At 63.4% G+C, this 121,773-nt stretch overlaps 1 protein-coding gene and 1 long non-coding RNA gene across 7 annotated transcripts; one reads left to right on the top strand and one right to left on the bottom strand.

The window, feature by feature from the left end:
* Positions 1-5,514: 5,514 nt before the first annotated feature.
* Positions 5,515-119,553, bottom strand: Kdm4b (lysine demethylase 4B). Of its 6 annotated transcripts, XM_046444011.2 has the most exons (24): positions 119,445-119,553; positions 94,784-94,893; positions 85,024-85,175; positions 80,073-80,248; positions 79,370-79,484; positions 74,415-74,608; positions 54,150-54,199; positions 50,285-50,388; positions 46,131-46,268; positions 32,616-32,812; positions 27,160-27,261; positions 26,694-26,896; positions 20,579-20,988; positions 20,264-20,384; positions 18,125-18,303; positions 16,815-17,037; positions 15,435-15,511; positions 15,208-15,263; positions 14,890-14,998; positions 11,400-11,585; positions 11,156-11,320; positions 10,713-10,832; positions 7,713-7,805; positions 5,515-7,165 (listed from the first exon to the last, which is right to left on the bottom strand). In XM_046444011.2, the coding sequence occupies exons 3-24, from the start codon at positions 85,162-85,164 to the stop codon at positions 6,986-6,988; spliced, it is 3,339 nt and encodes a 1,112-aa protein (XP_046299967.1). In that variant the 5' UTR covers positions 85,165-85,175; positions 94,784-94,893; positions 119,445-119,553; the 3' UTR covers positions 5,515-6,985. The 6 variants fall into 6 exon arrangements, 5 of the variants coding, with proteins under 5 accessions (XP_046299967.1, XP_046299969.1, XP_046299970.1 ...); XM_046444013.2 differs by lacking the exon at positions 27,160-27,261; XR_006851602.2 differs by lacking the exons at positions 5,515-7,165; positions 7,713-7,805; positions 10,713-10,832; ... (10 more) ...; positions 27,160-27,261; positions 32,616-32,812 and adding exons at positions 42,195-45,031; positions 45,566-45,657.
* Positions 31,229-32,651, top strand: LOC124092437 (uncharacterized). The gene is made up of 3 exons (XR_006851604.2): positions 31,229-31,797; positions 31,951-32,125; positions 32,404-32,651. It is a non-coding gene; the product is annotated as an uncharacterized LOC124092437 (long non-coding RNA).
* Positions 119,554-121,773: the final 2,220 nt, after the last annotated feature.

Genomic DNA, 121,773 nt, shown 5'->3' on the forward strand with positions numbered 1-121,773 from the left:
GGGGCAGGCCGTGTGGATGCGCTGGACCCAGAGCGGGTCTCAGCCCAGGCAGGCCGAGCGGTCAGCCGACGTCCCCAACCTCTGGGGACAGCAGGCTGGGGCAGAGGGAGGCCTGGCCGGCGGCTCCACTCACACAGCAGGACGGTGGTGGGCGGCCTCGGGCCCTGGGCAGCGGCCACCGGGCCTCCCGGGCTGTGCGGTTGGGGCGCCAGGTGCGCGGGAGCCCCCAGCTCTGCCTGCGCCCAAGCCCCAAGCCCCAAGCCCCAAGCGTCCCTGTCCAGTTCTCAGGGGATGAGAAACCCTGGTCCTGAAGGTCACATCACACAGATCAGAAGGCGCCTCCAGACCCCGCCCGCTGACCACTCTGAGGGCTTCTATGTGTGTGGGCCCGATTCTCTGTCCAGGGACGTCATGCTGAGGCCCCAAACTGCACACCAAGAACAACGCCCTGCAGTTCTCTTGGCCTCTCTCGTGATTGTATAATGGCTGCTGTGCCTCCAGCCACAGCATCCACATTCCAGAGGGAGAAAGGAGGAAGAGGGGTGGGAGAAGCGGTGGTGTTTGCTGATTGTTTCTTTCATAAGGAAATAAAAACCTTCCCTGAGTCACCGGCCACCTGTCTCAGTGCTCAGAGCCACGTCCCGGGACCCGGCGGAGCTGCCCGGGAGCTGGGGGAGTGTCCTGATGTCCTAGTTCCCAAACAGAAGGGGACGAGGGAGGGCTGGGCTCCGGCCAGCGCCCTCTCCTGCCCAGGGCCCTGTGGGAAGAGGCCCGATCCCGCAGGCTCTGCGGGAGCCGTGGGCACTGGGGCACCAGCCTGGAGGGCAGCCAGAGGGCTCCTGGGCCGCTGACCCCCGCTGTTGGCCAGGAGCGGCCCAGCGCGGACTCCACGGTCAAGGGGATGGAGTGGACTCTGGCCAGGGCCCATGGCCACCAGCTGGACAGGCACAGGGCCAGGCCCTGCCCTCCCGCTGCTGGCGGACACTGCACTCCCGTGATCGGGGCCACCGTGTCCCCACAGCACGAGCTCGAGGTGACCTGTCCTGGTGGCACCGTCACACTTGCGGCTACTCCAGGGCACGCGGCTGTCCTCTGGGGCCGATGCTCATCCTCACCGGGGCAAACTGGGCCTCGCGCCAAGAGCGGTGGCCGGGCCCTGACCAGCCACTGACCGTGACTTCTGTCCCTGTCGTGGGCGGGACTCTGGGTGAGGTGCACTGGGGACAGTCCTGGTGTCCAGCACCGCACCTGGGATCCTCGTGGAATGAATGAGCCGGATCCAGTGTGGCCCGTGGCCCCTGACCAGGAGAGGCTGCCCGGCGGCCCTCGCCCGCTCCCGGGGGCACCTGTGGGCTCCGACGGCTGCGCGGCTCCCGGTGCCCGACCACAGGCCAGGCGCCCCCGCGGGCCCAGGTGGAGGCTTCTGTGAGTCTAGTGGACACGAGGATTTCCCACCTGCGGGAGGCGCCGAGGCAGGACCCGGCCAGGCCCCTCGCTGCGGGGGGCCCCACCCAGCACCGGTCGCCTGCCACCTGCCAGGTGGACCAAGCCTGCAGCGCTGGGCGTGGGCCAGGTGGCGGAGGCCCCTGCAGGGGCGCGAGGTCAGTGGGGCGGCCGCCGGCGTGGACAGCGGGCCCCGGGGCTGCTCCGCACCCTCCCTCTGAGGCTTGGGAACGTGTTCTGTGGGCGCAGGGACCCTCCGCAGCTCTGTCCACGTGGGAGTCACGGGGAGTGACCTCACGTCCCAGGGCACAAAGCAACTGTGTGGAGACAGCCCCGGCCAGCTCACGGCCACTCGGCCCAAGGGCCCCGGTGGGTCAGCAGGACCTGCAGGCCACTAAGTCCAAAGAAGGCCACTCTCGGGCCCCTAATCCCCCTAACCCCAGAGAAAGTGTCAAAGGCGTGGCAGGCCACGCCCTGGACTTTCTTCCCCTTCTCTGCCTCCAGCTGCACCAGCCCTGTCCCTCCCCTGGTCCTGAGACCCCCTTGTCCCCAGCCTGCCCCCTGCAGCCACCAGAGGCGCCTGTGCCCACCCAACTCAGGTCCCTCCCCTGCCCATGGCCTCCACGGCCCCCGCCCCGCTGGGGGACAGAGCCCAGGTCCCCTGCAAGGCCCCCAGGGCTCCGCACAACCTGCCCCACCCCTCCCCCACTTCCTGCTCCCTGCTCCGGCCCCAGGGCCTTTGCCCCCGCCCAGGCCTCAGCTCAGAGGGCCCCCTCTGGGACTCCCTGGGCGTCCTGGGGTCACAGCCTCGTGGCCTGGCTACGGGCAGCTGCTCCTTCCCGCTGCCTCCGCTGAGAGGACGCAGCCCGGAGGCTGAGTGTGGCCTCCCCATCCCCGGCCTCCCCAGGGCTGCCCAAGCTCCCGCGCTGCCAGAGCAGTCACGGCTGGGGTCAGCGCTTCCCAGGCCTGGACCCAAGTCCTCTCTCCTCGCTGTGGTCTGACTGTCCAGAGCCTGTGCCGGGGACTCGGCCCACGAGGGTGAGGGGCACGGCGGGGGGCAGGAGGCGCCCTGCCAGCCCTAACCTGCCCCCGGGAGCCCCCGGCTGTGGACTCTCCAGAAGCACAGATGGACCCTGCTGTGCCCAGGCTGTGTCCACCACTGTGACAGGCACCTGAGACGCGGCTGGGCTGGCTGACCGGGGGGCCCACCCACAGCTGTCCAGCGGGAGCAAGAGGGGCGTCCGGAAGGAGGGAGGCACAGGGTGGGCTGGGGTCCCCCAGGCCTCTCCAGGGACAGCTCCCAGTGACCGCAGGTGTCCTACTTCCCACACACCCTCCTGAGGACGCACCCTGCACCTCCAGCCTTGGGGACAGTCGCGACTGCCTGTGACGGCTTGGCAGCCCAGGTGACCCACAGGGCCCAGCGGGACCCAGAGTCCAGACACCTGTCTCCCTCTGAACCGCGGGGACTTTGGGCTTCTTCCTCTGGCAGAGACCCTGCCTGGCCACGCCCAGCCTCACCTGTTGGACTCCGAGTCCACCTGGAGCGCGCAGACGGCCAACCCTTGAGGCCTCCGAGCCGCAGAGGCTCTGACCCAAGTCCTCTGGCCTCGCTGTGGTCTGACCTGTCCAGAGCCCTGAGTCTGGCCTCCCACCCCCCCAGGTATGGACAGCGCTTGGCCTGACCACGGCCGCCTGGGGGGTCTGCGCTGTGGGTAGTTCGCGGGGTCCGTTTCCCGCTTGCGTCCCAGGGTGATGCGAGCACCTCTGGGTTGATTTCAGAGTTATCTTTGGGGACACGTGAAATGGGACCATGATCCAGCCGGGTGCGGTGGCCACGCCTGTCATCCCAGTGGCTTGGGAGGCTGAGGCAGGAGGATTGCAAGGTTGAGGCCAGCCTGGGCAACCCAGGAGGCCCTCACAAGGCGGGAGGCCCAGTCTGTAAACAGACGTCAGAGAGACAGACACGCCCAGCCCCCCCCCCCCCCCCCCCCCCGCAGGCCGTTCCCGTCCTCTTAGCCGTCAGTCCCTCGTGTCCCCTCCCTACCTCTCCTTCCTCCTCCCCCTATCGGGAGCAGGTGACAGGGTCACGTGACAGGTTCCCTGGAGGTGACCCCACGGTGCCCGGCCCGGCAGCCTCCCCGCTCTGCTCTTGCAGGGCTCTGCGCCACGTGGGCAGCTGTGTCAGCCGGTGGCCAGCGCTGTCTCGCCCCTCCCCGGCGGGGAGCACTGGCCTCCGACCCGCGGCCCTCTGTCCGTCCACCGGGTGACAGGCGCCAGCTGGGGCCCAGCTTTGAGTCGTGGTGGACGACGGTGCTCTGCCCATGAAGCATGAGCGCGGGAGTCCTGCAACTCTGATGGCGCTCTGTCGCCGCACGGCTCCTCCCAGTGTCCGGAGCGCCTGGTGGCATGGATGTGGTGTCTGTCCTGTCCCCTAGGCGAGGGCTCTGTGGGTACCTAGGGCCGCACTCCGCCAGACACCACTCAGGGACACCGCTCAGGGCCACCGCTCGGCCACCGCTGGCGGGATTGTGGCTGGGACGTGTGAGGCACCCATGCCAACCCCAGCCTGAGCCACCCACGGGTGACCTGCAGGTCCTCCCGATGGCCTCCCCCCACCGCGTCCCACCTCAGAGAGGCTGGCCCAGCTGCACATGGGTCCCACCTTTACCCTGCTGGGACTCATGACTCAGTAGAGGGGACAGCTGGGGACCAGGCAGGGCACAGGGCCACCGGGTCTACCAGTGACTTCACTGGTGGTCCCCCAAAGCCCCGTCCACGTCTGCAGGGTAATGTCACTGGACAGAGGTCTCTGAGATGAGGCCAAGCTGGGTTACCTGGGTGGACCTGACCCAGTGACCACTGTCCGTACGTGGGACGCTCAGAAGGTGGCAAGGCGGTGGCCGCTGGATGGCGTGGCCACGGCCAAGGAGAGGCAGGAGGGCCCCCTGGAGCCTTGGTCTCAGAACTGTGGCCTCCGGAGTCGGGGGGGGGTGGTGGCCAGCTGTGGGACTGGGTTCCCAGGTGGGGCTGGGCCCTGGGAGGGGCAGGGCCAGCGCCCAGGTCCACCCTGAGGTGTGTCCCACAGTGGCAACTGTGCCCCAGGCGGGTCCCTGCCCACTCTTCCCCGACCCCTCCCTGTCACCCTCAGGCTGCGGTGGCAGAAGGTGACTCTGATCTTCTCCACTAACAGGCTAAGTGCTCAGGGAGCCCTGCCCTCGCCGGCCCCGAGGCGCGTCCCAGGCGAAAGTGGGCGCCTTTGGGACATTCTCTGCCTCCTGGTTTAGGGGCTGTGACTCCAGGTCCCCAGAGCAGCCTGGGGTGGGTGGGAAGGACACCTTCAGGCAGGGACGGCCAGGACGCGGAGGGACAGGGGACATCAAGACTCAGCACCACGCGGGGTGAGGGGCACAAATCGCAGTGGGGGCCAAGTCCACTGTCCTTCCCTGCCCGGGCCAGCAGCGGCCAACAGGGGAGGCCGGGCTTGCAGGGACAGCTGCCAGGGCAGGACACTGACCCTCTCAGGCCTGAGGGTGGGGACTGGCCTCCAGCGGACAGATAGATGGACAGATGGGTGGACAGCACCTGGCCACAGCTGGGGCCCTGGAGACACCAGGAGGGTGTGGTCCCTGAGGGGCGGCCTCCCCGGGGACAGTGTCATGGTGGAGCCTGTCCCTCCTGCTCCCTCGCTCTGGGACGGGCAGTTTTCTGCAGCGGGTGGGACACCACTCCAGGGTGCAGCCGCCACATGCGGAGTGCGTGGGGGGGCAGAGCGCGTGGGGGGGCGGGGCAAGGGCGGCCTTGCTCTGGGAGGACAGGTGCCAGAGGGCACCGACTCAGACAGTGGCGGGGTCCACGCCTGGCCAGGGCTGACAGCCCTGTCCCCGAGACACCCACCCACCACGGTGGCCCCAGGCTGGAAGGGGCCTCCGGGCCCTGCGGGGGGCCGCTGGTCTTTCAGCCACGCAGCCTCCCTGTGGCGGGGCAGGGACAGTCTGCTAGGGACACTGCAGTCCACCCTGCGGGCACCCTCCAGGTGACCCCCAGCCAGAAAGGAAGACACGGACGGCGGGCGTTGGAGTGAGCCTTTAATTCATGTGAACCTAGAGCAGGAAATTAGGCGAAAATACAGCGCGTCCGTCATCCCGGCGGGGCCCTGGGTCCCGCGTGCGCAGGAGCTGTGCGACCACAGTCCCCGCAGTCCCCCAGGGAGGCCGGAGCTGCCCCCAGGCCCTGGCCCCGCCCACTCCATACAATATAAATAGCATCTTGACCCACACGGGGACACAGGGACACGGGGACATGGGCGGCTGCTGCATGCAGAGGGTGCCCCTGGGCCACCCCACGCCCTGCCACCTCGGGTCGCCCGGGGTCACCCAGGCCAGGCAGTCACCTCCCTCCGACTCCCTCTGCCTGCCACACGGGACACTTGGAAAACTCTTCTTTATACAAGCCGACCAGCCCTCAGCCCCTCCCTGGGGACAGGGGACGGCCAGGATGGAGAAGGCCGGGGGTGCAGGGCGGACACAGGTCAAGCCGGGCGGCTCCTCAGCCCACCCGGCGGATCCCCACGGTCTCCCTGCGAGCCGAGGCAGGACGCACCTGCTCTTCCTTGGACACACGGACCCACAGGTCCGTCTCCGAGGACAAGGGACAGTGGGAGAGGAGGGTCCCGGGGGTCCTCTACACACAGGGTAGGCAGGCGGCGGGCTGGCCCCTCAGCACTGGACTCGCCCTGCACCCCACGTCCACTAGGGTCCTCGCTGCCAAACCCGGGGCAGCCACGCTTGCCGAGGAGCGGGCAGCCCAGCCATGATCGCGGGAAGGGACCCTCACGCTGGCCTGGGGATGGCCGGCCTGGGGACAGCCAGCCTGGGGGCGCTCCGGCACTGCTCCTCACTGGGCAGCGACCCTCCTGGAGAGGCCGTGGGTCACAGAGGTGCACGCAGGTGCAGAGGTGGGAGGCCTGGCCACCCGTCAGGGAGCCCCAGCCAGTGGGTCCCAGCTGTCACCGCGTCCTGCCCTTCCGGGTGCCCTCCCTCCTGCGCGGTGGACAGGTGACGTCTCAAAACAACACAAACAGAAACAATGGTGCCAAGGTGGCTTCTGGCTCCCAGCGCGGTCGGTTTTGCGAAAAAGAACGTGCCTGTCTTGTCCGTCCTGTTGGTTGAGCCACAGACCTGAGAGGCCTGGCCGGCGGCCGTCCCTCTCTGGCCCCTGTAACAGGTGTCGCCGGGACCGCGGGCGGCTCTGTACAGTCGCGTCGGCTGCTCAGCAGCAGTGCGTAGCACCTTGGAGAACGGGGCTCACGGCGAACCCCAGGCGTCCCGTGGCGGCCAGCCACGGCCTCCCCAGCCCGCTGGCCCTGCTCCCTGAGTCCAGGCCGCATCGGCGTCCTGCTCGCTCCTGTCGTCCTGGAGGGCACCCATGGCGCGGAGGTGGCCTCGCGGCCTGGGAGGCGAGGACAGGAATCCACAGCAGCAGACGCCCAGGCCCACCGTGTCCGCCTCGCTGGGCTGAGGGTGGTTCGGCGGCCACGGTCCTAGAAGGGGGCCCCGGGCCGGCCCCGCGCCTGCAGCAGGCTCTCCACGAAGGCCAGGTAGTCTGGGCTGCGCCCAGGGTCCTCGGTGGTGGTGAGCGGGGCGCCCACCCGCGGGCGTTTGGCGGCCTTCACCTCCTCGGCCAAGAAGGCAGGTCCCTGCGGCGCCCCGGTGCTGAGTGACTGCGGGAGGCCAGAGCGCACCACGGTGAGCGTGGGCAGGGCCAGGCCTGGGAGCCGCCCTCCTCGGCCAGTGGCCACCTGCAGGAACCCTGGACCTCGAGTGAGCAGCCCCACCCCCCACCCCCAGCCAGTGGCCCTGACAGTCCACCTGCCGGGCAGTTCTGTCCAGCTGTGCGGAGGGAGGGCCACCCCACACCCCACCTCCCCTGGGCCCCTTGGCCTTTGTGCTGGAAAAGAGGAAAGACCCCAGCAAGCCAGTGAGTGCCAGCCGCTGTCCCGGTCACCTGCGGGACAAGTGCCCTGCTCAGGAGGAGCCAGCTCGGGACAGCAGCTCCCAGGCCCCGGGGGACGGCACACGCGGGCTGCGGCCTCACAGCCCGACCCCCTGCCCGGCCCTGGCAGTAAGGACGGCCAGCAACGCCCCCTTCCCCTCAACGGGCTTGTGCCCAGGAGCCCGGACCCAGCTGCCCTCCTGTTGGAGAACAGCCAGGCGGGCCAAGGGTCACCTCTGCCCCAGGATGACACCTGCGCCTGGCCCGCCACTCACCAGCCGCGAGCGCACCCTCTTGGGGAGCTCCTCCTCCAGGGTGAACAGGTCCGCGCGCTTCACGGTCAGCTGGGAGCCGTCCTCAAACTCCACCTGGGGGCACACAGGCCTCAGGGCGCTGACCCCAGCAGCCAGCCACCCTGAGGCCACAGGAGGCCAGCCAAGGCCGAGCCCCGCCCACCGCGCCTGCTGGGAGCCGCAGGGAATGGCCCAGGGCTGTCCTCCGGGTCCTGCTGGAGGGACAGCAGCAGCTGAGGGCAGCAGGGGCTGGCGCAGGCTCCATGGGGGGGACCCAGGCTGCGTCCCCCTCACCTCGGGCTCCACAGAGGGTGACAGATGGCAAAGACTGGCTCCCTGCAGTCTTTGTAGGCAGGGTGACCGCTGGGTGGACACAGACTGGTTTCCGGGGCCAGGAGGCATGCGGGGCTTGGGGGCTCCTTCCTTAGCTCAGGGCGGCGGCGGCCCAACCCCTGCCCAGGGCTCCTTGTTTCGGGGGTGGGTGCCCAATGGTGACCACAGATGCGGGTGCTGGGGCTCGGGGAAGGGAGCCCACTCAGGGCAGCCGAGGAGGGTGCCCCTCAGGGCCAAGCCCAGCAGCCGCCTCCCCGGGGGGCAGAAGGCTCTGGCTGCAGAGCCCTCACATCTCTCAGTGCCTGTCACTCAGGAGCCTGTCACTCGGGAACTGGGGCACAGACGGCTGCCAGGCTGGTGCCAGGGTCTCTCCTGCTGGGAGGCAGAGCTGCCTGAGCCCTGGCCACGGGTGCCTGGGGCGCAGGTCTTGCCCGGGTCCTGGGAGGGCAGCAAGGCCCTCGGGTCTGTGTGGAGTCCCAGAGCCTCTTCCGGCTCAGGTGTAAAGAGGGACCAAGACGCCCCTCCCTGCCTCCCTGCCTGCAGGTGGGACTGGGGAGGGGGCCGCAGAGCCTGCCCCGACCTTGGCGAGCCAATCGCAGCCTACAGGCGGGCTCCGGGCACAAGGGCTGAGCTTTGGGTGGGGAGACGCCGCGGCTTCCAGGTCAGGGGTGGCAGAGCTGCCCCGTGGGGCAGGGGACGACACCCTGCAGAACACCCGCGCCTCTGCCCCCTCCAGGGGCTCCCAGGAGACACCCGATGATCACCTCGTTCTGGAGTGCGGGGGGACGCAGCACTGGCTGGGCTGCAGGAGACCCCCTGGAGGTCTGCAGGACCCCGAACCGAGCCCCACTCTCCAAGGGCTGGGGTTTGGGCGGCAGTGTGGAGGACAGTGGGGGATGGCCGAGACGGGGAGCCATGCCTGCTGTGCGCTCCTCGCCCTCTCCTGCGGCGCCAGCCCGGCTGCCCTGCAGACCAGGCCGGTGCCCCCTGAGCTGCGCCAGCCTGCTCTTCCCCAGGGGAGCCCTGCGGGGCTCGCATCCCACTCACACATGGAGCAGTGCACTCGAGTCAGGTCCTCCCCTGCAGAGCCACCCAGAAAGGCGCGAGTCCAGAGGTCCCCTCCCCGTGTGGGGACCAGCAGCCTGTGGCAGTCTGCAGACACTCCCAACAAGAAGAGACTGGGGCCCAGATCCCAAACTCAGCCCGCGACACCAAGAGCTGGAGCACGCGGCACCCTGGAGGTGTGGTGAGGGTGGCTGTGGGAACCCTGGGCGCCCCCCACTCCTTGCTGGACAGGCTCTGCATGGCACGTCCACCCCAGCACAGTGCCCAGTGCTGCGGGAAGCGTGAGTGGCATGCCCCAGGCCCTGTGCAGGACACTGCCTGCTCCTGGTGAGGAGGCCCAGGGCTGGTCCTGACCCTGTCAGGCCCCACTCCAGGCAGGATGCGAGGCCCAGCCCCAAGCTGGACTCCCCTCTCCAGCACCCACAGGCGTGGCCTGGCTTGACTTCCCGCAGCCAGAAAGAGCCACCAGGTAGGGGGCTGGGGGCACTGTCGAGATTCCTCTGGCTGCGTCGGCACTGGATGGGCTCAGGTTGCCCCAACCCCACTGGCCCTGGGTCTACTCAAGCCAATCGGGATGCCCAGCAGGCAGCTGGCAGACCCGAGGCGGCTTTGCAGATCTGGGCTGGGACTCTCCCGGGCCTCTGGTGGCTGGTGCAGGCCCAGGAGGGGCCACTGTGCCCCTGTGGCTGGAAAGCACCTGCTTTGAGCCCCAGGCACAGGGTGTGGCCATGTCCCTGCGAGAGGCCAGAAAGGAAAACCCAGTGAGGCTGAGTGTGGCGCTGGCGGGGCCAGGCCGAGCCGCAGGTCCCAGGCCCTTGGGCTCACTGGGGCTCTAGTTCCAAATGCAGTGACACCTCGGGGCCATCCGTGGGGACTGCACTTTCTTCCTCCTTTTCTTCTATTTTTTGTACTGGGGACGGACCCAGGGACTGCACCACAAGCTGCACCCCCAGATTTTTAATTTTTACTTTGTGACAGGGTCTCACTAAGTTGCCCTAGTGGCTGTGATGACAGGCTGCCACTTTCTTTTTAACCACCCTCTTAGAGGTCCAAACTCAAGGGCCAGCGGAGAGTCTGGCTGAGAGACAAGCCAGGGTCAGGAAGCCCTGCCTGCGGCTGCGTGACCCACGTGACCCCCAGGGCAGCACTGACGCAGCGCCCTGGCAGGGAAAAGCAGACCCAGGGGCCCCAGCAGCGGACAGCTGTGCTGCAGAACAGGGGCTCGTCCTGAAATCACACTTTTAAAGAGTTTCCTTCAGCCCCGGGGAGGCAGGCCAAGGGCAGAGGGGAGCTGTGGGTGCTGGGGGGGACTCTGCCTTCCGCAGGCCCCGGGGGCCCAGCGCAGAGCAACCACCAGACAGTGGGGCTGGGGGCGTGGCTCCGTGGTGGAGCCTAGCGTGCAAGGCACTGGCTCGCCTCTTAGCCCCGCGTGTAAGTGAACAAAGGTCCATCGACAACTTAAAAGAAAAACAAGACCAACCAGCCCTGCGCTTCCGTCAGGCAGCTGGAGGGGGGCACCAGCAAGCCCGGCACGCTGCTGGGGAAGGGCCTGAAGCTTTGCAGGGCCACAGGAGTCCTGCTCACCTGATAGATGTGACTGGTAATGGAGGAGATGAACTTGGCCTTGTAGAGGTTGCCGTCCGTCCACCGGAGCTCCACCAACTCGCCCTCGGGAGGGGGCCCCAGCCGCAAGCAGTCTCTACTCTGCAGACAGAGCGCAAGTCTGGTGAGGCGGCCCCTCTGTGCACCCGGCTCTGTGTGTGGATTCAGGTTCCTCTGTCCCTTGGCCCAAAAGGGGGCGGGGGGCGGGGTGGGGGTGACTGCAGGGACAGCGGGACCCCAGGTGGGTGCCCAGCTGGAGTGCGGCCCTCCCCCGGGCTCATGTGGGCAAGTGCTTTCCGCAGTTTTGGTGGAAACAGAGCTTTCCCTGCCAAGGCTGAGGGCTGGAGGGGCTCCCTGACCAGGGGTCTCCACCCCCCACCCCACCCCCGTGCTGTGCCTTCACCCTCCCGGCCCCCCGGGCTCACAGTGATGCTCTCGGGGTACAGGTTGTCGCTGTAGGAGCCGTCATCGAAGTTCACTTCGTAGAAGGTCTGCGTGGTGCTGCCGATGACGCGGCAGCGGTAGTAGAGCCCGTTGCGGTTCTTGGTGATGACCACCTGGCCTAAGGACACGGCCCTCAGGAGCTGGACCTGGGAGGGCGGGGGGCGGGCTGTCAGCGGGGAGGGGACGAAGGGCGGCGGGCAGGGACAGGACAGACAGGGCCCTTACAGCGTGTCCCCCAGACTTGTGCTTGAGGCAGGTGATGGACACCACGTAGGGCCAGTCGTCCGGCTCCATGAGGACCCCAGCGGCGTGGGCACAGGTCACGTGGAAGGACGTGGAGCAATGCTCGTAGGAGCACTGGATGCAGGCCCCCGACACCTTCTTCATCCTCTTCCGGCAGTACACACATTTCTGAGGGTCACGGGTAGAAAATGAGGCTCTAGCTAGAATCTTCTGCTTCCCACGGGGGAATGACCCTGAGGCCCAGGTTAGAAGATGGAACCCTCCCCCAGCACAGCCACCCTCACCCAAGTTTGGTGGTGACATCCTGGGGAGGCCCTGCCCTGTTGGGGAGGGCTTCTTCAGCTGCCCAGTCAGAGCCCTCCAGGGCACCCCGCCTCGGCCTGCAGCCCTGTGAGCTGCAGGAGGCACAGGAGTGTGACCGCCCCCCTCCACCAGGCTGTGCAGAAGGCACTGCCCATAGGCAGGAGCCCACCGCAGCGCTCCTCAGCCAAGAGGAGGAGCTGCGTCACGGGTGAGCTCGGGGACCCTGGAGAACATGCAAGAAGCGAGGAAGGCACCACACAGGCCACCCATGGAGAGTCCAGGACAGGCGAGTCCAGGACAGGAGGTGGATTTGAGGTTGCCATGGGCTATGGGAGGGGATGGGGGTGACAGGGCTTCCCTTAGGGACGATGGAATGCTCTGGACCTAGTAGTGATGGACGCGCAATCTAAAGATACTACACTGAACGCCAGTGGATCGTCACTTTAAGTGAACCAGGGCGGGGTCCGGCTCAGGGTAGAGTCCCCAGCACCAAGTCTAGAAAAGAGAACTGAGCCTCAGTCCCTAACAGAAGCCTGCAGGGCAGCCTCCTTTGTAATAAAGGACCCTTGTAGGGTCACTACTGCAGGCATCTGGCCTGTCCTTGCCCTGAAGAAGCATCGGAGGCCAAGCCCTGGGTTTCTGCCTCACCCAGGCCGGGCCACCCCATGCTGTCACCCTGAGCGTTTAATAAGAAGGCCTTTATGGCTCTATAAACCACGTCCAAAGGCCAGATGAGCCCCGAGGCAAAGGGCCCACAGCAGTGCCCATCGACTGCGGGTCATGGCGATGAGCTCTCATTATGAAGCTGCCGCTGCCTGCCGCCCTGCCAGCAGGGCCAGCCCAGCACAGGCCTGGCCCTAACCCTGCACAGGCCTGGCCCTAACCCTGTGGTGCGGGGCCTCCTGGAGGAGCCAAGGCAGAGCCGGAGCAGGGCACAGCCTCCACCCCAGAGGACCCACCCTGATGTCTGCAGAGATCCATGACTACCCAGGCTGCCCCCCAAGGTCCTAGGGCGTCTAGCTGTGACACCCTGCTTTGGCAAATGTGCAGCCGGCCCTTCCCTCCCACCAGAAGCCTGGCCTGACACGGCTGGGCAAAGCTGGCCGTGGAGAGCAGGGGAGCTGGCTCCCCCACTTGCCCCACACCAGCGGCCCCAGAGCCAACTCCTCCTCGAGCCTCTGGCTCCTCCAGGAAGCTTCCGGGTCCATCCCGGCCTGGCGAGGCAGATGAGCTCACGCTTCGATAACCCAGGCCCCGGACGGACGCCCAGAGTGGGCAGCAGGAGCGGGTAGAGGACCACGGTGCGGGCTCTGAGGTGTGCCGCCGGAGGCCTGCAGGGGCCGCTGGGCAGCAGGCGCTCACGGCCTTCCCTGCGAGGCCCCGAAGCAGCACACGCAGCCACCAGCCCCGTGGGAGAGGGTTTTTAATTCATCGTTACAAGTGCTCGCGATGAAGAGGCTGCCTGCTGGAAATGTCAGATGGTCCATAAAGTGCCCACGAGGGAGGGTTTGTCACTGCACTGCGCCCACGCCACCGCTCCACCTGAATAATGAAGCTTCTACCCGCGTCTGTGCCCGACTCAGCGCCGCTGAAGAGGAGCCACCTGCAGCCACAGGCCTCCCCATCGCCCGTCGGTGCCCAGCAGGGCTGGCAGCCACAGACTTCTAAACATGCCCCTGCTGTCACCTATTCAGCCTGCCCAGGTGGCCCTGCACCTGTGGGGCTCTGGGCATGTGGTCCTGGCCCCGGGGCCCGTGGGCTCCTGATGCCAGCTGCTCAGGGAGCCCAGGATCTGTGGTAAGGGTCAGTCCTGTTCCCCCAGGACTCTCCAGCAGGCCCACTGCCCGCCATACCACTCAGCAGCCTGGGGCGTCAACATCTAGAACTGTCCCAGGCACAACCAACAGCCAGGTCGCTGTCCATGTCCCTGGCAGAGGGGTAGCCCCTGGACAGCTGTGCACAGGCTGGGGGAGCTGCGTGTGCCCTCCGTCCCTGTGGCGTGAGGCTGCGGCAGCCCAAGTGCGGGCAGTGCCGAGACTGCTCCTCAGGCGCTGTGGCCGCGCTCCCAGGTCAGGGCACAGGAGCACGCGGTGGGGAAGCAGGGAGGAGCAGGGCGGGGGTGCCAGACGCCCCTCAGGGCGGAGACTGGCGGTGGGTGGTCACCCGCTCCAGGCCCGGGTTCCTTATCTGCAGACAGAGGCAGGGATGTCCCAGCCACTGCTGCCACGGGAGCCAGGCGCAGGACCCTGAGGCTGAACAGGGCTCCAGGGGCTGCAGAGAGGGCGCCCCGGAGCAGCTGGCGGCGGGGGCAGGAGGGGATGGCCCCGCTATGCGCTGCCCCTGCTATGGGAAGGGCGCAGGCCCAGGGAGGCCCAGCAATCTGCCCAGGTCCTGACCCTGCCCACCGCCTGCTCCTCCCTGCTTCCCCCGGGGTGACTGGTGTCAGCATGGGCAGGAGGACACGGCCAGCCCGCAGAGAGCAGAGGCCCCGACAGCCATTTCTCCAACAGACACCTGCAGAGAAAGGGGACCGGGGAGGACAGGACCCCTCCCCACCAGGGAGGCGCCAAGCAGAGCTGAGGCCCAGCCTGCAGAGCAGGCACCAGCACTGAGGGGGACACGCTCCTGGGGACGGGGTCCAGACTGTGTGCACGTCCCGCAGCCACCGAAGGCAACCCTAGAAAGGCGTCTCAGCATCACGCAGCCAACTGCCAGATGGGGACCCTGGGCGCCAGCAACAACGGCACAGACGGAAGCCGGTCCGTCCCCACGCAGGACGCTCGGCCACGAGAGGAAATGACCAGCAGGCTCAGACCCACCTCGGCGACACCCGACCTGAGGGCAGCAGCAGGTCCCAGGACACAGGCCGCCCGGCTCCTCTGTGGCGAGGGCCCTAACCTGGGCGACCCCAGAGCAGGGGAGCACTGGGGGCAGGTGGGGAGGCCCGCGGATGTCACAGCGGTGGTGACAGCGCAGAAAGCACAGGAGCAGCAAGGCCAGGGGGCTGGGGGCTGGGGCTCTCTGCACAGGGGCCTGAGTGGGCCTTGTGGGGGTGGGGGCTGGGCTGGGCCTGTCACCAGGCCCTAGCCTGCTGGCTCTTGCACTGGGCAGTGTCCGTGGACCCAGGTGGCCCTGAGGGCTGGTGGGCAGGCCTGGGCGGGGCACCTACCAGCTTCCACCGCTGCTCGGGAATGCCACCCACGTCAACAGGCTGGCGCTCAGCCACATTCAAGAACCGCACCTCAGGGACGGCGATGGCACAGATGATGTGGATCCACCTGGGAGACAGGGTCAGGGGTCACCGGGCCGCACCTGATGGTCGGGGACTGTCACAGGGGTTGCTGGGCCAGACTGGGCAGGGGCCAACAGTGAGTGGGGGGGGGGCAGGGAGACAGGCTCCACCCTAGAAGTGGCGGTCAGCTTGGTTGGGAATAAGGGACCTTGAAGGGGCACTCGGCGCTGGGGACAGGAGGCTGGGGGCACCCACCTGCTGTCGGTGGTGGTCTGCAGTGCTCCCCCCCGGAGGTTACACAGGCAGCACTCCTGTGGGCAGACAGCGAGGCCAGGGTGAGGCCACCTCCCACCCTGTCCTTATCCACCCAGAGGCCACCAAAGGGACAGGCAGGAGGTTGTCGGGTTCCCCGCTCAGCACAGAGGGAGGAGACAAGCCACAGGCCCCAAGGCCAACCCCTGGAGAGGGCGGGGTGCAGTTACCGCAGTCCAGGCATGCGCTGTGCACCGGGAGCACGTCCAGCCGTCCTTGACCAGCTCAGGGCGGACGCCATAGCAACCTGGAAGACGGCAGAGGCGGCTGAGACCAGGGAGATGACCTGTCACCAGGGCTGCACGTGGGGCCAGGGTCTCAGAGCCAGGGGTGGCACTCAGGCAATCGCTCTGACCCCCCCTCAGCCCCAGCCCAGGCCACTGCACATGAGTGGGCGGCTGCAGAGCTGGTGGGGATGTGACGTGCGGCCCCGCCCTGGCTGCCCTCCTGTCCTGGCCAGCCCCAGAACCTGGAGGCACGAGGAGGGTCCCCTCCATTCTGGGGGAAGCAGCCCCCGCCTACCAGAGTCAAGACCTGCGATGGCACGGCCCGGCCTCAGGCGGGACTTATGCCAGCACAGTGGGAGGCGGACACGACCCACTTTGCAATGTGGCCCTGGGTTTGGAAAAGGGAGAGGATGGCAGGGGGTGGGGGGCGCTGAGTCAGGCCCACAGCAAGGGGAGGCACTGCCTGCCTCGGGGCTCTGTGTAGCGATGGGGAGGGGGCTCTCTGCCGGTGGCGACCACCCATCTGGCTGTGGCAGGCTTGGCCACATCAGGCCTGAAACCCTGCAGCAGGCTCCCCAGAAGCCACCTGCCTAGAAGTGTCTCAGAGCCAGCCCCCCACAGAGCTCGCAGCCCAGCAGGAGACACCATGGACACTGGGATGAGTCACAGCAGACCTACCCAGCAAGAACAGGAACTGAAGGTGCTCAAAGCTCTGCCATCTCAGAGCCACCGCTGCCCCTGCCCCCGAGGACGGGGACGTACCCATCTTACTGCTGTGCCTGGGCACGCCTCTGAGCAGGGCAGGTGGCACAGTGCAGACAGGTCACCCCGGCTGTGTGGGAATCACCTCCCAACAGGGGTCACCGGCGCCTGATGGCACCTCATTGCGGAGGATCACAGGAACTGGCCAGAGGCCTGTGGCCAGATGAAGTGCAAGGACCCTGCCCCCAAGGCCACCCAGCAGGGAGAGACTGGAAGGAACAGGGGCCCCTGGCTCGTCTCTCTCGCAGACGTGAGACCAGGCCAGGGCCAGCAGACACCTGGGCCATACCTCTCCTCCTGGGCACTGTGGGCCATGGGGTCACCCCTCCCTGGCTGGCCTGGCGAGATGGGGCCCTTCTGGTCCCAGGTCTGCTGGTCACTCCCCCTTAGCCAGCAGCTGGCCAGCGTACGGGCGGCCCTGCCCCACACCAGACAGCGGGCCCCCAGCACCCCTGGCCCGAGACGGGAAGGGCAGGTGAGCTGGAAACCGCAGGGCCTGCAGCAGGGGAGACCTGCCCTGCCACAGACCCCCCACCCGCTGCCACCTGGCGGGGCACTCACTGGCATGGACCTGCAGGCAGCACTTGGCACAGGCGATCAGCGGGCTGGTCCCCTCGTCGTCCACACAGGAGCTGGCGGGCAGCGGCTCAGTGTTCCCCCCACTGGAGGTGAAGCACATCTCTGGGATCAGAGGCCGAGTCTTCTGGCCGCTTTTGGAAGGTGGCGAGGCGGAGGGGCCCTCCCCAACAGAGGCTGGCGGGGCCTCCTTCTCCATCTGCAGGGACTACAGGAAGGGGTGGCCTTCAGTGGGGGAGCAGAGACCTTGCTCAGGACACCGGCACCCGAGTCCTGCACCCCAGTTCCCAGGCTGACCTGCCGTCGCAGGCCAGGCGTGGCCACCCCCACCTCCACCCACCCCGCCTCTCACCAGGCCCTGCTGAGGGTCCTGGAGGGTCCCAAACATGGCTGTAGCCTGTCTGGCCTGCTCAGCACCACGCTGGCCAGAGCAGCCCCAGGGTGGTGGCCTGCGGAGGGGGACGTGACTAGATTGCTCCTGCTGCTCAGCTCAGCAAGGGGATTCCTGGCACTTTGACTCCCAGCAGCCTCTGGCCACAGAGAACATGGGGAGAGAACATGTTTGGAGACTTCTAGAAATGACAACTTGTGTGTCTCAACGGCCAGAGTGCAGGTGTCAGCAGCTCAGGGGGCAGGACCTGGTCATAGGCCACCTTGGAGGGACACGTGCCCCTGGCCTGCTGCCCCTCCAGGCCCCATGCCTAAGCACAGCCCTAGGCTCAGACCCTCCCAGGGCAGCGTGGCAAGGCCTGGGAGAGGGGAGCACCATCCCATGTCGGGGGTGGGCAGACCCAGGGGGCAGAGCAAAGGGGATCAGCAGGCGAGGCAGGCACGGTGCACACCTGCCGTCCCAGCTGCTCAGGAGGCCGAGGCAGAAGGCCCCCAAGTCTGAGGCCAGCCTGTGACTCGGCGAGACCCTTGGCAGGGGCTGGGAGGAGTGGGCCTAAGGCATGAGGCAGGTGCACCGGGGAAATGGCACTGGGCCAGGGCTCCTCGAGGTGGTGGCCCCCTGCCAGACAGGCTCCAGCCCTCCTCTGGGCTCTGGCTGCCACACATACCACCCTCAGCCCCTGCCAACGCCTGCCTGCTGGTCCCTGCACACCTCCGAGCCCCTTCCACCCGCTGCCCCTTGGGTGGGGGAAGGGGCTAGTGCCCTCTCTGGGGACACAGGGCGGCCTGCGCCCAGCTAATCCCACTGGCTCTTGGGATGAACTGCCGTGGACTTGGGATCCTCCTAGGCCAGTCATGGCAGCGGTAGGGGAGAGGCTGGCCCTGGGCCCCGGCATGCGGCTCACCTGGCTGTAGGGGTAGAAGAGGGTGCAGATGGCGCAGTAGGGCTCAGTCAGGGCGGCTGCGGCATTGAACTTGCGCTCAGCCTGGAAGCTAGCTGCCTTGTTCTTCCACTGCAGGGACAGCAGGGACCTCAAGGCCTCGGGGTCACTCATGTCCTCCTCCCCGGAGAAAGGCAGGGATTCTAGCACACAGCAGGCGAGTAGGGGGCAGACCTGAGTGCCCGACGCCGACCAGGGACCCACCTGCTCTCACACCACCTCAGGGACACTTCTGCAGGCCCATCACTTGCCACCACTGACCTGGCACTTCCTGGCCTATGTCCCGTAACAAGGTGGGGACACGTTTGACTTGTTCCTCAGAGTTTCCCCAGTGCTCAAGGCCCAGGGTCCTCAAGAATGGTGACTTCCCCCAGCCAAGGACCCACAAAGACTCGGTGCCCTTCCCTGCACCTGCCACCTAGGCCCTCCCAGGCCTGTCTGGTGGGAGACGGTGCCTGGGAGAGGCTGGGCCTCCTGCCATCGCTCCAGCCCCCACCCATTTCTCTGCACTCCGCAGGCTCATGTCCGCAGAGAGGCAGGCTGGGACTGTGACTCAGGTGAAGGCAGGTCACGGGCATCTCAGACTCCAGGGGACATGCCTGCTCAAGAGGCTGCAGTCCCCTTGCCCCGCAGCCTGCTGCCTGTCCTCAGCTGGAGCACGTGGTCCCGTGACCATCTGGTTGCCCACGGTCTTTCCTGATTCTCCCGTGGTCATGGAGTGCTGTCCCCAAGAAGCAGGGTGCTCCTTCGAGTCCCAGCCTGCAGCCCAGTGGGCCTCCTGGAGTTCCGGCTGGGTCGGCTGTGTGCCAGTCGGAGCTTACCCAGGGGGGACGCCATCCCAGGCCCCTGACACATATGCTCAGCACCCCTGGGGCAGGGCCAAGGACCTCAGGCTGAGACTGCTCTCCTGGCCCCAGGCAGTGGTCCCGCCAGCATGGGGCAGGGCAGGCCCCAAGGGGCCTAAGGAGCCAGGGTGAGAGGAAGCGGCAGGCTCCTGTCACCAAACCCTCAGGATCTAGCCCCTCCTGAGCTTCAGATCAGACCAGGTGAGAGAAGTCCACTCGCAATTTTGACTCCACATGCATCTTAGCCAAAGCCTGAGGGGAGGCAGGACACTGGCTCAGTCCCTGGGTGGTGACGGGCTGCGGCAGCCTGTGGCTGGCCCGATGACAGCTGGCCACGAGGTCTCCCTCTGCTGGCTCCCTTCTGTCACTCAAGGACAGACCTCTACCCTGGCTGTTTCTATGGATGGACAGGGTGGAAGCAGGGAGATGAGAAGGGGACGTCCACTGGCCACAGCTGAGAGCTCCCGCTGCCCAGGCGCTCCGCGACCACATCCAGAACCTCATCTGCGAGGAGGGCCAGGGCACTGCCCGCCACCCACACTGCACCATGCGCAGCATCTCAACAGATCCTGAGGCTGCGGGAGGCTGGGGTGGGAGGCTGCGCTGGGGGCCAGGCAGGGCTGAGTGCCCAGGGCGTGGGCGCTGGTGGACGCAGCCCGGGCCTGGGGCAGGAGCTGCTGGAAAAGCAGCATCAGCACAGCTGGAGGGTGCCACCAGGGCCGGAGGCAGCGAGGCCACAGCAGTCACCGCAGCCTGCCACCTGGCCATGTGATTCACAGGCAGCACCCCCTCATCTTCCTGATGGGACCCCTCAGGGACCAGGAGTCCCCTTGCACAAGTGACGACACTGAGCGGCGGGGAGCAGCAGGGTTGGAGCCCAGGTCTGGGCCTGCCCTGCACTAGCCATGGATGCTTCTGCCCTGGGTCCAGCAAGGCCAGGCACCCAGAGTGGGAAGCAGTGACCTGTGCGCGGGCCTGGGACAGTCTAGGAGCCACGGGTGGAGCACTGGGGCTGTGGGCTCCCCTGGGGCCCGCGGGTGGCAGTGTGCCGGGGAGGCCAGGCGCCAGACAGCCTGGTCACAGCGGGTGATGGTGTGGGCAGAGAAGGCCAGGCAGGGGCGCTGCTTCCAAGGTGACCTGCCAGTGAGGGGGTGACCAGGGAGGAGTGCAGCTCCGGGGTGCAGATGGCCTGGGGCCCTGGCTGCACTGGGGGGCTCCAGCCCAGGGTGAGGGCCACCTGGGAGGGGCCCCGGCTCACCCTCGTCACTTGAGGCCTCCTGCTTGACCACAGACAGCGGGGACCGGGTGGGTGGTCTGCCCAGGGGGTGACGCCGGCTCTTCTTGATCTCCATCTTTAATTTGGGAAAGGAAGCTGGTACCTGAAGCAGAACACACCGTCCCCATGAGGCATGGCTCCCTGGCTCCGGAGCAGGCTGCAGCTGGGCGCCAGCAAGGGACGATGGGTGTGACTCTCTTCTAGATCCCTGCCCGCCACCTGCCACGTGCCCGTGGAAGAGCCTCAGGTGCCGAGCAGCATGAGCAGGCCCAGCGAGGACCACGCCCCGACACCTACCTGCACCGCCCCGGCGTGGCCCCTGGTGTCCTCCTCGGGGCCCGTCAGCTCCATGGGGGCAGCCTGCTGGCCAGGCCCGAGGTCCTTGTCAGGCCCGGCCGTGCTGGCCCGGGGCACCACGTAGAGCATGGGGATGATGGGCCGCGGCCGGGCCTCGTGCTCCTCGCTGGGCGCCTCGGGGAGCACCACGTTGAGGGGTGCGGGCGGCGTGCTCTCCTCGGAGGCTGCAGAGTCTGGGAGCAACACCGGGGGCTCCAGCGAGGGCGGCAGCCGCAGGGCGTCCTCGGCGGGGAGCGGGGCTGCGGGGGGTGGCGGCAGCTGGGGCGGCAGCTGGGGCGAGAGGGGGCCGTGGCTCTTCTTCTTCCGGTCGCTCTTGGCCTTGCCTGGCCGAAGCTTGCCCCGCCCGTCCTCTGTGGGGAGAGGAGAGCGCTCGCACCCGGCCGGGGGCCACCAGGCCCAGGGCCCCGCCTGCTCTGCCTGGGGCTCTCCAGGAACACCCTGGCCAGAGCAGGGGCTGCTGGGGTGCAAGGTCCCCTCTGGCCCCAGTGGGCAGAGCCAAGTCAGCAGGGGTCACTGCTGGGATTGGAAAGCGGGTCTTAGCTCCTCATTAGAAACTGGCCTCAAAGCAGCTCGGACCCTGAAGTCCTGGAGGACCAGGCTGGCGACCTCCAAGTGCTTCTGGATGAGGGCCCAGCATGGGCGGGGGTGGGGGGCAAGACGCACCCCTGCGGCCTGGGGACTAATGGCCAGGGGTCTGGGACAGCCCTGCCTGGAAGCCCCCGGGCACTGGGGAGCCTGCTGCAGGGGGTGGGAGGGGTCAGGGGAGGTGGTCTTTAGTGGCATTTTAACTGGTGCCAGGACAAGCAGGCAGTGAGACGGGGGTGTGGGTAGCAGAGTTGAGACCCTCAAAGATGGCCACACCCTGATCCTCAGAACCCCTACGCATGTCACTGTGACAAAAGGGACTCTGAATATGGGACGAAGTGAAGGGCCCTGAGCTGAGGTCACACAGGGTCCTCCTGAGAGGAGGCAGCAGGGCCAGAGTCAGAGGGCCTCAGGACGCGGCGCTATTGGCCCTGGAGCTGAAGGAGGGGGACAAGGATACTCCCTGGGGTCTCAGGAGCTGAAGGAGGCTGTGGACTCTTCCCGGGGCCTCCAGAGGCCAGCCTGCTGCCCTGGGTCTGGCCCTGACCTCCAAAACTGAGAGATGCCATATTTGCACTGCTCTGGGCCCCTGTGCTGGACATTCACCACTGCGACCACAGGGTGCTCTCGCAGGTGACGCCCCAGGGCTCTGGCTTAGGTGTGGTGGTGGGCAGCCCAGACCCTGCCCTCCAGGAGACCAGCCTACAACCCTCCATGCTGCCACCCGGGGCTTGCCGGCCCCACGTGGAGAATGGGGACACAAGGTCCCACCTGCCCCCACACCAGCCTCCGCGGCAGGGCACAGGGACAGCCCTGAAGCCCCGCTGGCCATCCTGCTTTACCGGCCTCTGGGGCAGCACAGGACTTGGCCTGAGGGGTTTGCAGGGCAGGGCATGACCTTAGGACACAGGGGATTCCAGAATGTAGCCCGAGCACCTGGCCCTCAGGGACTCAGCACCCAGAGGAGGAAGTGGGGGAAGGAACAGAGCCCCTCTCAGGCCACCGCACACCCCTGCGGGGCTTTGGCTTAGTGCCTCTGGCCTCCAGGAGGGACCAGGCAGCAGGGACACACGGGACCCTGGCCAGCACCACACCTGCCCAAGGGGCTGAAGGATCCAGAGGGCCCCTCCCCAGGACAGAGAGGCCTCTAAGGGTGGACGGGCAGAGGCCCCGTCGACCTTTCTGGGAGGAGGAAGGGCATGGCCAGGAGGCCCCCTCCATGCGTCTCAGCCTTTTTGGTTTGGGCTTCCAAGAGCGTCCAGGGCTAGGCCCAGGTTCCCAGGCCCAGGCAGGCCCAACACAGTGCTGCAGAGGGCAGAAGCCACGGCCTTTCCCAGGAAATGAGCTCTGTGCCTACCCCGAGCCAGCCTGCGCGCCCGAGGCCAGCAGACCTGCGCAGGCCCTCCCGGCGGCGGCCTCGCCCACCCTGCGCAGTGGCCAGTCTGGCCTGGCACTCCCCAGCGTGGGGCCACCCTCAAACACGCTCCACAGTGGGGAGGCAGGGTGTGGCCGGGGTCTCCTGGGCAGCCTCGCTCTGCCGGCCAGAGGTGAGGTCACCTGAGGTGGGCAGCCGGGGCAGCCAGAGAGCCGAGCAGGTGCAGCCGAGTCGCTGCTGTCCAGCAAGGCAGGGCCCTGGCAGTAGGTGTGGCAGAGGCCTCCCCCGGCCTCCACCGGTCCCCGCAGGCAGCTTCTCTTCCAGGACCTAGGGCAGTGGGAGTGGGCAGGGACACAGGCAGCCAGCCAAGGGCCTGTACCTGCAGGCTCTGCCCCTGCCCACCTCAGGAGTGACAGGCTCCGACATCCTCGCGTCTGGGCTCCAAACCGGGGCTCAGAGCAAACACCCCGAGGAGATCCTGAGCAGTGGGGCTGGGGGTGCTCCACAGGACCCTGCGCTCCCCCCATGGCACGTGGTGCCGCCTGCAGGAGGGCCGCGTCCTGTGGGAGCCCCCACCTCCCCAAGCTTCCCCTCAGGAAGGGGGCTCTGGGGGGCACAGGGCTGAGGTCCAGGCGGGCGCCAGCCCTGGGTAGGGAGTTGGCACAGCTCCTGGCATGAGTGCCAACAGCCCTGCCCCGCGCCCACCGGCCCTGCCCATCCCAAGCTCACTCCTCTCAGTAGCCCCCGCAGCCACAGCACTGCCACCACCTCAGGGAGCCCTCAGGCCTGAAGTCCCACAGTCCCCGACAGGGGCAGAGCAGCCGGGCCAGGTGCCCACAGGCTCTGGCCATGCAGCTGGACTGCGATGCGCGTCCACCCCAGCCAGGGGCTCCCTCCCATCTGGACTGCAGCGTGCTTGGAGTGGGGACACTGGTGAGGAGGCCTGGGTGTCCCTGGGCAAGGGCTGCTGCAATGTGGCCTGAACAGCTGGACTCAGGCAGATTCGTGACCGAGACTCTACTTGTGAAGGGACGCATTCCCCTGGTGACAGCAGGGGGCACCGAGGTACACCGGCCAGCAAAGGCCCTTGTCCAGCCTGAGGCCAGCCAGGCCCCAGTCTGTGGAGAGGGGTGGACCAGCGCCTTCCCGACTCCCAAGTGCCCACCGAGGGCCCAGCTCAGGAAACCCGCCAGCTGCCACCACCTCACGTCACCCCACATCCCACACCCACTGGGTCCCCACAGGCTGGAACATCCTCCCAGATGGGGGGACGGGGCGGGTGGGCCTGGGCCTGCCCCCTGCTCTCCTCCACCGACTGTCCTTCCCTCAGCGGACTCCTCGCCTGAGGCAGGCTCATAAGGGGCTCCACGGCAAGCTGGCCCACGCCCAGCAGGGCCCCTGCAGCCCGTGGCAGCCACGCAGGGAGCAGCACATGCCCGCAGCCATCTCCTCCCTGTCCCTTGCCAGAGCCCCAAGTCCCCGCTCAACCTCACGCTCACCCCGCGGGGCCTGCCTGCAGGAAGCAGTTGGAGTCAAGGTGAGAACGGCCCTGCGGGAGCCCACCCCGCAGCTCACGACGGGCCCCTGACCCCGATGGAGTGTGCGACGCGCAGGGCCCAGGGGTGGCCTCGGAGAGTGGCCGGGCCCTCGCTTCCCCACAGGCACCAGGCCCAGCAGCCTCCGTCCGCCACAACCCTGGGCTGAGAGCATGCGCTGGGGCTGCTGCAGAGGCCGGGGCGGGCCCTGGGCGGTTCCACACGGCAGAGCCTTGGCAAAGGGCAAGCTCGCCGGGCCAGGGAGGGCGCCCGGGAGGACGCGGTGTGGGCGGGGCTGGGCAAGGAAGCCTCTGCCCACGCAGGAAGCTGGACATCCAGCCTGCAGACCCGCGACCTCCTTCCGCCCAGCCCCCGGCCGGGGCACTTCGGCACAGCGCGGGATCAGCCCTCAAGGCGGGGGGTCTGCTGGGGGAAGACTCAGGTCACCCCGGGTGCGGTGGTGGCACCTTCCAAACTTGAGACCAGTGGACCCAGACTCCAGGTCCCCCAGGCCATGAGAGTCGCCACACACGAGGGTCACCACAGGGCATGGACAGCTGTCCCTCCTTTCTCAGCCTTGTCCCTTCCCGGCCAGGGGCCTCCTCTGCTGCTGCGTCCAGGGTCCTCCAGCTGTGACGGTCCTCAGTGCTCCCAACTGGTGGCTGCTCCCCGGTTGGCAGTGGTGGCTGCAGGCCCTGCATCTCCACCAAAGCAAGCTGCCGGCCTCTCCCCTCTGGGCCGTGGGTGTGGCCAGCAGGCCTGTCCGCCTCAGCCTCCCCTCCTGGCCTGGTCCTTGTCACAAGCCTCCTCGGGACTCCTCTCTCAGCTTCAGGTCTTGCTCGTGGAGTGATTGACGCTGTCGATCTTTGTTCCGCTGACGGCCTGACTGTGTCCATCTGCTTAGACGTGGTGCTGAGGACGGAGCCCGGGCCTCGGCGGGCCAGGGAGCTCTGCCGCCCAGCCCCAGCCCAGCCCCAGTGCAGTCGATGTTGATCTTCTTGGTTTGTGCTTTTTAACAAAAAATTAGCCTAAAATCCCGAAGATTCATCTTCCACCTCCGGTCTGTCTTCCCAACACAAGGCTGAGCCAGTGGCAGACGATGGCACTTCATGAGGCCACATCCTGACCTGGAACTGACGGTCACTTCACGTGGTTGAACGGGCCCTCAGACAGGATCAGTGAAGGGCTCTGAACTGGGGTCACCCAGGGTCACTAAGAGTCCTCATGGGAGGAGGCAGGAGGGCCAGAGCCAGAGGGCCTGGAAGACGCTGCGCTGAGGGCTCTGGAGCTGAGGAGGGGGACGCAGACTATCCCTGGGGCCTCAGGAGGGCCAGGCTGTTGCACCTGGGTCTCACCCATGGAGGTCCGTGTCAGACGGGGACCCTGGGACTGTGAGAGGGTCAACAAGCATGGTTCTAGGCCCCAGGCTTGCGATCGTTGGGCACAGTGGCCACAGGGAGCTTGACCTGGCCACAGGATGGGCAGTGGGAGGGACGAGCCTCCTGCTCACCTTCCAGGAGCCCCTGCTCCAGGGACCCCACTCCTGGACCCTCGATTAGTGTGCCCTTCTCAGGTCCTGCAAGGCCAGCCGACGGCCAGGCCCCATTTTCTGGAGGGCTGCGGCCTCTGCTGCTCTGCTCTTGGCCTCACCCACCAGTGTCTACACCACAGGCCCGCAGGCAGGGCGTGGCCGCCGCAGGCAGGGCGTGGCCGCCGCAGAGGCCCAGCTGCCTGGGGAGCGGCTGGCACATCAGGCGTCCTCCTGGGCAGCCGCTCTGCCCGACTGTCCAGCACTCCACTCTGCCAGTCGCCTTCTCCACGAAGGCCTTCACGACTGGTGGACATACTCCAGGCTGCTGCTTTCGGCTGTTACAAGTGGCCTCTATCTAAGCCCTTTGCATGGCTCATGGCCGAGACTTGCCCCCGGGCTGCTGGGCTGGCCAGCAGCTTCTGCTGGACTGGGGTCGCCGCCCGGCGAGGCTGTAGTCCCATGGCTTCCTCGCTCAGGTAGAGACCCCCTGGGGACTTCCTCGCTCAGGTGGAGTCCCCCTGGGGACCGTCTGCTGTGGCCACACTTGTCCTTTCCCTTGCTGGCCTTGCCTTGGGCGGCTGACCCTCCTGTCCCGCTGCCCCAGGGAGCAATGCCGGGACCACTCTGCCCATGCAGCCCTCTGCCCTGGGACCTGCTGACAAGCAGCCCCACCGGGACCTGTGCACAGGAAGGCTCAGGGAGGGAGGGCTGCCCTCCCTTCCTTCCCAGGGGCACGCGCCACGTGCACATGCGCCAACACAGGCGTGAGCTGGGAGCAGGAACCCAGCGACGGGGCAGGAGGGCGACGCCGCACATTAGAAGGGGCCTTTAAAATGCTCATGGATGAAGATTTCACAGCCCACGTGTCTCCTGGGGAGAAGGGCACTTTCATAAAATGTGCCCAGTGAGACGCTGCGGGCCGGGCCCCTGGGATCAGGCGCCTGGCAGAGGAACTGCCAGCTCCTTCCAGGACACAGGGAGCGGGGCTGGGTGGCCTGCCCCAATGCCAGGGTGACGGGCTACACTAACCTTCGGTGCCCTCGGCATCCTGCAGAAGGCCCTGGGGCGGCTGCAGCTCTTCCTCCTCCTCCTCTGGGTCGGCCTCCTGTGCGGCCTCCTCCTTCACACAGCCTCCAGCCTCCTCCAGAAGGGCTGCCGCGGTGGCTCCCTCCTCTGGAGACTTGGGGTCTTCAGCCTTGGGCTTCTTGGGCTGAGTCCGCTTCCGATGCGACCTGGAGAAGGAGGCGCGTCAGGCAGGAGGGGCGGACACAGGCAGAAGGCCGCCCACCCACCTGGGCGGCGGGAGGCAGGGAGGCCTGGCCTGCTGGGCTGAGGAGGGAGGGCGGCCGGCAGCTGGAGGTGGGATGCTGCCCAACACCCGGAGGACGATGGAATGGGTGGAGCGAGCGCGTGGGGCGGGAGACACAGGGTGCAGACTCATGGAGACAGCGGCCGCGTGAGACGCGGGGACGGCCGGGGACAGGGGTGCACTTACGCCAGCCCCGGCTTCCTGGTCTGCTCTTTCCTCCTCTCTAGACTCGGCCTCCTCTCCTCCTCAGTCTTTCTCCAGGGTCTGTTTTCCTTCACACTAATTTGTCTAGAAGGTAAATTTCAGGGCGTTTTTCTCTAGTGCTTCTGCGGGGCTCCCCAGGATGCTCTGCTGGGGGCTTCACCTTGAGCATGCCCCCCACTCTCTGGGTCCCCTCTCTACAGTCCCACGGACATCCAGGGTCTCCCAGCTCGCCCATGCAAGGCTCCTTCCCAGCCAGGGCCCGGCCAGAAGGAAAGCCCAGCCCCATGCCCAGCCCTGGCACAGGGACACGCCACGGACCTGGGGCCCACGGGGAGGCCCTGGCGATGAGCTCAAGCTGAGGCCAGCAGGCTGTCCCAGGGGGAGCGGGGTCAACAGGAGGACAGGTGCAGTGGCAGAGGAGGAGGCCTGCCTGTGAGAGGCTGAGGCCTTTCCAGGCTGGGGACAGAGCTGCCTTAGACTGATGAGGGGCGTGGCTTCCCAAACTGTCCCCTCACCAGGAGCTGGGGCAGAAGCCAAGGCCTGGGGGGTCACTAATGCTCTCCAGCAGGTGGAGACACCTGCGGCCCTGTCCCCCAGGGCTCCGTATGTGGCCATGTGGCTTCCCTGGGCCCCACTGGACTTCCTGGCTGCCCCTCCCCACAGTTGAGTCTCACTGGCTGAAACCCACTTGCAGCTGGACGGAACCACGGCCATCCTAAGTCCTGTCTAAGACAGCTGGCCCCCTTGCCAGCAGTCCCCGTCCCTATGTCACTGACCCCTGCTGACTCTCCTCTTCCTAATTAGAACCACGGCACCCTGCCAGCCCCGGGCCTGTTCTTGCTTGTCCCTGAGCCCAGAGAGACCACTCGACGTTTGCAGCATGAACCCCACGAGATGACCAGCAGCAGAAGCAGGTGAAGCATTCCAGATGGGACACAGGGAGAAGCGTCACAGGGGGCGTCACACACGTGGGGCATACAGGGGTGCCACAGGGAGCACAGGCAGGTGGGGAGGAAGCAGGGAGACCGACAGGGAGGAGCGAGGACCGGGCCTCTCCAGCAGGGCAGCACCACCTCCAGGCAGCCTGGGGCTGGGAACGCAGCTCAGGGATGGAGTCTGGGGCTTGGCACTGAGGCGCCAGCTGCCACCAAAGCGGGCTGGTCCTGGGGTCCGACTGTGTCCCGCTGCAGGGCTGGGCTTCAGGTGCGGTCCCCTGCGACCCAGGCAGCACTCACAGGCGGCCTCCTACCTCCTCACCCGCCCTGGGCTCCTTGCACCAGCCTCCAGGGCAGTCCCTGTCCCCACCCTGGAGGTCCCTCCCCTCCATGGAGGACCCAGGGCCCCTTAGGCCCTCGAGCCACAGGCGGCCTCCCAGAGCTGCGGCCCAGGACAGCCCTGGGCAGCTCCCCTGCTGGCCCCCAGGCCCCACACCCAGAGAACACCAACTGCCCACTGCAGCAGGCGCGGCCTCCACCTGGGAGCGACACCAGGGAACAGCCGGGTGCCCGGCAATGGCCCTGGTATGGGCGGGGCGCTGGCACCTGTGGCCCCTCCGCCACTCTCTCCCGCCTCTCCTCCGGTGGCCGTTCCTCCTCAGGACCCCTCACCTTCCCAGACAGGGCGCAGACATTAGGCCCCGTGGGCCTCCTAAGACCCTACCACGCTGGTCCAGGGGCTGAGGACCCCTTCTCTGAGTGCCAAGTGTCCCCGGCACCTCAGGGGCAACAGGTGGCCCCAGGGCACTGGCTCTCCTGCCACAGGTGCGTGGGTTCACTGACCCCACAGAGCCCCCTGAGGGGAGGGACGGGCCATGCTCCTCCCAGGTCTGACTGGTCTGCGGCCAGTGGCGTCTCTGGGAGGGGTCCTCCTCTGATGTGGAGGCCCTGTCTTTGCGGGCTGCTCCATGACTGCACAGCGTCACCCCCTTGCCCCTGCCAGCAGCCCCCAAGGTGGCGATGTGAAGTGGGGCTGGGCCCTTCTTGCCCTTCCTGAACCCCCAGCAGGGCGGTGCCCAGGCGGGCCTGCGTCCAGCTCCCTCTCCACCTGCTCCAGGCAGAGGAGGGCTCTGCGTCTTGCTGCACCCGCTTCCCCGTCCCCGTCCCCGTCCTGACCCTGGCGGGCCCAGGCTTCCCCAGGCATGCTGGAGGCGGCTGGTGGCCCTCCTGAGCCAGGGCCTGCACCGCGCTCGGGGCTGAGCGGGTTCTGAAGACTGCCGGATGGCGGGAGGGCAGCGCCCTGCCCTCTGCGGGACCCTCCGCGGGACCCTCGCCTCCTGGCCTCCTCCCTCCTGCCCAGAGCTGCCCGTCCTCCATGGGGACCAGGTGGTGCAGGCACGGGAGCCACAGGCTGCAGGGGCCCAGGGGGCGGTCCCATAGCCCCCACACTGGCCAGCCCCTCCTGCCCGCCCATGGCAGGCCGCCCGCCCCCCCCGGCACTGCCACCACCCTCTGTCCTTGAAGTCAGACCCCACAGCAGCTCCCGTCCCTGCTCCCACTGCCCCGGTGGGCATAGCCTCCCAGGCCCAGCTGGCTGCTCCAACCAAGGCCTGGGCTCAGTCCAACTGTGGTCCCGACACCTGCAAGACGGAGGCGCACCCCTTGGACCTCAGCTGGCAGGAGGAAGTGGACACCCGTGAGACGGCCTGTCACCAAGGGGGCTATGGGTCCTCTGGAGACTGGCAGGGGTGTGTCGTCTGTGGGAACGGGCTTGGCAGGGGCCTGACAGTGTGGTGGTGTCCCCAGTGGTTTGGGGACGAGGACAAGCCAGGCAGCAGGTGGCCACCCCCGGGCTCACAGTGGCTCTTCACCTTCCAGACTGAGGCGTCTGGAGGTGTCCAGGCATGGCGGGGTAGGAGCCAGGAGCTGGGACATCATGGCCACGCTTGGCTGGTGGTGGAGACTGCTCCATCTGGGCTCTGGGTGGGGACACATGGTCCCCACCTTGCTTCCTGGTGGCTCACCCAGGGGCCTGCTGGAGCCGAAGGCAGGTGGGCAGCTCAGGAGGAGCTCGGTGCAGCACCAGAGCGCGAGCCTGGCCACAGGAAGCTGCCTGTGCAGTTCCATGTGTCCTATTTGTCACAGAAAAATATACAAGTAGCCCTGACGGGGGGAGGTCAACTCAGCTGACAGGATCTCTTGTGGAAGACAAACCTGTGGTAGGCGACCGGGCAGGGGCCACTGGCCTTCCCAGCACAGACCGGCTGGCTGCGGCCAGGGGTGGCCTCTCATGGGGGGGCGCCCACACAGCGGCTCCAGCCGGGGACCCTGCTGGTGCCCAAGGGGAGGGCAAGGCGGAGGCCAAGGAGGCTGCTCCGCACCCTGCAGAGGCCAGGACGCCCCTGAGAACCACCCACCACCGGCCCAGTGTGCACAGGCCCTGCCTGAGGGACACGTCAGTCCACCGTGACGTCAGCTGAGGATGGCTGCTGGGCTGCCAGCCCAAATACACCTGCAGAAGCTCAGGGGCCGCCAGGACACGAGGCACGGGGGCAGAGGACGGTCACAGGGAGGGTCCCAAGGCTGAGGGCAGGTGGGCCGCGCCTGGGCTCTCAAACTGGACTCGCCAATCAGCCTCCCACAAAAGCCCTGGCTTCCGAAGCGGAGGAGGAACCGGCCTGTTGCACAGACTGAAGGCGCAGAGGAGTCACACCCCGGGGACATGACTTGTCACCAGCCCGTCCGCTCCTTACAGCTCTCCCGGGTGCTGGGACGAGGGAGGAGGGGAGGAAGGCTCAGGAAGGCTGCTCCAGGAAAGAGCAGTTCATGCCTAGGAAGGGGCCGCGGCAGGCAGAAGGGTGCGGGTGCTATTGCGCCTGCCACTTCCTCTGTGGCGGGTTGGAGTTGGGGCGGCGGGCCTGGCCTCCTCTTGGCAGGCTCTTAGACAGCCTCTAATCCCATCCTGCTCCTGGAATGCGGCGCCTGTTTATTGGCAATCCGCTCTGTTGACCAATTAGCCTGAGCCACAATCAATTAACCATTATGCAAATAGCCCGTCCAGGGCGGGAGCTGCTGCCCGCTGCCTGCTGCCTGCTGCCTGCTGCCTGCTGGGCGGGAGCCGACAGAGCCTGACAGCCTCAGTACCAAGTGGCTTTTTCTGGAGAAGGCTGAGGGCAGGAAATCAAAAGGACAGACACCAAAGGAACCCAGAAAGGATGGCCCACCTGCAGGCCAGGAGGCTGTTAGGAGGAGCCGGAGAACATTCCAGAACAGACTCAACACTCGCCACCAGAGGCCGAAACTGCCTTCGACGCAGACTCAGGTGGACAGACACAGACGGGATGTGCTGAGAACGAGGGTGGCCAGCGGGGGGCGCTCTGGCCCGCACCACTGATTCCAGATGCCGCTTCGGAGGCCGGCTCCACGGTGGGGAGGCCGAGCGGCCCCACCCTGCTCGGTGGCTGGGCCCCGGCTGGGTCAAGCCACAAGTGACCAGCAGCTGCTGATGGAGCAGCCAGTGACCCTTGGGCAGGGAGGCGGCCTCCAAGCCAGGTCCAAAGGCCAGAGCACTGCCCGCTTGGGTGCGGCCACCCTCAAGACGGGCTTATAGTTATAAGTGGTTCCAAAAACAGAAAACCACCACGTCCCACAGCAAGTGAGGATCGCGAGGGCCAGCCACAGCGAGGTGGGCACAGGCGCAGGACGAGCCATATGCGGCCTTCACTGAAGGTCTGCCGTCCAAGTGGCCCTGGGCCACTTGGGGAGCTGAGGAGATGGGCCAGAGACTGCCGGGGCCAAGGTCCTGAACGCCTGGCCCGGGGCCCTGTGCCGTCCCCAGGCTCCAGCTCACACTCGGTGGCTGCTGACTCTTCCTTGGGGCCAAAGATGAAGGGACGGACGTGTCTGTAAGCAGCTCAGAGCCCCGGAGGCCTGGATGCTGCCTGGACAGCTCGGATCCACGCGAGCCCTGGGCTGAGTCCTCATCAGACCTGCCTTGTCCCTGGCCAGGAGAGGTGCGGGGCCCACCACGCTGGGCGGGACCATGCTGTTGAGGGGAGCGGGGACCCCAGGGTTGCTGAGAGGTGGAGCTGGAGTCCCCAGGGCCATCCCCGTGGACTGCGCCTCAGCAGTCACCTCCAGGACCTCACGCGGGAGAAGTACCTTCACCCACGGCGCGCGGTCTCAGAGACGGGGGGGGCGGGGGGGGACTCTGACCCCTGGGCACTGGGAATGCTGCCCAGGACTTGCCAGCTCTCGACCCACCAGGGTCCTAAGTGCCCTCACGCCACAGGCTAAGGCAGGAAGAGCGGGGGACACAGCGTGGGCGCTCCAGGGGAGACGAGTGGCCCGAGCAGCGCCCCCCAGGAGCTGGGCAGGTGGCGGAACCTGCTCCACTCCGAGGCAGGAGAAGGTAGGACGGACCGAGCCGTAGCCGGTGGGAAGTGGTCTGGAGCACTCCCTGTCCCCACCAGTGACGGGGTGACGGGCAGCCCCTGGACCCACCTGCGGAGGAGCTTGGCCTTCAGTGAGGCGCGGGAGGCGCTCCAGGAGCTGAGCTCGGGGCTGCTCAGGGCCGTGGGCCGTGTGTGGTCCAGCACCGGCAGGTCCTTGCCCTGCTTCCAGAGCTCGTAGCGCTCGGGCTGCAGGATGCGCACGAACACGTCCATGGAGATCTTCACCATGTCCTTGCGGCAGGTGCACTGTGGGGAGACAGACGCCTGAGGCACGGGCAGCACCCGCCTCGCCCGGCCCGGCAGAGGCCCAGGGCCGTCCTCCACCCGGCCCTGTCAGTGGAAGGTGGCAGCTTCTTCCCCAGGGAGAAGCGTGACCACCCCCTTCTCAGGCTGCAGGAACCGCGGCTGTTGGCAACCGCCAGAGGGGCTGAGCACAGGCCCAGGCTGGCGGAGGCGTCAGAGCTGCGCACCACCGCCAGCGGAGGAGCTGAGGCGACCAGCTGAGGCCAGCTCTGCCTCTCGGTTCCAAACAGAAATCTCCCTCCTTCAGCTGCGCCCCAGGCAGACAGAGACCAGGGAGCATTCTCCAAGCCGGAGGGAGAGGGTGGCAGTCGGCAGCCCCAACGAGCAGGAGTGGTGAGGGCCAAGCACAGGGTGCATTCCCAGGGGGAGGCCACCTCCCCTGGGCCTCACCAAGGGTCACCCTCACCAGGGAGCCGCTGCTCACGGGGCTTGAGGGAGGGGCTGCCAGAGAGGGAGCTGGGGCGCGGGGGCCTTCACTACGGTCGGCGATGCCCCGCCACACGCAGGACAGGCACAGAGGGCTGCCTGCTGGACTCCGGCAAACTCTGCCCAGGACAGGGTAAGCTCAGACCACATGAGGACAGAGACCGAGAGCTGCGCCTCCCCACCCACTGTCCTCAGGGCGTGGCCTCCACAGCAGCAGTGATCAGGCAACACTCAGCCTTGGGGCACTTGGGGCCAGAGAAGCCAGGCCCGAGTGACCGTGGAGGCTACTGCAGCTGCTTCCTGGCTCTCTGCAAAGTCCTGGCCAGGACCACGAGCAGCCAGGGCCCTGGTCTCCCAGTTACTGACCAGGAGACGGTGGGGGGGCCCAACTGTGAGAGGGAGGGAGGCGGAGGGAGGTGACCACGCTCTAGGGCAGGGCCAGTTGCAGGTGGGACACTGCTGGCCTTGACCTTCAGCTCTTGACTTCTGTCTGCCACTGGAGTTCAAAAGCATCAGGACAGTGTGCACAGGCAAAAGACTCGGCAAGGCTGTGTGCTAATAAAACTTTATTTACAAAGACCAGGCAATGGGCCGCAGGGTAGGGCCGTGACCTGCTGACTCCTGGTCCAGCGCAGGCGGCTGGAGCATCCTTGGACGTCTCCCCTGAGGCTGAGGGCTGTGTAGGTGCTCAGGGCTGGGGAGGGTGTGCTGCTGCCAGGCTGCCCCAGCTCTGGGGAGGCAGAGGCCCAGGGATCTGGGTACACAAGCAGCCCTCTGCCCTCTGCCCTGCCCTGAAAGCCCACGTGGAACCTGCAGCCTCCCTGTCAGACGACAGGCCAGTTTCCCAGGGGCAGCCTCGGGGCTCTCCTGCTTTCAAGACCCCGCGCTGTCACTACACCGTACGCGGTGGAAGGACAGGCACAGAGAGGGAGGGTGGAACCGAGCAGGAGCAGCCGTGCCCCTCCAAGGAGCCTCCCAGACCCCCTGCTTTCCCCACAGACGGAGTCCATGGCTCCAGATGGGATGCTTCTGGGGATGCGGCCGTCTGGAACCCCCACAGCTCTGCCCACCCCCCAGGGGCAGCCACAGTGCCTCAGGCTGGACGTGGCACAGGGCTTTGGGATCAGAAAGGGACCCAGCCATGCCGACAGGAGGGAGTATTTTTGGCCAAGTGATTCCCAGAAAACTCAATTCATTTCATGAAGCCCGCGGAGAGCCGGCCGCGACTTGGCTGCAGTGGCGGGAGCGCAGATGGCGCCTGGGTTTCGGATTCCTGGCTGGGCCGCGGCCTTGCTGGCGCCACCATCAGCAGCGGCTTAAGGGATTTGTATGGAGCAGCTCTGCAATTGCTTTTCCTTTAGTAATTAGAAAAAGCACCTGTGCGCCCGAGTGCGCGCCGGCACGCTCCGCCAAGCGCGTCCCGGCCTGCAGCGGCCAGCCCCTCAGCGGCCAAGGCTGGCCCAGTTTCTGGCTTGCCCTCTGCCCACGGCTGCACCCCCTGGAGGAGCTGCTGGTGCGAGCCTATCTGCAGCAGTCCTGGGAGCTGCCTCACAGGGTGGTGGCCGCCGGGAGCACCCACACAAACGTGTCCCCGTGGGTTCTGTACCCGAGAAGGAAACGGCGGGAGGAGGCAGGGCCTGGTGGCCCCAGGGAGGGGTACAGCCTGTGGGGGCAGGCATGTGGCAGTCACCGTCCAGTGCCAAGCAGCTGAGCAACAGGGTGAGGGCCACAGACCTGTGGCCTGGCTTTGGTCTGAAGGTTCTAGAAAGCAAGGCCCTTCGGCAAGCACAAAGATGGCACCCTCCTCAGGAGGCAGGCCAGCCACACGCCAGAGCCTGCTGACGGCTGCCGCACCACCTCCTGGCTGGCCTGGGGACGCAGAGAGCCCCAAGCGAGGGTCAGGCCTTCGGGAGCAGCAGGGGTGGCCTTTAGGGCCTCAGCCTCTCCGGAATCCTCAGGGCGGCCTCGGCAGGTGCCCGGTGAGAGAAGCCCACGGGCCGGTCACACTGTTTTCATCCAGGACCCCCCAACCCGTGTTGCAGCCCCCCAAGCCTCGTCAGGCTCCCGACCCTCTGGGACACGTGCTGCAGTCACTGAGACGGACAGTCCTGTGCAGTCCCCACCAGCATGTGGGACAGCAGTGGAGTCACCCTTGGGGAGTGTGGCCGCGTCATTAGCTTCCGGTGGGGAAATCATACCCAGATGGGGCTGGGCAGTCTGCGCGGCCCCCTGCAGGCCTGCGCACCCAGGGCCCTGCGCTTGTACCTGTGCAGTAGACACTCAGCTACCTAGGCAGGTGGCCACAGCACCCAGGGACAGCCGTGGAGTCTGGGCCAGTCCAGTGTGACCCAGTGCGACCCCAGGTAGTGACAGTTGTCCATCTAGTACAGCTGTAGATGGGACACTGCTGGCCCCACGAGGACCAAGGCACCCACTGGGGACAATAAAGCAGCAAAGTGAGACTTGGGCTGGGAGCCCAATATGCGTGACCTGGATCTCTGTCCCCAAGATGGTCCTGCTTTGGCCTTGCCTCCGCGTGTGGGCCGCTGTCCTCTGCAGGCCCTTGTCCCTGCCCCAGTAGGCTCTCAGAGGGCTCCTCGCGTGGAGAAAGGCCCAACAGCCCGCCAAGCACGCCTCCCAGAGCCCTGAGCAGCGCCACTGGCCAGAGCCGCCTGCAGCCACATGCCGAGTGGGGCCCCGACGCAGGAAGAGCGCGGCCACGAGAGCCTGACAGCAGAGGAACAGCAGCCTGCCCCTGACGCCCCAGGAGGCGTAGGACCAGTGAGGCCACGGCCCCCCACCTGCCCCAAAGAAGCCCAGCCACAGTGCAGCCTCCACGGGCAGCCCCAGCAAGGGGCAGGGTGCAGGACAGCCAGCGCAAGGCCAGGGGGCGGTCCTGGGGCAGAGACGCCTTCCCTGCACCTGCTCTCTGCAGAGGGGCCGAGCGTGCAGCCCCAAGGCAGCAGGGTCAGGGAGGAACAAGCTCTCGAGGGGACACGCCGGTCCCTCAGAAGCCCACCTCAAGCCTCCGACTGTCACACCAGCTGCCTCTGTGACTCGCGCCCTGCCTCTCCTGGAACAGGCCCAGGGCCAGGTCTGACCCACCCTGCAAGCAAAGCACCACAGCACCCGGCTGCCCACCTGCTCTGTCTGCTGGCCAAGCCTGTGCTGCAGCAGCAGGGCTCGCGCTCAAGCGACACCGTGAAGTCACAGGATTCGTGAGCAGGCCATTCAGAAGCAGCTGGCCAGACGCGACTTAAGGCACGGGACGCCATGGCGCAGTGGAGGGATGCAGGCTGGGGGGCCGCCACGCGCCAGCTCCAGGGCACGGCGCTGGCCACAGACATGCCCACAAGAAACTCACAGCTGCACATGGGGCCCACACACCCCTGTGGCTGGAGTAGCCCCAGGTCCTGTCACCAAGGTCACCTGCCTTTCACACTGCCAGCTGCTCATGGTGGGGATGCCACCCCCAGAACCCATGGGGACACCAGGGTGTGTTGGCCACTGCCCGTCACCTGCATGGGCCCAGGCCCTCCACCCCAGATGCCCAGATGGGATGCACCCCACGATCCCTTCCCAGCAGAGGGCCGCTCCCTGCCCAGGCTCTGGGTCCCCTCTGGCCGCAGCTGCCTCAGTGGGATTTAGTTTTACTCTTCTCCTGAAACTGGACCCACATGGACAGACAGAAGGACAAAGCAACCCACGTGCCTGCAAAGACAACCCGGGAAGGCACTGGGCGGGAGCTCACCTGTCACCTGGGCAGAGCCAGGCCAGGGCCTGAGGCGGGTGTGGGGCGCCTGCTTTCCTAGGGGAGGCCCCAGGACCTGCGCGCCTGCCGTCAGGTAAGGGTGTGCCTGATACGAGGCCCAAGCTCCAGGAGACCCCGTGCTGCGTCGCGTCGGGAGAGGCTCCCCAAAGGTTCTGGAACCTTCTCCCAGTGCTGAAAGCACGACTGTAAGGGCCTTTAATCTCCCAAGGTTTTGGATGACCAAAAAAAAAAAGACGCCAGTTTCCGACAAGACTCCCTACTTGTGGCCGTAAGACCCGGAGCGCAGAGGTCTCAAACTCCACGCTCAGCTGCCACCTGTTCTGTGCAAGAAGTCTGGGCAAAGGGTCCCCCATCCACGCAGGCCCTGCCCAAAGCAGCCTGCAGTGCAACGGGGGCCTCTCCCTGCTGCCCGGCCCGCCTCCCCTGGCCAGATGGGCTCTCTGCTTCTCAGGCCACAACGGCAGGCAGGGTCAGACAGGAAGGAAGGACAGGGAGAGCGCCTTCTGCTCCCTCTCCTCCCCTGCCACCCCAGGTGACCAGCCTTGGGAACTCACCAAGGTCCCTAATGACCCGGTGTGAAAGCAGCCACGCCTCGAGACTCTGCATGGCCTCCTCACAACAGGACAGGAAGGGTCCAGGGCACAAGGAGGGGACACTTGCATGGGAGAGCCCCAGCCACCAGGGATCCCCTTGTCACTTGGGCCACACAGGCCCCAACATGGAGTCCCCTGACATCAGTGTACGTGAGCCTCGGTGGATGGACCCTTAGGAAAGACCCAGAGAGGCTCAGCTGCCATTTATAAGTGACAAGCAGGAGATTCACGACCACTGCACTCAGGGGCCCGGATCTAATCTAAGTGCCTCTGCTTCTCATTCCCCCTGTCACTCTGTCACTTGGTACCCAGACACCAAGCCAAAGAGCTAGGGGCGCGTGGCTGTCACCTAGCCTGGGAAGACTGACACGTCAAACAGCCCCATATCCATGTCTCGCAGGACCCACTGCCAAGTTCCCAGGGACACACAGAGCAGGGGCCAAGGCAGAGACAAGCACGCTTCTTCTTTCTGAAGCTGTGGAAACAGGAATCGGGATGGCCACGGGGTCGGGTGGGTGGCCGAGGGCCTGGGCCCTGCTCCGCGAAGGGGCCACGCTGCGCGGAGGGTCTCAGGGCAGCCTCCCTCCCGGACCAGACAGGAGCCGCTGACCACCCTCGCCCTGGCACTTGCCTTGCATGTGAAGGCACTGGGTTCCACCCTCAGCACCACATAAAAATAAAGACCTGTGTCCACCTATGAATAAAAGTAAATACTTAAAAGACAAGAAAAATAAAGGAATCATGTCCATGTACAACTGAAAACATTAAAAAAAGTGTCACATCAGGTCCCCGGGGTCTGGTCCTGCCCCTTCCAGTGGGGGGACACTGTCCCTGGCGCTCGGATGGTGGGTGCACGGCCTGCTGGCCAAGCCCTGGCTCTGTGGACTCAGGGGTGTCTGTTCCTGCGGCTTCGGGGTGAGTGGCGAGCCTGCTGAGGGACAGACAGGCGACAGACCTGAGCCCGCGTCACACAGCAGAGCTCTAATTGTTTCCAAAGACTGAAGAGAGAGTAGAATTTGCTCAAGTAAAAGAGCAAAGTGGGAGAGCGGAGCCGGGCCTTGAGGGAGGGCCCTGATGCAGCTCAGCCACTGCCAGCCCCAGCAGCCGCGGCGCAGGCGGATTCCCGCTGGCAGATGAGGCGGGAACCAGAGCGGAACATGGAGGGCGCTGCCAGAGCGGAGCGGGTGGGCGGGGAGGCCACCAACTGCTGGGACAAAAGTGTGGCTGGTGCGCCCTGCTGTGGACGGGACAGGGCGTCCCTCAGAAGCAGCTGCCCTGAGCATGTGGAAGGCACTGGGTTCGATCATGTGCACCTACAACTAGAAACATTAGAAACAGTGCCACACCAAGTCCCGGGGGTCTGGTCCTGCCCCTTCCAGCCCCCCCTCCAGCTCACTCGCCGTCACCCCCCACCCTGGCTCCCACGGAAACATGCAGTGTCACAGCAGCGCCACCACATCTGCTGGGGAGCTAGGGTCCCAGTCAGCACGGCCTGGTGTCACCACGGACCCTGAGGCTATCCCAGGAGTTGGTGCAGAAAGGCAGTCAACCGGGGGTGCTCCAGGCTCCCAGGGGTGCCTTCCTGGGGAGCCTCATGTTACCAACAGGGGGACCGAGGCGTGGAGCACTCAGCCAGACCCCAGCAGGCAGCGGGCACCACGCCCTGAACTCACAGGGAGTCACGGCGCGTGGGGTGAGGCCAAGGGACCATGGGGGGAGGGGAAGCAGACATAGCCACAAGCCATGTGTCCAGAGGGCACCTGAATGAGGGCAGCAGCCCCGAAGGCGAAGCCCCCCCCCCCCCCAGCTGTCCTGCCGGCTGCTCCCTGGTCTCGACCCTGCTGCAGACCAGCCTTCCGCCTGCGACCTCCAGCTCCACCACTGGCAACAGACAGCTGAGCCATGCCCAGCCCCTCCCCCACGCCACACAGCACTCGCTACCAGCAGAACCCAGCTGTCCACGTGGACAGCACAAGGGCCTGGACAGGGCTCTGCCCCCACGGTCCCTCCAGCCCCACCAGAAAAGACCCTGGCCCTCCACACCAACCCCCAGCCCCACCAGAAAAGACCCTGGCCCTCCACAGCATGCCCACTGCCCTCTGAGAAGCCTCCCTACACAGGGGCCCTCGACTGGGGTCATTGCCCCCTAGGGGACACAGTGGCAGGGTGAGGTGTGGGGAAGCAGGGACGCTGCCCGGCACCCTGCAGGGCCCAGGCCTGGCGGAGGGGAGGCCCCGCTCTGGAGGTCTGGCTCAGAACCCCACCGCTGCTGCGCACCTCTGGCCAGGCGCCCACCCTCGGGGGCCTGGTGGCCAGGGAGTGTGACAGGAAGGTCCGGGCAGGAGAGCACACAGCACACCTGGCGCACGGACCCGCAAGGCCGTAAATCAGGGGATCTGCAGCCCCGCCCAGGCCTGCTCTGCCCGCCCCCACCCCGCCTCTGCTGCCCTCCTGGCTGCGGTTGATCACCCAGGGCAGGCGGCCTCATTACGGAGCAGAGGAACCACAGTCCTCAGAGCGCAAGCAATTTGCTCCCATTTCACAGTAATTGAGCTCAGGGCACCCCAGGCTGCGGAGCCCGCTCCCTGCCCGGCTCCTGCTGGTGCCCCATCCAGGTGCCAGCTGCCTCCAGCCTGGGTGTAGGGTGCCAAGGGGCCGCCTCCCAGGATCTGAGTCCCTTTCCTCATCTCAAACTCAGCTGAGGTCCTCCCTGCTGGCCGTGGAATTCAGAGTCTGCGGGGCTGTGGGCCCAGCAGGCAGTGACCTCGATGCTGCAGAAGAGCAGCCAAGTGCGGGGGTCCCTGGCCGCGCCAGTCAGGCCCTACCCCACTCACTCTCCACCTAGCGGGTGGACAAGACCCCAGCTCCTGACAAGACCCTTGTCTCCTCAGTGCCACCCGCAGTGGCAGCCCTGGCCCAGCAGAGCCAGCCTAAGGCGGCGTGTGGTTTTGCAGGACTGGCTCACGCTCAGGAGGGGTCGGCTGGGCTGGGCATGCCCACTGTCCTTGAATGAGCAGGAACACCCTTTTGATGCCCCATTAGAACCCCACTACAAAGCCTGTCGTTTGGTTTGCCCATTTGCGCATGTGCCAGGGAACACTGCTCTGGGAATCAGGGCGGCACACAGGGGGCTGTGGCCGCCCACTGAGCCAGGTGGGGTGACCAGGGAGCAGCAGGCCCATGGATGTGACCCAGCAGGACTCCTCTCCTCTCCTCTGTCCCTGCAAAGACCTCTCCCAGGCACTAGCTTCACTGAGTCGGAGAGAGGTCATCTTGCCCCTGGGGACAATGTCACCAGGCAAATAGGCAGAGCTCTGGGGCCCCAGCCACAAGAGGACAGACGCACAGGGCAGCATGAGTGGCTTGGTTGGGGCTAAGTCCCCAGTGGGCACGGCCAGCCCAGGAGCCAGCCCAGAGCTCAGTCCGGGCCCCTTGCACAGGGCAGGTGCCAGCAGCGCTGGGCAGGGTGGGCGGGCAGCCCCCCCCCCAAGGGAAGGCAGGCTGGGGTGGATCTGGATGGGTGGGGGTGTTAACTCCACTGTAAAACACTCCCACCAGGCGCAACAGCAGGAGCCTACCAGGGATGGCTGGGGACTTACTGAGGCACTCAGTGACAGAGTGCCAGCCCTGGGGCCACTCTCCCCAGCAGCCCTGCCTTGGCTGTAAGGAGATCACAGCTAAAAGACCTGTGACTCCCACGGGGTTCACATCCCGCCAGCCTCAGGGTGCCCCGCCCAGCTCTCCACACCCAGAATGACAGGAAACCTCTGGGGACGACCCTTCTGTGGCCGCCCCATCCAGGACCGGGCCACACAGGTACATTTTCCACTACTGTAACTAGCAAGGCAGGCGTGTCCCTGTCCCAGAGAAAGAGCCGAGATCAAGGCATGGCTGTGGTCCATGTAGCTGATGGCAGCGGCCTTCTGGGAAGCTTGCCGGAGGGTCTCAGCAGACCCCGCACCAGGACACCAGGGCTCTGGGCCTGGACTTCCTGACCCTTCCCCAGCCCCGTGGGTGAAGACACCACGCTGAGGCGGGGCTGGCCACCTCGTGGCAGTGCCCAGGCGCCTGCTGCTCTCTGCGGGGCAGCACGGCCTCCTGGCCGAGACCGCCCACACCCCGTGAAGCGGCCCCTCTGGACAGCCTGCGCCTGTCTCCTACCAGGTGGACATTCTCGGCCCAGCGAGAGCTAACCAGGACTTAAGATTTCTTAAATCATATTTTAAAAAATACAATGGTCAGGATTTTCCAAGGTTTACTGAGACAATTAATCCACAGACGATGGAAGTGTCCTGCGTTGGGTGTACAAGCCAGTGACCCACGCAGCCCCACACCAGCAGCTGTACCCCACTCCCACCATCCACAGGAGCTCGGCCCCACGAGTCCTGCACCTGCAGGTCCCACCTCTGGGCTTTCCTGTCCGGGATGTCTCCTGTCGCTGAGTCACACGCTGTGGCCGTGTGTCCGGCTCTCGCTGAGCACGAGGTCCTCAGGTCCCTCCACGCTGCAACTGTCACCTGGCTCCTGCTCGGGCCAAGTGGGAGGCAGAGCTGGTGTGACTGTGTCTCCCCCATGTGCCTGTTCAGTCTCCCACTAGCTGGTGGGCAAGGCTGGCAGCAGAGTCCCCACCCTCATCTCAAGGACATGAAAACCTCCTGCCATCCTCCTGTCCCAGCCCCCTTCAGGGGCCACACGTCTCCTGCAGCCTGAGTCCCCTCAGGACTGTGGGGTCCCACTGCGTGCTCTGCCCGGGGCCGAGAGTGTTTCTCCTTTGGACTCGCCATGGGGCCAGGGGTGTGGCACTTTCCTGCTACTGATCTCTGCTGTGGATGGAGGCCAGGCAGTGTCCTGCTACAGGGCTGGGAGCTGGAAGGCACTGTCACCTTAGGGTGGGCTTCCCAGGAGCTGCTGGGCGCTGACAGGAGTGCACCGGCTGGGGCCGCCTCTCTGGAGGCCGGACCGCTGCCCCCTGCTCTGTGGCTCTCACCCGGCAGCCGTGGGCCCTTAGGCGGGTGCTACCCAGCCCCTGGATCCTGGGGAGTGGCCTGCTGAGACTGTGGGGCCGTCCCAGCACAAGGACCCTGGCTCCCTCCCTTGTGAGCAAACCGAGGATAGACCTGGGCTCCCAGGCATAGGCAGGGAGGGCTCAGACCCACAAGGCTGCTAGGACAGGGAGAGCGCCCAGCGAGGGGCCCCTGACCCTGAGTGTGGCTCAGCACCCTGCCCGGTGAGCAGCTGCCTCCAGCGCCGGCCTGGCCCTCCTGGCTGTCCAGCCCTGCTTCAGCCAGAGCAGGAAGGGCTGCAGCTGCCCGTCCAGACGGCCAGCCAGACGAACCAGCCAGGGCTCCTGCAGGGCTGTGAGGCTCACCGCCACCCAGGGGATGCCCTTCTCTGGAGCTTTCTGGCCAGGAGGACCCCTAGGGACCCACTTGCATGGGTCAACCCCCACCACTGTCGGCCAGTCTGGGGTGTGCAGCAGGCAGTGGCAGCACGCACCGCATCCAGGTTGGCCTGCCGGGCACCCATACCGAGTCCCAGGCCCATCTGAGACCTCCACAGGCAGCAGGGTCAGCTGGGGTACCTGCGGAGGGGTCAGGGTCAGCACCTCTAGGCAGAAGGCCTGGGGCTGGGAGCACGAAGAGCCAAGACTGGCAGGCGGGGTCAGGGCCCGGCCCAGGGGCCTCCAGGTCAGGGCTGCAGACTCCCCCTGTGAGGGCCAGAGCACGTGTGCCATGGGCTCGCGGCCGGGCGGTCTCTGTGGGAATCGCTGCCCTGGAGCCGGAGGACCAGCAGGTGTGTCCACGGCATGGACCACAGGACGGGCGGCCAGCTGTCCTGGGACGTTCCCTGGTGACGTAAGGTCTGAGCCCTGTGTAACTGTCACGGCCGTGGTCTTCAGATGGAGCGCGGTCCACTCCACCCTGGAGGAAGCCGGCCGGCTGGGCCTGGCCTGGGCTCTGGCCACAAGCCCTGACCAAATGCCTCCGTGGACAGAAGCCAGTCGGCTCAGGACAGTGGAGAAGGAAGGACAGGCAAGGGTGTGCGGGGCCTGGAGGCTGGAGAGGGGCCGACCAACAAGGAGGACAGCCTCCAGGAGGCAGTGGTGCAGGGTCCCTGGCCACAGGAGATGTAGAAGGTGAGGCCAGGCCTCCTGCCCTGCAGCAGGGCTGCAGCCCGGGGCCCGCCACAGCCCCAGGGGCTCCCTGCCTCTCGCCCCTGCTTCTGCAGCGGCCCCCGCTGCCTCCCACCCAGCAGGCCAAGGCAGCAAGGAGCCTGGTCCCCAGTAGAAGGGCGAGAGCCAGCGTTCCAGGCCATGGACACCTCCCCTCCTCTATGGGCCTGGCCCTACCAGGGGTGGCCGGGCAGGGGTGGGCACCGCTGGGCTGGGAGGGGCGCAGCACCTGGACGCGCCCCCAGCCCCTGGCTTGCTCGGAGCGCTGCACCCCGTGCGCTCCGTAATTTCACGCTACGCCGCCCGACAATGTAAGTGCGGAGGCCCCGTCGCAGGCCGCACTTCCCAAATGTCACTTGTTTATGAACACATGGCTGAATCCAAAATTGCTTTTAATATCGGGGCTCTGGCGGCACCTCCAGACAGCACGAGCCCGGCACACAGCTCAATCTGTCTTAGGCCAGCCACGGCTCAGACGGTCCTGGCCACCAAGGTGCCCCCACAGCCACGCGCACAGCTAAACTCCCCGTCCACAGAACCACAGCCCTGACGTGTTTGCTCCTTTGGAGCAAAAGAGGAATCCTGCCTCCTGGTCTCCCTCACAAAGACTAGCCTGAGCCCGCCCGGGAGCCTGCGGCAGGCCTCCTCACTACAGGCCCCTCTCCTTTAGGACCCCACCCCAGTGGGGCCACTCGTGGTGGAGCACCTACCCAGCATGTGCGAGGCCCTGGGTTTCATCTCCAGCAGTGCCCAAAAACCCCCAAAATAGAAACAGAAAACCCCAAACTACAACAACAAAACACGAGAGAAAGAGAGAGAGAGGCCCCTTCGTGCAGAGCAGCACTGCCCTCAAACATGAGGGCCTCGCTGCAGCGCTGCGGTCTCCACTACCATGCTGAGAGCAAAGAAAGGGCGGCTCCTCCAGGGACACAGGTCAACCTGATATGTCCACACACACCAGGCGGGCGATGTGCAGCGGGAGGAGCGTGTGCAAGGCTTTAGGAGCTGTGTACCGCTTTGGATCTGGGGCTGAACCCAGGGTGCTCAACCACTAGGCTACACCCTCAGCCCTTTTTACTTTTTATTTTGAGGCAGGTCTCACTGAGTTGCTGAGGCTGGCCTTGAACTTGTGGTCCTCCTGCCTCAGCCTCCGAAGTAGCTCTTGATGATAGGCGTGGCTGTCATCCTAGTCCCAGAACCTGCGGCAGGCACACTGGTCAGCGCAGTGCCAGAGCCTCACTGGCAAAGACCTGAGGTCTCGGGAATGGCGTGGCATCTGGGTCTCGCCTCTGACCTCTCCTCACAGCCCACCCATCTAGATCTGGGGGGAATCCAGTTTGCCCCAGTTCTGGCTCCTCTGGGCTCTGCACTTGGAGGCTGCAGGGGGCAGGCCTGCCCTCGGCTCCTGCCTGGGCAGAGTGGCCACACCGACTCTGCAGTGTGGGGCCCAGGAGGAGAGGGGCACCAGCGCCCCGGCCCAACACCCGGGCCAGGCCCGGAAGGAGCGCACGGCTTCCTGGGTGCCGCTGGGATAGGCACCGGCGGCCCGCAGAGGTGTCCTGGGAGGGGCCAAGCCAACATCCCCTGCTCTCCCTCCCATGGCTCCTGTCAGTCTGAGACCTGGTGCTCACAAGCTCCTTGCAGCCCATCTGGACCCCGAGGCCCACCCCTCAGCACAGCCCTGGGGGCGTCCCAGGGTGGCCCGCACGCCCTCTAGCCTGGAAGTGCCATACCAACGGTGCACACGGGGCTGTAGCCAAAGGTCGAGGAGGCTCTGGGGATAAGCACTTGGTTCAGATGTCCCGCCTACTGGCCAATGTCAGTGCTAGACAGGAGGGCAGGTGACCACGGGAAACCACTGAACTTGTTCTTCACCAAGCCAGCAAGAGGGGTGGGGGTTGATCCTGACCACTGCCCAGAGCAGCCCCTGGAGGGCCCACCAGGGACGGGAAGGCAGAGGCCTAAGTGGACACTCCTCAGCCCCTAGCCCTCCAGAGAACCACTCACTGCCGGAAAAAAACTCCCCATTTGGACCCCAGACCAGCAGGACAACAGGGGACAGCCCCACCAGGGCCACCAGACCAGGCAGCCAGAGAGGACATGCTGGAACCTAGCCCCGAGCCACTGCAGGCCCCCTCCACCCCCCCCTCCACCAGGAGAGAGGCATGAGCTTGCTCAGGACCCCAGACGCTGAGCCTGGGTGAGCAGCTGCCCCAGGGGCCCCGGGCCCTGGTGGCAGAGGCAGGTCGGGCCACTTCCTACCCCGCGAGGCCCGTGCACGGCATCTGCAGGACCTACCTGAGTGGCAACTTTGCCGTAATCAATCCACCGCAGGGTGGCAAAGTTGGTGGACTCTGCGCAGTTGAAGCCGTGGTTGAAGCCCGCGTGGTAGCCGTAGGGGAACGTGATCATGAACTCGCCGGCCTCCTGCGTGATCTGCAGGACAAAGTGGACAGGTGAGAGGGGGAGAAGGGGAAGGCCAAGGGGGAGGAACCAAGGCCACCAGGAGCCACCACGCCGAGCACAGCAGGAGACAGGGCTCAGAGGGGCACCCCAGGAGCTAGCGGTGTTCTGCAGAGTTGTGGAGCCCTGACACCCGAGGCGCCTGCCCAGCTCCCTGAGGGCAGGGCCACTGCTCTGCCACCAGCACTGTCGCTCGCGTGGCCGGCCAGCCCTGCTCTGCAGCGCCTTCCAGGACGCCACGGGGCTCTGCGACTGGGCACTCAGGCTGAAGCACGGGCAGGCAGGGCTGGCCTCAGAGGAGGCTGTGGCACAGCCCTGCCAGGTATCCCCACGGGGGTCAGGCTCAAGCGGAGAGAAAGTGCTGGTGGCATTGGCAGGGTGCTGAAAAGGGACAGGGCACCTGCAGGATAGTGTCCTGTTCCTGTACAAGGAGTGGCCAGGTATGCAGACCACATGCCAGGAGATGGCCTGCAGAAGGCCACTGTTGGGCCACAGAATCTCCCGTCATGCCTCACATGGTCCAGCATGAGGCCGCAGAGACCACAGAAACCAGCGTGCGGGGCCTGGACAGAAGGGCCATTGAAGAGAGACCCGGCTAAAGGGCTGGCCTGAGTGGGGCGGGCGGGGGCCACAGTGACCCAGACCCCAGGCTTCCAGAACAGCCTCCTGAGGCCTGGAGGTGGGGGCTGCCAGACAGTGGGGGGTCAGCCCCACACCACACCAGGCCACCTTCCACTCCCAGGACGGGGACGGCAGACAACCACCGACCCATCTGCTGCTGATGAAGTGCTTGGGAAGGCGATGCTCAGAAAGACGGCAATAGGCAACGGTGGAGACGGCTCCCGCTGCCGGGGAGGGCTGCCGGGCGCGCCTCAGACAGGCACCTAGGCTCGGGAGTGGAGGCGACTGAGGGGTCCATTGGCGGACCCCGAGTCTATCTGTATGCAGTACGCCACGTGGCACAAGCAGAGGGTGGTACACACCCACACCCTTCCGGCAGCCAGGGCAGGACGGGTGTCCAGCACCCTGCAGGCAGGCCCACCCACACGTGCTCTTGCCACTCGGGCCCGCTGGCTCTCAAGGCGCACGCGCCAAGCCGAGGTGCCAGGCGGGGTATGAGGGGCCAGGCGGGGTCGAGGTGCCACTCAGGCAGGGTCGTGCCGGCTCCTGGATGCCAGGAGAGCCTTGCCTCCCGAGTGGAGCCAGTCATGAGGATGCGTCGCTGCCGTCCAGCCTTTCCCTGCCGATGGCCGTGTGGGCCATTTCCAGCTTCAGGCTCCTGTGAGGAAGCCACCAGGAAGGTCCCTGTGTGAGGCTCCCTGCAGACGTGGGTCCTCTCTGCAGAAGTGGGCATGGGAGGGCATTGTGGGCCCAGGGCTGCACTTCCTAGAGAGAGCCGCCCAGGGCTCTCCAGCACCCGTGGCCACTGTGGCCACGCAGGTGCATCCGCAGCGCCGAGGCCGACGTGTCTGCTGGCCTGCGGGTCCTCGCGGGTCCCTCCAGCCCTGGCCCTGTTTGCACAGGGGGCTTGTCCTCTCGCCCTCACGAGTGGGCTTATGGGTGTTCTCAGGCCGTTCACCTCACTTGTCCCCCAGAGAGGAGCAGAAAGGGCTGCATGCGTAACCAGCAAGGAGTCCAAGGCCCGGGGCTGGGGTGGTGGAGAGGGGCTCCCCCAACAGGAGCAGCCGCGCATCAAACATCAATCAAGACCCTGCGGCCTGGGAAGCGCCCGTCCTGGAGAACTGTAATATTTTTCTTTTCAAATAATTAATTACACCAATCAAGGGAGTCAGTGTGCATTAAGCCATATTTTAAAATTTCTGTCCAAGTGACAGCCTCACGCAGCAGGGTGGAGTGTCGGCAGGAATCAGGGAGGGGGACATGCCTGCGTCCCCAAGGCCCCACAACACCCACGTAGCCAAGATCTCCAGGACTGCCTCTGTCACCTCACTTGGAGCTCCATGTAACAGAAGCAGGCGAAATAGGGCTTGGAACTTTTTTAAAAAATGAAATTAATGGCCAAGCGGGTGGCCCCATCTCTAATCCCAGCGGCTCGGGAGGCTGAGGTGGGAGGGTCATGAGTTCAAAGCCAGCCTCAGCACTTCAGTGACAGTCTGTCTCTAAATAAAACGTAAAAAAGGGCTGGGGATGGGGCTGAGTGGTTAAAGGCCCTGGGTCCAATCCCTAGTACTGATTTCCCAGCCCGTTGGAGCTGACCCAGAAAGCCCCTGCTGTCTCTCCCTCTGACCCCAGGCGGGACGCTCTCTCTCCAGAGGCTGCCCTGGCGTGGTGGACAACCAGGCCTGCAGGTTCACCACGCAGCACACACAGGGAGCTACAGACTCAGGCCTTCTGGGGCACAACTGGGACCCTGTGACACCAAGTGTAAAGCCTGGACATGAGGGGCCAGGCTCAGGTGGACACTGGGGCCTCATCTGCCCTGACAAGCCCTCGCTTGACTGAGGCCTGGGATAGGACACGCTGGCTGGAACGACGAGAAGGCCATGTTCCTATCAAAACTTCCGCATCCCTGTGGTGCACCCAGCCTGGAAGCCTGTCCTGCACGTCGCTGCTGTCAGCATCTCCTGACAATGGATCAGGGGCGTTCTGGTGACGGGCAGGCCGAGCAGCAGGGGTCAGTGGGGAGGGGCGCCGGCCCGGCTGCTGGTCCTTCTCCGGGGCTCTTGCAGGATGAACGAGGCAGTCGGAGGCAGGTTACAGAAACACACACTTTTAATCATTGAAAGCCTCTACCATCGATCTGCTTTTCCTTCTAGAAGTAAATACCATTACAAAGATTTATAAGGGGGGTGCGGGGAGTGACTCGTTTGAAGAGTGCCAGGAATTCAGATGGGGGACCACGCTGCTCTCAGAAAAGAGTGCTCGTGGCTCATGGGTCACTTGGGAGGGGCTGCTCCTGCCAGCTGGACGGCCACATCCGGGCCACCAAGCCGGGAGCAAGGGAGCGGCTGTGGTGTTGGCAGGTCACAAACTGTCGTCTAGACCGCACCTCTCCCTTCCCTGAGCACAGCGCCCTCGACTGGTTTCCTGGTAGTGACTCAATTGAGGCCACAACAAAAAGGAGAAGCAGGAACAGGAGCCTGTGTCCTCAGGACACTCCCCACCATCCTGCACACCCCGGCCGGGGCACAGTCCCTGGGCCATGCCTACGCGGCACGCGGTCCCAGCTGATGCTGCAGGCAGCGACCAGGCTTCAGGGGCCACCCCACCCCCGTGTGCTGGCGCTGAGCTCCGTGCGAGGCTCTTCACAGAGCCCTTCAGAACCAGGCCCCAGAGGCTCTTCTCCCCGCCAGCCCTCCGGGCTTGGAAGGCTCCAGCTTCCCACCTGGATGACCTGGGGACTTTCCTGCCCACAAAGGCCTGTCCTGAATGCCCGTTGGCTGGACCTTCAGGCCAGGTGCAATGCATGCTCCCCTGGGGACACAGAGCTCCCAGGCCTGACTGAGGTGCCTGTCATCTGGGTGCCTAGAGAGCTGCTCTCTCACCACCCACTACCTCCTGCAGACCACAGTCCCGCCTGACACCTCGGCCCTCAGCCCTCTGCGAGGATGTGTAGCCTTGGAACACAGGCTGCAGGCAGCCAGCCCTTTCGTCTCTAAGCCTGTGTGTATCCTCTCCAAGGCGGGCTGAGGCGGCCACTCTATGGGGCCCAGACAAGGTGCAGGCCGAGAAAAGGCACCTGAGGCTGGGAGGGGTCTGCCCTGGGTCCTCTGTAGCAGGTCCCACCTTTCCCCTTTTGCACCTGACCCCCTGTAGCCCTGCTAAGGGACCAGGGGGCCACACTGGGGCCCTCACTTGGTTCACAACCCCCCCACCTCACCGCCAGCAGGGCTTGGAGGCCAACCTCGAGGACAACTTGCCTCCCCTCAACCTTCTCTGGGTCAAGATCCTGTCTCCTTGGCCATTTGCGGCCACTGGACCTAGGCCCTGGCCCCTCCCCACGCGGGCCCCTGCCAGCCCATACGCACCCGGCTGAAAGGGATCCCGTACTTCTTCAGGATGATGGGCGAGATGAGCGTCATCTTGTGCCGCAGGAAGGCGTCACAGCCCTGAGAGCTCCCGGGGAAGAATCCTGGACGGGAGAGACCAGGGTGAGCAGGGCTGGGTGAGCGTGCTGAGCTGGGTGCCACACGCCCGAGAGGCCACGGTCAGGCCACAGCTGCAGGACCCACACGTGGCACGGGGCTCTGCTGGGGGATGCAGGGGCCCTGCGGGCAGCAGACCAACAGGGATAGCCCAGAGGGAAGGACAGAGCCACTCATGTGACAGGTGTGGCCCGGCACACACTGGGTCCCACACTTGGGCTCTTCCTGGATGGAATCTGCTGTGCCACTGTCACGTGGAGAGGACCTGAGAGTGCAGCCAGAGGGCAAAACGGGTATGGCCCCCCTCCCGGCCAGTACTGCAAAGCCAGGCGAGGCCCGGGGTGCACAGAGCAGCTCTCACAGGCTTCCTCCAGCAACCAGCCTGACCCGGCCCCAGGAGACCCCCGGGCACACGGGGTCCTGAGCGCCCTGGCCCGGCCCACATCTCCCTGCTGAGCAGGCAAGGGAACCAGACAGAGCCACCCTCAGCCCCCAGACCCAGGGAGAGGAGAGCTCACAGCCACCCGCCTCACTCTCCCGCCACAGGAAAGGGGTGGTCTAGTTCCTGCTCGGAGGCTTCCTGCCCCCAGCAGACCCCTAGCTGACCAAGGCCACGTTCAGTCAGGACCCAGCATCGCCCCACGGGCACCAGACGCTCCCAAGCACTTCCCAGAGACTCCCACGCCCCCCTCTGGCCGAGGCTCGTCACCACACCTGCACTGTGGCTCAGGGAAAGGGAGTCCCGGGCCTCCAACAGCAGGTCCTGGCCATGGCCCAGCTGGCCCCACGCCTCAGGGGGAGCACACAGTCCCCGCTGCAGGAGGGACAGCACCAAGGAAGGCCAGCTCTCTCGTGGGCTCGGCATACTTCCTAGAGCCGGCACGCAGCCCCGAGCCAGGGTGGGCAGCACGTGGGGACAGGCCCCTCTGTGCTCAGGCACTTCCTGCTCTGCTCCTGACAAACGGAGGATGAAGAGGCCAAGGAGGTGGGCAGGGCGGGGGGCAGGGAGGGCCAGGCCAAAGCCGGTCCCTCATCCCAGGTGTCTGCACGGTGCTGGTCTGTCCATCCCAGCCACTGTCCCCACGAGGGGAGACCAGGCGCCATTCAGATCAAAGGCAGGAAAGGAGAAGGTCATGGCGGTGGCAGGCACAGCCCACGGGTGTCCACTGCCTCCAGGATGGACCTGCAGCCATCACCGGCCTGGACCTGGGACCCTGGTCTCTCGGCCAGCACGCATCCGGGGGTAGATGGTCAGAGGAGACCCTGGCGCTGGCAGAGGCTCGCCACCACACCTGCACTGACACAATGGCAGTTCTGGAAGGTGTGTCGCTCCCTGGACCAGCCCCTCCCCCTCACGGAGAGCATTTTAATGAGAATTACGACTGCCTGCCACTGCTGCCCGCCACTGCTGTGGCCGCCCGCCGTTCCTCTTTTTAATGCGCGCTTTAAGTGGCGCTCATTAAAGCTCTAATAAAGGCGCACATTTTAAGTGATTAGCACCGATAATGCGCCGACGCATTAATGCTCTCTCCGGCCCCCCAGCGCTCCCCCAGCCCTCCCCGCAGAGCCAGGCCCTCGTTCTCCAGGTTAGTCGCACACCCACCTCAGCCCCTCCACCACGGAGCCCGTGACAGAGCCCAGGACCCTGGCAGGGTCCCAAGCCAGGCAGCCAGGAGACGCTGGCATCTGACAGGCCTGTGCTCCTTGTCTCCGACCCTCCCTGGCCAAGGCCTGCCCCGAGTTCTGGGCAGCTGAGCCTCCACTCTTCAAGGACCCGTATGGGGAGCCCCCACGGAGCGGCCTTGGCTCCCCACAGGCCCTGCCAAGCCCTGTACGTGGACACACAGCTTGCCCCAGGTTGTGGCTCGGCTGTGAAGAGTGGGAAGGGCGTGTGCCCGCCAAGACTGCCCAGGCCACGGGACCCTCTGCTTGTCCCCACTCGTCCCCGCTCGCCCGTCAGCCTGCAGCTCTCTTAACACAAAAGGCAGCCAGAGAGGAGCTGGGGCGCCGCGACTGGTCTAGACGTGATCCAAACGCAGAGGAGAGAAACTGTGGGCAGGGCCAGGGGCGCGGTGACCTGGTCACCACAGTGCCTGAGCTCGCCACTTAGGTCCTTCCCTCTGTGAGCCCACAGGGAGACCCCGGGGTCCTCACGGGAGGAGGCAGGAGGGCCGACACCGCGTGCCGGCTCTGGACTGGAGGAGGGGGCCTTGGACTGTCCCTGGGGCCTCGGGAGGCCCAGCCTGCCTCCCCTGGACTAAAGGCTACAACCTCCAGAGCTGGGAGCTGAGCTCTTTGAGGCCAGCGAGCAGCAGCACAAGGGCAGACCCACGCCACAGGGAACACAGCGGATGCCCTCAATGACTTCTTGCTGAAAATGCAACTGGAACGACCAGTGGCTGGCCCTCTGCTGCGGCTGAGCGTCACTGCAGAAGCCCAACGAGAGGCACATGCTGCTGGGACCAGGTGTGGCCACCCCCAGGGAGGTCCAGGTGTCTACAGGACGCCAGGCAGCCGCTCCGGGGAAGGCACCCGGCCCACCTGCCCCAGCAAGCCCCCGCATCTCAAGTGCATCTCCCAAGATCGACAAACGCCGCGTGCCACCTCCAGGACAGGGCGCCCACTGCTGGGGAAGACCGGCTGCTCCTCCGACGCCCAAAGCCAGTGGGAGCAGGAGACGGCACGTGCAGGGTGTCTTCGTGCCAAAGGAGAGAAGGGGACAGAGGGAAGCCGTGGGGGTCAGGGAGCCGAGGGTTCTTGTTGTCCCTCACTCTCTCCTGTGCCCCAGGTTGCTCCCACGTGGCCCCAAGGCCACCTGCTGGGCCAGCACAGAGTTGGCGGCTGCGCTGAGGCGGGCGCTCAACAGGGCAGGACCCGAGAGGTGGCTGCAGCAGCTGGGCTCGCTGCACCTGGGGCCGGAACTCCCACCCGAGTGGGGAGCACAAAGGGTGGTGATCAGGTCTCATGGAAGGGAGGGAGCCCCTGCCACAGAGGACACACAGCAGGGACCGCCTGCGAGGGGCAGCCCTCACCAGGCGCCAGCTCTGCTGGGGCCCTGACCTTGAAATCCCAGCCTCCGGAACCCGCCACTTGCCGACACATCAGTGGGGTGCCAGCTCCATGGCCAACATGGGGTAAGACTGGACGGTCCAGGCTCTGAGGAGCCATGTGACAGCAGACAGCTTGGGCTGGTGTTGGGCAGGAGAGCAGGCAGGAGCAGGCAGGAGCTCCCGGGGGACCAGGCTCCTGGGCAGCAGGGCCACAGGGCTTGGTGCTGAGCCAGCCAGGCACCCCCAAACCAGGAGCCCCTCAGACAAGTGCTCTGGCTCCGAGTCCCCAGATAGGGTATGAATGCAGGCCAGACAATAAGGACATCTGCAGAGGGAGCCCAGCACAGCTGGCCCCAGGACGACATGGCGCATGGCCTGGCGGCACTGCACAGGCCAGGGGCGGCCAGCCCAACCAGACTCGCAACTAGAGAGGTGGCGAGGCGCAGGCACCTTGAGGCCACGAGAACACACCGCCCTCCCAGCCCACAGGAGCGTGGCCAGGCCGGGACCTCAGGTACAACAGACACGGAGACCACACACGGTGGAATACGATCTGGTCCCCAGGGAGACAGAAAATGGGGAACAGGACACCAGTGTCCTGAAGCACATCGCTGTCCCCAACCAGAACCCACAGCCGCCACTCCCTGGCCCGCCTGCCGGCCCAGTCCACCCTGCACCCCGCGGGCGCAGACACCTACCGATGGCCAGCCGCTCCAGGCGCTTGCCGTGCTCCGGTGGGATGGCATACCTACGAGAGAAGGGAGGCAGGTCAGAGGCCAGCGGAGACGTGGCAGACGTGGGCACGGGGAGGCAGGGGGGGACCCCACGGGGCGGGGCGAGGAGCAGCTGGAGGAGGGAGCAAAGGCAGAATCCCAGGCCCAGGCTGCGACAGCAGAGGCAAGGGCCAGGAGGGGACATCCCCAGATAAGTGACACTACACCCTGCTGAGGACAGAGCCCGACTGGGGCTGCGGCGGGTGTGCCTCAGAGCTCAGCAGGAAGCGCCTCCGCCGTTCTCCACGGTTCCCGGGCCGGGGGCCAACAGGGAAGAAGCTTCCAGAAGGAAGGCCTCACTCTCACCACCTCGCACGCTTTACTTCACACACTCACGTCTGAGAGAGGACTGAGGCGCCACCGTCAGTAAGAAAGATGTAAGAGAAAGTTTGCCAACAGATGCCATGGGCCCCATGCCACCGACGCCATGTGTGCGAGCTGGCGAGGCCGCCAGCCTGGCAGGGGGCGAGCTGCACAGCCGGCCCGGCCCAGCCCACGCCACGGCCTCGCTCAGGACCAGAGCCCACTGCCCACACAGGGGGTGCCTTGGGACATCTGTGTCCTGGCATGGAGGGGGTGGAGGCCAGGACGCTGCAGCACCCGGGGCGCCACCCCAAGGATGGCGCCAGGTTTAGAGACCCCTCTAGAGTAAGGCTGCCAGCATCTCCGAGGAGCCGGGCAGGAGGGGGCACAGCAGGCCTTGGCCTCTGGCCTCAGAGCCCCAGCTGCCGAGGCCATTCCAACCAATTAGAAGTACTTTCCTAATAAGATTAAAAGGGGTGGGGGCAGGAGAGAAGGGAACAGTCTCTCTAATCTAAATGGGATGTGAAAATTAATTCCTGGGCACATTCCCAGGGCCCCTGCCTGAGGCAACCCAGGCACCTTCACTCCATTGTTCAGAAATTATCATTGTCTGGACATCCTCGAGGTCATTCCTTCTTAAAGGGCCCTTTATCAGGTAGGTGGAGATGATAAAAGTTAATCCCAACCCAAAGCACTTTTTTGGGACTGGTGCCCCCACCCCCACCCAGGAAAGGAAGCGTCCTGTGCCTTCTGGGAAGAGCGAGGACGGGAAGGAACTAATTTATGGCTTCGAGGCGGGATGATGAATGCAGTACCCCCAGCCGACAATGCAGCTTTCACTTAATTACCGCCTGTAATTGGGAGTTGTAAAGATAAGATTAATTGAATCTGGTGGATGTTAAAAGTTTAATACATTGGAAGGAGGCTCCTCTGTTATCGGGAAGCCCAGACTGTGGGACGCTGGCCAGTGCTGGGAAGAGCAGCCCCTGGAGACGCACACAGCTCCTGGGCGGGAAGCTCCGCAGCCTCCGAGGCCAGGACTGTGCTGTCAGGCCTGGAGCCGGCTGCACCTCCCACCACCTACCAGGGCCTAGCAGCAGCCGGGGCCAAGGGCTTGGGTCCTCAGGGACACATGCACCGAGCACCGCCTGGCCATTCACCTGGAGGAGGAGGAAGGCAGAGAAGGCTCCACAGACATGGGAGGCCCAGTGTCCCAAGTGCCACTTGCCTTCAGAATCGGGGCAGCTCCAGGTAGCCATGAGGCTGGACCCCCCCACCTACACTGCCTGGTGCCCTGGGAGCCCAGGGTGACAAGGGCCCAGGTGGCCAGGGCAGATCACACAGGAGGGAGGAGAGTGAGGGTGGCAAGGAAGGGCAGCCAGAGCTAGTCTCGTCAGTGTGCAGGGGAAGGCCCCACGGACCCTTTGGGGACTCTAGTGCAGAGCCTTGGCAGGCCCCTCCCCCAAGAGCACAGCACTGCCACTGTCACCACAGCCCATGCCTGGTACCGCGCTGGGGCATCCCCTAGACTCAGATCTGGCTCTGGAGGAGGAGAAACAGGAAAAGTGGGTATTTGGGTTGAAAATGTTTGTTCGCTAAACCTCGAGGCAGAAGCAGCATCTGTCTGGCTATTAGCAAGCGATTTCTCGGGGCTGTAAAACAAAGTTGTTTTTATTGGTCACCGACGCAGGGAGGCAGTTTGCCTCGCTCCCTGGGAGCTCAGTCCCCATCACAAGGTCAAACTCCATGACCTAAACCAACCTCTCTGCCTGCCAGTGACCCCTGGTGGCTCCTCTGCATGCAGCAGCCCAGCTGTGCGCACAGGGCTCCTGCACATTTTCTTGGGCAGGTGGCCTCCAGATCCCTCCACACCTCCTAGGGACCTGTCCAGCTCGGCCCTGGACAGGAGCTGCTCACGCCTGCAGCCTGCTTCCTGTCCTCCTTCCTGTCCGCACAGTTGCTGCGGCCTCTCCCTGTGTCCGCCCGGCAGAGCCCGGCCCCTCTCCCTCCCTCTCCACCAGCAGCACCTCAGCCCCATGCAGCCCGTGTCCCCTGGCTCCTCTGCCCCCTCCAGGGCTGGCCTCCTCTCACCTCCAGAGCCCAGGAGGCCACAACCTTCTGGACCACACGGGCCCACGTGCTCCTCCCTCCAGGCACCTTCTGGGGCCTATCCCTGGGACCCCGGGTGTGATGGAGTCTCTGGCAAGCTGGGCTCGGCAAGGCCGGAGTGGGCTGTCCTGGGCTGTCTGGAGGCCAAGGAGGGCTGGCCACAGTGGCTGTGGGGGACTGTCTCCGTAGTCATCCCCCCTGGCGGCTGTCTGTGTTTTTAGAAGCCTCCAGGCCGTCCCTCCCCCACCGTCTCAGTCCCCATGCGGAGCACTGTTGGAGGGTGCCAGTGAGACCCGCGAGCCATCAGCTCTGCCCCTCCAGCCACGCTGCGCTGCGAGCCGTCTCTGGCAACCACCCCAGGTGACCTGCAGTGGCCTGTGAGACGCAGCAAGCTCCACAGCACTAGGTGGTGTGGCATGGCCCCGGAGGCACCCCCAGGGACGGCATGGCTCATGCCCTCTTCTGAAACCTTCTTGGAGTGGTGTCAGGCGTGAGGCAGGTAGGAAGAGGCAGGCCCAGAAGTGGCTGCTCTCCAACTGGGAACCCTCAGAACAGTGGGGACAAACATGACCTGGCAGGTTAACAGTTCCAAAGGCCACAGGGAAACACACTGGTAGCGGCAAAAGGATTAGCTCTAGAAGGAAGGTTCCAGAAGGAAGCAACATCCTGAGCCTGGGAGATCCAAGATGGATACCTGAGGAAGATGGGTGGGCACTGGCTGGCAGCCTTTCCTGGCCTCTCCCCCACCTCAGTGACTACAGTGGGGGGTCAAGAGTGCCCCCCAGCGACTGCCACCCTAAGGAGGCAACGCAGGGACCCCGGCTCGAGAGCACGAGGTGCGTCCCAGGGAGGACGACGGCGGGGTAGCTCAGTGAGGCCAGGGACCACGGCAGGCTCCAGGACCATGTGAGAGCAGGCCAAGGCCGGGCTGGCCGCAAAGCCACCTCAGACACCACGCACATGGCCTTGGCGGTGCAGAAGCTTCTGCCCACGTGGCCCCTGACGAGCCCCCGGAGCTGATGGGGGGAGCCCAGGGTTCAGAGCATCGGAGGCTGGGGCTCAGCGGTGGCTCTTTGGCCGGTGGCTGAGCAGCTCAGTGACTGAGCCCAGGCCAGGGAAGGAGAGGCCCCCTGTGTCTCCAAGGCTGCACTGCCCCGGCCGAGCTGGGCGGCCACTGCCTCGGAGCCGCCTTGGTGCCGGCCAGCCGGGAAGAGGCTTCCGGCGCGAGGCGGCGGCTATTAATAGTGTAATTTTCTTGGTGTTTTGTTTACCCCCCTGGAATGGCTTGATGGATGTGAATAATTATCAGACTATAAAAGCCAGCAAATGTGCTATTTTCTATCGCTCTAAATCATCAAACAAATAAAGTGTGAAACAGCATTTTTGAATATAATTTTCCCCTCTAATGGCTTAGAATTATTATCAAGAACAATGAAAATAAATAAGCAAATGCCTTGTGAGTTAAAAATTAAATGAGTGTGTCAGGAAGAGGAACACAGACTGTCTCGGGGACAAGGGCCTGCGCCCGGGCCATCCGTCAGCACGCACTGCCAGCACACGGGCTGGGGCCACAGCCCCCGGCACTGCTCTGCCGAGGTGGCTGCTGGGCTCACCTCCTGGGTGGGGGACCTGAGGCCCCAGGGAAGGCTAGGCTGGAGTTCCGGGCAGGGACATGGTGTGGCAAGATGACACTGCCGAACACAGGCACTACAGTACCCCCAAGGGTCTGTCATTGCTCTGGCAGTGACATCTGACCTCGGAAATCAGGGAAACCAAGGCGGGGTGGGGGTGGGGTCTGACGGGAGCCAGGCCGGCCCGGTGCCCTCTACCCCTCCGGCCTCTGCCCCTCCTCTCTCTCCCAGGCCATGGACAGGCAGGGCCGGAGGGGCTGCTGCCTTCCAGGTCAGCCAGGAGCCCACAACCCTGGGAGACGCTTAGGACGAGGCCTTAGGAAGAGGCCCATGAACTGAGGCCTTGGCCCCTTGCAGTAGATGTCTGTCGCCTGTGCCACCCCCTGGTCCCCGTAGCTGAGCTGGCCTGGAACCCAGGGACAGGAGTCACCATATCGGCTGTTCCTCAGACCTGTGTGACATGCCAGTGACAACATCAGCCTGGAAGCTTCCAGCATCAGGAGGCCCTGGCCACCAGGTGACAGTGGTAACAGGCAGGGCCTTGTCCCCCCTCTGCCAAGTACGAGGGTCAGAATGGTACAGGCAGGAGCCGTCTGGAAGGTCAGCTCAGCCGGTGCGCTGGGGGCCAGGAAGCTGGTCTCACAGTGTCGGCACCACTCCGGACAGAGAGCCCTCGCCTCCCCGCGGCCTCATCACATGGGGCTGAGGCACCGGAGCACGTGCCCTGCAGGAGGATGCCACCCCCTGCAGCCCAGGAGGCCACTGTGGCCAAGGGCCAGCAGCCCCCATGATGGGCATAATGAGGTCCCACCATGGCCCTGGGCCCTGCCCCAGTGGACGGTTCCAGCACAGACCAAGCAGGAACACCACCTAGTCCCGCCCGGAAGCCCTGGGCAACCCCCTGCGAGCCCCGCTGCCGAGACCCCCTTCCCAGCCAGGCCGGCAGCCCCTGCTAGGGCCCTTTGCGTGTACAGTGGAACCAGGGCCACACAGTCACGCTGACCACAGAGACAGCATGTCACCTAGATGCCCTGGAACAGGTGACTTTAGCAAGACAGGGACACTGGCCTCAGGAGAGCTGTTCCAACAACTGGCTGGCACCAAGGACACGGCTGCAGGCTGCAGTGCTGCCCTAGCAGCTGGCCAGGCACTGTGGCCACAGGTGGCCTCCTCCACAGGCCCCACCAGGGGAGCCAGAACACCAGGGAGTGCAGGTCACCCGGCTCCCGAGGAAAGGCACACGCCCCAGGGGCCTCTGGCACTCCCTGCTTCCCGCTGAGGCCAGCTGCCTGCCGAGAGGGACACCACGGAGCACGCTGCAGGAACCTGGCACGCTTTGTGGGTGGACGAACCGAGGGAGAAGTAAACAGGAAACTGTCCCCACAGATAGGACACAGCAATGGCAGGCCAGTCGCACAGTCGTCAATCCTAAATGAAATATCCCACAGGGCTGGGGGAAGCTCAGTTAGGGCCCCGGGCTCCGTCCCCAGCCCAGCAAGTACACACCCCCCCAGACCCCAGAGCCGCAGGCAGGCCCCACAAACACCCTCCCACTGCACTCCAGGCCCTCAGCCCGCCAGGACTGGGAGGAAGGCCACTGCCCACCACGGCCAGCCATCAGCTCCACACCAAGGACGCCAGTCACACCCGGAGGAAGAGCCCCTGGGCCTGCGATTCTAAGGGAGCAAACGTCAGCCTGCGGCACTGGGGGTCCCAGCCCCAGCCCCAGCCCCAGCCCAGGGAAGGGCCCCTCCAGCCGGAAAGGCTCCCTCAGACCACAGGCTGCTCAGGCCAGGCCCTCGCCACGGACAAGGCCAGGTGGTGGACAGCAGGGCGCCTGCAGCTGCACTCGCCCCGCTCTGCTCTGGGCACCTGCACAGCCGTGGGGCCACTGCTGCGTGGAGGAAGCAGGTTCACACGCCCCCGGCCTGCAGTCAGGACGATCCAGAGCCTCCCTGTAACAGCGAAAAGGACACAGCGGTCATTGGAAGGCATAACCACAGCGGCCTATCACCATGCCTGGTCCTACAGAGTGCTGCCGACAGTCTTGCCCGGAGGATGGAGACCTCGAGGGGCCACCCAGGTGAGAGTGGAAGACAAAGACCTCAGGGAGACGTGTAGGCAGGCGGCAGCTCCAAGGGCAGGACCAACAGGCAGCCCTGGAACCGCCAGAGCACCCGGGAGCCAGGGCCCAGCTGGGAGGGAGCACGGAGAGCGGCCACTGCGGGAGCAGGAGGGCGAGGACGCGGCCCCGTAGGCGGGCGTGGGTACCTGGGCTTCACAGGGCCAGAGCCCATGTGCACAGCCGGCCCGGGCAGCACAGGGCCCTTAGGGCCGACACCGAACAACACCCCCCTGCTTCTGTCCCAAGGCCCCCCTCCTTGCTGGGAGCTGGTCCCCTTGTCCCTAGCATGAGACCCCCTGAGACAGACATCTGCAGGACCCGGGGGCCTGCTTGCAGGTAAGGGCCTTCCTGAGCCACAGGGGCCTGATCTCGAGAGGATGGCTCCCCAGGACAAGAGACTACGGGATCTGGTGTCACACAGCAGTACCGATGGCTTCAAAGAATGACATTAGTACTGAGACACTCACAAGATCAAGAGCGCTGGAGTGTGGCACCCCGGGTGTCACCTGGACTGTGGGCAGGACTGGGGGTGGTCCAGGCACTAGCCGTCCTCCCCAAGGACCTGAGGCGCCAGCGCTGGCTGCACCCTGCCCTGCCCTCCCTGCTAAGGATCAGGCCACAAGAGACCAGGGTGGGGGTGGCCTCCATTAAACACTGAACTAAAGGAAGCTGGTCCCCAGTTTACCTTAGGCCACAAGTTAAAACCAAAAACCAAGAAGTCCAGCGTGTGCCCACGTTGGTGCGTCCTCCCTGCCACCTGGGTGCGCCCTTCAGGGAGGGTCTAAAAGGCAGGCGTGTGTTGAGTGACAGGCACTGCAGTCAGAGCTGGAGGAGGGCCTCCTGCGGCCAACATGGAGGGGACCAACGTGCTGGGACCAGCACCACCCAACACTCCCTGCCACCGTTCAGGGCAGCCTCGAGTCCCTGGTTGGAGTGGCCCGAATCCCGGCTCACAGAGTGAGCAGGAGGCGGCCTTCTGTGAGCCCACGGCCCGCACGGTGGCGCCCACCCTGCCCTTCCTCCAGGAGCCCAGTGGTGCCTGCGCGGCCACCCAGACTGGCTCCTGTCCAAACACAGAGGAGGACCAAGCAAGGGACCAGGGCAGGTCCACCGAGAGCAGTGCCACAGCTGCAGGGACAGCTGTCCTCTGCCCTTTTGCAGACCCAGAGCAAGGGCCTGGAGGAAAGGAGGCGGTAGCTGGCCAAGCCCAGGGCCGCAGCAGGGTTGGCAGCCGCCAGAGAGGAGGGCGGACGCCGCTCTGGGAGCCGTGCGGGGCAGACAGGGTGTGCGACGGACGGGGCCAGGCAGTCATCCAGGCCTGTGGGGGCCCAGGCGCGCCCAGGCAGGTGCCCTGGAATGGCCTCTGCCTCCCCTTCACACACCCACACTGGGGCCTGATCAGCCCTGACAGCCAAGGCGCTGGTGACAGGGAGTTCTAGCCACAGTGGGACCCACTGCCCCAAGGTGGTCCTAGGGCCCTAACTTGTCTTCTTAATTCCAGCACCAGCTGGAGGCACGCGGTTCACATGCTCCTGCTGACGAGGCTGCGGCTGTGTGCGGCGCCTGAGCGCGCTCGCAGTCAGGTCACAGAGGCAGGCGGCCGGGACTCCGCAGGAAGGCTGCTCACCAGGGCCAGCGGCACCACTGTCACCTGGCCAGTCCTGCGCTGCCTGCTTCGTTAGGCTCCCAGGGGCCCGTGCCCGCTGCTGGGCGATGCCCAGGAGACAGGGCTCTCAGCACCCGACTTGCACCCAGACAGCAAGGGCCCTCCACTCCCAGGCCACCGCCATCACCTTCTGTTTTTCATGAGACCAGACCTGCCGCTGAGCTCAGCTGTTACCCACGGTGACCACTGGCTAGGCAAGCGGCTCCAGCAGGGCGGGTGGTCTTCTAAAGTGGGAGGGTCCCCCGAGGGCCCCAGGGGTGACCTGACACCCTCTCCAAGCTGCCTGGTGAGGTTGGCTGATGACAGCCCCGACACTCCAGACAGAACTGATGGCGTCTTACAGAGGAGCGCAAGGCAGGACTGGCCACCTGCCTCCCCAAGGCACAGACCCCCACCTCCCAGGCACCATGAGCAAGCGGTGTGCACTGGCGTCCCACTGAAGCGCCTGCCAGGAACAAGAGACTCACCAGCACAGGCCATCTGCTCCTGCAGACCATGCCAGGGGCTGGGCAGCGGGCCAGTGCTGCCCTCAGCCACAAATGACAGACAACACAACTGCAGCCGTGTGGTGGGGCACCCAGACAGACAGCACGAGGCTCCTGCAGCACCCAGGGCCCCCAGGCCCTGCAGGCTGAGGGCTGGAACCTCCAGGAACAAGGGCTGGGTCCAGATCTGGCTCCTGGCTCCTGCCTGGGTGATAACCCCGCAGGCTGCCCCGTCCCGCCTCTGCCAGCAGAGCCGCAGTTCCCATCTCCACATTGGGGGGCCCCAGGTCTGGCTGCAAGGCCACCCAAGAACCCCTGTGGGTGGGGGTCTCGCTGAATGACTGGCACGCTCCTTCCCGTGATCAGAGAGGCTCTGTCAGTCATTTTCTTAGTGACCTGGACATTGCCCCAATCCTCAAAGTAACAGAATGTGTTCAGACGTTGGTGTGTTACCCATGGACTGAGCTACGCCCACCTGTTCCTCGGTGACGTTACCCCTTGCCCTGTTTGGGATAGAATGTTCCATGGAAACACTCTGGGTGTCCCCTTCTCTTGCTCTGCCCTTGAGGGTGGCCTTCCTAGATGTCAGTCAACCTGCTGACAGCAGACATCAGGAAGCCAGACTCAGCCCCCTGAATCCTGACCCTGGCCTCATTTGCATGGCTTCTCCTCAATAAAAGGGTCAGCACAGGCTCGCCCGCTCTTTCTTTCTGTGGACCCTTAAGGTCAGAGGAGCCGTCACAGGACCCAAAGAAAAAGCTCTCTCTGTCTCTTGTGTGGTTATTTCATGCAGCCCAGTTCCCCTGGAGGGACCCTGAGTGTTTTTGTCGTGAGGAACGCGACGATCCCCCTCCAGATGACATCTGTGCCTGGCATGGCTTGTGCTATGCCCGAGTGGGCACTCTGACAAGGCTGACCATCTCCCCCTAAACTCGGAGGCCTCTGTGCTCAGCCTGGCAGGCACCTGGCCTGTGTAGCAGCAGAGGTGAGCTGTGGCTCTCTGCCCCTCCTTCTCCTCCTGGACCCGCTCGCAGACCATTCCCAGCCTCCCTTGCTACAGGGCACTGCCCGGTGCCTGGGTGCTGGCCAGCGCAGGTGTGGGCAGAAGCACCCCGAGAGCACCTGCTGCCCGAGCACACACCAACACTGAAGGCAGCCTCAGCAGCCACACCTCAAAGGAGGCAGCATCCCCGAAGCCTAGCCTGTGTGTGGCACCTCCCCTCTGTCCCCACAAGAAGCCACGGCAACAACAGTGGGGCAGGGTGCGGCTCGAGGAGCTTTCAGGGTCCCTCCTCTCTTGCCCCTTACATCCCGGCCACCTCATCACCTGGGTTGTGCCCCGTGGCCCGGCCACCCTCATGACCTCTAGGACCATGAGTCAGGGGTGGACGCGACAGTGGTCGGGAGGGTGCGCTTCCACACCTGTTCACACTCCCCGGCCTCGGCAGGTGCCTGGCCGGCCTGTGCCTCACCTGGCAGTGAGGACCTGGGCCACAGCTACAGCCCAGGGTCACAGCAAGCGAGACACTGTGAGAAACAAGCGTGGCTCTGCCAGAGGCCAACAGCGAGGCTTGTGCGGTCTCCTGCCAGTGCCTCATGGGGACAACCGCGTGCTCACCGACAGACGGACAGGACGGCATGATGGCAGAGTCACAGCCAGGAGAACGAGTAAGCTGGTGCCACGCAGGTCAACGGCGGGGCAGACAGGCAGGAAAATCTGTCCTTGGTGTGGGTGCCCACGCGGCCAACTGCCCGGGACTGCGCCTGCCATCCCAGCGGCTCAGGAGGCCGAGGCGGAGGATGGAAGTCCCGGGTCGCCTGGGGACTGGGCAGGACCTGCCTGGGGAGACCTCAGCCTCCTGTGTGGCCACCTCCCCAGCCCTCGGGTGCTGGGGCCTTCCTGCCCCACTTCGCCGTTCAGGAGGAGAAAGGCCAGAGAAGGGCAGCACAGTGACAGTGGGGACAGGCGGAATCCTCGGTGGGCCGGCCTCGGGCCCAGCTCCCCCGACTCCAGGGCTCAGTCACCTCCTGGCTACCTGGGGGCGGGTGGCAGAACTGTTGAAAACTTAGTGAGCAGACTTGAGAGGGGCGATTCCCCAGGGGGCTGGGCCCATCAGGGACCCTCCTGAGCCCTCCTGACCGGGACACCTGTGCTGGGCGGCAGAGGGGGCAGCCTCAGGATGGGGACAGTGGCCCCCAGCTGGCATCAACAAGGAAACAGGGACCTCAGTTGACCACAGGAACTCAACTCTGCCACCAACCCAAGGAACCTGGAAGGGGAACCTGCCCTGTGCCCCAGCCCTGCGCCCTGGTGTCAGCCCTGGGCTGGGGCCAGCTACCTGGGCTTCAACTCTAGAGCCACCAAAGCAGGAGCTGGTCCTCCAGGGCCACTCGATGGCAGGCACCAAGGCCAACCTCACGTGAGGAGGAAGGGGGGAGAGATGGGAAATACCGGGCAGTACACAGCCCGGCCATGTCCGTCCACCCAGAGACCCGGGCACCAGGCTGCTCTGCACGAGCTTTTTTCTGGTAATTAAAATACTTCATTTAAGAGGAGGGGGGCAGGCACAGTGGCCACACCTGTCATCCCAGCGGCTCAGGAGACTGCAGCAGGAGGATCGTGAGTTCAAAGCCAGCCTCAGCAATGGGGAGGCGCTAAGGACCTCAGTGAGACCTGTCTCCAAATAAGACACACAAAAAGGCTGGGGATAGGGCTCAGTGGTCCAGTGCCCCGAGTTCAATCCCCAGAACCCCCCCCAAAAAAATCTGGGGGTTACATTTTATTTCAACAAGTACAGTACAGAAAAGGACAAACAGAGGTCATCTACACACCAGGGCCAGGGTGCAGGTCAGCCTCAGCAGCAAGGGCCACCGGGGTTCCCTAGCCCAGGGTCTTCACCCTGCCCAAGAGGAGCGACCAGGCAGCCCCATCAGGGCGCTCCCTCTGCAGGAGCTGGCCAGCACCTCCCCAAGGACAGGGCCCCGGCAAGCAGTGGCGGCCCAGAGGTGGGCAGGCGGTCACCATCACAAGGGGTCTGGGCTGAAGGGGATGTGAGGGACACTGAGGAATCTGAGCAGAGCTCAGTCTTCAGTCAACGCACTGCCACAGACTGGCCCTGACTGAACACATGGGCCACCGAGAGGAGACACTGCATGTGGGAACACTGCTTTCTCCCAGAGGTTAGTGACCCTGCGGGGTTCTGTCACACAACGCCTCGGAGCTGGGGGTGCTCAGTGGCAGAGGCTGGCCTGGCACATGTGAGACCCGGGGTTGGCTCCCAGCACCGCATACAAGTCAATAAAGGCATCGTGTCCCCGACAGCTAGGAACACAAAAGGAAAGGAAGGCGGGACGCGCCACCCACAGGAGTGGACACGATGACAGACACAGACGGGACTCGTGGTCGCGCCACCACCCTGCCCACCAGCAAACCACCTCCCCAACCCTGCTGGATACGCGGTCCTGCAGCAGGTGGCAGGACATTCCCAGGACACCAGCGCGTCCCCGGCTCAGTGCCGCTGGCTTCGGGAGAGCGTGTGGGGATGTTTGCGCTCTGGTGCAAAATTGGACCCTAAAATTGTTCTGCGGCCTCTGAACAAAGCCTGTGGGGTGTTCCCAGCAGCTTGTGGAGAGAGTGAGGGGCCGCGGGGGTGCTGGCGAGGGCCCTGGGTGCCGCTGGTCCTGGGGACAGTCCCAGCACAGCCGTGGGGCAGGTGGGCTGGCGAGCAGCTCTGCAGGCTGACGCCACCACACTGTGCCCCAGCCACTCCAACACGCGCCCCGACACGGCAGCGGCTGGTGGCAGCCTGTCCTCACGGCAGTGGTATCTGGTACCACGTGCGGCCCATGTCTCTCCGGTGACAGGAGTCACCACTCTGATGACCCAAGCTGCTTTTGTCTTCAGAACGACTGCCCACTCTCGACCAGCAGAAGGCCTGGGCCAGGGGCATCAGGCGTGACAGAGTGCTTGTGACAAGAATGGAGCCAAGGGCTCGGTAAGGAGGGCTGGGAGAGGGCCTGGGCCAGGGATAACACAGCTGTCCCTCCATACGCCCGGCATGCCCAGCCCTCCTGGCTGCGGCCGTGAGCCCCCGGCCAAGGCTCAGCTGTGCCAAGATCTGGAGCGCGGCGAGGCCCAGCTGGAGGATCAGGGTGGGGGAGGCGGCCTCTGCCAGCTCATGGGATCCCAGCCCCCGGTTCTGCAGCCTGTGGGGTGCGCGGAGCCCATGTGCTGACTCCCAGGCAGCACACTCAGGGCAACCCAGCGCGGCAGGGGGCCGGGCCCGTGGAGTCCAGGACGCCTCGGAGACGCCAAGCCACCGTGCACACTCACACCTCACGAGGTGCCAGCAGGTGACGGTCAGGACGGTGGGCGAGGAGTGGGCCGCCCACCGCTGTGCACCATCCCCAGCACAAGAGCCCAGGCAGGGCCCTTCCTGCCCCAGCCATGCCCAGCACAGGGGCACCAGTGCCATGTATGCTGGCAGCACAGCGACGACGCTGCGCCCAGAACCAGTAGCGGGCGCCGGGCTCCTGCAGCCCTCAGCATGCCCCCAGGAGAGCCGCCTGCCTGCGGGCCAGGGCCCCTGGGCAGGTGTGGCCGGTGGGACAACTGTCCTCTCTGGGAAGGGTTGTCAAGAATGTCCCAGACAGCCCTAACCGGCAAGACAGCAGCCCAGGGACAGTGGCCATGGCAGCCCTGGGCCCCTGCACACAGACCCAGGTGCTTGGGGAGAAAGCGCGGGGTTAGGACCGGGCAGCCAACGGCCCAGGTCCAGACACCCTGCTCTCAGACCCTGCCACCTCAGTCTCCGCTTCCTCAGGAGCAGGGTCCCTGCACCTCCCCCTTGTGGCACTCTGTCGGACTTTCTTCACCAACGCTGTCTTGGACCCCTGGCACCTTGCTTGGTGTCTATGGCTGAGGAAAGAACCGGGTGCCTTCCCGCGGCCCACGGTCCATGGCGACTGGCCTCGAGCATCCTGGGGATTCTGCACTCCCTGGGGACTTCTGCCACCATGGCCACTGAGGCAGGCCAGGTCAGGACAAGCATGTGGGCAGGAGCAGGGGCAGGGGCACATGTCTGTCTGGTGCTCTCACCTGGTGCCAGGGACAGCACAGGGAAGCGAGGTACTCAACCGGTCCGCGAAGCTGCAGGGCTGCGGCCCGTCCTCACTGCGGCCCGCAGGGGGCTGGCCTGCCACCTCTGCAGAGGTTCAGGTCCCTGCTCCAGACCTCATCTGGGGACCTCTGCAGCCAGCTGGGGCGGGGTCAAGGGTGCCCAGGAAGGATCACTCAATTTGCGGGAGGGGGTAGCACTTAGGGTCAGAGAATGTGGCCCCAGGTCCCTGCTGCTGGTGGAGACTCGGGCGCTGAGCTTCACACTCGGGAGCCCCTGAGGCCAGCACAGACCCAGTCAGGCCCCGGGCCTCCACACCTCGTGGCAGGGGGCTACCTGCCTCCACCCTGCACCTCTGGTCCCCCGAGGCCCATCAGTGCTGCCTGAGGCCAGGCTCTAGGAGCCGGCAGAGGACGTGGGAGGGAGGCGTCTATCCCAGAGACTGCCTGACCCCCCAGGGCCTACAGGTGACTCTGGGCGCGGGGAGCATGTCAGGCGGGGTGGCAGGGGCCAGGGAGCAGCGGGCAGGCTCCCTGCCCTAAGAAGGGCCTGGCTCAGCCTCCCAGGGCATCAGACCAGCAGTCGGGGGACACCAACACGCAGCCTGGGCTAGGCCGCCTGGGCCACGCAGCAGGCACCCTCGCTCCCCTCACGGGGAACACAGCCTCGGAGGCCCACATGGGCAACTCACCCCACGAGCACCTGCGCCCACCTCAGGGGCACTGAGCTGCAGGACTGGCTTCCCTGGCAGCAGGAAGAGCTGGCCAATCCCGCACCCGTGAGACCCCCATGAAATGCCAAGGACACTCAGGGCTGCCCATCCAAAGGGGAAATTCTCTGCACCAGGGCCGCCGCCGTCTCGCAGAGGTCAAGGGAGCTCTTCAGTTCTAGCCGCCCCGGCCGGGAGCAGAAGACTGCCTCGGAGCGCCTGCTCCTGTCCACAGGTGACGGGGCTCCCGGCCTCCCAGTCACCGCAGCCTGCACCCCACGCGGGGCCTGGGAGACAGACGGAAGCAGAAGGGCCAGGAGAGGGACCGGAGCCATGGTGGAGGCGAGCATGCGGGTGAGGGTCTCGGAATGCCCAGCGCCCCGGGGTCACGGGCAGGTCACGCCTGCTGACAGTGGGAGCACCACCCTCCGCTTGTCGGGGTCTAGCAGGAAACAGGAGGCCCCACCTGACAGAGGCCGAGGGAATGGGAGACCCTCCCAGCAGGGAAGGCGCCCGCTGGAGCAGGAGCCGGCGGGCCTCAGCCTGGAGAGTGGGAGCAGGGACAGCGGCACCTGGGCGGCTGCTGGCCGCTAGGGAGGCCCAGGCTCTGCGCCTCCTGGGGCCCACAGCCCCCATGCCACCCAGCACCCAGCCAGCCCTCAGGCTGTCACCCAAACCTGCCTGCTGGGTCGGGGGAGATGGGCACCCAAGGCTTTTGCCAGCCCTGGCCCGGCACGTGAGCACACAGGGGCAGCCGGAACCTACTCGATCCCACAGCCCAAGAGGGACCCTGGCCTCCGACACTGAGGAAGGTGCTGGGGCACCCTGCGCAGGGCAGCAGCCGGCAGCACCTTCCCTGGGTGCACAGAAGGCTCACAGGGCTGACCAGGGCCTGCTGCACCCCGGTCCCCAATGGGGCTCCCTCCCCCGCTCCAGGGACATGCAGCGAGGACACGGGCTGCTGTAGTTTGGATCTGGAGTGTCCCCAAAGGCCCAGGTGGGAGAGGCCTAGTTCCAGCCTGAGAGCTGGTGAAGGCAACTGGAGTGGGGCCTGGCGGGGCTGTGTCCCTCCAGAGGCTGTGGGACCCTGGGGCTACCGTCCTCTGCGTCCAGGCCACAGGGAGGGGGTGGCCTTCACCTGTCCCTACAGGATGTGCAGATCCCACTGTGTGGACTGAAACCTCCAAACTGTGAGCCAGTGAAGCTCTGCCCGCCATGAGGGGCCCCAAGGTGTCCTGCCACAGTACTGAGAGCTGGCCGCCCGGAGGCCTCATGCGAGGGCGCGCCACAGTGTGCCTCACCTGCCCTAGCGGCACACTGCCCGTGGCCCTGGGCATTCGACAAGTGCACCCACAGTGGCCCCTGCTGGAGGGCATTGTCGCCAGCTTACCACACCCTGCAGTCATGAGCCCAGGCTGCCCGGGCCAGCACCCCTCACAGAAGAGCCGCGGGGCTCAAGGGAAACTGCCCAGCGTCCCCGGTGCCCATGCCCATTCCCACCTGCCCTCAGGGCCAGGCAGCAGGCCGAGGTGCCACGAGTGTTCTCCATCCCCGCCTCAGGAGGGACTTGGAGGTACTCCACTGCTTGCGACATACTCAGCCTGGCTGCGAGCAGCGGCTCATGACGCTGGCCTTCCCAGCCCCCTCTCTATGCTTTTATTGACACCAGGCTACTCACGTCACTTCGACACACAGATCCCACTCCCAAAGTGGCAGCAGACCCAGAGAGGCTTGATGAAACTTGCCAACCCGCGCACGTCAACACTCCCCAAGATGCCACCAAAATACCCCGAGTAGTCACAATTAAGCTACCACAGACCTAAGAAGAGCAGCGTCATTAGGAGACAGACACACCAGGCTCGGCCGCCCGCAGCCTCACCTGCAGCACTGCCTGCGGCACCTGCCAGGAGCCCCTCTGGCTCAGGGCTAGCGAGGTGAGTGACAGCAAGCGTCACACTGCTGGGGCCTGCGCAGCCTCCTGAAGCCGCAGCCCAGGGACAGCGGCCCAGGCGGTACCTCCCAAGAGGGAAGGTGGCCACAGGACGAGGCACACAGGGATCCTAGAGGCTCAGGAGCGGTCAGGGCCTGCTGGGGGGAGTCGGTGCCGCCAGCCTGGCCTGTGCCTTCCTTGCATGGGGAGCTCAGGGCAGCATCACACAGTGGGGGGCACCCCTCCCCCGCAGGAAGCCCCGAGGCCACATGGGGGCCCCTGTGGGCACTCCCCCTCCAGGATAGGACTGGGGGGATTGAGGCTGGCCCACTGGCTGCTGCCCGAGGCCTCCCGACAAGGGCCACGGGAAGGTGGGCAGTGGGCAGTGCTCCCAGCATGCTGAGCACCAGGTGCCACCCAAGCAAACCAGGGCAGGTGAGGGCAGCGGGCAGGCAGAGGGCCCGACCACCTGGGGCCCGGGGACACGTGCACAGAAGAGCAGGCCACAGAGAGGCCGCAGGCTCCGGCCCCCTTGCCCACCTGCCATGGCTTCTCAGGAGCACCGCCCTCTCGCTGGGCAGTGAGGACTCTGCACACTGGACACAGCCTGCACCCTGACATCGGAGTCCCTGCTGCTGACGTCGCTCTGGCCTCGAGCGCCCCAACCTCAGCCACCGGCGCCCACCAGCAGGGTCCCCAGCCCTCCATGACTGGCCAGGAAGGAGCGCCTCAGGGCCACCCTCACAGGCCCCACCATCCCCATGGTGGCAAGGGGTCTGAAGGCACAGGTCCTCTCCTGGGGACTCCTGCAGCCCACCTGAAGGAGCTCAGGCCCCAGGGCTCCCACACTCCCTGCACCTGCGACATGCTCTGGGGAGAAGGTGGGTGCTCTCCCCGCCAGACCCTGAGACCACAGGGCATCTGGGGGTGAGTGTGCCCCCCCCGCCCCTCCGGCGGTCTCTGCCCTCCCCCAGCGCCACTCCCAGCAGGATGCGCAGGTGGAAGCCAAGGGGAGCGCCATGGTGGCACAGCCCAGAGCAGAAGGGCAGGAGCGCCACCTAGTGGTCCTCAGGGGTAGGGCCGGGCCTCCTGGACCTTCCTCAGCCTCAGATCCCACAGCAGCCAGTGCCAGGGTCAGAGCGTGTCCACACCCGCAGGCTAGGACCCCAGCACACCCACACACACCATGGCCTTCGCTGGAGGTGTGAGGAGCCAGCAGGCAGCCAGCAGGCCACCGTCTGCACAGCCACACGCCACCTGCCTGTCAGGGACACCCAGTCTGCTGGCAGCTGGCAGACTGAGCCGTGGTGGCCAGGCACCTCACCCACGTGGGGGGACTCGGGTCAGAGCCGCAGCTACCCTGCTGCCACTGCCCGGGGCAGGTCCAAGCTTGTCCTCAAGGGAGGAGGGCTGTGGGAGGGGCTGTGGGGACCGCTGGCTGGGCCCTTTTCCACCCAGGACTGCATAGGGCCACCATCCAAGAAACGCCACCTGAGCAGGGCTCGGGACACCCTGGAATGTGGTACTTCATTTCCCCAAACGCAAGCCCTGGGCTGCTGGGGGGACAGCTGTCACCCACCTGTCGACACCCCTTCAAATGATTCTAGAAATGTAAACGCCTGACCTAGAAGTTCCCGGGACCAGAGGTGGACGTGAAGCTGTCCCCATGTCCCCGAGCCCCAGTCTGCCCCATCCTGTGAGCACCATCTGTTACCAGGGTGCCTGTGGGGACTCAGCAGGCCTGGGCCAGGCTTCTCTCTTGAGAAGGCCACCAGGCGGAGGCACAGGGCTGACGACAGGACCCCCTGGGACGCAGGGTGCTCCACAAGCACACAGAGCACCACGCGAGTCCAGAGCACCGTGGGCAGCACGCCGCCCCTCCTCCTCCCAGGGACCCACGGACCGCACTGCCCAGGACAGAGGGGCTCTGAGGTAGGGTCAGTGAAGGGCCCTGAGCTGGGGTCACGCAGGGTCACCAGGGGGTCGTTAGGAGAGAGGCAGGAGGGCCCGAGTCAGGGGCCTGAGGACGCTGCACCACTGGCTCTGGAGCAGGGGGAGGGGCCCCGGACTCTTCCTGGGCTGGGGGGCCAGCCTGGCGCCTCTGGGTCTGGCCCAACAGACTGATTTCGGGGCTTTAAACCTGTGCTGCTCTAACTGCAAGAAGTGTGATCTGTCACAGTGGTGGCAGCAGCCATCTGCCCAGAAGCCAGGGGAGCGAGCGGCCTCCCGTCTCAGCCTCCTCAGCCTCCAACCAGACGCAGACTCAGGACCCTGGAAATTCAGGTTAATCCAGCAAAAGCAGCTCAGCCAGGAGGCATGGGCCAGAGAGGCTCAGCAGACAGGCACCAGGACAGCCCCAGGCTCGTGGGGGTGGGGGAGGACGCACAGACGCCCCTCCTGGCTTGGTCCCCCACTGAGCTGGGCACCCCTCCCCGGGGGCAGCAGCCTGACTCCTCGCCCTGCAGCCCAGGGTCCACACAGCACTGGACGCCTCTGCCAGCGCCTCTGCTTGCCACAGGCCACCCCCAGGCAGGAGCCCGGCCCAGACCTGAGGGAAGGCAGAGGGCGATCCGAGCCCCGGATGCTTTCGTATTTTTTTTTTAACTTTTTTTTTTTTTTTGAGACTTTTTAATACTTATTTTCCAGTTCTCGGCGGACACAACACCTTTGTTTGTATGTGGTGCTGAGGATCGAACCCGGGCCGCACGCATGCCAGGCGAGCGCGCTACCGCTTGAGCCACATCCTCAGCCCGATGCTTTCGTATTTTGAGTCTAGAGAAACCAGATGAGGGAGGGGTGGAAAGAAGACACTTGGTCCTCACGGAGGGTCTCAGGCTCCTCTTTCTAGAACATCTGGGTGCCTGAGTGGTTTGGAGCCTGGAGAACCGTGCATTCCTCCACCCTCAGGGGTCGTGGGGATGGGACTTGGGGTGACCTGGAACAGTTAGGGACACAGGGTCACTCTGCTTGAGCACACGGTGTCACCAAGGAGCAGCATTAGAGCATCATTCGCGACGTGGCTAGGCATGGAGGGACCTCCACGGCTGTGGCCCGGCAGATAGAGGACCCCGACCGGCTCCCTCAGCACCCTGGCCTGGGCAGCCGCGAGTGGGAGGCCGAGACGCTTCCCTGAGCTCGGGAGCCGAGGGGGCGCCCTGGAATGGAGCACCTAATGGCTCCGAGGCTCGTCTGGTGTGTGCAGCCCACATGGGCCCTGGAGCGGGGAGAGGGCACACCCCAGGGGTCCAGGTCCCAGGCCCGTCGCAGCTTGAGGACCCGCGGGGTGGAGCCCAGTGCCTGGAGGGGCCCACAGGCGTGGAGAGCAGGGAGAGAGGCCTCCACTCCGCCTGTGCCCCGTCCCTGGAGTCCCTGGCAGACGCACACCACACCAAGACACCCGGACACTCGGCACCATGACTCCCCAGGCCCCTCAGCTGGGCCAGCTCGTGTGGCCTCTTCCCACCCTCTGAGAACCAGCAGGGTGGGAGGCAGGAAGGCTCGATTCCCCAGTCAGAGGCACTGCTGGGCCGCGACGGGGAACAGCGGCCCATGGCGGTGCCACCAGAGAGGCTGGCGGAAGGGAGCGCTGCAGCAGCATCACTCGCCAGATGCTGGAGAGGACACGGGGTGGCAGTTTGGGACAGCTCTCAGGGCCATCACTTGAGATGCAGGCACCCCGTCTCTATGGTGTGGCCTTCCAGCTGCAAGCTCACCTGCCCAGTCCCCGCACACCGCAGGCCACTGCTGACCACCCTGGGGCTGGAGGCCAAGAGCCAGGCCAGAGCCATTCAGGGTCAAGGCCGATGTCCATAGGACAACGCCCACACGGACCGCCTCTACACGACAAGGACCCCAGGCGGAGGCTGCTGTGTGGCACGGGGACACCATAACCGGTCAGTCCCACCCTGGCCTGCACACCACAGGCTCAGGACCTGGAGACCCCCCTCTCCCCTCCTGACACTGAGGGGCAAACCAGGCTGTCCCTGGCGACTTGGGGCCCCTAGTACCCACCTTCACCGCCTCACCAGCCCAGCCCCTAAGCCCTGAAAGCAGCCCAGGCCCAGCTGACCCCGCCAGACGCCTTGGGAGGCCAGGCTGCAGAAGCCGCCACTCACCAGGACTTGGGCTCCCCAAAGTGCAGGTAGTTGATGCTGTACAGGTCCATGTCCTCCGTGTGCCAGGCGAAGGTGGTCTTCCACATGCCGAAGTACAGGTAGGGCGTGTTCACGCCCTCGATGATGGTGCCGCACTCGCGCTCCACCATGTCCAGGATGGTCCTGAGGCTCCCGATGTTCCACTGCGCCACGTCCTGCAGGGGCAGCAGAGTGGCCAGTCAGCATGGCCACGACCCAAGGTGTCTGTGTGGCCCTGGCTACCCCAGTACTCCGGGAAGAGCAGGAAGGCCACACCTCATCATGTCCAGGTCCAGGATGTGAGCCGACTCTCTCTGCCACTAGTCCATGCCCAGACAGGGCTGAAGGCCCACTGACTGGTGGCACCCTACCTGCCCCTCCACTGAGGCTACCTGCCAGCTCAGCGCCTGGCACACACGGCCTGGACTGCACCACAGAGCGGACTGCATGTGGCGCTGGGAGCCGACTGGGTTGCAAGACGGCAGCTGGTGGCGGACGATCAACGTGCCTCTGGATCAGCGACAGGGGAGGAGGAGACCTCCAAGTGGGCCGGGCCAGGGCCAGGGCCAGGGCCCACGCCCAGCAATGGTCCTCCCAGTCCCTTGCTACAGAGGAGACAGATGGGCTGACGTCCCACCTGGTCCTGCAGCTCCCGACCCCGGGCTCGGGGCGCCATAGCCTGCACATGGATGCGTGGGTGTGAGCCCTCCACGGGGACAGGGCGGCAGGCTGGCTGGAGGTGGAGGTGCTCGTGGGACGAGGCTCCACTTTTCATTTTTTATTTAAAAACAATAATGAAGCATCCGTAAGAAAACGAGGAGACCAGCCACAGGCTGAAAGAGGTGTTTGCAAAGACACCTGACCCAGGGCTGCCCGCCCAAGCACAGGAAGGACCCTACACCTCCACAGGAAGGACACAAACAACCTCAACCAAAGACCCAACCCACACATCGCGAAGGAGGCCCACAGATGGCCAGCAGCAACCAAGACACCCCTTAGATGGCTCCAGAAACGCAGATCCCAACCAGCAGGAGGCGCCCACACTCCCTCCGAGTGGCGAGAATGCAGGCACCCACGGCCCGGGGCTGGGGACTTGCAGCAGCAGGAAGCCATCTCCACTGGGACGCTGAAGGCATGGCCAGCACAGGGACAGGAGGGCAGCTTCCACGGCAGCTAAGCCGTGATGCCGCCTGAGCCAGCCGCTCGGAGCGTCCCCCGCAGGAGCTGCTCATGTTCACATGCCACCCGCAGAGAGACGCCAGGCCTCTGCCCGACCGCCCACCCCTGGAACGATAGCGGTGTCCTTCCACCAGGGATAGTCAAGACTGCAGCCAGCCCGACAGTGGCCCAGTGCTGGGCACCAGGAGGAAGGGAGAAGATGAGGAGCCCTGCCATCGTCCCCCCAGGAGAAGACAGCCTAGAAAGCAGCCACTGTCGCCGACCACAAGTTCTGCGAAAGGCAGGAGGAGGCACGGGACGAGCCAGCCTCCACAGGGCCAGCAGTGGGCGCACACATGGGCACAGGCCTCCGGGGCAGTGCACTCACTGTGTGGCACTGCCACGGCAGAGATGTCACCCACATCTGCCCAAACACACGAGGCACGGAACATCCACAGCCAGCCCTCAAGGGGCTGTGGCACTTTGGTGACAGGGTGCACCAACACAGTGTTGTCCATGGTCGTGAACGCCCCGCTCTGGTGGGTGTGCAGCCTGGGCGAGGCCGGGCAGGTGCGGAGCCAGGCTCTGTGGGAGCTCTTGGTACTTTCTGACTTTTTCTGTGAAACTAAAACTGTTCTAAGTTTTCTAAGTTTATTTTTTAAATAAAAATAAATATGAATGTGGGATCCCACCTGGCACCAATACCATTCAAGGGGAAAGAAGGGTCTTTTCAGCAAATTGTGCAGGGACAATGGGGCCGCCACATGCAGGAAACAGCATCTGGACCCCTGCGTCACACTGTACAAAATGAACTCAAGCACGCCTGTCATCGTCGCACCAACTCAGGAGGCTCAGGTAGGAGGATGGCAAGTCCAGGGCCAGCCTGGCAATTTAGCAAGGTCCCACCTCAAAGTTAAAAATAAAAAGGGCTGGGCTGTGGCTCAGAGGTAGAGCACCCCTGGGGTCAAACCCCGGTACCCCCCACATGCACAAAAGGAAAAGAACTCAAGACACATCACAGACACAGCACCAAACCATGACCCTCTTGGAAGAAACAGGAGCACGCGGTCATGGCTCTGGAATTGGCAATGGTTTCTTAGAACTAAGACACCAAAGCATAAGCAATAAGAGAAAAAAATAAGCCTTCCTCCAAAGAAGACACAGGAATGGCCAGTAACCCACAGAAAGGCGCTCGGCACCCTGAGCCTCCTGGACCACGGGCCGCTCCACACCCAGGGAGGCCAGACGCGAGCAGACGCAGCAGCAGGCGCTGGGCACTTCTCCAAGCCAGAGCCCCGGCCTGCGGTGGGATGCGACAGGCTGCAGCTGCCACAGAACAGACCCAGCCTGGCGGCTCCTTAGCAAGTTAACAGGGAGTCACCACGTGGCCCAGCAGGGCCACCCTCATCCATCGGCCCCTGAGCAATAAAGCACTCCCAGGCAGACACGCACCCAGATGTTCACAGCAGCAGCTGGCGACAGCCGAGAAGCAGGAGCAACCAACGACCCCCTGGGTGGACAGATGGCCACAGAGAGCATGTCCCATGCACACCTGGAGCATCACGCATGCCACAGCTACAGCGTGGAGAAACCTGAGGACCTCATGCACAGGAGAAGCAGACACACAGGGCCACAGGGCACGACCCAGTGACAGGAGCATCCAGGTCAGGAGAGTGCAGGCAGGACATGGACTTCTGGGTGCCAGGGGCTGGGATTCTGTGCGTGAGGACAGGCTTCCTTCTGGGGTGATGGAATCATCCTGAGCTTGGCAGCAGTGAGGGTTTCCCGATCCCATGAATGTTCCACGACCCACTGGACCCCGCGCTGAACGGGTGGTGTGTGCACCCGACAAGGCCAGCGCGTGTTCCCTGCAGTCCTCCAGGGCTGGGGAAGCCCTGGCCTCGGGCCTGCTGGGCAGGGCCCACCACTGAGCCTACCCCAGCCTGCAGCAATGCTGTACGACAGCCGGGAGACCAGGACACACTCAGCGTGCCGCAGGCCCGCCAGTGTCTTGCAGGACAGGGTACGTGGAGGGTCAGCTCTGCCCCTGCTGCCCCACTCCCCAGAGCGCCACCTGCAGGGGGCTGAGGGATGCGCCCCCCTCAGGGCCACTAGGTGTGTGATGGGTCGCGCAGCTATGGGGGCTGCTGGCTGGCGCTGACCTTCGGCCACTAGAGCTGGGCTGGAGCGACAGCTGAGAGGGTCACCAGGCACTGACCCCCAACCTGAGGTGGGCAGGGCATCTGGGCACTGTGAAAACTAGTCACCAAGGGAAGGGCTGGTACTTAGAGAATGGGCACTGCTGGGCTGCCAACACTGGACCAGCCTGGATAGGCCTGGAAACAGCTCCTCTCTTGCCCAAAGCCAGGGAGCTAGAGCCTCCTGTCACAGTTGCCTGGAAGGAATCGGGAGGCAAAGGCAGCCACCCTGACCCAGAAAGACACCACTGTCCTGCCTGAGCAGCTGCCGGAGGAGCCGGGGGAGAGGGGGCCCCGCCCTGACCGGGAGGGCTGCTCAGGGCTGTGGCTATCTGAGGCGGGAGATGGGGGCTTGGGCAGGTGGACACTGTCACTGGGCCCGCAGGGAAGAAGCAGGGCAGCACAAAGGTGCCCCGTTACCCCCCCCACCACCACCGAGTGGCAGGAACCACGGTCCTCAGGAAGCTGCAGGAACACAGTCACTGGCTGGGAGGGCGCTGCTGGCACAGGCCACCCTGACCCTGCTTGGCACCAGGAGTAGGGCAGGGGGCGAGGGACGGGCTGAGCCTGGAGGAGGGGGTGGTGGCACAAGGAGCCCAGTCTCTGGACTTCCCATGCAGTACACTGTCACCGGCTCTGTGGTCCCCCCTCACGTGTGTGCCAAGGTTGCAGCTCGTGCCACAGCTGGGCCTCACAGGGAGCCGTGCGGTCCCGCGGGCGGAGAGCCAGGAGCCTGCTGCGTGGCCTCTGCGAGCTTGCTGCCTGCTCCGGGCTAGGAGCGCACAGGAGCTCAAGGCCCAGGCACGTGTGCTGCGTGATCAGTGGGGAAACCGAGGCCCCGGAAGGCAGTGGTGGGTCAGGCTGCGCGGCTCTCCTGGCCCTCCCTGTGCCCGGAGGAGGGCATCTCCCACAGGTCTCTCTTGGTCTCTAGGTAAGCTCACCTCCAGCCTGTCCCCTCCTCCTGTGGCACAGTGCTCAGGAGCAGATACACCTGGGCTGCAGGTGGCAGCCCCGTAGCCCAAGGGCTGCGGGCTGTGGGCTACTCAGGCAGGAGTGTGGGCTACTCAGCCACGGCACTGGCTAAGGTCGGGGAGGCCCAACTGCTCAAGGCCCTCTGAGAGAAATCTGCACATGCTCGTGCCCAGGGCGTCCAGCGGAGTCGTGAACTTTCTCTGCAAGGCTTTTCTCCCACCCCAGCCCCACCCAGGAGCAGAACTCAGGTGCAGGGTCAGGCTTCAGCCAAGGCTCCCGTGCAGGCCTCCTGGCCAGAAGCAAGGACCAACTTACAGTGAATCCGCAAGCGGCCTCACGGCTGAGAACCCAGGGCACCAGGTGGGTGGGCAGATGGGGCAACCAGTGTGGAGTCCCCAGAGTGCAGGGCAGGCCCTGGAAAAGGCCCGCGGCCGTGGGCCCTCACTGTGCTGCGGGACGAGAGGGGCTGGCTCCATGGGGCCCCAGGGCCTGCTGGGAACAACTGGCAACCAGCAGCCGGGCTCCCCGGCCCCCTTCCAGCAACCCAGCTCTGCTCCTGCCCCAGAGGCCCTCACCCTGACCAGAGGGGTCTCCAGGCCTGGCACTCACGTCATCGTACAAAGAGCCACTGATGTCCGCCCCGTAGATGGGAGAGACGAAGGTGAGGTTCTTCCAGTACTTGCGCTCCAGGTCGTCGAAGTCCTGGTGCCGCGGGGTGCAGTACCTGGGAAACAGCACCCACAGGGGCTGAGAGGGGTGCTGGCCACACCGCCCAGCCCCAGCCACTGGGGGACCCGGGGAGCCCAGATGCTTGGCGGGCACACAATGTGACCATTCAGGGTGGGTCCGGATGCTCATGCCTCCCGTCCCCTCAGGCCCTGGGCTGGGACCTAAGTCAGGACACACCCCAGTGTGGCTGGAGCTGGAGGTCAGAGCCCAGGTGGCTCCTGTCTCTAATGCTGGGGCAGTGGGGACAAGGCTCTGCCCTCACAGGACACCTACGAGACCCAGGACCCAGGAAACAGAGGCGTGGGGACAGGAGGCGGGGCAGAGAGCTGGTGGCCTACCAGCAGGGGCAGGTGAGAGAGCCCAGGATGCCTGGGGAATGCGGCTCATGCCCACGTGGGACAGGGGAGTGGCACATGGGAGGTGTCGGGGACCTTCTCGGAAGGGCCATCAATGGACACTTGAGGACAGGGGATCAGGTGTGCCCCGACTGTGGCGGGCGCCCCGGCAGCCTTGCTGTGGGGTGTGGTGGGCTGTGCGGCTGAGCGTGTGCCTGGACCTAGCCCGGGCCGGCGCCTGCACGCACTTGTCGCTGTTGGCCAGGCGGCGGTACTCCCCCACGGTCATGGCCTTCTTCTGGATGTTGTACTGCGTGAAGAGGCCCGACTGCCCGGTCACCACCTGCTGGATGGGGGCGGGGATCACCACGTCGTCGATGTCATCATAGGTCTGTCTGGGCTTCCACTCCTTCGGGGGGATGATCTGCAAGGCCAAGGGAGTGGTCACTGGCGCCCAGTCTGCCACTGTGCTTCCTCCACCCCAGACCTTGGTGCGGACTGATGGGGGCCCCTGCAGAACCAGGGCCCTGTCGCTCCTGCTGAGCTCGGCACAAGGGAAGCCAGGAGTGCCCCAGACCACCAGGCCCACCCACCAGGGGCTTGCATGGTGACAGCTGAGCAGCGGGTGGGCTGGGGCTGCGGGTGTCCTGGTGCCCCCACATATGGAGGCTGCATTTTGAGACCTTACACTTGCCACTCCAGAGCCAGGCTAAGCACAGGACCTGCAGCGCCACCAAGGGGCTGCTTGGTCTCCCCACCACCACCTGCGAGGAGGCCAGCTTAGTTCTGGGGGCAGGAGACACTGGGAGACAAAGTCCCCAACCCACTGGGACCAGTGGTGATTCCTAGAGGAGGAGACAGGCAGGACAGCAGCTCCCAGCCGGATACAGGGCTGCGTCTGCTGTCCCCTGCGACACCCAGGGGGGAGGTGCAGCACTGCTCCTCACACCCGGGGACAGGCAGAGGGAGGCCCCGCAACCCGACAAGGGTACCCACCAGGGGACAGCGCAAGATGTGGACCAGAATGCCTGGACTCACGGCCAGCATGACAGCCTCAGGAGCGGCCCAGGCCAGCAGGAGGCCAGACACTGGGAGATGACAGCCAGAGAAGGAGGTCCTGAATGGCGCAGGGACAGAGACTCACCCGGCCTCCTGCCTCCCCATCTGTGAGGCGAGGCCCACAAGGCCACGGGGGCCGGCCTGAGGAGCTGCGGGCCTGAGCTGGGGCAATGAGCGCCTTAGCTGGCGCTGCCGCCGCCCGCAGCCCACGGTGCCCTCTCCCAGGCGGACATGAGCAGGCCCCAAGCCAGCTTCCAGGTCCCTCAGCTCTGGGGGCAAGAACTAAGCCACCTGTTCCCGCCCATCAGCTGAGAGCCCTGGGGCCGGCAATTGTCCCCTCCAGGCCTCAATGGGGAGCCATGCACTGCTGTCGGCTAACAGCTCCCAGAACCGCCAAAGCCACTGACCGTCCCCCAGGACGCTGCTGTCACCTGGCAAAAGCCCAGGCCCACTGAGCCATGCCAACACCTGATGGCAGGAGGCACCTAGAGTGGCGAGCAGCAGCAAAGCTCAGCAACCACACGCCGCCACATGCCACCACGGCAGGGAGGGCTGGCACCCAGGGAGCGAGCCCGACCCCGGGGACATCTGTGGCCACCAAGACTAGAGGCGTCTTGGCCTGGAGTGAGTGGAAGTCAGGGACGCTGCCCAGCCCCTGCCACCTCCAGGACGCCCCTGGAGCAGGAGCCAGCCCTAGGGCACAGTGAGGAAGGGACCGGAGCTGGAGAGGGCGAGGGCTTGAGCAGGGGGCTCCCGAGGCCTCCTCTAACTCACCCGCACGGGGCATCCCCTGCTGCTGTGTGACCCTCCAGGGCTTGAAGAGGCAGGAAAAGCAGACAGGGACCAGGATGCGGCCAGCTCAGCACGCTTTGCTATGGCCGCCGCAAACGGCGGGCCTGTGACCCCAAGCTACCTTGGATTCACGCAGGTGACACCCCCTCTATACAGAGCCGGTGTCTTCCACTGCAGGGAGCCACCAGCCAGGGCCAGGCCAGCCCACAGCCACCGGTGAGCTCACACATGCAGGAGGCCACCCACCAGGGACACTGCATTTCCCACTTCTCTGCTCCCTGGGCTGCTGTGTTCACTGTCCCCTCCACTAAGGGCACAGCTGCAGCACACACATGGGAAAACAGGAAGGACACAGCAGGTGACCCCTGGCCCGCGCCCGACACACCCCAAGCAGGTGCTGAGCTGCAGGAGCAAGACTCTTCGCAAAGCCATGGCTGTGGGTGGAAGCCACACCCCGTGCGACACCCTCCGAGTCCTGCCAAGACAGGACCCTGGAGGTCCCAGGTGAAGAAAGGGTTAAGAAAGTGCCCTGGAGAACACGCCTCCTAGGGCCCCCCTCGGCACCTTCCAGGTGGCGCGGCCCTGCACTGGCCCTTCTGTGCGGCTTAGCTGAGGCCAGGAGGACTGGGCAGCCACATGTCCACACGCAGCGAGGTGGACGTGGGTGGTCCAGGCACTGTAGCCCACAGCCACCCTGAGGAGGCAGCAGCAGCAGCCCACCAAGTGGTATATAACCTGCACCAGACACCATTCCCAGGTGCCCGGGCCTTGTGGCCTCAGTTGACACAAAAGGGCTGAGGAGGAGTCTCAGAAAGACCCAGCCGGTGCCCACCTCTCGCCAACCTCGGCCCAGAGTGGAGCCACAAGCCAGGCTCCTGGGGCACTTCCTGCCCAGCGCTTCCCAGGAGGGCTGAGGAGGCCGCCTCTGGGCTCTGGAACGCCTGATCAGGCCCTGCTTGTTATCTGAGGTCAAGAAAGTGCGAGGCTCCATGCCCTGGGGGGCTCCCGCTAGGCGTCCCCTGCCCTGGCTCAGTCTGGACCTAGGAAACGTGCTCCCTGCTCCCAGGCCCTGCAGATCTCGGGGAGTAGGGTGACCCGTGCAGTTCTAGTGAAAGCAGGAACCCCCAGCACTCACACACAAGGGTGGTCAAGGCCAATGAGACCCAGGTGAGGGGGACACACACGTCCCATGGCTCAAACAGAGCCAGCAGCACACTGTGATCCTTCTCCCAAGAGGCTGGCAGTCCTAAGAGCCAAGGGCCCCATCTGGAAGAAGCGGAGGTGCCCGTGGCCAGAGCAGATGCTTCCCTGAGCCCATCTGTCCCCACAGAGTGGCGGGAGGAGGGACGCGTGTGTGTGGTGTGCCACACGTGGGTACCAATGTGACTGCAGCTGCCAAGAGCTGAGCATGCATGCAGCCTCCACCTCCCCGCCCTGCTCCCCAGGCACCATGCACGTGCGCCAGGGCCCGGGGCCTGCCCTCCACATGCAAGAGCGACCCGCGGTCAGAGAAGGCAGTGCTTGAAACCCCTCGTAAGAGGGAGAAGGGCTGCAGAGCCAGGGCACAGGGAGGGCCTGGAAACGGTCCCCACCCAGAGGTGCCATTTGATGGTTGCCCTCAGCTCAAGCCAGCCGTGCACGCCGGCCCACTGCAAGTGCAAGTTTAAGGCAGAGAGGTCAAGGCTCCGGGGACAGGACGTGAAGGGGATGAAGAGGGAAGGAAGAGGGGGAGGTGGACGGGGGTGGGGTGGGGGGGGGGCAGAACCGCGCCCGGGAAGGTGGGTGCCACATGCAGCCTGGGACAGAGCACTGGAAACAGGCTGGAGTGAAATGACAGGAGCAGGAAGTGCCAGGTGACATTTAAAGGAGTCTCAGAGGAGAGAACAGGACAGCCAGAGGCTAAACCGCCACTCTGCTGATAGAAAGGGTGGCCTGGGTCCCAGATCAGGAAGGGCTGCTGTGCCCTAGCAAGACAGGAGTGGGCCGGCCACCTGCCCAGCTGCCACGGGCACGAGGGGAAGGCAGGCCCCAGGACGGGAACCAGACAACCCTCCGTGGGGTCGGCCAGTAGAGCGCCCATGAGCTCGGGAGCCTTCCTGAGATGCCGGTCCCTAGCCACACAGCGGCTGGGGCGGCTCATGGAGGAGGCGGGAGGCCAGAGCCACATAGCGGGCAGGGGCTGGAGCCAGAGGTGGCGGAGGAATTGCCACCCTGCCTCACCAGGGTGTGTGACGAACACAAGCCAAGGGCAGAGGCATGGGGTCACTGCCAGCACGCAGATCCACCGCCCCCAAGGCTGCGAGGGTGGGAGTGTCATGTGGGACCCCCAGGAGGGACGCGAAAGCCAGCAAGAGCACCAGGAAGAGCCAGGCAGGCAGGAGCGGGCTACCCCACTCGCTGCAGGGGACAGACGTAGCCTCAGGGCTAGCGACTGAGGCCTGGTCAGAGCCACCCACGGCCCGCTCCTCCAGCTTTTGAGGTAAGAGTCTTTTCTCCAAGACGGTTGGAAGAGAAAACAAGACGGTGTCTGGCAAATGAGAAGGACCTGAGGTTCACGTTCCGGCGTCCACAGGGACAGTTCTACGGGCACGCACCTTGCCGCAGCTGCACGCCGTCCTGGCTCCTAGGCTGACGCCCTCACTGTCTGGCGCTGTGCAGAGACTGCGCGCCTGGGCTGAGTGGCAGAGAACCGCCTGCCAGGGGAAGCCACGGCCCCGCAGCAGCGAGGAGCACAACCCACGCGTCCGGCTGAGCCAGCCAGCACTCACAGCACCAGGCCGCAGGCCCCCTGCTGCCACCTCCCCCGTTCCTTCCCTTTTCATCCTGTCCCCGAGCCTTGACCTCGTGCGCCCCCCCACAGGGTGCGGGGAAAGACTCAAGAAACCCCACAGTGCCGTCTCCAGGGAGGGGGCTGCGGGCGGGGCTCAGCCACCGGCACCCCAGCTCTCGCCCACGCACCACGGGCCCAGACGGGAAGCTGCTCCAGCTGGGCACAGTGCCGCCCTGCAGTCCAGGCGTCCAGGCCAGGAGGACAGCGGCACTCGCTGGTTCAAGACCAGCCCATGCAGCACAGCGAGACCTTGTCTCAAAAAGCAAATTGTTCAACAAGGAATATGGAGGGAAAAAGTGAGGCCTCCTAGCACCGGGCCCAGAAGGCTCCGGGACCCCAGCAGCGGGTCCACCTCACCGCCTGCCAGAGCCCACGGGCCCTGAGAGCACCACAAGCTGGCTGATGGCCGCTGGGGAGGGCCCAGGAAAAGCCAGGGTGCACAGGGACTCCTTCAGCAGGAAGGATAGCAGGGCAGTGCAGGCTGACGGCGGCTGCGCCAGGATGCGGTCATCACCCACCTTGGCCAGGCCTGCCCGGTGGGCCCCCTGCGATTCTATGTAGGCCACGTATTTGTTGAAGTCCTTAAACTCCTCCATGGTCGGGCGGAACGTCATGATTTTGCAGCTGGGGTTCTGGGCCCCATGGTCCTCAGAGCCCATGGTGGCAGCACCTGTGGGGAAGCAGAGGTGAGCAAGTCAGCGCCGCCCCACCTCCTCTCCCTCCATCACTGAAAACACCAGGGCCACCACGGGCAGGGCAGCGGGGCCCTCGCACAGAGCTGGGGTGCAAGAGGGCTGGGGCCGGCTCACCGTGCGGGCTGAGCACGAGGGCCACCATGACGGCAGCTGGTAGAAACAGTGCGCCCTGTTTAACGGACAGGCGAGGCTGGGGGCCAGCACTCGTTTTAAGCAGAACCCAAGGAAAGAAAGCTGCCCGGATCAGCCCCTCGGCACGTTCTCTGGGTCAGCTTCAAATCAAGACATCCGCTCCTCAGCCAGACGTGTGCGAGGGACAGCAGGGCTGCGGGCTTCCGGAGGTAAGAACGGGTGTGTGAGGGCATCCTCCCACACACTGCCATCAGGGAGCCCGGCAGCTCGGGGCAGCCCACTGCCAGGACCCTGCTGGGCACTCTGGTACTGGCCTGGCTGGCTGCCGTCAGCAGAGCCAGGACCCAAGCAGGAGTCCTGGTCGGGGAGAGCAGAGGCCCAGTCACGCGGGTGTGCTCACCACACCACTGGCCGCTGGTGCTGCAACTATTGGGCACTGGGCTGCCCTCTCACCAAGGAGGCCACAGGCTGGGCAGCTCCCACCTGCCCCGGGAGCTAAGGGGACCAAGGGGGTGACTGGCAGCCCACCACCAGGAACAGGTTTCAGTCGGCCTCGGGCAAGGGTCTTCCTTGGCAGATTAAATTCTCCAAAACAAGGAGAAAGCAGTGTCCGTCTAGAGTTAGAAGAGGCAGGAACCCAAGTGCGCACACCAAGAGCTAAGGAGAAGTTTCAAAAGTTCACCTGCCTATTCCGAGAGCCCCAGAGTGACCCAGGAAGTGACAAAAGGCAAGAGAATTCCCTCCTGGAAAGGGCTCCAGGTCACCAAGATGCAGCCCACCACCTCCCCAAACGCACTCCCTGTAGTGGGCACTAGAGGGCAGCAGGCACCCAGGAACCCTGCGCAGGGCAGGACCCGGAAGCCCAGTCAGCTCCCACCTCCATCGGACGGACGGAAGTAGGGCCAAGAGGCCACTGGCCTCCTCGCCACCTGCCCTGTCCACCATGTGCCCTCCTCAACCACCGCACTGCCATCTGGGGTGCAGGGGACTGGGACCAGTGAACAGCAGCTGAGACCAGCCCTGAGGGACCCCACCCCCACCCCACCCCCCGCTGCACTGGCGAGGGGCCCTGAAGGGGATGTGGCCCCCGTCCCACAGCCCTGCACTCTGCACAGAGTCCTCAGGCTCCTCCTGAGCCAGCCAGGAGGCCACAGCACTGGGAACGTGCCTGGTGGCCACACAGTGGGCAGCACTGCCCAAGTGCTTATGAAGGAAAGGGGCCATCACAACCATCCCCGCCAGAGAACAGATGCCAGTGTCGCAGGCCACAGAGGCTGCCTACCCAGAAGGCCACCCCTGCTGGAGCTCTGACCCAGCCCTGAAGTCCGAGGGGCCCAGGCCACCACACTATGCCAGCCAGGCTGACCTACCCCCAGGGCCCTGTACCTGAATCCTCCCCTGCGGCTCCACTAGCCCCACAGCCTCCTGGACCCCCTGGTCCTTCCTGCCCTTCCACCCAGACGCCCATATGCCACTGGGGACTTCTGGGCTTGTCCTCGGGAAGCCAGCCGCTGAGGGTAGCAGAAACCTTGACCAGCACAGTGATGGCTAAATGGCCAGGGAGCACCCTCGAGAGGGCACAGCAGGCCGACTGCCCGGCAGGCAGTGCGACAGGCAGGGAGGTGAGGGGCAGGCCCAGCGTGAAAACCCCTGGTCTCACCTGTCCCGAGACTCAGGTGCCCTGCGTGGGCAGTGGCTGCGGCTGGCACATCCGCGCCTCCTAGGTCTCAGCCTGCCCTGGGCGTCCCCTGCAGTGCCTGCAGGACTGCACGGCAGCGCCCTCTCCCACAGGTGACCACAGGGGCCACCGAGGTGGACAGGCCATGGAGCTAGGTGCCCAGCCAGGTTCTGCTGCCATCCCGAGTCTCCCACCCTTGTGGGATGTGCCAGGACCCAATGGCACCCACCAGCTCCAGCCCATCCCCCTTTCCTTTGGGCTGCCTCTTCTGCCCCCAGGTGGCCACAGTAGAGGGGTCTCCAGCCCCCTGGGGCTCCTGCAGGAGGGGCTGCCTCCCCCTCCAGGCCTTCGGGCACAGTCACCCAGCGTCCAGGCCTGCCACATGCTTGCCTCCTGCCCCAGGCCAGCATGTCCAGAGCAGTGTGCCCAGGGCCAGAATGGAAGACGCTGGACAGCAGCTGCCAGGGCCTAGAGAGGTGCCAGGTTCATGCTCTGGAAAACGGGGAGCCCCATGCCGCACGGGTCCAGGGGCAAACCCCCAAGGGTGCACACAGCCCACGCCGCTGACACCACACTGTCAGGAGCACCTGCTCTGGTGTGATATGAGGGACCCCAGACACTGCCTTGGTAACCCAGGAGACCAGATCCCAGGACTGAGACCTGTGACCTCTCCAACGGACTCCCCCATACAATGGATTAGTAATCTGAACGCCTCACAGGGTGGCTAGTGGGGAGTGGCTGGAGGAAGCGGGCCACTGAGATCACAATGTCGTTGTTGTTTTTGGTACCAGGGATTGAATTCAAAGGTGCTTAACCACTGAGCCGCACCCCAGCCCTTTTTATTTATTCTGAGTCAGGGTCTTGCTAAGTTGCTTAGGACCTCACTAAGTTGCTGAGGCTGGCTTTGAACATGTGGTCCTCCTGCCTCAGCCTCCTGAGCTGCTGGGATGACAGGCGTGTCCTCCATGACGGGCAGGATCACATGCCTTGTCCCTGGCTCCTGGCTCTCCTCCCTGGCCGCCACAGGCTGAGCTGCTCTCCTCTGCACACCCTCCACCATGACGCTCTGCCTCCCTAGGCTGCAGCTCGGGCTCAGCCTCCTGTGGACTGTCCCTCTGCCACCAGCACCAAAACATGCTCTTCCTCCTCTCAGCTGTTCCGGCCAGGCGTCCTGGCCACTGCGCCCCAAGGCTGGCGAACACATGCTCTCACCTGGAAACACTCACTCCGGGACAGGCTCGCCACAAGAAGGGAGAGCAGGCCAGGGTGCCGGGCAGTCTCCGCACGTGCCTCTCCCTGCCTGTGTGTGCCCTTTCAAGTGGCTTTTTCTGTAGCTAAAGCATAAAGAAGAAAATCTAAATGGTTCACAATCTCCACAATCCACAGCACTCGCCCTGTTTTGTGAAAGAAGAAATCACAAGCCGAGCGTGTGCACACACAATAACCAGTGAGCGAGGCTGGCGCATGTCAGGAGGCTCAAACAGGAGGAGGCCAAGTTCCAGGTCAGCCTGAGCAACTTAGCAAGACTCAAGTCTCAAAATGAAATTTCAAAGGACTGGGGTGCAGCTCGCGGGAGTGCCCATGCCTGCCGCGTGTGGGATGGATGGCTCCCTAGTTTTGAGACAAATACCTTGGCTGGAGTCTATCCCTGGGCCCCGCCCTCCAGTTTACCAACACCAGGCCAGGGCAGGGGGCCTCGGAGAGTCCCTGGGAAGACCACACACCGTCCAGGACAGCAGCGTGCTCCGTGACAGCGCACCACACCAACCCCAGGGTCGAGCACCAGGAAGGCTGATCAAAAGCCAGGCCGGGGTCCTGAGCAGCACTCACTAGCACAGACCCCGAGGGGCCGGCACGTCCAGGTGCTCAGCATCCCTGGAGGCAGGACATGCAAGTCGGGACCACAGGAGGTGCTCTGCACCCTCCAGGTGCCAGGGTCAGGAGGAGACAGGTGCTGGTAAGGAAGAGGGAAGCCAGGCCCTCGCACCACAGGAGGGGCGGAGCTGGGGCAGAACTTAGCTGACGTGTGCCCAAGGGCAGTGAGAACTCGCCACACAAAGGCTCGTGTGTCCACGTGTCCACCACAGTGCAACCCACAGCGGCCAGGGAGCCAGCACCGTGGCCAGCCACACAAAGGTGCCGCTCAGCCTCACAGAGCACGGCGGCTCCGGGCACGGACACAGCGGGGCCTGCGTGACACCGTGCTCCGCAAGAAACAGACACCAAAGCCACACATCTTCTCCCTGGGCAAAGAGGTGAAAATGTCCGGAAGGGACAGTGGCGGTGGAGGCTCGGCCAGCAGAAGCCCTAGGTGAGGCCTGGGTCGTGCACCTTGGCGGGCGAGCTGCTGCGTACCGGGCGGGGGCCGAGCTCCCCTGCACCAGCAAAGGGAAGGGGCTGCGAGGGGACAGACAGGAGGCCTGCGCCTGGAGCGTGAAGGTCCCGCTGCCCGGGGCCCAGGGGCCGCAGAGGGCTGCTGTGGAGGCCTGCTGAAGGCGGAAACCTCCTCAGCACCGGGCTGGTTACGGGGGCGACGCACTTTGCGCAGCTCCGACACGAGGGCCCGCAGGAGACGCCAACCTCTGCCCACCCGCCGACGGGCAGTCTGCCCTACGACCACAGGGGCACCCTTCATCAAGGGCCCTTCCTCTGGCTCCTGCTGGGCCAAAGGAGGTGGTGGGCTCCAGCTCCACCAAGGCCCAGGCACTTGCAGGCCACCAGGCAGCCCCGGGCCAAAGTAGGCCCCACAGCCTGGGGTCCAAGGCCCGCTGCCCCGTGCTGCCCGGTGCAGAGAACTCCAGGAGGAGGCAAGTGCTCCAGAAGGAAGAGGAGAAGGGCGGTCACCTCCTCTTGGCAGGGAGGCGGGCTGCGAGGCAGGCCCACGGGGGAGGGTGGCTTTCCACCAGCGCCTGCGGGTCTCCCTGCGGGGAGCAGCTCCACTGTGAACCACGACGCCCTGTGCGGCTCAGTGCTGCCCAGGCCCGCCCCACCCTGGACCGGGCGCAGGGCTGTCCCAAGGTGACAGTCTCTGGGGCGGACCTCCTCTGTGGGGCACAGCCAGGCAGGCCCAATCCAGAGAGCAACCAGCAAACCCTCGGAGAGGGAGAAGCCCAAGCCAAAGCAGGTCCAGGCCAAGAGAGGCCATCAGGCAGGGACAGGGACCGGGCGTGCGCACCAGGCATGTGGGGCACAAGTCACACAGATCCAGGGAGAAACAGTCCAGACATAGGGGGACATCGGTGATGCAGGGCAAAGCTGAGGTGAGCAAGGCGGAGTGGCCAGGGGAGGCCAGCTGGGCACGCTGGGTGGCCAGGATAGGGAGCCTGTGCCCCGGTGGGTTTGGACGGGAAGCTGAGGGGCTGGGTAGGGAGACGGGGCCCAAGGGATGACAGAAAGCTCCCTCTACGTGGGGGATGGCCACAGGCTGGGCCAACTTTGGGACCTGAGACCTGTGCAGTGGTCATAGGCAGCACAGTACACACGCAAAAATACAAACACATGAGTGTGCACACACACACCCACCCCCCCACACACACCCACCCCACAGACACACACACCCACCCCCCCCACACACCCACCCCCCCCACACACCCACCCCACAGACACACACACCCACCCACAGGGGACGCCAGCTCCTGTTCTGGTGCCAGCTGGCCAGGCAGGATGATAGTCCCCCAAAATGGCCATGTCCTCAGCCCTGGAATCTGTGGGGAAGTCACCTCACAGGGAAAAAGGGACTTTGAAGACAGGATGAACCAAGCACTTAGAGGGCTCCTGGCTCCTGTGTGCCGCAGGAGCACCCGCACCGTCCCGTGGGAGCGCACCCTCCCCTGCCCCCCGGAGGGCTGAGAGCAGCGCTCTGTAGACTGCAGGCTACTGGCCCTCACACGCCAAGACGAGGGTGGTGTGTGCGTGTGCCGGGTCTCTGCTCGGGACCCCACACGCCTCAGGGCCTAGCTCCCGAGGCCCCAGCAGCCTGCTGTCCTGCCACACACGACCACCTCTTACGAGCGCTGTCCCAGGCTGCCCAGCCAGCCCCTCCACAACCTGGGAGAGGAACCAGCAGGGACGGCCAGAGATGTGTGACAAGAAGGGACACATCAGCCAGGCTGAGAGAGCCACCTGTGGCAGGCAAAAACTCTCTTGGTCACAGCCACAGCAGCCGGGGGCACCCTTCCAAGATCCTGCCCCATACAGCTCCTCACCCATGGGCTGACCCCACTAGCCACGGGCAGGGACAGACCACAGAGCGCGTGAGGCCTCCACCCCACCTACAGCAGAACTGTCGTGGCCAGGCAGCGTCCTGTCCACCTCACCCACCACACAGGGGCCCACGACCAGACAGTTCTCCCTCTGGACGCCGGCCCTGGGACAAAGTGCCCAGCAGCAGGATGGGCCACCAGGAGGCAGGCTGAGAAGAGTCAGGGCCACCCTGTGGTGGCCCCACTCTGTGTCCAGTGAGCACCGAGAAGCCCGGGACGCTGCCCCAGCCCTCAGTCGGCGCGCACTGCGGCTGGTGCCAGGGACGGTCTGACCGGGCAGGTGCTCAGACCCAGCAGAGGCAGCAGCCTCGGGCTGGGACCAGAACAGCGCTTGCCCCGCATCCTCCTCGGAAGCACAGAAACCAAGGACGGGTCCTTGGAAAGTGGGAGGGGCTGTCTGAGCATGGAGGGTCAGAGCGCCCTGGGGACCCCAAGGGCCATCTCTCCCCAGGCTCTCCCCTCCACCTGCTCCCACAGGTCCCTGTCCCGGGAGTGAGACCCCCCCCAAATACCCGGTGCACCCCAGCCAGCGCAGGCCCACGGCGCCCCCACCGTATAGAGGCTCCCCACTGAAGCACCTCCCACAGGCAGCCAGGACGCAGGGGCCACCTCCAGGCACAACTCTTGCAGAGGTGGCCTAAGACAAACAGCTGGGAGCCCAAGCAGGTGGCCACCAGCAGCCCCCAAAGCTGCCCTAACAAGAGCAAGGGGAGCCCTCATCTGTGGTCCCGTCTGTGTGGGGAGCCCAGTGCAGGGAGGAGACAGGTCGGGTGCCAGAACACCATTGCTCACCCCACCCCACTGAGCACCGTGGTGGGCCAGCTCCTCCACGGGCCAGATACTCCTGCCTGCTGCCCAATCGTCACCACCTGGCCCCCGTGTCCCCGCCCCACCCACTGTGCCAGCTCCTGCGCTCCTCTCAGCCTGTCCCAGAGGCAGGGCCAGGCAGCAGGAACAGCAGCTCAGAGATACAAGAAGGATGAGTGCTGAGCAGAGGTGGCCAGAGGAAGCCCAGGGGGTGCCAGACACGATGGCTCAGAGGCCACACACTGGACGCTGCAGGACTGGCTGGACGGTCAGAGTTGCAGAAACCAGAGGAACAAACAGGAATACAGGCGGCCAAGGGCAGCAGCTAAGGAGAACCACAGTTCCAGAGGTCTGGGAGGTGTGCGCAGCTCACAGGGACCCAGAGCACAAGTACGAGCTGGGCTGCGGCCTGGGCCCTGGCTGACCGGGACACTGTGACAAGGAAGAGCAAGGCCCAGAAGGCAGGAAGGGCCGCCCACATGCCTAGGCACGAGCGCCTGGCCACCGTAACCCCATGACTGCCTCCTCTCGCAGTTTGAGGCCAGAGGCCAGGAGGACCTCTCCTGGGCCCTGATCCTTTGGGGCTCTCCTTGCGTTTCCCCACAGCCCTGGGCTCCAGCCCCCATCCAGCTCCTGGGCCAGCAGCGCTGTGTCATCCAGCTTCTCCCTGACTCTGGCCCTCCTGCCTCCTCCCATGAGGACCCTGGGTGACCCTGGGCCCAAATGACCAGGGTGACCCCAGCTCAGGGCCCTTCACTGATCCCATCTGAAGAGCCCCTCTGCCACGTGAGGTGACACAGCCCCAGGCTCCAGGGATCAGGGTGCTGCTTGGGAATACCGTTCAGTCTGTCACAGTCACCACCGGACTGGCACAGTCCCCAAAGAACACGAAGACCCTGCAGACCGCCACTCGGCACCCCCCCCCCACCTCCCTGATGGGAACCTGCTCCGCCTGGGCCTCCAGGGAAGACGCTCAGGCACAAACAGCCTCTGCAAGAGACACTACACGAGGTGACCGCAAGCCCACCCTCCAAATCGTCATGGCCACAGGGTGAATGTTCAGGGACAGTGGCCTAAAAGTGCAGCAGAGGGACGCTGGTCCCCCTGTCTGCTCCACATGCGTCCTGGCCTGCATCTTCATGCTGGTGGCATCCCTAGAGGCCAGGCCCAGGCACAGGCCCTGGGGTTCCCGCCTCCCCCCCCTCCCCCCACCCTCCGGTGAGGCCAAGGCACAAGGAGCACGGCTGCAGCTGACAACCCGCGAGAGCACAGGGTGGGAGAGAGCAGGCAGGACTTGGCGCTCCCTGGCCGGCCTGTCGCTAGTCCCCAGGACTTCTAGGGCCACCCCCTAGAAGGTGTCCAAGACTCCCAGGCCTGGCCCGAGGAGCCAGCCCCCCATGGGAGGAGGAGCATGGCGGAGAGCTGCCTGGAGCGTTCTCGGGGACTCTGGTCTCTACCCAATGAGGGGCTGGCCTTGCTCACACCCCATCTTCCTACCCAAGCACCCCAAACTACAGAAGAGAAGTCCAGCCACCACCACGTGACCACGGCTTGGCCCTTGCTGAAAGCCGAGGAAGCAGGCGAGACCGACGGCCCTGCCCTCAACGGCAGCAGGTCCTCCAGCCTGTCCTGGGCACCGGCTTTGATTTTTACCAAGTGCAGTCCTGTCATGACATACAGGAAGTGCCCACAGCCCACGAAGTCGCAGAGGCGCCCCCGAACTGGAGCATGGCACCACACCGAGCCACGGACTCTGCCCAGGTTCGTGGGCGCAAAGCTGAGGCTCAAGGTGTGATTTTCGGCCGTGCAGGAGGAAGCTCCGAGACCCGGAAAACACGGACCTGTTTAGGGGAAGAAACGGGTGCCACCGAGCAATCTCGGGGCTCCACTAAGGGCCACAGGTGGAGGGGACCAGGTGGCTGAGAAGCGGCTGACTGGAGTCAGCGGTCCCTGGGCAGCCAGCACGGTGCCCACTAGGAGGGATCCACGGGCTTTCTCTACAGAACCTCGCAGGAAATAGTTTCAGATCTGCAGAGCCCAGAGTTCCGGCACAATGACCTCATCCTGCTGCTGTCACCGTTATTTACGTAAAGGAACAGGTGCAGCTGTGCCAATAAAGCTTTATTTACAAAATCAGAGAATGAGCCAGGCTTGGCTCATGGGCCACAGCTGGGTGGCTCCCCACATGGATTCAGTTCCCAAATGTGGCTGGACAGAGCAGGCCTCCACGTGGACACAAAGGCCCAGGTCTAGCCCATTTAGGAGTGGCCACCTACGTGCCGTGGATAGGTGCCTGCGTGGCACTGGACCCTGGGCGATGCTGAGTGCCACGCAGTGTCTCAATGAACCCCTGCTGTAGCCCCTCACTGTTGGTCCCCACTCTGTGCCCACAACACAAGACAAGCCAGCACATCCTGAGCGATCCCCCCACCCACAGCACAAGAGGCAGCGAGCCCAGGAGGCAGGACAGGCCTTCAGATGCTGAAGGGCAGGAGCACACTGTGGACTAACCAAAGAAACATCCAAGAGCCACCTCTGCCCCAAGGTGGAGCCTCCCATGTCTGAGGGTGACCTGACCCCAGACGTCACAGGCACCAGAACCAGGCGGGCCACCGCCCCCTCCCAGGGTGCAGCCCAGAGACGCCACCCGGAGCAGGCATGGTGTCAGGCCTCATACAGCCACGAGGCAGCCAGGCCCACTTACCCACTCCAGCTTCCTGGCGAGCTCCAGGGGGCGCAGGCTGCAGGGTGACAGGAGCTCCAGGAACCGGCAGAACCTCTTCCTGTCGGGCAGCTACAGTGAGACGGCAGCTCCTAAAAGGCACAAAACACCAGGATCACTGGCCCCGCCAGCCGGCTGGCCTTCCGCTCCCTGGGTGGGTCAGGTGCAGCAGCCGAGCGCACCGCCGCCTTGCTCGAGCTCAGCTGGACCAGCCGACGGTCAAGAACACGAGACGCGGGCGCACAGCCCCTGACCCCACAGAGCTCAGCTCCTAAGCCCAGGAGAGTGGCCTGCATCAGTCCAGTGAAAGCCAGGAGCTTCCACGAGCCTCGAGCCAGACAGCCTCCCTGAGGCTCCGCTGTCGCTCTGCCGGGCCAAGTCAGAGGGAAAGCCACCGCCACCTCCTTCCCAGCAGAGCACAGGAAGGGCAGGGCAGGGTAGCAGGGGACTCCATCACGGGCCCCAGCTCCCCGCGGAGCTCAAGCCCTGCCCACGGGCCAACTGCAAGCAGGACAGGACCTTCAGCCTTGCTGTGACACCCAGCGCCTCACAGAGTGGCCAAAGCGCAGGCCCCTGCAGCACACGGGTGGCCCGGGCTCCAGTGTCCTCCTCTTCCTGTTGCTTCACCAGTGCCAACTCCTGCCCAACATGCAACTCCAGGGTCCCCTCAGCAGGCCTGAGCTTCAGGCACGACGCTCGTCCCGGGGGCCCTGGATTCTGTGATTCACCAGGAATTTCAAATGACGAAGTCTGACAGATACCCTGACGACACCAGCCACCAGCACGTGTTCTGAAAGACACAGATGCCACCAGGACAGAGCATCTGAGCGGGCACAGAGGGCCCGCTGCCAAGAGCACAGCAGCCCCGCTCTTGCTCTCTGGGGGCAACAATGCCAACTCCAAAGTGGGGGGCTGGTGGCTCCAGGGCTGGGGAAGCCCAGTTCTCAGGGCCTAGCCCAAGCCTAAGCACTGTCCATCGTGACCCCTGTCCACAGTGGGTGAAGGGCCAGGCCAGCAACCTCCATGGCCCCCTCAGGGAGCAGAAGTCAGGTCCCCACAGCTGGTCAGTGGCCACTCTGGGGTACGGAGGCTTGGCCCCAAACTCCGCCCCAGGCTCTGCTCAGACAAGGCCAAGGCCGGGGCCAGGTGGCCCACACAGCACCCACTCCCTAACCTGGACTCTGCATAGGGTGCCCCTCCATGGGACACAGGGAGAAGCTGCCTCACAGTGCAGACTCTGACCAAGACCACTTCAGCCAAGTAATGAGGGTCAGCACCCACCATGGGGTGGCACATGGCCTGGACAGCCTGTTACACGGAGGCCCTTCACCTCTGCATCTCCTCCCCGACCCGGCCACGAGGAAAACTTCAGACAGATCCCAGCAAGGGCTCCCCGCCACCCACCACAGCCCTCTGCAGATGGCCCAGGGTACAGCCTGGAGATGCGACAGCCCAGAGTCTACGGAGATGGGACAGCTGATGCCATGTGGGACCCTGGGTGGGTGTGGGACAGGAAGAGGACACAGGAACAAACAGGAACAAGCAGGAACCAGAATTGGACGCACACTGGACTGGCTGTAACAGCAGCCTCGCTTCACTGACCACCAGACACACGTGGCACATGAAGCCTGACGGACAGCGGGGAGGCGGGGACAGGAACCCGGGGCTCTCTGCCCAGTGTCCCCGTTCCAGAAGTCAAGCCTGCTACCACAGAAAGGCCCAGGTCGGCTAGGTCTGCTGCATCCTGCTGCCCGCGGGCCTGCTGACCTCACTGTGAATTCTGGGCAAATCTGGGGCACTAAGAATAGAACTGGAAAGGGGAGCCGGGCCGCAGCGCTGCAGAGCCCGCAGGGAGCCAGGCCCCAGGCGCCAACACCCCAGCACGGCGAGACCCGCCACTGCACAGCCGGGCTATCCGCACGTGCTGCCAGGACAGGCCCTGGGCAGGCAAGGCCCGCGCTGGCTCCTGTCTCGTTCCTCTGGCCCTCTGAAGGGCCAGCTGGTGGCCAGCGAGAAACATGCAGCAGGAAACAGGTAAAGAGCCAGTAGCACCACCATGCTGGGGGCCTGCCACCACAGAGGCCATCCCTGGGGACCCCAAGGACCCACCCCCAATCAAGCAGAGGTGGTCTCAGCTATCAGACTGCCAGTCACCCCAGAGGCCCAGGGCTGACCCTGTGTGTGACTGCGTCCACATCAGACCAAACATCCGCCTCTCGCGCCAGACCTCGTGCAGTCCTGAGAGGCAAAGAGCTAACTGGGCACCTTGGGCCAGAGACGGCTTTCATCTGCAGCCTCAGCCACCTGACCAGGATGCTCAGCGCCCAACCCAGCCCACTCCCTCCCTCCAGGGCCACCAGCCTAAAGCCACCCTCAAAAAGGATGAGCCATTTCCTGCCTCCACCCAGCAGGAAGGTGACCCTTCTGCAGGGTACTCTGTGGACCCGCTCAGGGTGCGAGGCCAGGCGGGGCTTCAGAAGGGCCTGATGGCGCCGAGGCTCTGCACCCCGTTACAGGAGCTCACGCCCAGACCACAGGCAGAGTCAGCGCCACTGTGCAGGCCGCGTCCCTAGTCCAAACTCTGCCCGCTGAGAGGGCCTGAGCAATGACACCCAGCCGCAGGTCATGGTCTCCGAGGCTCACCCGGAGCCCTGGGAAGAGGCAAGGTGAGTCCGGGGCATCTGTGCAGCCAGAGAGGAGGGATGTGCACAGGACTGGCGGGCATGCAGAAGGGACGAGAAGCAGGTCCCGTGGGACCACTGCACAACCAAGAGTGGCAGCGTGGACTCATTCGACAGAGTAGACACACACGTCTTTACTTACAAGACACTCAGAGACTCAACGACGAGGGAAGGGCAGCTCTCCTCCCAAAGAGCCCTGCTACCTGGTGCCAGGAGGGAGGGGACATGAAATCAGCAAGGGCATGTGACACGGAATGCAGGAAGTCAGGGTCGACACCTCAGGAGTTGGGTATCTGCACGGCTTTCAACGCACAAAGAGCAACTGTCCACTGGAAACCCCAGGGGAGGCCCCTGAGCCAAGGGTCAAGGCCAACTTCCCCAGTGACAAGCAGCATGGGTACCATGTGCCTCCTGACATCTGCACGTCACTTCTGCCTTCCTCCCCCACGTCCCTAGCGCAGGCTGGTCAGGGGAACGCACCTTGGCCAGGACAGGTGGTCCACAGAAGCTCTGACAGGCGCCCTTCAAGAATGCCAAGGTGGGTGCCAGCACATGGCCAGTTGCAGAGCACGAGACCCTGAGCCCCATCCCCAGCACCAAAAGCAAAGTGTCAAGGTCATGAAAGAAAGGTAAGGCGCTGGCCCATCCCAGGACCCTGAGGAGACAGGGTGGCCCAAGGCCCACGTGGGACCTGGACCAGGAAAGGGACGGCGGGAGGCAACAGTTGAACCCTGGTGTCACCCTGGAACTCACTGGTTTGGAGATTTCTATGTGCTTATGTAAGGTGCTGACAGGAGGGGCACGGAATGAGAGGGACAGGGGAACTCTCTGCACTGTCTTTGTGACATTTCTTTAAGTCTAAAATTACTTCAAAATAAGAACTTAAAAGAATAAATGCCGCTCGGTCCATTGTCTGAAGCCCAGAAAGGGCAGGTCCCAGCGGGAGAGGGGCTGCTGTGAGTGCCCAGACGTGGGGAGGGCGACACGCAGCAGCCCGCCACGTGCCCACGTGCCCCCACGGGGCCACAGCCCCCACAGGCAAGGCCCAAACCCCACACTTCTCATCAACGTCTGCGTGCTGGGGAGGAGCCTCTTATTTATTTGGCCACATCTTTCACACCCTGAGACCCCAAAGCCCATCTGAGGGAGCTGCGGGGCTCAGCCAGGAAGACCCGCCCCAGCAGCCGGCTCGCACCCCAATGCAAAAAATGCAAACATCACACCATTCTCCCTCAATGTCACGGCCAAGACTAGATATAAACTAACTCAGGTGACAAACCCGAGTAATAAGGGTGTGGCGTTGGCAGAGGGCAGAGGACAGAGACCAACGGGTGAGAACCGAGTCCAGACACACACCCGGACGTTAAGGTCAGCTGGTCTCCAGCGGGTGCCAGGGCCACTCAGTGGGAAGAGAACAGCCTTTCCAGCAGATGGCCCTGGGACAAGTGGGGTCCACACAGGAGAGAGCCAGAGCCCAGCTCACGGCATATTTAAAACTAAGCTGGGCACGCTGACGCACACCTGCAATCCCGGCGGCCTGGGAGGCTGAGGCAGGAGGATCCAAGTTCAAAGCCAGCCTCAGCAACCTAGCGAGGCCCTGTCTCCATATAAAATAAATAAATAAACAAAAGGCCTAGGGATGTCGCTGGGCACTGAAGCGATTCCCAGTTCCAAAAAAAGAAACAGCACTAACACCACGGCACTGGAGCCGAGGAGCAGAAGGAGCCAGAGCCACATGGAGGGAGCCGTCGGGCCTCCCGGAAGCCTCCCCGGAGCGTAGAGCCCCCCCCCCACATCAGTCTGGAGTGTCAGGAGAAGTGGGGCGCACACCAACCTCAGAACAGGCCGCTGCCCCGGGGGGAGCAGAGCAACACGGCAGGGAAGCCAAGGAGGCCTCTGAGCCTCCCTTCCCTGGGGAGAGGCCTCGAGCAGGCTCCGGGACAGCCAAGTGCACAAGACCGTGGAACCACCTGGCAGCCAGAGCCGCCACGAACAGCTGCCTGGACCCCACCTGCCCACAACGCCACACCCTCCCCAAAGCTCCCACATCACCAGAGACAGAGCAAGCAGGTGGACAAGCAGCCCTCCCAGAGGGCCAGCGAGCCAGGACAGCAGGTCTAGGACCAGGGAGGAGTCCCCAGTGCCCAGTCCACCAGGACACACCCCCCTCCCTGGTGCCTCTGGGTAGACTGCAGCTGGAATGCAGGCTGCAGGGCCATAGGCTCAGGGCTGACCATGGGGCTGCCAGCTGCAAGCTCACTCAGGACCTGGCCTGAGGGGGCTCAAGCAACCCCTGGGGCACTCAGTGTGGCCGACACACATAGTCCTTCTCACGGCACCTGCATCTTTTTGGATCCCTAACTCAAGACAGTGAGGTGACCAGGGGGACAGGTCAAGTGGGAACAGAGGTCCTCCCTGACAGAGTCTTGGCTGGAAGCCAGTGGTCAGTGGAGGCTGCTCATGGGGGAGGGCAAAGAATCCCCCTCCAAGTTTCTTCCAGAAGGTTCCACTCCCACGCTAACCCTGCCTGACCCAGGTCCTAGTCCCACCTCTTCCAGAGCCCATGACTGCTCTGGTGGAAGCTGGTCAGGCCCACTCTGCCTTGCCGTCCCTCACTGCTTTACATGGGTCACTGGCTCACGTTCTTGGCGCCCCTGCAGGGCACTGCTACCATACCGCTGCCCAAGCAAGAGCAAGGCCAGGAAGTGTGGGCAGCAGGAGACGTGGGCAGCTGGGCTTGCGCTCCTCTGGGGACAGTGAGTCTGCTCTGAGGGGAGCCGCTGACTACGGCACTGTGGAGACGTGTCAGAGCAGAGGGACGAGCAGGCTGGACTGTAGGCCTCAGGAGGGCCACGGTTGGCAGGACTGAGGGGCAAGGGGAGGCCGCAGGAGGGGGTGGCCTAGCCCAGGGTAGCAGCATACAGGAGAGAGGACCAGGCCGACGCCACCTGCCTGCCCTGGACCCTGCTGGTCACCCAATCCCTGCACTGTCCTTCACTCTGAGAATGTGACCAATCCTCCCCTGGATAACTTGGGTCTACAGCACACGCCTGAAGTCCACAGGTACCTGGGTCATGATGATGACCCAACCCATCTCAGATACGGCCACGCCCCTCTGGGCAGCACCTGGCCACGCCCTGCTCCGGAGGCTCAGGGTGGGCCAGCTGCAGCACCTGGGGCCTGACACTGCAGGCCAGGTGTGCAGAGGCAGCGTGCAGAAACAGAGGCCGCGACGGGCCAGGGAGATGACGGGCAGGCGACCAGGACAGGCTCCCTGGGCCACAGTCTTGAGGCCCTGCGTTAGGCAGGCAGGCGGCTGTGGGAGCCACTGGGCAGCCATGGATGGCAGGAAGGGCCAGACCACGGGTTTGTTGAAAGACCAAGGCACCCCCGAGAGTCTCTCCACTGTCACCACAGAAAAGGATCTGAAAGAATTCACAACCAAGTCCCCAGGTCCCTGACAGCACGCCTGCCCTCCAGGACACAGCGGTCTGTCACCTGAGCCCTGTCGGATTCCTCATCTTTAGAAGCACACATGCACCAAAGTGCAGGGGGAACCTGACAACCCACACGGGACCCAAACAGGCCCCGAGGCGGGCGCCCGGGGAGGTGGGGAGCAGCAGCCGGCAGAGCTGAGAAACAGGCGCCAGGAGAGAAAACCAAGTCTAGAAACACATTCGGCGCTTCGGTGGGTGACCTGGGGGGCATCTCGAAGCACTGGGTAAGAACAGGTCCTTGGTGCTAGGACACCTGGGTGGCTGTGTGGACAATTAGGTCCCCACTTCACACCATGCGGAAGATCAGGGATCTGGGCCACCCAGGAGACGGCACAGGCGTCGGGAGAGCCCGGAGAACGCCCCTCAACGTTCCCAGTGGCTGTGCTCCAGCCCAATCCAGCTCCTCACTGTTGGAAATGTAACCGCCAGGTCCTGTACTGGTAGCACTGGGGCAGGCCCTTTGGGAGGTGACCAGGACCAGGTGAAGTCTAATGAGGGAAGTTCAAGGCCCCATGATGGTATCAGTGGCTTCCTAGGAAGAGGAAGAGAGGCCCCGCCACCAGCTGTGCTGTCTCACCCTGTGACTCCTCCACCTCGCTGCAAGGCAACCAGGGATGTGCAGGGCGCGCAATACACTGTGAGACTTGGAGTCTCTGGAACCAAAATCCAAATGAACCTCTATTCTTCATAAATACCAAGTCTCAGGTATTTTGTTATGGCAACATGCTGTGGACTAATAGGGCACTATGACTCAATCCCAGAGACAAGGAGAGACAACAGTCATAAACGTGTGTAGATCAGGAAGGAGGGAAGAAAGGGGGACGAAAGAAACCTCTCCGTAGGCGGTTAAAAGCGCCGTGACAACAGAGACCGAGAGAGAGTACATGCAGCGCAGGGTGCATCTCCCCAAGATATGGTAGAGCTTCAGTGGGGAGGGGTGTCAAAAATCCCACAGAAAAAATGGGCAGACAGCAAAAAGAGGCAATTCAAAGCCAAGAGTGAGGACGACCTTCCTCCCACCGCAGGGCTCAACCCCTCGCATAATTACAGCAGCGCTGGTGAGACCCCAGGGCCTGCTTCCCGGCTGGCACCCGTGCAGCAGGCACTCTACATGGGAACAGCACACCCTGCTGGTGAGGTGGGGACGGGGCTCCGCAGCACACCTGCCCTGGCCCTCGCCCACCTGCAGAACTCCACCCCGCAGACTCCCCCAGGCCCTGAGAACCCAGGGCAGCAGGCCATAGGCGGCCGCAGTCTGCAGCTGCAAAACCCCTGACACAAACTTCACGCCCCAGAGGAGCAAGGCTGGCGAACACAGCATGGCGGGAGCTGCAAGTCCCATGGCCCGACGGAGCCTGACGGGAGCCAGCACCTGAGGGACACGGGGGCTGGCGACACTTGTGCACACAGGCCCTCTGAACTCTCCCTACCCTCCAGGACATGAATGTTCTATGTTCCCAATGAATCAATGGGAAAAAGTAAAACCAACTAGAGGCGGGGGCAGTGCGAGTGCCAAGTACAAACAGAACGAGTAACCCAAACCTGAGTCCAAGGGACAGCACAGCCACATGCAGGGGAGAGCGGGCAGCACCACCCAGGTCACTCCTCATGCCGAGTTAGAGCCACTGTCTTCAAGAATGGAAGAGAGAAACGCTGCTCCCACTCTGAAGGCTGCTCTGGTGTGGGGGGTGTGGTCACAAAGAAGGAAAGGGGAGGGCAGCAGGCGCCTGGCTGTGGCCATGAGATCTGAAGCAAGGTTTCAGCGAGAACTAACTAACTCATGGGCACTTGGGGGGAGCTGGCTGGGGGCAGGTGGGTGGACAGACAGCTGAAGTACAAATGGACAGAGATCTATGTGCGACAGGCAGGTGTGGAATGGACACTGGGTCCGGGAACACACACACACACCCCACCTCCGAGCCCAAGCCTGGAGGGAAAGATGGGAGCCAGCCACAAAGCGCAGGCCGCACCACATCTCAGGCTCTAAATGGCACCCTCCAGACAGAACCCGGCTTCACGGGGAAAGGCCAGACCCCAGGAGGGGGACTGCAGGAAGAGCGGGGTCAGGAGGTGTTAAGACGGGCGGGCGCTAGCCGTGGCACCCGATCCAGCACACGGGGGCTCCCTCTGGACAAATCTGGGGCCAAGTCAGCACCAGATTAATGACACCAGTGGATGACAACCTGTTCAACAGAGTCCACGAGTCCACGCCAAGGGGGGCACACTCCTAGCAGGAGAGGCCAACAAATAAAGCCATGGCACAGGGAGGTGAACCACCGCCCGAGCAGGACTCAGCAGTGATGCCCAGGGCAGGCCCACAAGCCCAGGCCGAGAGGTCCCCCGATTCAAGGCCGGCCTAAAAGGGGAAGAACAACACGGGGGCTGCAGCTCAGGTGGGGCCACCGGGCGACTGCACAGGAAGGAGGGGGAAGGAGGAGGAACGGGGAAGCAAGGGCGAGCAGTGGGCGAGGCTGGGGAGCCGGGAGCCTGCACGTGCCCCAGGACACTGGGTGGGCAGCAATGGCAAAACTGCACGGCCCGGCACACAGGCTCAGGCACCACCTCAGCCGAGGGCTCCGGGTGCCTGTCACAGAAATGCGGCCCCTGCAGGCCCCAGGCAGAGAGGTGAGCATGGGCTCTGGGATTTCCTGCCACACCTGCTCAGGAGGAGTCGGAGCCGCCCGGATGCGGGATTGTGTTCCTCAAGAAGTCAGCCACAGAATCAAGGACAGCTCAAGCACGCTCCAGACGAAACAGAGGGACAGTAATGGCAGCTCGAGGCAGCGGGAGCCTGGATCTCTTCCAACGCGGAGGCTGCTGCAGAGCTGGAACAGGGTCACAGGTCACAGGTCACATGGTGGGGCTCACCCACATCCACGTCCTGATTTGACAGCTCAATAAGAGGATTCTTCACCTGCCCCCCTCCATTAGTGGTGGAGGGGCCTCTGCCTGTGACCGAACCACACGGCTCAGGAAGAACAGACAGAAAGAGTAAGAACAAAGCCAGCACAGCGCGCTGCCACCCGGGAGGCCTGGACCCAAGGTGCCAGGCAGTTCCCACTGTTCTGATAACTTTCTGGTCAATTGTGTCCAAACTAAAATAAAATGAAAAATAAGTGAGGGTAGGGGATTTAACTCAATGGTAGGGCATGTATCTAGCACGTGAGGCGCAGGTCCCACCCCCAGCACCACAAAAAAAATAAAATAAAAAGGGGGTTCTTGGGCAGAGAGCCAGGGTACCCAAGGGGCATGGGCCTGGCCGCCAGCACTCACTTCTGGAACCTCACACCCAAGCTGGGGTGGGGGACGGGGCCTGCCAGCTACCTGCATCTTCAACAGGCTGGAGGCCACCTGTCTAAGTAGGCCAGCAGGCTGGGGTGGGTGAGGTAAGGAAGCTCCACAGCCAGGCGGCCACCACACAGCCCAGCTCTACAGAGACGGGTCCAAAATCAACTATGTGAAACCACAGTCATTAACAAGCTAATCTTTCCATTTAATCTGCAAATTTGCCTTGGAGTTCGGGTGAGAGCTTGGAAGTCTGGTAGGCCAAGGGCACAGAGGGAAGGATCTCCCTTTAGGCCCCTGAGACCCAGACAAGGTCCCCAACTTCCTTCAACACTCCTCCAAAGAGCGCTTCCACCGGACACAGTTGACCCTCGCACAGGCCAGCCGCAGGGGACTGGTGTGCCCAGCCAGCCCAACGGCCTGGAAAACAGCTATGACCACACCACTTCCCAGGTGGGAAAGCAAGGCACCGGGCACTGCAGTGACCTGCCCAAGAACCCACAGGGACAGAGGTCCACGCACAGGAAGGCCCACAGCCACGCCAGCAGGGAGGAGGTGGAGCACACAAAGCCATGTCACTGCTTCTAGAAAGAACTCCTCATAAAACCCACCGAAGTCCAAGGGGGAGGAAGCAGCTAGTGTTCGCAGAATCTTGGGGAGGAAGCACCTCTCTAAACAGGTCAGAAACCTGAAGCCTTGCAGGAAAGGACAAATTTGGCAATAAATCTTAAAACCTTCTACGTAACAACACATCAAAAATAAAACTGAAGATATACAAGGAACTGAGATAAAAAAAAAAAAAAAACCCGACATAGAGGTTATTATAAATCAGTGGTTCTCAGGGTGAGTCTGCCCTAGGGGTGCCTGGCAATGTCTGAGGCATCTGTAGCTGTCCTGTTTGTGGGGACAGGCAAGATAATGGCCTGAACTGGGTGGAGTCCAAGGATGCTGCTCAGCACCCTGTAGTGCCCTGGACACCCTAGGCCAAAAGAGGACCTGGCCCCAAATTTCCACATTACCAAAGGGGAGACACCCTGTTTTAAGTCAGAAAAACCATGAACCCCCCCATTCAACAAGTGGGGGAGGCTATGGGCCAGAAATTCAATACAGAAGTATGAAAGGACATATACAAAGGAGGGGCAGGCTGGGTGCAGTGGCTTGACTAGGGAGGCTGAGGCAGGAGGGTTGCAAGTTCAAGGCCAGTCTTGGCTGCGTAGTGAGACCCTGTCTCAAAATAAAAAAATAACAAAGGCTGGGATGTGGCGCAGTGGTGGAACGCCCCCAGGTTCAATTCTCAGTACCAAAAAACAAAAAGGAACAGAAACTGTGGCTGATGCCAGTTCAGTGAAGACCCACAACCCAGGAGGGTGTCAGCGCAGACCACCTCCCCTCGGCAGCGAGCAGTGTGCTTCCAGATAGGAAGGTGCCCGAGAGAGACCAGGCACGGGGCGCACACCTACCATCCCAGCTGCTCAGGGCCGAGGCAGGGGTCCCAAGTTGAGACTGGCTCAGCAACTTAGCGAGACTCTATCCCAAACTTTTTCTTTTTGATTTTAAAAAAGGGTTGGGGGACTGGTACTTGGACTTGGGCTCAGGGGTAGAGCACTCGCCTAGCCTGTGCACGAGGTGCTGGGTTCAATCCTCAGCAACACATAAAAATAGACAAGTAAAATAAAGGTATTGGGTCCACCTACAACCAAAAAGAATTCTAAATAGGAAAAGAGATGTAAAGACCTACAGCAGACATCAGGCAATAGCCAGATGACCAGGGGATTTTTGCCAAGTCATCAAAAGTGGGCTGTGGTGGTGGTGGTGCTGGGGGGAACCCAGGGCCTCAGGCAGGCCTGGCCATGCGGGTGCTCCACCACTAAGCCACGCCCCCAGCCCTCCGCATAATTTAGATGAAAAGTGCCAAACCGCATGGGGACGCTCCCACGTGGTGGATGGACCTGTAAACAGTGCAGCCACTCTGCCCAAAGGATGTGGTGGTCCCCTGAAGCGTTCAACATGGAGCTACCTTGGCCACTCTGCTCCTAGATACCTGCCCACAACACACGAACACAAGCGGCACACAACCTGGGCTCCACCTTCACACCAGCCAAAAAACGCAGACGTGGGCCAGTGCAGCTCTTGAACAACTCAAGGGACCACCTATGGCCATGGGCCATGGTATGCTCGTGTGACCGTGTCTGTAAAGCCTGCAGGCACAGCAGTGACACCTGCCATCACTACTGAGGAGGCGGAAGTGGAAGGCATTTGGGGGGTGAGGAGAATATTCTGGAAGTGGATCTCCGTGACAGCAGCTGCACATAACCACTACGCTGTACACTTTTAAAGAGTGGATTATGAATGGCAAGCAAGCTGTACTAACCAAGCCATTATGTAAAAACAAACTCAGGCCAGGAAATCACTGTCGGGTGCACGTTCTGATCACCTCTGCACTCCTGCAGCGTCTACTAAAGCTATCCAGGTTCCTTGTAACTTGGGGGCCAACGCAGGAGGACGGCATGTCCAAGGCCAGAGCAGACCCTGTCTCGAAAAATAAAAAGGGCTGTGTGTCGTCAGTGGTAGAGCTCCCCTCGGTTCCATCCCACACTGCAGGGGAAAAAAGTGTCCAGGCAATCACGGCCGCAGGGTCCTTGGCCTGCTGACCTCCACGCTCAGATCTCAGTCCTCGGCTCTCACCAAGACTGTGACCATCACCAAGCAAGTCACAATGCCACTGCCAAAACCCCACTGCCCCGGTGCCTTCCGAGAGCTGACCTCTAGACCCTTCTGGGGCTTTCTTCTGAGTGCTCCTGAAGGCCGAGGATCTGCCTGCAGGTGGCCTGGCACACGCACCAGGATTAGGGCCACAAACCAATCAGCACTGGGGGTGGCATGCAGGGAGCAGAAACAGGGAGGGGGTGGCACCCCCATTCCCTAATCCGGAGCCTTCCAAATAGTTCTGATGAGCACGGATCCTGAGAGGGCTTCCACACGCTCCCCGCCACCTGTGAGGAGGACCAGCAAGGGAGGCAGCCCCAGGAATCCAGGCAGAGCGAAATCCAGACTGAGCCCTGTTCAAAGGGCATCGGCACAGGTGTGCTCCAAAGAAAATGGGGACTCTGAGATGTGTATAAGGCCCAGAGCCACCACTTAGAAATCCCTCCAAAAATATCATGAAAAAATCATTAAAGGGGGCTGGGGTTGTGGCTCAGCAGTAGAGCACTCGCCTCTCACATGTTCGAGCCTCATAAAAAGAAATAAACAAAATAAAGATATTGTGCCCATGTATTAAAAAAAATCATTAAAGGAATTAAAGCAATAATTAGAAGATATCCACGGAGTGCAAATAAAAACAGTGGAGGGCAAAGGAGGAAGAGGAAGACCATAGCAGCAGAGACAGCCCCACGGCACTAACCTGCAGAACGACAGCAAACCCACAGAGACCCTTCTCCAGACTCAGACAGAATTGGGCTGAGATAAAGAATGGAAAGCAGGTGCTCCTACAGCAGCCAGGAGAAAGCTGGAGGGCTGCCCCAGCACTGCCCAGGGCAGACTTTAACTCCAACAAGTCTCCAGAGGCCAGGCACGGCGACGCACGGCGACACACGCTCGTGGTCCCAGCGGCTCGGGAGGCTGAGACAGGAAGATCGAGTTCAAAGCCAGCCTCAGCAATTTAGCAAGGTGCTAAGCGACTCAGTGAGACCCTGTCTCTAGTAAAATACAACATAGGGTGGGGGTGGGCTCAGTGGCCGAGTGCCCCTGAGTTCAATCCCCAGTGCCCCCCAAAAGAAAAAAAAGACGTCTCTAGAGACAGGGCTGCATGTGGGGCAGTGGCACAATGTACACCCAGCAGGTGCCAGCCCTGGTCCGACTGCCAGCACCATGAGATAAACAAATGACCATGTTGTGTGTGATGGCACATGCCTAGGAGCCCAGCAATTCAGGAAGCCGAAATAAGAGGGTCACAAGTTCAGGGCCAGCTTCAACAACTTAGCAACATTCTATCTCAAAAAACATTTTTTTTAATTAAAAAAAAGGGGGCTGGGGCTGGAGACGTAGCTCAATCCTCAGCACCACATACAAATAAAGAAAACTAAAAAATAAATATATAAAAAAGGGGGGGCTGGGGTGTAGCTCAATGCTAAAGGGCCCCTAGGTTCAGTTCCCAGTACTGCCAAATAAATAAATAAATACTTAAAGTTGCTAAAGAGGAACATTTTATAATGATAAAAGGGCCAGTTCATTGGGAAGATCTAACAATTATTAACACATATGCATTCAATAACAGGGCCCCAAAATATATAAAACAAAAACTGACAGATACAAAAGGAAAAATAGAAAAATTAAAAATAGCTGGAGACATCAATATCCCACTTTTGATAAAGAATAAAAGAACTTGGCAGAAGATCATCAAAGAAATAGAAGAAATGAACAACAGACATCTTTAGATCTCTTCACCCAACAACAGCAAAAGGTGTCTCCCTACTTCACTCATGCCAGCCACCAGCGAGGCCACAGAACACAGACCTCTGGTACCAGCAGCACTGCCAGGCACCCTCCTACCTTTCCTGGGGCCACTGACCCTGGGGCTGGGCCGCTGCTCTTCCCAGCTGGACACGTAAGCGCTGCCAGCCTCCTCCTCGCCCCGCGCGCCCAGTGTCCCACGGCAGGACCTCTGTGCATGCTGTTCCCCAGGATGTCCTCTCCCTGGTCTTGGAGGGCCAGCATCAGGGCTCTTAGGATCTCTGCCCGACGTCAGCTGCTGGGCGAGGCCTGGCAGGCAAACCCGGCTAAGGCAGTGCCCCTGAGCCACTTCACACACGGCCCAACACCCCCCACAGCCACACGCCACCCCCCCGCCACCCCCCACACCACCTCATACCACTCTCCTACGCCCCCACGGCTTCACTGGCTCCTCACTGTCCCCTGATTTATTCTCACATCCGGTCACCTCCAGGAAGCTGGGTAGGGTAACAGCCAGCCACAGTGACCTGGCTGATCCCCAAACTTGCAGCCCTCCTTTTGGCTAAAGGCCAAACCAATGACCACAAGGAGACCCCAGGTTTCCTGAAGCAGGGACTAGTGTCCTCACCAGCAGCACCCAGTCCCCCTATCCTAGGGGCTGCACGAGAACTTCTACGCCCGAGCCAGGGGCAGCCCCAGGGTAGGAAACCTAACCAGATCATCTTCCCAAGGGGACAGTCCACAGGAGCCCCTGCCTCACGCTGAGCCCTCACCTCACCACCACGGCCGATGGAGGGCAGGGCAGGACACCGGGCAGCACAGGGAACAGGAGCAAGGCTTGGGCCTGACCACGGGCCAGTGCTGCCTCTTGCCAGTCCACGCCCCTCCCCCAAAAGCCCACCCTGGCCCAGTCCACCTCTACCTGCCCCCTGAAACCCCTCCAGAGGCGGAGGGACAAGCCTCTTCCCCAGGCACCCTGCACCACGCCCCGGCCCTGCATCTTCTTTCCTGCCCTGGGCGCAAATACGGAAGGGCATCTTAAAGGCTGCTGGCCGCCCTAGGAGGGAGGCCGAGTCTAGCAACTTCTCCCACAGCACTGCACTCACAGTCAAGGAAAGTCAGAAGCCCAGAGAAAAGTCAGGACTGGCACTGATCAAGGGCTGACACGGGCCTGGAAGTGCTCCAGTGAAGGGTCTCCCCCTCGGCACTGCGAACACGGGGGCCCCTTCCACAGCTCAGGACTGGGCACACCTCAGCCCCCAGGGGGCTCTCCCAGCTGGACTCCACCACCCCAGAGTTGGTTTGAGTCAGGTTCATGTCATCTCCCCAGCTAGAGGCCACCAGAGCCAGGAGTGGTGTCTGGGTGGAAAGGGGGCAGGACTGGGAAGGTGGAAGGAAGGGGCTATGGACCCAGATCCACTGAGCCCCGCAATGAGCACCTTACCCATTACGACCTGGACCCTCATGCTCAGTTCACCTAGAGCCACGTGATCGGCCACGGAGGGACAGCTGTCAGCATGAGACACACATCAACTGTCCAAGACGGAGTGCCAAGAAAGAGGGGTGTAAAACATCTCCTGGGTTCTTCCAACAATGACATATGGGACAAGAAAACTTGGGCATACGCGTTCAATAAAAATACCTTATTAGTGGGCTGGGCTACAGCTCAGTGCAGAGCACTTACCCAGCATACATGAAGCCCTGGTTTCCAACCCCAGCACCAAATAAACAAATAAAAATCCTATTAAAATTATCTATAGTGGGGCTGGGGATATGGCTCAAGTAGTAGCGGGCTCGCCTGGCATGCGTGAGGCACTGGGTTGGATCCTCAGCACCACATAAATATAAAATAAAGATATTGTGTCCACCTAAAGCTAAAAAATAAATATTTTTTAAAAATTTTAAAAATAAAATTACCTACACCTAGAAGATTAAAAACCTCTACCAAAAGACTACAAGAAGCCAGGCATGGTGCCGTATACCTGTAATCCCAGTGGCTCAGGAGGCTGAGGCAGGAGGATCGCAAGTTCAAAGCCAGCCTCAGCAAAGGTGAGGCGCTAAGCAACTCAGTGAGACCCTGTCTCTAAATAAAATACAAAACAGGGCTGGGGCGTGTCTCAGTAGTTGAGAGCCCCTGAGTTCAATCCCTGGTACCAAAAACAAACAAAAACAAAAGAGCTAATAAAGAAATCTAGCATAATAGCAGGTTACAAAGTCAACATTTTAAAAAAAATCAAATCAATTGCTTTCCTATAATGAATCTGCTGAGAAAGAAATCAGGAAAACAATTCCATTCACAATAGCCTCAGAAAAATAAAATACTTAGGAATGAATCTAACCAAAGAGATGAAAGACCTCCACAAACTAAACTAGATAACATTGAAAAAATAAATTGAAGGCCTCAGAAAAGGGAAAAGACCCCCCCCATGTCATGGATAGGTAGAATTAATTTTATTAAAAAGGCCATACTACGAAAAGCAACACGCAGACTCAATGCAATCCCCATCAAAATATCAATGACATTCTTCACAGGAAAAAAAAAAAAAACAGTGCTAAAATTCATTTAAAAGCAAGGCAATTATAAGTCAAAAATGCAATGCTGAAGGCGTCACAATACCTGACTTCAAATTATCCTACAGAGCCACAGTAACAAAAACTGCATGGTACTGGCATAAAAACAGATAACACAGACCAATGGTATAGACCAGAAGACACAGAAACAAGCCCACACAGATACAGTCATCAGATCCTCAACAGAGGTGCCAGAAACATATACCCCAGGAAAAGACAGCCTTTCTAACAGATGGTGCTGGGACAACTGGCACTCATCTGTAGAAGAATGAGACGAGACCCTTATCGATCACCCTGCACAAAAATTAACTCCAGATGGATCAGACCTGGAAATCAGACCAGAAACTGCAACTCCTAGGGGGAAACTCACGTCCACACCCCAGCGCACAGCACAGCACAGAGCTGCTCACGCTCGGGAAGTAATGCCAAGAGTTGATGAAGGGATCCCATCCGAAAGGTCTGCCAGCAGTCAGCAAGGAGACCGTGAGGAGCGTCAGAGAGAACCTGCGGGTGGGAGAAGAGTCTCTGCATCTCTGCTGGCTGCTGCGCTTCTGACGGAGGATCAGTGTCTAGAACATACGAAGAACTCAGAAACTCCAACCAAAACTCAGATAGCCAACTAGTAAAGGGGCAAATTGACTAAAGAGCCACTTCTCAAGACAAGAAATACAAATGGCCAACAAATACAGGAAAGAGATGTTCCCTGACCCATCAGGGAAATGCAAACCCAAAGTGCCCTGAGATTCCGTCTCCCGTCAGATGGCAGCCATCAAGAACACAGAGATTAAGAAATGCTGGGGAGGATGCGGCCACAAAGGAACTTGGACGCTCTCGGTGGGACTGTCACTTAGTGCCACCTCTGTGGAAATCAGTATGGAGGTCCTCAAGCGACGAGGGCAGAACCGCCCTGGGACCCAGCTGTGCCTCTCCGTGGCATTGACCCCGAAGAACCCAACTCCTCACACGACAGTGACACGCACACCCATGTTTACAGCAGCACCGTTCACAACAGCCAAACCACGGAACAGCCAAGGTGTCCGTCGACGGATGAACGGGTGAAGAGAACGTGGCGGGGACACAGTGGAGTTTTATGCAGCCAGAAAGAAAAGTGAAATCCTGGCATTGGTAGGAAAAACTCTGAAAGTCAAGGGTCTTTTTTTTTTTTCCATATGTGGAAGCTAGAGAGGAGAAAGGAAAAGAAAGGTAAGGACAAATCTCATGAAAATCAAAGGGAGATCTGTTGGGGAAGTGCACCAGGGGACTGGGGCGGGAAGACTGGGGAGTGACACTGGCCAAATTATATTGTTATATTTTGGGCAAGTACAAATATGTAACAACAAATTCCATCATCACGAACAACTCTAAGGCACCAATAAAAAATGTGGAAGAAAAAATCTTATTAAAATTACTTTCACCTGGGCTGCAGTTACAGTTCTGAGGTAGAGTCCTGCCTGGCACGTGTGAGGCACTGGGTTCCATCCTCAGCACCACATAAAAATAGAGCAAGGGTCCACGTGTCCATCCACAACTAAAAAATATTTTTAATTGACTTCATCCATCTTTTTTAGGGGGCAGGTACTGGGGATTGAGCCAGGGACACTTAGCCTCTGAGCCACATCCCCAGCCCTTTTTGAGACAGGCTCTCACTAAGTTGCTGAGGCTCGCTTTCAACTCATGATCCTCCTGCCTCAGCCTCCCAAGCGAGGGGGATGACAGGTGTGACCGCAGTGCCCAGCTCACCTATTGTTTTTACCTTTTAATGTGACTACTAGAAACTTCACCCCACACAAGGGCTCGCACTGATCTTCCCGTTTCCAAGTTTGCTCTCAAGGGATTTATGGTCTCCATGCTCCACACAGGCCTTTGGTGCCTGTGGAGTCAGCTGTGTCTACAGTGTGGAGGAGGACCCGCCACGGCCTGACCGGAACTAGTGCTCATGAGCACACCTAACCCTCTTCCTGAGTGCAGATGGCAGCTCCATGGCACCCTTGGGACACCCTGGGTCACCGTATACTCCCAGTTACACACATCCTCCGCACACCTTAAGGTCCCCCAGGGAAGACAGCTGCAGGATAGTGGGCAGGGTGAGCCCGACAGCCAGTGGGCTTTGAAGCCACAGCCCCCAGCCTCCAACCCCACCCCCCATTTCTGGCTTGGGCGTCTCAGTGCTGTCACTGCTTCCCTGGGGAACCCAAGACATTCCCAAGTCACCTGATGTGGTGACAGCACTGCCTGGAGGGCAAGGTGCCAGGCACTTGCTCTTCTGCTTAGGTGTGCACCCCACTGTGGTCAGAGGGTCCTTGACATGTCACTGCCCCCACTGGCCACTTCAGCTGGCTCTGTGGTCAGAGGGGAGCTGGGACCCATTTCCACACTTCTCACACAAGCCCAACTCAATCTTCTGCCAGCTCAGGAGTCATTTCTCTCCACGACCTCGCCCAAGAGACAAGGCAGCCACGAAAACAAAAGGGGCCCACCCCCCAGGTGCCCAGCTTGGGTCCAAATGCAAACACAGAGGGTGGAGCTGGGCACATCCTCACCAGTCTCCTGGTGTCTGCCGAGTTGGCCGGAGTGGGGAAGGAAGGGACAGAGACAGTGGAACACACGGGCAAAGGTGGAGGGGCTCAGGCAGCCTCCTGGAGAGTGCGCGTTCCCATCTGGCAGAGCCAGCACAGCCCTGAGTACCCTCCTTGACAAGTCGGAGCATCCCTGTCCCCCACCCGTACCTGCTCAGGAAACTCATGCCATAAACCTGGAGGAACAAGACACGGGATGTGGTGGGCACCACCCCCCCCCACAACCCCGACCTCCTGAGGGAGCTAGTCACTGGTGCCCACAAAGCTGTTTTCGTACCCATGAAAGCCTCCTCTCCTGCAGAAAAGTCACCTCCCAGGCCCACAGCAGTCTCTCTGATGGCTCTGCTGGTGGTGAGAGGAGGGCCAGGCGCTCTTTCCTTTCAACTCCCAGGACCTGCAGGGTCACACACAGCTCCCTGGGGACCTCGCACTCAGCTCTTCTGAGAATCCCAGGTGAGGACAGGTCACGGTCTGGCCATCCAAGCCTGAGGCCCTTTTCTGTCTCTCTGCCTGTGCTCCCCCGCGCTTCCTGCGGGGTCCTCAAGACCCCTTCCTTACATCTCTGTAGTTTGAGTTCCCTCTAAACAGTCTGGGACCCACTTCTGAAAGTCTAGTGTGTGACTGACTGAAGCCAGGCAGGAGGGAGAGACCCACGTGGCACCAGGGGCGGCCCTGCTGTGTACACACTCGGATGTCGTGCATCTACTCTGTGGCCCTCACCATGGCCCAGGCGTCTGCCAACTCCAGCTCAGGGTCTTTGTGCAGCCCACAGACCAAGAGTGAATGGTCTGGACATTTTTAATGGTGGTGGTGGTGCAAAGAAGAGAAATACTCCCTGACCTGCCAACTGGCCGCCACGGCCAGGCCTGCGCGTGCATGAAGTTTTACGGGGTCACCGGAGACTCGCTTGCTGGGATGCAGTCCACAGTGGCTTTCTGGCCATGGTGGCAGAGTGGGGCGGCCAGGACAGACTGTCTGGCTTACAAAGATGAAAATATTTACTTTCTGGTCTTTTACTGAAAGTGCCCCTGCCCGAGTGGACCAGACAGACACAGCACATGAAGAGATTAATACGCACTGCTGGCCCGTGAGCTCCAAGAGAAAAAGGCGGAGGAGGGGCAGACAGGGCGCTGCAGGGCAGCTTCAGACAGGTGGTGGGGCAGACCCCGCTGGCCAGGCCTGACTGCGAGGAGCCCCTGCAGGTGGCAGGAGGGAAAGGCTCGCTGCAGAGAAGCAGCAGGTGCAAAGGGGCAGAGGCAGGCAGGCGGCCACACCTGAAGAGGGCAGCCAGGAGGGCAGGGCAGGCCAGCGGGGTCTTCCCCACCACCAGCGGCCAGCACAGCAAGGAGGCCGCAGAAGGGGCCCAGAATTTTTTCCAAGGGCAACAGGAAACTACCGGAAGGTCCTGACCAGGGTAAGATCATTTTTGTTTTTGTTTCTCTTATTTTTAAAAAATAGACTATTTTTTAAGCAATTTTAGGTTGCAGCAAAACTGAGCAGAAGGAAGAGACTTCCACATATTCCCCACCCCACGGGAAAGGGTGTTTTTAAGAGCCCCTTGAGGGAGCAGGAGGGAGACCCCTTTCCTAGCCAAGAAGAGGGTCCCAGCACAAGCCATGCCAAGTAGCACAAACCTAAAACCCAAATCACCCAAAATTAAAAACTCAATTCAACAAAGTGACAATGCTTTTTTGTGTGTGTGTGGTGGTGCTGGGGAGGGAACCCAGGTCCCCCCACGTGCTGGACAAGTGTCTCCACAGGGCCCCCCATGTGCTGGGCAAGTGTCTCCACAGGTGTCTCCCAGACACCAACCCTCAACTCGGCCAGTGCATCTGAGCATGTTAATAAAAGCACAGCAACCAGCACATGGCCTCCCACAACTCCAGGGCCTCACGGATCAGGACTAGGCCAACAAGAAAGGAGTGAGTCAGCCTAAAGTGACTTAAAGAACAGCGCTAATCAAGCTGACAGGAGGGGGGTACAGAGTAGAAGGGCTAGGCAGTCCACCTCCACAAGACCTGTAGGAGCCCAGAGCCCCCCCCCCCCCAGAGCTCCGGGCTGCAGCAAGGGGTGGGCGTGTCTCCTCCCTGGGGTGGAAACAGGGTGTGGACAGGACGCAGTTTAGAATCCACAGCCGCTGCTGTCAGAGGGCGGGGATGGGAGCAGAGGGAACTGGGGACCAGGCAGATGGGGTCTGGGCCCACATGTGCTGCCGCGGGGATAACCGCTAAGTCCTGAGTCCTAATATGGGGCGACGATAACCCCAGGGAACACTGGGCAAGGTCTGGACATGTGCAACTGTCACAGCTGGAGATGCTCCTGACAGAGTGGCTGGAAGCCAGGAACACTGCTCACCACCCTGCCATGCCCAGGACACCCGGCCAGCCTGCAGGCAGGGCAGGTGAGAAGGAGAGGCCTGGCAGGCAGGGCAGGCAGCCGGAGCCCCCCCTTCCCGAGCGAGTCTCACACACACACACACACACACACACACCCCCACGTAGCAGTGCTGTGCACCTTGTGCCTCCAGCGCTCAGACAGGTGAAGTGACTGCCCAGAGGCAGCTGCACCCAGGTCTCTCAGATCCCACAGACTGCAGGGCATAGAACAGAGGCCAGAAACTCCGGCCGACCACATTCAGTCCCTCCTCCACTGTCCAGTGTCCTAAGACACTGACAGAAGCAGAGGCCTCTGGGGAAGGACAGGTCTGAGGGCCCCATCAGGCAGCCATGAGGCAGGTCTGTGGAGGTGGGGGGGGTGAGGGCTGGCCATCTGTCAGGCTGCCCAGCACAGGCATCCTCTCCACAGTTCTCCTGCTGTCCACTGCTCTCTTCCCAGGGGCCTTGGGAAGGGTTTCATGCTCCCCACTTTGGCCTCTGAGCAGTGACTGGCCCAAGGTCACACAGCTTTGAGTTTGTAACCACACATCCAGATCTCCCAGGAAGAGCCACCCAGAAACGTTCTTTTATTATTGGGGTGGGGGCTATGGATGTGCCAGGATTGAACCACTAAACCATTGAGCACACGCCCAGCCCTATTTTGTATTTATTTAGAGACGGGGTCTCACTGAGTTGCTTAGCACCTCGCTTTTGCTGAGGCTGGCTTTGAACTTGCAACTCTCCCTGCCTCAGCCTCCTGAGCCACTGGGATTACTGGGATTATAGGCATGCACCACTACACCCAGGTCCAGCCCATTTTATTTTTTATTTTAAGATAGGATCTTGCTAAATTGCTGAGACTGGCCCCAAACTTGCCATCCTCCTGCCTCAGCCTCTAGAGTCACTAGAATCACAGGCACATGCCACCGCACCCAGCCAGAAATGTTCTCTTGCCCACTCCTCAGTCCCCACACTACACAGTGCTCAGTCCCAGAGCTGAGCCTAGGGCAGCTCACCTCCTAGCCCATTACACTCTAAAGTGGATGACCTTCAATGCATTCCCCCCACTAAAACTCAGGTCCCCAGGGGTTAAGGTCCCTCCTCCCAATCTTTTGGGACTCCACACCCAACCTCCCAGGGCCAATGAGCCCCCCTCCTTGGTAGGAGCCAAGGATAGACGGCCCCCCCAGGGGGGAGACTCCCGCCTTCCTGGGGAAGGGGCGGGGCACAGGACAAATGGGGGTGGGGCTGAGCACCTGCAGGGAGGCCGAGAAATTAGGCAGGGTGGGCACAAGGGGTCCACAGAGTCTGGGCTCCTGCAGGAAGCCACAGGGACTGAGGACAAGTCTTTGCTAAGAAGACACAGTAAAGTATGACAAAGGAGGACGTCTGCCACACCTTAAGCTCTAGGACTTAAGGTCAGCTTAGCAGCCCACTCCCCGTAGAGGAAAGGATTAGGAGATGCAGACTCGTGTCAACTCTCAGTGATCATGCACCTGTGCACCACGCACTCACAACGGGGCCTGACACAGCACACACTTCCACACATAACACCAAGCACCCTGCAGCCTTTGTGCAACGGAACCTCCACCACTTCCTTCCCTCCCCCACGGTGACCTCCACCAGGCCAGGACGGTCTGACCCTCCCAGTGTCCCCGGCACCTGGTGGGGGGAAGCAGCAAGACTTGCACAGTGTCCAATCAGAGACGCGGAAAGAGGGCCGGCAAGTTTTAGAAATCCTTGCTCAACAAGGAGCATCAAAAGTTGACTCTACCAGTTTACACTCCGTCCTTCGAGGATTTCAAAAAATAAAAGGCAGAGGGGCTGCCTAGAGCTTTTGTAGGTGGCAGGGAGAGGCTGTGGAGCCGTCCTGGAGGCTCAGGAGGCAGCTATTATTTGAGAATTAGGGGAGTCATTAGCCCTGGCAAAGCTCTGATAAAAGCCCATAGGAGTCATCTAATGAGCCCACTTTAGAGTAGGTGCCGTTTTAGACTTGGCCAACCTGGAGACAGTGGGATACCTGGCTGTTGGGACAGAGGGGTGGGGTAGGACACCAAGCCCTTTGCATCCCACCATCCTCAGACCCTAAACAGTGCTGGCACGCGAGAGGACCCAAAGGGGCACGCTCAATAATTGCCGCTGACACAGTCACATGGGAAAAGATACTCTTTCCATATTGCAAGATCGCTGAGCTCCGCTGAGCTGAACCACTTTTTCCCGGTGCCTAAGTGGACACAGACCCCCACTTGGCCTGATGTCATCGCACCCACTGAGCAGATCCAGGCCCTGGCAAACCCCAGGACGGGCACATTTCAGAACGAATCCGTCCCCAGCTGCCAGAGGGATGTCCACAAGGGACCACACTAGGGTGGCTGCGGGAGCAACAGCACGATTATCTCTAGAGAAGGGGCTTCCTCCGAGATGGCGATCGGGCTGCAGGGGGAGGGACGGGGACACGCGTCTCGAGCTGCGAGCGCATAACAAGTAGATTCCTTTTTTTAATCCAAAAAAAAAAAAAAGAGCCCAGATTGCACGCTTATTGGGGGGATGCGGGGCGCGCGGGGGGGCGTGTTTGGAAGCCGCGACGGCACAGCAGGTTGACTCGCGGAGGGGGTGGGAGCGGTGACCGGCACCTCGGGGCCGCCGAGTGTCCGCGCCGGGCGCTTCCCCTCAGCCTCTCGGGAGCCCCGGGGGCCGGAAACGCTGGGGGCGCAGCCGAGGGCCCGGGGTCTTTTCCCCCTTTCCCTTCCTTCCTTCCTCCCTTCCTCTCTCCCTCTCCCTCCCTCTCTTTTTCCTATTGTAATTATCATTAGGATCACTTCGAATAATAGAAGAGGAGGGCCCGCGGCCGGGCCACCCACGCTGTCACCTTTTGTGCCGCCCGGCCCGGCCGCCTGGGCTCGGCCCGCGCGCCCCGGGCCCGGGAAGGGGCGCCCCCGCCTCCGCCCTGGGCGCGCCCCGCCTTTGTCCGGCCCGCCGCCCCGGCCGCAGCCCCGCGGGCGCCCAGGGCCGGGCGGTTAACGCCCCCAACCGCCTCGCCGGCCGGGACAAAGCGCGGCGGCCCGGCCGAGCAGGCCGCGCCCGAGGCCTGGGCCTCGAGTCCCCGGCGCGCCCGCAGCTCCGAGCCGCGGCGAGGGGGTGGCATGGCGGCGGCGGCGGGGCCCGCGCTCGTACGCGGCCGGCTGCCGGCCTCCCCGCGGGCTCACCTGAGGTGGCGCGCGCGGCCCGGTCCGGAGCAGCGGCGCGCGCTCCCCCGCCCTCGGCGTCGCACCCCCAGGCCCAGCTCGGGCCGAGCCCCGCTCGGTCGCTGGCGGCCGAGCCCTCCGCGAGCGCCCAGGGGGGGGGGCTTATGAGGCGGCGCGCCAGCTCCGCCCCGGCTGCCATTGGCCGCAGAGCCCACGCCCGCGCGCCCATTGGCTGCGGCTGACAGCTCCGCCCCTCCCCTCCGCCGGGCCCATCAACACCGCACGGCCCGCCCACCGCGCGCTGCGATTGGGAAGGAGCAGGCACCAGCCTTGCCTCCTCATTGGTCGTACTGCAGGGACACGCCGGCGCCCACTCACGTGCCCACTGACCGGCTCCGCTTTCATTGGATACAACGCACGCCAGCCAAAGCGGCCGAGACCAACCGAATGGTGACTGTGCCTCGGATTGACAAGGGCGCCTCAGGGACCGCCCAACGACCCTCACTGAGGGAAGCAAGTATTGGCTTGCAGGATCGGCCCCAGGCGCCGACTGGCTGGGGTGGGTGCCAATCACTGCCCGATGGCTCCGGATCCCTCCCTGGTTATCAGGCGGCGGCTGAGTACGTGAGAACCAGCACAACATCAGCACCCGGCCCGGAGCTCTTCAGAGGGGGTTCGAGAACCGGCGCCGGAATTTGGGCGCCGAGTTCCATAAACCTGAGATGTGCCGAACGCGGAAACAGAGCACCAAAAGCAATGTATTTTGCAAAGGAGGAGGACTGAGGACTGGCAAAATATAGGGTCCACCAACAAGCATTCACACCCCCAAAACAGGTCAGCAAACCTTTGCAAAAAAGGGCCAGGCCTTCGGAATCAAGTTGGGTGTCCGCCCAACAAGTTTCCTAAGGTGTAGGGAAGGAGACGAGTTTGGTCCTTCTTTATTTGGGTGGAAGCTTAGCCGGACCCCATGCCTCCCTGGGGTGGCCTCCAGCGAAGTCAGCTCGCTGAGCCTCGGTTTCCCCTGTGAAATGGACTTGACAACATCCACATACTGCCTGCTTCCCTTCTGGGGATGTTGTAGGAATTAAGTGGAGCGAGGCACGCATTTCTCATGTTCTCAGTTGTCCTCCTTTGCAAAATGAGTTGCCTTGGTTTCTGTCAAGCTTAGCCCTGCAATTTGGAAACTCAGTACCAAATTCCAGCGATAAGCCTAGAATCGCCCTCCCTGCGCATTCTGGGCCAGAGTGTGATTTTGTGGCTTCACATATAACCAGCATTTAATAAAGGCTTGACATCATCATCATTGCGTTCTGGACCAGGCAGGGGTGTGGGCATGCTCCCATTTTGCTGGTAAGGACAGGGGTGTAAATGGGGCAATTTGACTTTTTCTAGTTGTAGATGGACACATTATCTCTATTTTTATTTATTTTTTAACATGGTGCTGATTGAACGCAGTACCTCTGGCTTGAGGCAAGCACTCTACTACTGAACTGCAACCCCAGCCCATTGACTTTTTCTAATAACACAGCAAGCATTTCTCCCTGAAAGTGGTGTCACTCTGAACCATTTGCACACTACAGCTGCTAATATTGTGCTCTAAATATCCATCTGTAGGGGATTGGATAAGTAACTTGGGGCACCTGGTACTCTGGGGTACTGTGTAGCAGCTGGAGGGTGGGTGGGGGATGGGGATGGGGCCGATCTGCGTCTCACAGCACTGTCCTGGCATATCTCCTGCATTGTTGCTGAACAGCTGTAGAATGGCTCTGTATTCAACAAGACATCATGGAAACCAGGATCAAGGAGTTTCTGAGCACCATAGTGTCAGGTGCCCAGAAAATGCACCCCCAAGCTGAGAAGGCTAAATCTTTGGGGAAGGAGAAGAAAGTTTCATGCTTAGTAAAGCCAAAGGAGATTTGGATCTGTTCTGGGTGTTTAAAATTCCTATGGGACCACATTCAGGTAGTCCTTGTGGAATTTAAATTTAATTTTAAAAATAGCAAATAGTAAATGCCTTGGAGAAGCTCCCAAACCAGTGGGAAACACAGGTGTGGGATGGGACAGCATCCCAGGCAGCCCTTCTCCTAATTCCAGGTGTACCCTCTAAATGTTTTGGAATTCAGACTGAAATTTTTATTTCTTAGAAGAACTTAGTAAATTGCTTGACTTTTAAATACCATCTCTTCTGTGAAAAAAAGTTAGCATTAACAACTGTTGAATCTAGAGATTGAATTACTTAGTAATCCCTCAAATATACCCAATTTTTTTGTTAGAAAGTTTTCACGTTAGGGGGCTGGGGTTGTGGCTCAGAGGCAGAGCGCTTGCCTTGCACAGGTGAGGCACTGGGTTC

The sequence above is a fragment of the Marmota monax genome, unplaced genomic scaffold (assembly GCF_021218885.2).
Source record: "Marmota monax isolate L192 unplaced genomic scaffold, Marmota_monax_Labrador192_F-V1.1 WCK01_AAM20220418_F8-fsc00102, whole genome shotgun sequence".
NCBI lineage: Eukaryota > Metazoa > Chordata > Mammalia > Rodentia > Sciuridae > Marmota > Marmota monax.

Coding starts and splice junctions, on each gene's coding strand:
- Kdm4b (XM_046444011.2), bottom strand. CDS start 85,164: ATGGGCTCTGAGGACCATGGGGCCCAGAACCCCAGCTGCAAAATCATG. Junction 46,269..50,284: donor ACGGGATCCCTTTCAGCCGG/GTGCGTATGGGC, acceptor TTTGTCCTGCAG/ATCACGCAGGAGGCCGGCGA. Junction 7,166..7,712: donor AGAGGGTGCGCTCGCGGCTG/GTGAGTGGCGGG, acceptor GGCCTCCCGCAG/TCACTCAGCACCGGGGCGCC.